This window comes from Coenobita brevimanus, chromosome 55 (assembly GCF_032717465.1).
Source record: "Coenobita brevimanus isolate Jiangsu-jjx chromosome 55, ASM3271746v2, whole genome shotgun sequence".
Lineage (NCBI taxonomy): Eukaryota > Metazoa > Arthropoda > Malacostraca > Decapoda > Coenobitidae > Coenobita > Coenobita brevimanus.
This window is the reverse complement of record NC_137008.1, coordinates 4268799-4412977: the sequence shown is the minus strand read 5'-3', so window position 1 is coordinate 4412977 and position 144179 is coordinate 4268799. Positions and strand designations below refer to the sequence as shown.

Genomic DNA, 144179 nt, shown 5'->3' with positions numbered 1-144179 from the left:
TTGGGGTTTCTACAGGCAGATAATGAAGAGTTGGTTTTAAGTGAAACCTCTCCTTAACAACAGGAGGTTTTACAGAAATCAGCTTCAGGAATAATGTCACGGGGTTTTTGAAAAATGTACAATATTAAAAAATATTATTCAATAATACTTGAGAACAGGACAAAGAATTGACTTGTGAAAATCAAGCAATGATTACTTTATGCCGGCTTACTTCGCCGATTCTCTAAAGACGAGAATTTATAAACTTTCTCAACAGTACACAGCAGAGACTAATTACTCACACGTGCTGTTTATTGGTACTGTTAGCCTCTGGAGAAAGTGGCTCCACCCCTGACAATCAATATCTAATGCTATTAATGATAAACAGGTTGTTGCCGGTGCATTAACTCCTGGTTTCACAACGGAATTAAGTTAATAAAAAGGACTGGCCTAAGTACCAGTTATGAATAATGCAAAGCATTTATGCAAACTAGGAGCTATAAGTGAAATAAGCTTAATGTGGAGAAATAAAACACGAGTTTACATTACATTAAGCTCAAGGAAAAGAACTGTTAATTTATTGATTACAATGAGTTAAATTTACGTCACATGTTTCAAAATGAATTCAAAATAGAAAACACACTCACTCGCTCACTCAAAAGCTAACACTTAAACCTAGCAAAAACGAAAAGAAATACTGGTCAGAGAGTGGGCTAAGCGAAATGGACTGGGCGTCATTGCTGAGGAGGGACGCTGCCACAGACGCTGAACTTCTCGCCGGCTCACAGTAGGTGGGAATTCAGGAACTCGCTGGGCAACGGTGGCACTGCTCCACACTGGGCACCCAATCGAACCTGTTTCCACGGCGGTCAAATCCTGTCTGAATTCAAACAAGCGAGGCGAGGACTGAGGCCAGCCGCCATCTGGTAACGACTAGAAGTGAGCGAAACACGCCCATAAAAAATCACTCAGCGGAAGCTAATGTCACGCACAAGGACGATCACTTATGAAATAGTGAAAAATGTCTGAAAACACTCCCGATCGGGTGAATACATGTCGGTTGACTGAGTGATGCATACTGGGATTCCACTAGAATTCGCGGTTTCCCACCAAAGTTCAATGTCACGAGTTTATTTAAATACTGAATCGCGTCAACTCGTGACAAGTAACTATGGTATTTTCGGAATATTTCGTGCCATCTTTGTTACCAGTGTTTGCTGTTTTCTTTCCCCTCAGCAAACTTATGAAAAATCTGCTGGATGTCAGTGCACCGAACAAGAAATAATTATTGAGGACTATTAGCAGAATATGTGGTATAATTAAGGGTAAAAATGTTCAAAGATTAAGGTTTCATTCACGAAAAACATGAAAATCACTAAATTATGTATGTTTCACAAATAAAACGAGACAGAGACATGGGAGCAGGATTATAATGTTCCATACAGAAAGTTCCGTCATTCTGTATCGTTCGGGCGCAGGTACGGTATGTGCCCTATGTGCTCTTATTACTGTGTTAATTATTTTGCTAAAAGTAATGACAGGGATCACTTGGACATAATTATTTTAACATAAACACCCACCTCATCCAGGATCATAGATAAGCCCGTAATTAATTATGTTTATGTTTACATATGTATGTATGTATGTATATGTATATGCCTAGAACTATAACCATACACATACAAACACATACAGTATAGATAAATAGATATATATGGGTAGATCGATATTGATATTAGCTTCTACACTAAAATGACATCTTTGCTGTATTCTTGCTACTGCTATGTGTATACTGGTATCTTTTGAAATATAACTAGTTTTACGGTAATGCATATGCCTTGATATATAACTGTTGTATGATACATTGGTGGGAATGCAACAACTATACATCAACTGAAGAATTTTTTGGAAGATTAATGTTGTCACTAAAATATTTTTTATCACCTTCCATATTGACTCATTGTCCTCTGTGTCTTCAGTCATTAGTATTGTATGTTGAGGAGTTTGTTCACCTATTAGTAGATGCTGCCAGTGGTCATGGTACCCTAGACTTTGTTCCTATGTCATACTGTCGTTTAGTCTTGGAATGGGCTAGCACTAACTTCAGTGTTAATCCTATTTTCCCTTTTGTCTGTTTTTCAGTGGTTCTCTTAAACTACTTCTAAGTACAATGAATTCTTTCATCTATATCAAGACCATATGTCTGTTGTCTTTGTTCTGCCCGATGTCTTATATTGGTATTCATCAGTTGCACAGTCCCTACGTCTTTGTCCTGCATTTCTCTTTAGTGTCGTTCCTATCAGAGCTGCTCTCTGTGAGAATGTTCTAGTCCGCAACCTTTCAGTTCAAATTACTTCTTCTGCATGTTCCTTCACACCTGCTCCAAACAGATCCATTTTCCAAACTAACTTGGACCATGTGCACTATTTATGTGTTCGTACACAGTCATTTCTTAGTGTTACCTGTTCGAACGTTCCTGTCAAGTCACTCAAAGCTTCTGGTCTTAACATTGCTCCAGACTATTGTTCCATCAAGTTAAATAATTTCCCTGCATACCCAGCACGCTAACATATGCCATTTGTTCTCATGATTTTGGCATAATTGTGCCTATAAATATCTCTTCCGTTTTCCGAATTCATTATGTAAAAATCACCTTTTCTCAGCTAGACATGATTGATTATCTAAACAGCTATAATTTTATTAATGTTCAGGGGCCTGATTTCCTTCATCACTCTTTCTTGAGCCTTCATTTTGTGTATCCTCCTGTTACGTTCACCCGGGTAGGATTCCTGATCACAGAGGTTCTTGCTCATTGTTGCGTCAAACGTATGGAAAAAAGATTCCACAAAGTAAGTGTGGAAAAGAAACTAGTTAAGCCAGGAACCTGTGAAATATGTTAAATCTGTAAATGATGTGAAGAATACACAGCCTGATCCTGAATTTGGGGTGGTTTAAGTGGGAACATTACATCCCTCTGCCCAGTACCCAGTCACCTCTGTCAGTGCCTCCGATAACCACCAACCACACCACCGTCAACTCCACCTGTACCTATACAGTGTTGTGTGCAGACTCGAAATTGCTCGAGTCGTTCCTGTACCAGACACCACAGATCAGGCCTGGCACATTTGTAGATGAATAACTGTGATTTGCGTCCTCTCGATGTTTGGGGTAGCTGGCTTGTCGATGATCATTCTGTGTCGCTTGCTGGTATTGCCCTCATTTCCCTCTCCTCCCTTTTTCAATCACAGCACACTTGTATATTGGTATATCTTCACTACTGTGTATTAATGAATAGCTTGGAGGGTAAATAAAGTCTGGTATAACAAAATAATCTTTGACTATTCAAACACTGTTATACAGTTAGGTACAAGGGGTTACACAGTATAAGTCTGAGTGCTATATGAGTACTTCTTACTATCCCCACTCCCTGCCTATTACTACCGGCTCTAAGCTCACAGTGGGGCGTGGGAATGAAGCTGACAGTGCATCGAATGTTCGATGCTGATGCCTGTGAGGCAAGCTATATGATGCTATGTTGCTATGTGAATCTTTAGATATGCTTAAAGTAAGTCTGACGTAAGTTATGCTATATACAGTATACATACACACTGCAGGCAGATAAAATAATACGATAATGAAAAGTATAGTTAATAATTATATATGAAAACAAAAATATGGATACAACTAGTGCATAGCTAGGCCAAGTAAAATAGAACTGTCCTCAGGCTGGCAAAACTGAAGTAGGACTGTGATAATATATTCCTACAATCTAGCTAACCTGTCGTGGGGCAGGAGTTGGTGGAACAACTTCTAGTCCTGACGCCTCACGTATGTCGTGAAGGCGATCTTCTAGACGCTTAAGACACCAACAAAAGACAAAGACAATGATTAATAATGCCACAACAGGGACAGAAATCGTAGGTTACAACACATGAGGGTGAATGAGTGATGGGACAGAGGACATAAGGACATCACTGTCATTCAAGTAGGACAACACCTTCAAACGTTCAGACACCACAGTTAGATTTTCAAGATGAACATCAAAGGACGGGGACAGTGGAACCAAAGAACTAGGTAGAACTGCCTGAAAACCAAGATGTTGCCTTTTAGGAAGGTTAGAGATCCCTGAGGAACAGACTTCGCATGAATCAGGAGCGACATGGTAGCCTTCCACAATGACATTGTTACTATGGCAAGAACACAATAGTGTAACACTCGTGGGTTCTCTGAAGTAGAAGAACTGATTACAGCCAAAGTCCGCATGGTAGACCGGCCAGTCAGGGCTCACAGATTCAAACTGACAGAATTTATGGATCAGGTCCGAGTGATTCCGCATTACGGCTGGGTCACAAGGTGCTGACTTTGATGGCAATAGAGCAAACAAGTAAGCAGGAAATACGTGAATATGCAAATAACTTGACTTACAGGAGGTCAATACAGTTCGGCTAGTGAGCGCAACAGACATGTTATCATCTGCTGCAGGAAACATGTTTGACTGGGAAACAAGATTGAGCAATGAATCATTGACACGCATCGGGAAGGGAGTGACACTGTAAGCTGGATAAGTTATATCTGATTTCAAGGGAATGTGAACCAGTATTTGCGAGTCAGTGAGGGTTGCCTTCACCAAGGGGTAATAAAATTCTAAGTGACTACCCTCAAAGAGTGGGGTCAAACTGAAATTAGCACACACAAACTGAGTAGTGGACCTCAAATGATCTAGTGGTAGTAGTTCTGCATTAACACGGCCAAGCCCGGTATTAACAAGGAAGATGATTATTGTGGAACACCGCTTCTGTAGTAAGGAAATGTCTGAATCTATTTGTGCAAGGTATTGAGTGAGAGGAAACAAGTTTTCAAAACTGGCAACTTGTGATCCAAGACTACGAAAACTGGTTGTTAGTACATTAGTACGATCATCAACAGTGTTATGGTGAGTCCTAAATTTCACATACTCAGCTTGCTCATAAGTGAGAAGCCTATTCTGTGATTCGACTACCTGAGCTATCACATTCAATTTCTTGCCTAATGCAGACACATCAGATGCCTGAGCAGTGCCAAAGAGCTTGTTGAGTACCAGCTCGCTGAAGTAATAATCCTCGACGTTGATGGAAGGATGCAGATTTATGACTTGTATCAAGGGAGTTGGTGGGGAACTGGTTGAAGGTCAAGGATTCGGTCATGAGGTGTGTCCATCCTCTCAACAGTTAGATGAAGAGACGTGGCTAGTGCTGGATCCAAGGCACTAACGTTTGTGGACTCCTTGGTGAGGAGGGGTTGATAGAAGCCTCTCAAACCATCTAAATGCTAGGCCAGGACAGGTATCTGTGCCAAGACCTGACCCATTGGGGATATGTCATATTTGATGCTGACCACATCCTCCACAATCAGAATGGAGCCCTCTGGAGCCACCAGCGCACCAGGACGCACCACAGTGAGAAAAGGCAACCCCTGGGCCAGCACCAAAAGTCAAAGGCAGAGTAGTGTAGTTATCATGATTTCCTGCAAAAGGTACAATTGAATAATACAGGGTACAATGCAGATATATAAGAATGATTTACACACGGTGAGCGGCGGAACGTAACTTACTCCGGCAATCATCAACATTCGATGACAATCGAGAAGGATTTGACGGAGGTCGGGAGGAGGAATCATTGTCTGCCGACGGTACACGCAAATCACCGCAAACTTTCTTACAACTGTCAGTGTGCACAACTCACTCAGCACCGGAATGCAACTCCCGAACAAGCAACTTGTTACCAAGCTCCTCCTGAATGACACGTAGTAGGCCCAAGAAATGTGGGTAGAACTTTGAAGAGTGGTCTGGTTCAGCCACGAAGACCAAATCACCGGTAACAAGATCACTTGGCTGCACAAGTTGGTGCTGGCGGTCTACCATCAACTGATGAGAGGCGTCCAGGGTACTACGAACCCTACCAAAAATGTCGTGGCTAACAGCTAAGTGTACCTTGACATAATCATCAACATTATACACAGGACTGCGACGCTGCAGATGGAGAGTATACGGGACCCGCTTGTCCTCATCGAACAGAACAAAATGAGGTGACTCTCCTATGGAGGCATTAATGGAACTGTTGATGGCAGAGGCTATCTGAGGAATCCATTCACCCCAAGACGAGTGGCAACCTTGAACCACATGACGAAGAGAATCAGAATCTTCCTGTTCGCTCTTTTGACTAAGCCATTAAGTTTGGTTAGTGTTGAACTGGGAGCAAATTTCACTCACTGATTCATTTCGGAACTCTGTACCATTGTCTGACAGCAAGGCCTCTGGAGTCGTGAATGGATGAAACAGATGCTTGACCAGAACACAGGCCACAGAGAAGGCAGACTTGTCAGGCAGTGGAGCTAAGCCTACATATCTACTGAAGTGATTTACACACACCAGTAAGTACTCCATGCCACTATCACTACAAGGGAGCTTTAGAGTGTCAATTCCAACCGTGTCCCATGGTTTAGCAGGTGTCAGATATGACAACATTGGTGCAGGAGGTCCAGTCGAGCCCTTGTGCTGAGCACATGATAAACAGAATTGAATGTGGGCCTTAATGTCGGAGCGCATGGTAGGCCAGTAGAAACGTCTGAGAGCCTGTACCAAACAATGCTCCACTCCAGGATGACCTGCCTAGGGAGAGCCATGTTCAAGAACCAACACATCCTGAATCAGCCCAGAAGGAAGAACGGCTTTAGTGACATCAGAATCTAAATGTCGCACTAAGACACCATCAATTAGGTCATAATAATCAGATAACGATCCAGGTACATCCCTGTCAGTAAGTGGATCGCCTGACTCAAGAGTGCACACAACACATGACCACTTGGAATCACTGCTCTGAGCAGACTGAATCCTGTCTAGAGAGAAAGTGGACAGAACGGTGTCTGCCACAGCTGCAGCGACAGGAACATTTCTTGACAATGCATCAGCCACAACGTTCACCTTTCCAGGTAGATATCGTATGGCAGGATGGTAGTCCTGAATGATCAAGAACCACCTAGCTAGTCTGCCAGACAGATTGCGACCCTTGAAGAAATCAGTCAGTAAGGGCCTTGTGATCCGTGTAAACTGTGATGTCATACCTAAAGATGATATCACGGAAGTGTTTAAGAGCCCACACGACACCTAAGGCTTCCAAATGCGTCACAGAGTAGCGTGTTTCAGCATCATTAAGAATTTTTCTCACATAAGCTAATGGCCTGTACATGCCAGATGCATCGCGCTGGGTCAGAACAGCTCCAAGACCTGTGCCAGAAGCATCGGCTTGTTAAAGTCTGGGAAGGATAGGATAGGGGCAGAGATCAAAGCTGCCTTTAAATCCGTGAAGGCCTTCTCCTGATCAGGTAAAAGTCGAGTGAGAGGACAGGCCATGTTTGCATACCCTCGACTGAACCTACAATAGTACCCTGACAATCCGAGGAAGCTGCACACTGCTGTGACTGAGGTAGGTGTAGGAAAGTCTCGGATAGCTGCGACCTTGTCATCAGCCATCCAGATACCTCTGGCATCAACAACATGACCCAGGAAAGACAATTCCTTCTTCAAAAACCTACATTTGTAAAATTTCACCTTTAAACCAGCCTCGTTGAGTCTGGTGAAGACTTGTTGGAGCTTCCTCAGATGTTCAGGCGCATCCTTGCTAACGACCACTACATCATCTAAGTAGGCAAACACTGTGTTCCCTAAGAGTCCCCTAAATACTTCATTGATTAACCTCAGAAAACACAAAGGTGCATTATGAAGGCCGAAGGGTAACCTCACAAACTCATAATGCCCTTCAGGAGTGCTGAAGGCTGTAAGAGGGCAAGAGTCCACATGCAGAGGGACTTGCCAGTATCCTGAAAGAAGATCCGAAGAGGAGAACATCTTGTTATTCTCCCCCAGACTCTGCAACAGATCGGTCAAATGAGATAGAAGATAACGAGACTGTCTCTACATTTAGGCGGTGGTAATCTATAACTTGTCTCATGGTGCCATCCTTCTTTGGCACCAGAAACGGTGGTGAATTCCAAGGAGAAGTCGAATCTCAGACTATGCCTGACTCAATCATCTCCTTAACCAATTTGTCAGCCACCTGTCTCTGAGAATGGGGAAGGCGATACACAGGCACATAAATAGGATTAGTACCTGGCTTCAATGCAATGTGATGATGAGCCACATTTGTATGTCCTAATGGCTCACCTGCTAGAGCTATGGCTTCCCTATTCTGTTCAAGGACCTGCAATAACTGAGTCTGAAAATTGGGAAAATCAATCTGGTTCAGTTGAGACCTAGCCTTCTGGAGAAAGGACTCACTAGATGATGGGTGATCCTGGGCTGGTGTCAGGCCAGCCACAACCTCTACGGATGGCCAAGGTTCTTCAGTAACAGTGGAAGGGTATACAAGACACTTCCCCAAGCAGACTCCCGGTTTTAACTTAAGTATACCTTTCGTTCGGTTTTGAACCAGAACATCAGTTTGACTATTCTTAGAAACGGTAGCTAATGTTGACTCAAGAGAAATGCCTTTCACACGCACAGTCTCAGGGAAACTGATAGCCACTCCATCTTTCATGCCAGGCAAACGAACGGCCACACGAGTAAGCTCATCTGGTTGTAACTGCCTGCAGTCAGTTACGACCGCACTGGCCTCATGTGCATTTGCCATGACCTCACAAAGTGGCACAAGAGGAGAAGAAGTAGCGGTAGGTACAACTGAGTCATCATTACCCACAGGTGATACTTCATTAGACAAGGTGGGAGATTCAGTGGTAGTCTGTATAGGGTTAATGTCACTAGCAGCTAACATGGGATAAGCTCTATGCACTGCAGAAGGTGCACGAAGCATTGGCACGAACTCCAACAGGGCAGTGTAGTGCCTATCTCTATATGCAACTGAGTTGGAACTAGTTACAATATCTATCCCATGCTCACGGAGAGTAGGCAATCCTAACAACCCATCTGAAGAAAGAACAAATGCCGGAACCAAATAAAATTGAGCTTCAGCTGGTTGTGTGTCTCAAGCAAATTGGAAGGACAAGGTAACCACACCTGTAGCATTTAAATGTCCACCATTATGTCCCATCAAATCAAGTGGGGGAAGGTGACATGAAAAGGTTTTTTCCAGTTGCTGCTCAATCTTTTGTAAGGAAACCTCTGCAGTTATATTGGCACAAAAGCCAGTACAAGGAGTAGGGACATTGTACAAGACTCAAGATACACTGCAAATGACATAGCATTTGGTCCTGGCCCTACATTCACTACAGCAGTACCCACAGTAGCTGCTTGCTTTGACTCTACCGCCAGAGTCTACCCCTGGTCGGCTGTTGGAGGCTGCTGGGCTTCCCCCGACGAAGGAGCTGTGCTTTGGGTACTAGCAACCTGATCTGTGGTCCCTGGGGGAGAATGACACTCACTCGTCCAGTGCCCAGGACACTTGTGGTGAGGACACCACTTCTTGCACCGGTTTAGTGTTGATGATGATGATGATGTGCCCTGAGCAGGAAGGCCTACATTTGCATCTTGTTGAGGATTCTGAGAGTCCTTCATATCCCTTTGAAGTCTGAAACACTTTAACAAGGAATGACCGCCCCTGTGACATTAAGAACACCTACTTGAGGGATCAGAAGTGCTAGTATCAGTTGCAGACGTAGGGTTCTCTGACTTTCTGTCCTTTTGGGTTTTTTCTGCACGTCACTGTCCCTGAGTAGTCACGGCTGAGGCCACAGGGAATGCTTCAGGTTGTCTCTGCAGCTTCATATGAAGATTTAAGTCATTTAGGGTTTGGGCAGGGGTGAATTCCAGCTGTTTTGCAATGAGCTGTTGTCTTGGTGTCAAGACCTGAAAGAAGCAACCAAAAGTCAATAAAGACAAGAATTTATCTAGGGGTACTGCATCCTTGGTAGCATTCAGCCTCCTGGAATTACCGAATGCTTGCTCTAAGGAAAGTTTGACGTTCTGAGCAAAGCAAGCAGCTTGCCTGTAATCCATGGAAGCTGCCTTCATGTGAGTATCATGCAGAGCCCTAAGTAAGGCCATAACATCACCCCCATCGAAGGACATAGAGCCGATATCGGCCACCAGTTCTGCCAGGAAATCGTCTGCATTATCACAGGTACAGTAAAAATCATCTCCCATGAGAAGGCCGGCTGGAGTGTCGGTGGTCTGCGAAATTCTATCATGTATAAATTTTAACTTACCACTTTCTGATGCAAACTGCCTTCTACCTATCTCATCTTTCTTCTGGCGCACAGATACATACACATTCCACCTAAGATCAGTGCCATCCCATATTCGTATCGGTACATTGTCTTCAAGTACAGTTAAACCTTGCAAAAGAGAAGGTTGTGTACTGGAAGGATTAGCGTTACTGGTTTGATTCATGATGCTAAATTGTGTACTGGAAGGGTTATATACTTTGCCACTACGTGTAGAACTAGGTGAGAGAGTTAAGTTGGACTGATCTGATATACTTTACCACTACGTGTAGAACTAGGTGAGAGAGTTAAGCTGGACTGAGCTGAGAATTTGTTAGTCTCCCCACCGTCAATATCAGAGGAAAACGCGGTAGTCGGCTCGCTAAAGAAAACTGGGCAGTTGCGGAGTGACTCACTTATTTGCTCACCCGAATTTATGGTTAACTCTGAACGAAATGTAATTGAGCTGTGACTACTATCCTCTTCCTTAACACGCAAGGGCTTCTTGCTGAAAGGTAACATTAACAAACTGACATGAACATGGATGGAGGTGATTCACATATAACTTCAATTATACACAAGTTATGTACAGTACACATAAATCTCACACATATCACATGTGAAAAATTGTGTTCCACCAACCTTATCTCAGACAGTATTACTCTAACTGACTATAGTGTAGAGGGGTTGATTGAAGACTGAAGATCCAAGCTCCCTCGCACGCCCCTTTAAAAAGAGTCGATGCAGGATGTTGTAGAAGAAACAATACACCACACCGGCAGGTATGCACTGATCAGGCGCTGAGAAGAATTGTGAATCCACTCGCCACACGCCCAGCCGTAAGAAGAATCCTGAATACGCTCCACCCAGAAGCTCTCCAAATGATGCATCAGCAGCTAGGTGAGAATCTTCTTGGATGTCGTCGCGCTCCGGGACAACTGGTCGCATTTGACAAGGTTTGTGAGAGACACCACTACTCGCTGACCAAGAGCTGAGCCCGGAGGGTTGGGGTGAAAATGCGTGGTAAAAGTGAGGTGAGAATGTGGTGGGAAATGAATCATAAAAGACTCGTTAAAAATATGGATACCACTGAGCCAGGGAGATAATGGGATAGGGATGGGAGGAAGGAGGGCAACAACGTTGTGTGTAAATCCGGAAACTCACAAGACGACACACTAACAGAGACTAAACTGTTGAGGCACGTAGGAGCACCGCTGCACACCAATTTATGTACCAGACACCACATATCAGGCCTGGCACATTTGTAGATGAATAACTGCGATTTGCGTCCTCTCGATGTTTGGGGTAGCTGGCTTGTCGATGATCATTCTGTGTCGCTTGCTGGTATTGCCCTCATTTCCCTCTCCTCCCTTTTTCACTCACAGCACACTTGTATATTGGTATATCTTCACTACTGTGTATTAATGAATAGCTTGGAAGTTAAATAAAGTAGTGGTATAACAAAATAATCTTTGACTATTCAAACACTGTTATACAGTTAGGTACAAGGGGTTACACAGTATAAGTCTGAGTGCTATATGAGTACTTCTTACTATCCCCCACTCCCTGGCTATTACTGCCGGCTCTAAGCTCACAGTGGGGCGTGGGAATGAAGCTGACAGTGCATCGAATGTTCGATGCTGATGCCTGTGAGGCAAGCAATGTGATGCTATGTTGCTATGTGAATCTTTAGATATGCTTAAAGTAAGTCTGACGTAAGTTATGATATATATACATACACACGGCAGGTAGATAAAATAATAAGATAATGAAAAGTATAGTCAATGATTATATATGAAAGCAAAAATATGGATACAACTTGTACATTCCTTCCTGTGGATATTCAGCGCAGTTATTTGAGTTGTGCATTGAACATCCCTGACGAGTTTAGATGGTTTGTTTTCATTATAATCTGGAAAAGTCTCATTGCATTCTGAACATATTTTCCTTATTATGAGACCTTACTTCTTCGTGAGGACAATGAAAATCCTACATAAACAATTATTATATAAATTTAGTTTTATTGCTTATCATTATAATATATCAGTATTTTTAATCCATTCTACATTCATCTTATAATCACACTCGTATATTCACTAATCTTTGTTGTCACCCAGTTCATAGTAATTTACTCTTGATCCATCATATTTTTTACAGATCAAATGACCATCCTCTTTCTGTGTGGACATCAATTACATTTCTTTTATTCCTTGATAGTCAGTTTCATGTGGACTCCTTTTTATCTCATTATTTTACCATTTGCCTTTAATTTAGATATTTCCTTGTTAACTAATATACTTTTATTAGTAGTATCTTGGCCGCCTCCTGTTCACACTATTATATAATCTTTTTATCATCCATTTATACTATCAATATTATTCCAGTATTTTGATTATTTTTAAATATCTGTATCTCTCACTTTGGGAGACATTTCGTCCACCTTTTTTTTTTTATACGAGTAAGAAGGAACCAAACGCTAGGAGCCCGCAAACAATTCCTTTCAAGAAAAAAAAAACACACAAAAACAATACAAAAATGAGCCAAAATCAAGATCTGTTCATTTCGAGATGCCGGGACACACTGTGTTTGAAAGACTGGAGATCATAGGAAATGGGAAATACAGACAGAGGGAGACAGTTCCAGAGTTGACCCGTTCCATAAATGAAGGACTGGAAGTATCGGTTCACTCTTGCATTAGAGAGTTGGACAGAAAAGGGATGAGAGTTTATTGCTAGACGGGTGCTACGCGCCCATCGTAGAGGTGGAGGGATGCAAGCAGACAGTTCAGAGGAGTAGTGACCATGGAAGTTGTGACAGAAAAGGGATAAAGAGCAACAGAGGTTGAAGGGAGCCAGTAAGAGATGGAGAGTTAATGAGAGGAAAAGCTTTTGACTCCACCCTATTGAGAAGAGCTGTATATGGGGAGCCTCCCCACACATGAGAGTTGTACTCTACACAGGGGCAAATAAAACCCATGTATAAAGTCAACAACTGTGCAGGGGTGAAGAAGGTACGGAGTCGGCTTAGCACACCTAATCTCTTGGAAGCTGATTGTACAAGACATGTAATATGATCTTTCCAAGATAAATCCCGTGTGAATGAAGTCCCAAGCATGTTCAAGGATGATGCAGGCTTGAGATGGATCTTATTAAACATAAGTGGGTACTCCTGTGGAAGATTCTGTTGGGTTGATAGGTGTAAAAACTGAGCCTTTGTTGCATTAAAAACAACAAGGTTATTTTCACCCCAGTCAGAGATACGAACCAAGTCAGACATTAGCTGTGCCATAGCCTCATCCCTTGTTTGTTGAAGCAACTGCTGGGATGGACGTTGTGGGAACCGAATGGAAAGGTGAAGGGTGGAATCTTCAGCCTACAAGTGGATAGGGTTAGATGCACAGCTTAGATCATTGATGAATAAAAGGAAGAGAGTTGGTGATAGGACAGAGCCCTGAGGAACACCACTGTTGATAGATCTAGGAGGAGAATGCAGGCTGTCTACAACAGCGGCTATAGAACGATCAGAAACGAAGCTGTAGATGAAGGCACAGATAGATGGATAGAAACCGTATGAGGGTAGTTTGGAAATTAAAGATTTATGCCAGACTCGATCGAAAGCCTTTGAGATGTCAAATGCGATGCCAAAGTTTCGCCAAAGTCCCGAAAGGGGGATGACCAGGAGTTTGAAAGGTAGGCGAGAAGATCGCCAGTGGAGCGTCCCTGACGGAACCCATACTGATGATCAGAAAGAAGGTTGTGTTAGGTAAGATGCTTTATAATTTTTTTTGTTAAGAATAGACTCAAAATCTTTTGGGACACAGGATGTTAAAGCAATTGGGCGATAGTTAGAGAGGTCGGAATGGTCACCCTTCTTTGGGACTGGCTGAATGAGAGCAAACTTCCAGGAAGAAGGAAAGGAACAAGTTGAAAGACAAAGGCAAATGAGTTTGCGTAGGCAGGGTGTAAGCACAGAAGCACAGTTCTTCAGGACAACAGGTGGGACCCCATCAGGCCCATATGACTCGATAATATTGAGGCCAGTGATGGCAGAAAATATATCAGCTGAAGAAATTTTTATGTCTGTCATGAGGAAGTCAGAGGGAGGAAGTGATGGAGGAACAGCACCGGAATCATCTAAGGTGGAAGTGGAGGAGAAAGTCTGAGCAAAAAGATCTGCTTCATCAGTAGAAGAAATAGCTACAGAGCCATCAGAGTAGAGAAGAGGAGGGAAGGAAGGTGAGGTAAAGTTGTTAGAACAGTTTTTGACAAGGTGCCAGAAGGAGTGGGTAGAATTCGAGTTGGAGAGTTGAGAGCACTTAGTACGGATGAAATTATTTTTAGCAGAGCAAAGAACAGACCTAGCATGAATCCGGGTAGAAACATAAAAAAGATGTGATTCAGGGGTGGGGTGGCTCTGGTACCCTTTATAGGCCCTCTCCTTGTTGCAGACAGAATTAGAACAAGCATGATTAAACCAAGGTTTTCTTGCATTACTCAGAGGATATGAGAAAGGAATGTATGCTTCTATGCCCGAGTGAATAACCTCCGTAATGCACAAAGCACACACAGATGGCTCCCCGCCGTGGAAACAATAATCATTCCAGGGAAAATCAAAGAAGTACTGCCTGAGGGCCTCCCAGCCCGCAGCTCCAAAGTACCACGGTCGACGTTTGTTTGAAGGGTCCACAGTCATACCGGAGCGATAGGACAGGTTAAAGTAATAAGATTGTGATCAGAGGAGCCCAAAGGAGAGGAAAGATTAACAGCATAAGCAGAAGGATTAGCTGTAAGGAAGAGGTCAGTTATGTTGGAGCTCTCTCCAAGGTGGTCAGTTATACAGGTAGGGTGCTGTACAAGCTGCTCTAGGTCATTAAGGGTAGAAAAGATGTAGGCTTGTTCACCAGGTGGATCAGTGACAGGAGAGGAGAGCCAAAGGTGGTGGTGAACATTGAAATCTCCTAGAATGGAGATTTCAGAGAAAGAAGAAATGGATAGAATGTGTTCCATTGTGGAAGTAAGATAGTAAAAGAATTTTTGATAGTCAGTAGAATTAGGGGAGAAGTAAACAGCGCAGATATATTTAGTCAGAGAATGACGGGAGAGCCGAAGCCAGGGAGTAGAGAATTCAGAAGAATCAAGTTCAGAAACACAAGAGCAAGATAAGTCGTTGCATACATATACTCAACAGCCACCTTTGGCTTTGAAATGGTTATAGAGAAAGTAGGAGGATACAGAAAAGGTTTAGCTGTCAGTTGCCTCAGACAGCTGAGTCTCGGTAAGGAAGAGATGGTAAGGTTTTGAGGAGGATATGTGATGTTCAATTGAGGGAAAGTTAGAGGAAAAGCCATGAATATTGCAGAAATGAAGAAGTGACTCAGACAGTGGTTCCAGGCAGCTTTTAGAGTCGTCACTGGGAGAAGGGTGGATGGTGAGGGCATTTATGGTCCCCCCACTTTGGTGACTCCGAGGCATGATTTATCAACGCCATTTTTTATTTTTCAATTTTGAAAAGGAAGTGTAGTGTGTTCTGTGCATGTAGTTTGGTGTTGACGGTTAGAGAAACATGTATTAAAGAGCATGCTGACCTGTGGGGGAAGTGTTATGTGCATACTCGTATCTTTTTTTTTTTTTATGTGAGGAAGAAGGAACCAAAAGCCATGAGCCCACAATTATTGTTTCTTTCAAAAGAAAAACAAAATACAAGAGAGAGCCATCTTCAAGATACGATCATTTCGAGATGCCTCGACACACTACGTCTGAAAGACTGGAGATCATAGGAAGCAGGGAATACAGACAGAGGGAGACAGTTCCAGAGTTGACCTGTTGCATAAATGAAGGACTGGGAGTAACGGTTAACTCTTGCATTAAAGTGTTGTGCAGAAAAGGGATGAGAGTTTGCTGCTAGACAGGTGCTACGCGCCCATTGTAGAGGTGGAGGAATGCAAGCAGACAGTTCAGATGAGCAGTGACCATTGAAGTATCGATAGAAAAGAGATAAAGATGCAACAGTGCGGCGAAGAGACAGAGGTTGAAGGGAGCCAGTAAGAGGAGAATTGATGAGACTAATAGCCTTTGACTCCACCCTACTGAGAAGAGCTGTATGTGGGGAGCCTCCCCACAAATGAGAGTTGTACTCCACACAGGGGCGGATAAAACCCCTGTATTGGGTCAACAATTGTGCATGGGTAAGGAAGGAATGGAGTCGGCTTAACACCTAATCTCTTGGAAGCAGATTTTACAAGAGCTGTAATATGATCTTTCCAAGATAAGTCCTGAGTAAATGAAACCCCAAGCATGTTCAAGGATGATGCAGGATTAAGCTATTATTAAACAGTAATGGGTATACCTGTGGAAGATTGTCAGGTTGATAGGTGCAAAAACTGAGTTTTTGATGCATTAAAAACAACAAGATTATTTTCACCCCAGTCAGAGATACAGTCCAAGTCAGACATTAGGTGTGCCATAGCCTCATCCCTTGTTTGCTGAAGTAACTACTGAGATGGACGTTGCGGGAATTGAATGGAAAGGTGAAGGGTGGAGTCATCAGCGTATGAGTGGATAGGGTTAGATGTACACAGCTTAGAAGGTCATTGATGAATAAAAGGAAGAGAGTTGGTGATAGGACAGAGTCCTGAGGAACACCACTGTTAATAGATCTAGGAGAACAACGTTGGCTGTCTTCAACAGCGCCTATAGAACGACCAGAAAGGAAGCTAGAGATGACGGCACAGATAGAAGGATAGAAACCATAACAGGGCAGTTTGGAAAATAAATATTTATTCCAGATTCCATCGAAAGCCTTTGAGATGTCAAGTGCACTGGCAAAGCTTTAGCCAAAGTCTCGACAGGAGGATGACCAGGAGTCTGAAAGGTAGGTGAGAATATCGCCAGTGGAGTGTCCCTGACTGAACCCATACTGATGATCAGAAAGAAGGTTGTGATAGGAAAGATGCTTTAGGAAAGGAGCAAGTTAACAGACAAAGGCGAAAGAGTTTGCCTTAGGCAGGGTGTAAGCACTGAAGCTCAGTTCTTGAGAACAACAGGAGGGACTGCATCAGGCCCATATGCCTTATAAGTATTGAGGTATGTGATGGCAGAAAATACATCAGCTGAAGAAATTTTTATGTCAGGCATGACGAAGTCAGAGGAGTGAAGTGATGGAGGAACAGCACCGAAATCGTCTAAGGTGGAATTGGAGGAGAAAGTCTGAGCGAAGAGATCTGCTTTATCAGTAGAAGAAATAGCTATGGAGCCATGAGAGTAGAAAAAGAGAGGGAAGGATGATGAGGTAAAGTTGATAGAAAGGTTTTTGGCAAGGTGCCAGAAGGAGCGGGAAGAATTCGAGTTGGAGAGTTGAGAGCATTTAGTATGGATGAAATTATTTTTAGCAGAGCTAAGAACAGACTTAGCACGATTCTGGGCAGAAACATATGAAAGATGTGATTCAGAGGTGGGGTGGCTCCGGTACCTTTTATAAGCCCTCTCCTTGTTGCGGACAGCATTAGAACAATCGTGATTAAACCAAGGCTTTCTTGCATTAGTCAAAGGATATGAGTAAGGAATGTATGCCTCCATGCCCGAGAGAATACCCTCCGTAATGCGCAAGGCACACTCAGATGGCTCCCGGCCATGGAAGCAGTAATCATTCCAAGGAAAAACAAAGAAGTACAGCCTGAGGGCCTCCCAATCTGCAGCTCCAAAGTGCCACAGACGACGTTACTTTGGAGGGTCCACAGGCCGTACTGGAGCGATAGGACAGGTTAAGGTGATAAGGTTGTGATCTGAGGAGCCCAAATGAGAGAAAAGATTAAGAGTGTAAGCAGAAGGATTAGTTGTAAGGAAGAGGTCAAGCATGTTGGAGCTCCCTTCAAGGCGGTCAGTTATATAGGTAGGGTGCTGTACAAGCTGCTCTAGGTCATTATGGATAGAAATGATGTTGGCTTGTTCACCAGGTGGATCAGTGAAAGGAGAGGAGAGCCAAAGGTGGTGGTGAACATTGAAATCTCCTAGAATGGAGATTTCAGAGAAAGGAGAAATGGATAGAATGCGTTCCATCGTAGAAGTAAGATAGTCAAAGAATATTTGATAGTCAGTAGAATTAGGAGATATGTAAACAGCGCAGATATATTTAGTCAGAGAATGACAGTAAAGCCGAAGCCAGAGTGTAGAGAATTCAGAAGAATCGAGGTCAGGAACACAAGAGCAAGACATATAACAAGTTCTGTGATAATGTGTATACCACGATAAATAGCTGTCGCATGATACAGTGGTATGAATACTCAGCATAGCTGCTGAGAGCCTCTTGTGGCCAGATCAGAGTAACTGTAAGTTAGTCAAGCGTCAACGAAACGTGCTCAGGCCGTGCTTGCCCTATGGCCTGCTCCCATGATCACGTTCATAGTCAACGCGGATCATTCAGACCAGTAGCAGAGATGCCCTGGCAGTGGGATGTCTTCAGTTGTGTTGTAGCTGAAATCTCCAATACACTGTGAAGGCATCGTGGCGGGGTTTCCCAACCTGTTTCATTGTGTTTGTTTGACGTCACTCAACTCCTGACACACACACACACACACACACACACACACACACACACACACACACACACACACACACACACACACACTTGTCCTAGGGTCTTAATCCCAAGAAAATTCGTTGTACGACCACCATAAACTTTTGCTCAAGCTCGGACAAATGTTTTGAAGTACGAGACTGAATGTGGCCTTAAAAACCATCACATGACTAAAAATTTTCACTAACCGAAATAAATTCGTCTGTTGGTAACCTGTGTAAAATAGGAAATTATCATCGTGTAGAAGTTAAAGGTGGTACCCCAGGTGGCCAAGGGGGCTTTGTAGCACCTCTTCTGTAACGATTTATTCTGCACGTTATCCTCTTCTGTGTATGTGATCCAAAATATTTAAATTATTGAAACTGCATATTAAGATGTAATATGCAAAATACATCGCTAAGGAAGAGGTGCCCCGAAGCTTCCTGCGCCACCTTGAACACGACCCAAGTGTGTTTCCACGTCAAGATTCCCCCTGACTACAGGGCACACACACACACACACACACACACACACACACACACACACACACACACACACACACACACACACACACACACACACACACACACACACACACACACACACACACACACACACACACACACACACACACACACACACACACACACACACACACACTCCTACCTTATTAACCAGTAAAATCAAATCACGTTTTATATTGCATTAGGTTACATATGGAAGATAAGAATAAGCTTAGGGGAGACTTTCTTTCCTGGAGGGGTTAGATACAGCCTTCATTAGCCCATTAGCAGGGGTTAGATACAGCCTTCATTAGCCCATTAGCAGGGGTTAAATACAGCCTACATTAGTCCATTAGCAGGGGTTAGATACAGCCTTCATTAGCCCATTAGCAGGGGTTAGATACAGCCTTCATTAGCCCATTAGCAGGGGTTAGAATCAGCCTTCATTAGTCCATTAGCAGGGGTTAGATGCAGCCTTCATTAGCTCATTAGCAGGGGTTAGAGCCAGCCTTCATCAGCCCATTAGCAGGGGTTAGGTACAGCCTTCATTAGCCCATTAGCAGGGGTTAGGTACAGCCTTCATTAGCCCATCAGCAGAGACACCTTCTTCATTAACCCATTAGTTACCAAAAACTTTTTATGAAGTTGAATAAAATCGTCATTTTAGTGCAAAAGTAAGACAGAATTACTTGTCGTTATAATGAACGGGTAACTACTTTAGCATTATCAAGTTGACTAAATTCATTCTTGGAAGTTTCTTGGAAGAGTGCATTTCATGGGACAAAATTAGAACCTTCCAGTTCAATGCCTGTGCGATGGGTGGAGGATCTTATCGTTTGTGGAGGCACCCGGACTTCATTGAAAGATTTAGTGTTTAGTGGCTTTAATGTCTTTCTTTCCTTCGTATGTCTTATCGTCTTGTCTCCTTTTATTCTTTTCATTTTCATATTTTTCAGTGCTGACCGGCGGCGTAAGACCCTGGCAGCTGCACTGCCATTTTTTATTTAGGTTAATCAGTCAGTCCAGTACAAAAGGCCACCATGAGCAGAATAAAATCGCTCTGAAGTTCCAAGAATATCCTGTAAATTACTGTACGTCACCAGGCTGAATGAATTAATGACCAACGAGTAGTCGATAGACATTACTCCTTAGCCTATTTCTCCTCACTCATTAACTTGTTTACCCCCGCACTCGTCCGCCATATTACAATGGGTGTGTTCTGATGAATCAATTGATCAGGTTTGCCGATTTCGCGCCTGCACAAGGGCCTGACTGACGGCATGGACAATAGGCACGGTATCTCTCAAGCTTCTGTCCACATCATTTATCTCTGTATCTATCCATGTGTGTAATTTTGTATCTATCCATGTTCTGAATTTATGTAGCCATCAAGGACTTCCATATATGAATTTATCTATCCATGCCCCTACATCTGTACCCATCCATGTCATGTATCCATCATATCTGTCCATGTCCTATATCCATGTACCTATTTGTCCTGCATCCATACATCTATCCATGCCCTGTATCCACTTTATCTATGTATCTATCCGTTGTTCTCGTAACGTTTGGCCTCAACAAAACAATTCCAGTCATCTTCATCAGTACCCAGTAAAAACCTCATGTACCACGACACACCACCCTCCTTCATGTACCCTCCAACCTTCCTTCTCCACCTCGTTGTTGATCTGCCTTTCCTTTCTCCAACACGTCAGACTTCCTAATGTGATCTCCCATCTTCTCTCTCCACCTCGCTCTTCTTTTTCATCTTTTTCCCAGCAGTCTTATAGCCGATTATGAAAACTGAGAGTACAAGAGTGTAAGTCTATTATTTTTGGCGATCAGTTTTGGAATACCTGTAACTGTTAGATGTAATCAGCCTGCCTCCCATATTTTTACAAGCCAGCCAACAACGCTACGGAAACTTCAGGCGTGTGTTTTCATCATCCTATGTTTCAGAAATTATCCCAAGAAACCAGGAACTTGTCCACACCTTCGAGCTCCCATACCGTTGTAGTTAGGTTCTCACGCCCTATGCAGGAAGAAGAGTTATTCATGAATAGGGACAGAAGAGCATATAGATCATTTTAAGGAACCTAGCCATCACAGAATGCATTGTCAGGAAACAGACTTAACTCGATTGTCGTATACAACCTCCTCATTAATTCTTTTTTTATGTGTATATATATACATATACATATATATATATATATATATATATATATAGAGAGAGAGAGAGAGAGAGAGAGAGAGAGAGAGAGAGAGAGAGAGAGAGAGAGACAGACAGACAGACAGACAGACAGACAGACAGACAGACAGATAGATAGATATAGATATATATAGATACAGATATAGATAGATAGATAGATAGACAAAGATTGATAAATAGATACATGTATATAGATAGATACACATCAATTTGTGTGTGTGTGTGTGTGTGTGTGTGTGTGTGTGTGTGTGTGTGTGTGTGTGTGTGTGTGTGTGTGTGTGTGTGTGTGTGTGTGCGTGTAGAACGAGGTTGGAGAAAGGGGAAGAATGATCTCAGATAGGTTGGGGAGAGAGAGAGAGAGAGAGAGAGAGAGAGAGAAAGGCGTTGAAAGGTGTGAGAGGGAGGGAGAGGCATACAAAGGTTGGAGGAGAAAAATGTCGCAGAAAGTTTGGCGTGAAGAAGGAGAGAGAAAGAAACGGAAATAATATATAGGACGGTAATTCCCTCCTACGGGGCGATGGTATATTTTTCATGGGGGCTTAATGCAGCCTCAAGAATCAGGAGTCACTAGTAACGGAAAGTCGCAACGCCCATCTCAACAGTTACTTCAACAAACAAGGGATGAGGCTATGGCACACCTAATGTCTGACTTGGCTCGTATCTCTGACTGGGGTAAAAATAATATTGTTATTTTTAATGCATCTAAGACTCAGTTCTTACACCTATCAACATGACAAAATCTTCAACAGGTATACCCACTAATGTTTAATAATATGCAGCTTAATCCTGCATCATCCTTGAACATGCTTGGGGTTTCATATACTCGGGACTTATCTTGGAAAGACCATATTACATCTCTTGTAAAATCTGCTTCAAAGAGATTGGGTGTGCTAAGCCGACTCAGCTCTGTCTTTACCCCTGCACAATTGTTGACTCTATACAGGGGTTTTATCCGCCCCTGTGTGGAGTACAACTCTCATGTGTGGGGAGGCTCCCCACATACAGCTCTTCTCAATAGGGTGGAGTCAAAGGCTTTTCGTCTCATTAACTCTCCTCCTCTTACTGACTCCCTTCAACCTCTGTCTCTTTGCCGCACTGTTGCATCTTTATCTCTTTTCTATAGCTACTTTAATGGTCACTGCTCCTCTGAACTGTCTGCCTGCATTCCTCCACCTCTACGACGGGCGCGTAGCACCTGTCTGGCAGCAAACTCTCATCCCTTTTCTGTCCAACTCTCTAATGCAAGAGTAAACCGTTACTCCCAGTCTTTCATTTATGCAACAGGTCAACTCTGGAACTGTCTCACTCTGTTTGTATTTCCTGCTGCCTATGATCTCCAGTCTTTCAAACGCAGTGTGTCCAGGCATCTCAAAATGATCGGATCTTGAATTTGGCTCTCTATTGTATTTTGGTTTTCTCTTGGAGGGAACTGTTACTGCGGGCTCATGGCCTTTGGTTCCTTCTTCCTCGCATAAAAAAAAAAAAAAAATCCTGAAGCTTTAATTTTGAGGCATTATTCTGCCAATCATTTTGTGCAACACATAATTAGAGGCAGTGAAAGATGCATTCCTCGAAGTTGTAAATCAGTAGCTAATGGTACAAAGAGGAGCTTGGCCCAGATTGGTGTGAATAGGATGCCACCCTAGAATCAGGAAATTGTATGACTGGGTGTTCCTGTCAGTCTCGTTTATTTTATTCGCTGCGAAGTGTTGTACGAGACGTTAAACATCAGACTGAAAGAGCATTATCAGTTTTGCACAGAGGATGTCTTCTGTAACCTTTATATGACTCATATGCCGACATTCTATTGGGTAGAAAAAAATGCAGATTCAACCGTGTCAGTGAAATTTCAGTTCAAATTTCGAGTGCTCTTTTATGTGCATGTGCCTCATCTCTATTTATAATCACTCGATGTATTAAAATCTCATTTCCAACATACTCATTCAAACGAAACTGTTCTGTTTGATTCCTACATGAAAACGCAGACGATGTCACGGATGCTATCGTAATTATAGTGGTACGGGGGCCATGGATCATAAGAGGCAAGGAACCTTTGTGGAGAGAGAGAGAGAGAGAGAGAGAGAGAGAGAGAGATATTATTTTTCTTGTTAACCTGTTACTCGATGTAGTGCTGCCCTCGGGCGTCTGCCCTTTCCTCACCCCCATCCTTCTTTCCTTCCATCCTCTCCTGTCTTTCTTTCCTTCATTCTTTCCTCGTTCTTCTGCCTACGGGTGACTTGACACTCCATCTTTTGTCTTTCTTTCCTTCATTCTTTCCTCTTCCTTCTGCCTGTGGGTGACTTTACACTGAGTGGCAAGCCAAATGGTTTCCTGTAAACCATGAAGACACGCTGGGTGTTAACCATATAACCAAATATTGGCCCTTGGTGGTTGAGTGGGTAACTACGGCGCTCCAATCGGATTTAGCCGGTGAAGGTTTATATCCAAGGGATGGTTGGGGTTTATTGCTCACTTAATGCCACTCAGGGATGAGTGAGGCTGGTCACTCTCATCTTACAGTAAATATCAGGACCAACTTGCCTAGCCCCGGGCTCCTACGCTCCTCATGGGGCAATGTAGGACTGGATGATAATGATGATGATTATCTGTTACTTTTGCTGGGTGTAAATTTTCCACACAGTACTCGTACTCTCAGCAAGGCAGGCTAAGGACACCTAGCTGGTCCCAGAGCTCCACCACTTATTAACATTATTCCTTGGCCGGTAATTACTCGTCTCGCCTCTGAGAGGCTCGGGAACGGCTATTGTTTTCATTTGGTTTTTCTGTTTGTTTGTTTGTTTGCCTGTCTCTCTGTCTGTCTGTTTGTCTGTTAACAACTTTACGCGAAAGCTAATGGTGCGATTTTGACTATCATAGGAATGATGGGCTACAACCTTATGATCATCTGATTAAATTTGGGGCCAAATTGGGCCAAGGCCCTGGCTGTAGGCCCACAAAATGTAAAAAAAGAAAAGTAGTTTATTCGCCGTAACTCATTTGAAATTCATTTCGAAATGAAACCAAAACGTAAAGGTGCATCTTTCAAGTCTGCAGCCTATAACTTGCCTCATTACATCTGGAGGTCAACCCACAGTTAGAGGTAGGGGTCTCAGTGTCAGGTGAGTCGGGCCTAAAATTTCAAATGGGCATAAAATCGTCAATTTTCACCCGATTTACTCCAAATCTGAAATGTGATGGCAGTGGCGTACCTGGGGGGCGGGGGGGGGAGGAGCTGTTCGAAACTGCCCCCTGGACCCCCAATTGAGGGAGGCCACCAAAAGCCTTAAAAATTTTAAGCTTTTTTATTAATATTTAAAAATATATGTTTTTATCATCTTGACAGTCCCGGCTGAGATATTAGACAAGTTTTGAGAATGAGGGGGGCTAGGTTATTTGCGGGGCCCCCCTCCAGGAGGGAGGCCCCGCAAATAACCTAGCCCCCCGGGCCCCCAAATCTCTAGGTACGCCCTTGTGTGATAGCTTTGACTAGATGACCTGTTATGTTTACACGTCAGCACTAAAATGATTGCCGAGGATGGGTTTGCTGTGCCTTGGCACCACTTCATGTTGCTAATTCTATTGATGTCCTTCCACTTGAAAAAAAAAAAAAAAAAAACGCAATACAAAAAGTAGAGTTTGTCCTTAAGCACTTCCATAGTGGAATAGGTTTGGGATATGAGACTGCCTTTTGTGTTGTTCACTGTCAGAGAAACTCCAGATAATCTCTTTGGCTACTCTCCAGTTGAAGTTGTTACTGGTTAGGAAGTAAAGTCCTTTGAAACTGTTTAACTACAATGGATCTGACCAGGTTGTACAATAAGGTTAGTGCCTTATGTATCTGGCTGAAGTTTTCTAAGAGTTGGGAAGTTACTCATTATAATTTGCAATCACCTCAGAGAAGGCTGATTTTTTGGTGTAATTCCTGAGAAACTGCTATTTTTTTTTTTTTTTTTTTTTTAGGCAAGTGGCCGAGTACTAGCATTATTACCCATTTATGGCCAACCACTCCAAACTCAATTTATTAACCATACATACCAGGAAAAGGTTAACTTACGTAAAACATGTAGTAGCTACAACTGATTGAAGAAAAGCTCGTAGAGGCTGACATTTTGTCATTATGAATGACGTCTGTATTACAGCCAACATTAGTAAAAAAAATATATATATAATAATGCTCCAACATATGTAGTGTCCTGTTCAGAGGCGGTGAAGGAGCAAGACTGTCGGCTGACCTTAGAAAACTTTGGCAGTAGGAGAGAGAATCAGGATGTATGGAATGACATGCTAGAAAAACAATCCCACCGAACAGAAGAACGGACCTGACTGTTGTGCACTGGAAATACCAGAAAGTGTTTCGAGACTACCCAGGCCTGACTGTTTTGGAATGATTTTTTTTTTAATGCAAGGAAAAAGGAACCAAAAGCCTGGGACCTGCTAATTTTTCCCTCCAGGAAAAAAAACAAAAACAAGATAACAGAGAGCCAAATTCGAGAGCCATTCATTTCGAGAGGCCTCGACACACTGCGTTTGAGACTGGAGTTCATAGGCAGTTGGAAAAATAACCAGAGGGAGGCAGTTCCAGAGATAACCTGTTGCATACATGAAGGACTGGGAGTAGCGGTTAACTCTTGCATTAGACAGTTGGAGAGAAAATGGATGAGAGTTTGTTGCTAGACGGGTGCTACGTACCCTCCATTGTGGTGGAGGGATGCAAGCAGACAGTTCAGAGGAGCAGTTATCATTCAAGAAGCGATAGAAAAGAAATATAGGTGCAACAGTGAGGAGAAGAGACAGAGGTTGAAGGGAACCAGTAAGAGGAGAAGGTTTAATGAGACGAAAACCTTTGATTCCACCCCGTTGAGAAGAGCTGTGTGTGGGGGGGGGGAGCCTCCCCACACATGAGAGTTGTGCTCTACACAGGGACGAATAAAACCCGTGTATTAAGTCAACAGCTGTGCAGGGGCAAAGAAAGTATGGAGTTGTCATAACTCACTCAATCTCCCTGAAGCGTATTTTTGCAAGAGAGGTAATATGTTCTTTCCAAAATAAATCCCGAGAGAATGAGACCCCAAGTATGTATAAAGATGATGCAGGACTGAGCTGGATATTGTTAAAATTTAGAGGGTACTCCTGTGGAAGATTTTGTGGGTTGATAGATGTAAGAACTGAGTTTTTGATGCACTGAAAACAACAAGGTTATTTTTACCCCAATCACAGATATCAGCCAAGTCAGACATTAGGTGTGCCATAGCCTCATCCCTTGTTTATGGACGCTGGAGCTTACAGCTTGTGAAATAGCATCGAATCCGCTGAAGTTAGCCATCCTTTAACATGCTGCAGCAGAGTTTAACATTCTATGTTAGAGCAATGGGTCTTCACCAATCACTTTGGTTCCAAAACCGAATAGGTCGTGCTGATTTGGACTGACCAGTAGTGAGAAACATCCATTAACCAAGTTGATGAATGCAGTGATGTAGGGAAGGTAAAGTTCTTTAGTAAATTTAAACTTCAGAGAGGATGACAGAACTTTCTACTTACAAAGAGCTTTTAAATTTCTTGTTTTGCTGCATATAAACAAATCCCCGGACGACTTGTGCCCCAACTCCCAACACCTGAAAATGTTGTTGCGTTACCATGGTCTGTCTTGCCAAGCAGGCGCATCAGCTGCATGGAAGCAGTTGCTTCTGCAGGGACGATGTTCCCTCTCTACAAACACCGCTTCGTCAAAGCTAGGCGTTGGGAGGAGTGTGGAAGTTTGTTTCCAGGACAGACGCTGGATTTGCGTCTCTCCACCCAGTTTAAAGGGTCACCACTGTAAGTTCCACACCACCCCATCATCTGGTTACATGTTAATCACCCAGCGTCGTAAATGGTTTCCTGGGTTACAGAAACCATCAGGGTTGTCACTCATTGTAGTCGAAGTGGAAAAATAGTAATAAAAGGTGACAGGAAGGATGGGAAAAAATAAAGGAGAGGAGGACAGACACAGAAAACGAATGTTAAGGGTGAAGGAAAATGTAGGCGGCATTACATAAGGTGAGTGGCTGATGAGCCCCCCAACCCCCCACCGAATTATGTAAAACACAAACGGTTCTTGACGTTGGTGATGATTTCCTTTTTGTCATTTTTGTTGAATGTCCAAGAAAGACGACGACACTGACAACTGCATGATTAATGAGACAAATTGCAAATAGACTGTCACGTCTTTGATTTGCCTTACGTAGACATTTAATTATAAGGGTAATATTTTTAAATTCATCGTTATTTTTGCTTCTTACGTTTGCCTCGGAAAAAAATAGAGAAAACGGGTCCTACAAGTGAAAGATTAGGAAATCATAAATACTTAAGTAGCATGATCTACAACGTCCTCTCAACTTTAGTTTCAGGAGCACAGGCAAACATCTTTTCAACAGACACAATCGTTTAGACTTCTCCCACCTTTCCCTTTAGCTTTTCTATGCCGTGTCCTTTTTGTACATGCAGCTACGATCCCTAGTTCCTTCACTCCCATGGCTAGAAGGAAGCTTAGGACAAAGTGTAAGTAAGGCCAGGAGAACAGATATTGGCACTCACATACATACACACTGTTGTAGCTGGCTTAATTTTAACCTTATCTCACCTTCCTCTCGCCAGAGGGGGAGGGGTTATAATGCAAATAAGGATTGTGGCATTGCCTCTTTGTGTTTAAAATATGAAACATCATAGTTAGCTCATTTACTTTAACTTGGCCTAGCTTTTCGTCATTTAGCAGCTTATTTCCTTTAGGTCACTGACAGAATATGACATTTCCATGGCTCTACTGTACGTCCTTTCCATAACACTTCCTCGCGAAAGGGTCAGCCTTTCAACATACATAGGATCAACTCAGGCTTCGTAATAACACACGTTTCTCACGTTCATAGTCTTTATTATCCAAGTATTTAACCTGTATGCTTGCCAACTAAACTTAACTAATTTCACAAGTGCCAGGCTACACTAACTTCACAAGACCACAAGTGAGCTGACTCCTCTATTCTCTCCCCCATCTTGTTATAACTTTCCTTGCTACTCGAACGTCCTAGGTACCCCTAGCAACAGTTCCAAGTCGGAGACATCCAAATATTCGACAGCTTTCTTACACTGCTAAGCACTATAAATGCTTTATCATACACTCTGAAATTTAATGTGAATATTACATGATTTAACAAACATCCAAATAAAACAAAGAAGAAAAAGTAAAGATTAACAAAAAAAAAAAAAAAAAAAATCCGTTCCCCTCAGTAGGCCTGGCAACTCCGGCTAGCAACTAAAAATGCAAGAATTATCCAGAATTTTTGCCCCACCACCTAGCTAGCACTCCTGCTTCTCAACAGTATATATTTTACGTTACTACCCACATGTTTTAGATCACATCCCGATCTTTCACACACTATTTATCAGTCCTTTATTTTTTTTTTTAATGTATCCTATCGATATTCACTCCTCCCTCTGCATTACTCTGATGCACACCAACTTTGTCTAATTTTTTTTGCATGTTCATTTTTCTCATTCCTCCCCATTAACTTACTTTAATCTCACCTCACTCAGATCTTGCACAAACCATTACACCATACATTCATTTCTTCAACGCCTTCACAATTTCCATGTCTTTTAATTCTTCAGTCATATCTGCAGTATTCCACATAACGATACTAGCCTGCTTGATTTTACTGGACTCTTTGCAGGCATGGGACCCAAACCCGAGGCTTCCTCTAATTTGTTGAGTTCTCACCACGCCATTTATTTTGCCTCTTGACACAGAGAATCAGTGGGTATTATCCCCCCCCCCCATCCAGCCTCATGGATAAAAAACACTGCTACCTAACTGATAACACAGTTAAATGAAATGGGCAATGGAGTAATAGTGTGTGCATCTAGTTTGGACATGGATAGGTGTACTTATGGCTGAGTTATCTTGAGGAGTGAATTCATCGTGGCTTAGTTACCATTCTTATAAACATAATTTTCTTATACAGATGCTCCCAGGTTTGGTGAGAAGTGGAGTGCATGCAAGTGAAGCGATGTCCCAACCACTACACTGCCACCCGCACTGGGCTCACCCACCCGCCGAACTTGTCCTCGAGGGCCTGAGCCACTGCCAGGCTTATGTGGTCCTGCCCGGGCGACACCACCACCTGACCAAACCCCACATACAGATGTTTATAATTTCCATATTAATATGGGTGCATTAAAATACTGCTCAGGCTTATTATGTGAATATTTCTCAATTTTCCAAACCCCTATGAGGTATCTCTCATGAACTAAGTAAATTCTCCTGGAGGTAGCAATGATAAGATAAACATGCCATGATTTGCAAGATGTTAATGAGGATTAAATATCACCCTTTCAATATGAGAGGTCTCATCTGAGCCAAACAGGATCTGACATAATCTGAAATATATGAAATACATCATCGTACTGAAGATATTTCAGAAAATCTCACACCAAGCTAGTCAAAATCAAACTTCAACAGTGTATTCAGCACTGCCAAACATACCCTGCGTTCAATGGTACACGTAGCACTAGGAATAAAAACTAAAAGAAAGCAGGTTACCCGCTTGTGAGTTACCAATACTAAATGGCGCTAACATGCATCATGGATGTGACCATGATTTCAAGTGCAGCCGCATAAAGTGTAATCGTGTTCAAACCTTCTGGCATTGGTTACCCAGGTTAACAAGTGTACTGGAATGAAGAAAACAGTTTCATCTCACTGACATGGATGGATGTATTGTTGTGGACGTTTTCATCATGTTATTGTCAGACGATGTTAAATGCTCCTTGGAATGTTATCTAAATCCTTGACAGGATCTAACACTTTGGAAAACCGGGGGAGGGGGGTGGAAGAAGTTATTCCATACAGAATGACCTCAAGTTTGAATTCATGATGTCTAATTACCAAATTGCTAAAAACCTATTCAAGTCCCTCTTTTCTTTGAAATAATCATATGATAACATTTACGTAAAATATTTAAAAATTTATATTTTGGTTAAAAAAAAAAAATGCTTTTATTATGAGAAATCATTGGTCTGCCGAAAATACGGAATACAGGAAGGGATACAGTTTTTACACCCGACCCCCTAAATCAGTGCCTGTATATCTTCAGTAGTCATACTGAGGAAATTCCTAGGGTCCCCATTTTACTCACCAAGTAATTGGTATTATTCACCTTAATGCTCTGTACTGTGATTTATGTATTCCAGTTCTTCTCCTCCCGATTTTAGCACAAGCACTATCGTTGCAAGAAAATCAGACGATTAGCATTACACCTTTACCGTACATAACCTGGGACATACCTCGCAGATAAACCTGCATCCTGTGCACTGACTGCAGGTGCGGGAAACCAACTAACAGCAAGCTTGCTTCCTTTGTATTTTACCCTTAAAAAAAAATCAATCAAGAAGGGGCAAACACCGCTGAGCGCATAGCCTAACTCACCCTCCGACTCCACCCACGCGGGTACCTCTATGCAACCCTCCAGGTTGTGACTCTGCCTCATCTAAGTATCTCCCGGTAGGAAAGATCGACCTGCTCCAGTCATGAGTTACGTGGCCTTCCCTTTGGCCTCCTCCACCTTGGGTTAACTCTTTTAGAGATCCTGTGAGCAGGATCGGCCTCAGGAAAGCGGGCCACGTGCCTATATTGCTGGAGCTGGGATTGACGTATTATTTGGGTAATAGGCCTCGATTCAGTCTCATGGAGTAGTAACTTGTTACGCACCCGGTTGTGCCATAGATATTCCATGATCCTGCTAAGACACTTAGTACCAAAGGAATCAATTCGCTGCTTCAAGTCACTGTTTAGTGTCCATGTCTCACAGCTTAAAGTAAGACAAGGAGCACCAGCGCCTTGTAGGTATAAACTTTCGTCCTTCTACACAAATAACGACAGCTCCCAAAACCCGAATTGAGTGAATCCATAACCTTGTAAGCCAGACCAATGCAACAAGAGATCTCACTGTCTGACCAACCGTTGCTATGGACCACACTACCAGGATAAGTGAATCTTTCCAAGACTTCTATATCCTCACCACATGCTTGGGCAGACTGAACTGCTTCATCCAACAAGCCACAAAATACCTGGACCATGGTCTTGGCCCAAGAGACCTTTAATCCGAATGGCTTTGCATTCTCGTGAACTTCCTTGAGGGCACTCAGTAGTACCTCCAGCAACTCTGCTAAGATAACTGCATCATCAGTGCCAATTGATACCCCACAGTGACTTTTCGACTCACAGCCCAGTCCAGTACCCAATCAATATATGTGTTGAAAAGTGTGGGGGCAAGGATACATCGGTATCTTACACCAGAACGTACTAGGAAAAAATCCCATTAACCACAACCACCGTCATAGCTGTCAATAACCATTATTACCAATTATAGCACAACCGCCATCATCATTTCCACTACCAAACGCAGTAATATCATAACATCGACATTTTTTTAATCTGATTCAATGGCTAAACGCTAGTTTTGCTAATTTGCACATGCTTATTTAGGAGCCTAAAGTATATACAGCTGCTCGTAATTCCGAAATATTCAACTTAGCAGTAGACAGAACTGTGTTTGCAGATGGCTCAACAAGAAGCTTGATGCACAAATGCCCATTTAGAACCTCCTACCTAAGGGTCAATTCAGCTGTATTTTGAAACAAAAGGAGGGTCGCTCAGATGAATGTCTTTTTTCTCTCCCAGTGGAGCGGAGTAATATATTATATATATATAAATATATTTATATATATATATATATATATATATATATATATATATATATATATATATATGTGTGTGTGTATATATATATATATATATATATATATATATATATATATATATATATACACCTACATGAGCCCCTGTGGTACAGTACTAGAGTGTGCGTTTCGCACGCTGGTGAGCGCGGTTTCGCCTCCCGCCAGAGTTGTAAAAACTTTGGGAAGCGTTCACCAAGCCACTTGCTGCTTTGGAGGACACAAGGGGTGCTGTGGTTGAACCAGTGTCGCATACTAGTATGCTTGCACACAATCAGCTTAAGGCGGGCCGATTACACTTAGTTCACAGACTACACACACATCCAAAGCCACTACAACACTACAATCACACTCACAAGCACTTCTCACCCTGCATACAGTCTCTACCAGACAGCCTAAGTCACTGGGTAGAGATACATTGGCTGTATCGTCCCTGCTTCGGTAGGGGTAGGCCGGTCCTGCAGTGGACTTCAACGGCTGATGATGATGATATATATATATATATATATATATATATATATATATATATATGGTAGTGGGGGCGCTCACCATCCACTTACTCGATATAGTGAAGCTCTCGGGTGTCTGTCCTTTCCTCTCCTCCATCCTTCTTTCCTTCCATCTTCTTCTGTCTTTCCTTCATTCTTTACTCGTCCTTCTGTCTACGGTTGACTTTACACTCCCTCTTCTCTTTCTTTCCTTCATTCATTCTTCTTGCTTCTGCCTATGGGTGACTCTACACCGAGCGGCAAGCTAAATGGTTTCCTGTACACCGGGACACCATTCACTACGCTGGGTGGTAACCATATACCGTAGCCAAATATTGGCGCTTGATGGTTTAGTGGGTGATTTCGGCGCTCCAATCGGATTAAGCTGGTCAGTGTTTATATCCAAGGGGTGGTTGGGGTTTATTGCTCACACAATGCCACTCAGGGATGACTGAGGCTGATCACTCATCTTAAATGTCAGAACCAACTTGCCTTGCCCCGGGCTCCTACGCTTCTCATAGGGCAACGTAGGATTGGATGATATATATATATATATATATATATATATATATATATATATATATATATATATATATATATATATGGAGAGAAGAGGATGAGAGGTTCGGTGGCAAAAAGTGAGAGAAACTGGAGGGGCCTTTGTTTAGCAGTGGACATGCAATGGTTGATTATATATATATATATATATATATATATATATATATATATATATATATATATATCGATCAACCAATCCTACGGTGCCTCATGAGAAGCGTAGGAGCCCGGGGCTAGGCAAGTTGGTCCTGACATTTAAGATAAGAGTGACCAGCCTCAGTCATCCCTGAGTGGCGTTGTGTGAGCAATAAACCCCAACCACCCCTTGGATATAAACACTGACTGGCTCAATCAGATTGGAGCGCCGAAATCATCCACTAAACCATCAAGCGCCAAAATTTGGTTACGGTATATAGTTACCATCCAGCGTAGTGAATGGTGTCCCGGTGTACTGGAAACCAATTAGCTTGCCGCTCGGTGTAGAGTCATCCATAGGCAGAAGCAAGAAGAATGAATGAAGGAAAGAAAGACAGAAGAGGGAGTGTAAAGTCAACCGTAGGCAGAAGGACAAGTAAAGAATGAAGGAAAGACAGAAGAAGATGGAAGGAAAGAAGGATGGAGGACAGGAAAGGACAGACACCCGAGAGCATCACTATATCGAGTAAGTGGTTGGTGAGCGTATATATATATATATATATATATATATATATATATATATATATATATATACTATTGGCACCCAGTTCCCTCAATATAGGACTGAACTGTGCATTTCAAATTCAATAAAGAAGGGAACCCCTGAGTAGGGACCTATGAGCTTCGCGATTATGAGCCAACAGCCGGAGGGCGATACACCTAGCACCCTACTAGCAAAGTCTCTCACACAGGAAACCTAGGAACCAATTATATATATATATATATATATATATATATATATATATATATATAAAGGGCTTTGGTGTTGCAGCTGCGCGAAGCTTACATGAAGGAGTGTGAGTGCCAACTTTAACATATGGATGTGAAACTATGGTGTGGCATGAAAATGAAAATTCAAGAGTAAGAGCAGTGGAGATGGGACTGCGGAGGAATGTATGCGGAGTACAGAGAATGGATAGGATACGGAATAATGTGACTCGTGAAAGAGGAGTGAGGAAGTGTGTGGACACCAGAATCGGAGAGAGTGTACTGAGACAGTTAGGTCATGTGGAGAGAATGGATGACAATAGAATGATGAAAAAGGTATATCTGAGCGACTTTGAAGGAGGGAGGAGGTAAGGTAGGCCAAGAAAAAGGTGGAGGAATATGGTGGATGAGTGTATGAAGAAGAGACGTATGGGAGTTGGTAAGGCTAAGGGACTGACAAGAGACCAAATTGGCTGGATGAATTTTGTGTGGAGAAGTGCATAACCAGGGATTTGGCACCCATTTTTAACGTGACAGCGTTCGGATTGACTCTATCAGAATGGTATATGTGAAGCTACAGAATGTGGTGAAAGTATTTTGGCCTATCAGATGGAGCCAGAAATCCGTGGGCTTGAATGACGAGTGAATGGAAGCATGACCCATTGAACTGGGCAAACTTAGGCTGTCTGGACTTTGCAACTCCTGACCCCGCTCTAGCGTGGGAAAGGAGGTTCAGATAATATATATATATATATATATATATATATATATATATATATATATATATATATATATATATTGCCAGACGCCTCAATCCCGTTTGGGGTGGCCACAAACAAATCGCCTCCAAGTCGCCCTGTCCCCCGCCATTTGACTCCCATGCTCCCAGCTCACACTTCCCTCTCTCATATACCTCTCCACCCCATCCCTCCATCTCATCCTTGGCCTCCCCCTCCCTCTTTCCCCCTCCACCTAACTCACATACACTCTCTTCGTCAGTCTTTCACCCTCCATCCTCTCCACATGGCCAAACCACCTCAGTGTGTTCCTCATAACGCTTCCTATCACATCCACATCAACACCACAACGCTCCTTTATATCCTCATTCGTCAGCCTGTCTCTCCATGTGACTCCACAGGCTCCTCTTAAATAACTCATTTCCACTGCTGTCACTCTTGACTTGTGTCCTTCCAACAACGTCCAAGCTTCACTTCCGTACGTTAGAGTTGGTATCACAATACTGTCATGTAGTAACTTTTTAACTTCCATGCTCACTTCCCTGTTTCTTATCACTGCTTTCAAGGAACCAGCAACCTTTCTTCCCTGCTGTACCCTTTCAAGCACTTCATCCTCCAAACCTCCATCCTTACTCATCACACTACCCAAGTACTTAAACGTACTCACATTTTCCAATTCCTCACCATCCAACCTCGCTGTACATTCACTGACTTCACCTCTCTCAAAGATCATCACTTTACTCTTCCCTTCATTCACCTTTAGAATCCGTTTCTTACACACTCTCTCAAACTCATCCACCAAGCCTTGCAGCTCCCCTTCGTCTTCACTCAACAACACAGTATCATCTGCAAACAACAGTACAGGGAGTTTCCAAACACTATCCTCTCTCACCAGGGCCACTCCAACATCCACTACCCTACCTTGTACCTCTTTTATTACCCCATCCATGTACAGATTGAACAACCATGGAGACATGACACACACACACACACACACACACACACACTATATATATATATATATATATATATATATATATATATATATATATATATATATATATATATATATATATATATATATATATATATATATATATATATATATATATATATATATATATATACAGTATATATATATATATATATATATATATATATATATATATATATATATATATATATATATATATATATATAGCTGGGGAATGGCTGGGAGACGGAGGCAGAGAAGAGAGAAAGAAATCAGTAGAATGGAAGTTGTAGAAGCAATGAAAAAAATCAAAATGTGGAAAGCTCCGTGAATTGATGGAGTGTGTGTCGTGAAAAGCTGAAGCATGGGGGAGAGATAGCGGTAGAATGGATGTGGAAGATGTGCAGATTGGCAAGGGAGGAAGGCAGAGTCCTTGAGGATTGGAAGTTAGGTATGATTAATCCTCTGTACAAAGGAAAAAGGGAAAAAGAAGTGTGTGGTAATCATAGGGGCACATGTCTTCATAGTGTAATAGGAAAAGTATATGGCAGGATACTTACTGACCTAGTTAGGGAAATAACAGAGGAATTCGTTGGAGAAAAACAGGGTGGTTTTAGGAAGGGAAGAGGTTGAGTAGATCAGATATTCATTCTTAGATCTTTAGTTGAAAAGTTTCTAGGGAAGGGAAAGAAGTTGTGTGTGGCCTTCATGGATTTGGAGAAGGCATGTGATAGGGTGAATAGACAAAGATTATAGAAAGTATTAAGAATACATGGAGTAGATGGGAAGTTGCTGAATGCCGTTTAGAGTATGTACGAGGGTGCTAAGGCTGCAGTGCGTGTGGAGATTGAACTGAGTGAATTTTTCTATCTGAATTTTGGATTGAAACAGGGATGTGCCATGTCTCCATGGTTGTTCAATCTGTACTTGGATGGGGATATAAAAGAGATACAAGGTAGGGCACTTGATGTCGGAGCGGTCCTAATGAAAGAGGGCAGTATTTGGACACTCCTTGTACTGTTGTTTGCAGATGACACTGTGTTGTTAAGTGAAGACGAAGGGGAGCTGCAAGGCTTGGTGGATGAGCTTGGAGGAGTAATGTAAGAATCGGAAACTAAAGGTGAATGTAGGGAAGAGTGAAGTTATGGTCTTCGAGAGAGGTGAAGTCAGCGAATGTACAGTGAGGCTTGGTGGGGAAGAAATGGAAAATGTGAGTGCGTTTAAGTACTTGGGTAGTGTGATGAGTAAGGATGGAAATTTAGAGGGTGAAGTGCTTGAAAGGGTACAGCAAGGAAGAAAGGTTGCTGGTTCCTTGAAAGCAGTGATAAAAAAGAGGTAAGTGAGCATGGAAGTGAAAAAGTTACTACATGGCGGTATTGTGATACCAACTCTAACGTATGGAAGTGTAGCTTGGACGTTGTTGGAGGGACACAAGTCAAGAGTGAGAGCAGTGGAAATGAGTTAGTTGAGAGGAGCATGTGGAGTCACATGGAGAGACAGACTGACAAATGAGGAAGTGAAGGTACGTTGTGGTATGGATGTGGATGTGATAGAAAGCGTTAGGAGAAACACACTGAAGTGGTTTGGCCATGTGGAGAGGATGGCGAGTGAGAGACTGACGAGAAGAGTTTATGTGACTGAGATAGGGGGGGAAGGGAGGGGGAGGCCAAGGATGAGATGGAGGATGAAGTGGAGAGGTATACGAGAGATGGGGATGTTAGCTGGAAGTAGGACATTGAAATGGAGGGGGACAGTGCGACATGGAGGCGATTAGTTTGTGGCCACCCCTTACAGGATTCAGAGGTCTGGTAATAGATAGAGATATATAATTTTTTTTGACGCCCCTCAACTCTGGCTGTTATGAACAATGTTGCTCTTCAGAGTATTTTTTCGAGATTTGTGTACTACTGCAATCGTTCTTGGTTCTTCCCCTCGTAAACCTCTTTGCGTTTTAATTAAAATGATATTTTACTATCAGTTATTGGGCGATTTGCTAGTATGATATAAACTTTACAAAGGTAGAAACCATTAACATCATTCGGCTGTTCATCATGAAATTTCGCAAAGCTGGGTTTTCACTGCGACATTTCGTCATTAATCACATGTTTAACTAGTTGAATTACGTATTACAGATATGGGGATGAAGAGAGTAATCGCTGGTGAAGGATGAACTATCTCAACTCCAATGCACGCGCATGACTGACTTGCTTGCTAAAAATGAAGAGGGGCTTTACAACCCCCCCCCCCCACACACTATATATATATATATATATATATATATATATATATATATATATATATATATATATATATATATTATCCGTTAACGTTGTTCCATGGAGGTAAATGCAGACAAGTGTACACTGACGGTTGTTGAACAGGTACACATTAATAATAGGGCATTTTCAAGCTGATGATATAATCAGTATTCCTGTTACCTTCATATATTTTTACTTAATTTTTGAGACGCATGTTAAATAGGAGCCTCCGAGTAATCTCTGACCACCAAGTTCACACTTTTTTCCTCTTCCGATGGTTGCTGATCCTGGGTTAAATATAGCAGCCGTGGCTCAGAGGGTAGAGCGCTTTGCTCAGACCGGAGGGTCGGGGGATCGAATCCACCCAAAGGTCATTGGTAGACATCAGGAAGGGTATCCGGTCATAAATTGCTACACGCTCCATTCCAAAAGTCCTCTACTCAGGGCAACGCCTTAGCCCTTCGGGTATACCTGGCGTAAAACAATTTTTCAAATATTTTCGATTATAGAGTTCCCCAGCGATTGCATGGCATTTGCAAGCTTATACGAATATCTTTAATGCACGAATCAGCAATAATGGTGATGTCTTCTGTAGATGGAGGCGTTTTTCAGTTTTATTTTCTACATTCAAACGATTTTCTCCAGCATTATAGGAGTACCTTAATTATGAAAGGATTAATGAATAATTGGAATCCCTGAGTCCTCCATGGCGAAAATCTCTGTTATGCCGAATAAAATCGCCCACCCATATCAAGAAAAAAGACCCTTATGTAAAATAATATTCTTATTATCTCTATCTATCTACCTATCTATATCTGTATCTATCTTTCTATCTATTTATCTGTCTATCTATCTATCTGTATGTCTATCTATTAATCTCTATTAATCTCTCTCTCTCTCTCTCTCTCTCTCTCTCTCTCTCTCTCTCTCTATATATATATATATATATATATATATATATATATATATATATATATATATATATTTATATAGTTTAGTGACCACAGTAGAAACATTTTCTCCATATTATAAAGTAAATGGAGTACGGTTTCGGTGCATTAAAAATGGATAGTAGATATAGAGGCAGATATATGGACATAAATAAGCAGATAGATAGACAGATATGGTACAGTAGCTTTATAGCACCTCTTCCTTAGAGTTTTATTTTGCTTATACACTTTAACACACTCTTGTCCGTTGTCTGCGGTACAGTATATCGTTATGTTATCGACATACTTAGCACCACTAGCATACAAAAGGATATTAATCTGTAAGGGAGAGAATATATTGCAAAGGAAGAGGTGCTGTGAGATCACGAAAGCCACCTGAAGTCCGAGAGGCAGCCCATCCTTGGAAAGTCCAAGGGGCACCGCAGTGACGGGCATCTCGGTGGCGTTGAAGATGCCAGTGTGGCAGAGGTCGAGTATGTTGGGCACGAACTCGTGGTGTAGGAAGGCCAGCTGTGGTAGTGTTGGCAGCAGCAGCACCCCAGTCTTTCCCAGAGTGCCCTGTTAAAACCAAGTATATCGGTGTCATACCCCAGCAACAGCACCCAAATATCACCAAGCTTACCACATTAGAAGTATTGTACTTCAAACGACACCACGTCCCAGCCGAAGCGACCCAGTCTCATTTAGCCCATCCCCTCAGAACCACATTGTATAAACCATCACCATACCCCAGCAGCAGCACCCGAGCAACATCTAGCCTATCATATCTGAAGCACATACAGTATATCCCCGTCAGCAGCAACCCAGTTTCACCCAGCCTACCCTGTCAGGACAGCCTATAATTTCAGCATGTTAACAGTTTTATCCACTCTCACCGAGTTTGCCCTGTTAGAACCATATATTTCTACATTATATCAGTCTCACCCAGTCTATCCTGTCAGAATCATAGAACCACAATTTACTGTATATTTCAGCGCCATATACCAGGTTCACTTTTATAACCCTCACCATTGAAGGAACCACATGTTTCCACACGATACCAACATCCTCCAGTTTATCCTTTCAGAACCACAACATATATTTCAGCATCATAAATGGCAATTTTTATGTGCACCACCACCATGCACATTTCCTCAATACATTTCAAGCATTCGTCAGTTTTTTGCAACCTCAGCATCGATGCTTCACCTAGTTACAGATCCATTTATCATATTTCTTGATCATTTTTGGATCTTCCATGATACTGTCTTCCCTAAAACTTAGTAACATATAAAATTTTCTGAAGAGTATGCATAATCATAATCTCATTATGACCATACCATCTCAACGCACATTCTCCTTTAGACTCCCCAACTCCATATCTTTCATGAACACACACACACACACACACACACACACACACACACACACACACACACACACACACACACACACACACACATCCTAAGCACTAAATAACAGTCCACTTCCTACTGTTCTCAGCTTTGATTTTTCATACCCTATGCCAAGGACTCACATCGACATGTTCATGACAGCGCTAATACACATATATTCTGCTTCCTCCTTCCATTGTAGACTTCTGTTGAATACAAGGATTTTATTACACTTTATTTCTTTGGGTTACTCAGCTCTGAACTCCCATTACTTATCCATGGAACGCAAACCCCAGGTGGAAATCACCTGGGCACATGAACACGGCCTGAGCGTCATGCGGTCTGTGGCTGGAGCAGGCTGGGTTTTGCCATACAGACAGTTTTGGGTGATCTTCACTCTCCGTTTGCTACAGTGTATAGCAAAAAGGTTGTGTGCCCTTGCCACTACCACCATGTCTGCAATGACTGCGTATCTCTCCAGGTAAGTGATAATGTGCTTGGAAGTTGTTAGCAATACATATTTATACTAGGAATAAATAAAAATCATGTAATGTCAAAGAAATTAGGAGCATATTTTATTCTTTGGGAAAATAAAAAGAAAAAAGAAATTCATGGATTTATATTTTCAATCAATAGGCAAAGGTTTATTTTTGATAAAATAGCAGTTTTTGTTCATTTACAGGGGTAAATAAATGTAAAATATATTTTTTGCATATATGTCATTTTTGTCTTTTAAAAAATATACCCCTTTTTTTTTTGTCTGTCTCCAGAACGTTGTTGATTGAAGGCAGGGAGTCACTGGGTATTCTTGCTGAGGCACCAGTTTTGTGTATACAAATGCTCGACTATTCATGTCCAGTATTAGCCAATTTCAGGATTTTTTTGTTCAAGTCAATAGAATAATCATGTATATTTAGCTACTTTTTTCAAGTCACCCCATTAATATTAAGTTTCCAGTTTCAGTGCAGTTTTTTGGGGGAAATTACGGTAGAAGAGGTCTACTTTCCCTTCATGTTGTAAAATTTAATAAAAGTTTATTAGAAGTATTTTATATTACTTTCCTAAAAATGGGTATAATTCACCAAGGGTTGGTAATGGTGTTATGGAAACTATATAAGGGTTTCCATTCCAGGGTTAAGCACCTGAATTCTTCTATCTCATGCAATCCTTCCTAATGGGGGACTTGCTTGTGAAGCTGCCTACCGCTAGGGGCCACCACCGTTAACAGCCTGTCCTCCCCAAGTACATGTTAAATTACCGGGATTTTTCTCTTTTGATGTGGGAACCTGTGTGGCAAAATACCATTATACACTACTGAAGTATTAAAAAAGCTTCGTAACAAAAATATAACAGGGGAGAATACATTACTCTCGTTGTTTTATTTCCCTGAAAACAATGCCTGAATTTTAAAAACCGGGCACTTACATGTTTCTTTTCGTCGTTTTTAATGAAACTGCGACAAAGCTGAGTTAATATTGCCCCTTGGAACGTTTGATATATACTGTAGTTTTAGCCAAGCACTTGTTTTGTTTGTGTCAGTCTCAATTTTGGCAGACGTTTAATGACGATGTAATAAAATATTCTACATCAGCTATCCGAGCTCAGAGACAGTCCCCGTTCCAAGATTTGATACGACTTATTTGAAAGTTGTGATAGCGTGTTTTCCTAGCGGATAAGTCATGATCAAATCTTGGAATGGGGACTGTCTCTGAGCTCTGATGGATGATGTAGAATAATTCATTACATCATCATCAAACTTCCACCAAAAGAGAGACTGACACAAAGGAAGTGCTTAGCTAAAACGACAGTATATATTGAACATTTCGGGAGGCAAGATTTCACTCAGCTTTGGAGCAACATCATTAAAAACGACTATACGAAATATATAAGTGCTAGGCTTTCAAAATTCTGGCTTAGTTTTTGGGGAAATAAAACAACGAGAGCAATGTATTCTCCTCTGTCATAAATCTGTTACGAAGGTTTTTCAATACTTCATTAGTCAATGATGGTATTTTGCCACACAAGTTCTTACAGCAACAGAGAAAAATATCGGTATCTGAACAAGTGCTCGGGACAGAGAAGCTGTTAACAGTGAGAGACATCTGGTGGTAGATGATCTCCAGAGTCCCTCATTCTATTTAAATAATGCCAGACGCCGTAATCCAGTAAGGGGTGGCCACAAACAAATCGCCTCCATGTCGCCATGTCCCCCACCATTTCATTGCCCTGCTCCCATCTCACCCCCCCCTCTCTCATATACCTCTCCACTCCATCCCTCCATCTCATCCTTGGCCTCCCCCTCCCTCTCCCCCCCTCCACCTCACTCACATACACTCTCCTCGTCAGTCCCTCATGGCCCATCCTCTCCATATGGCCAGAACTACCTCAGTGTGTTCCTCCTAACGCTTCCTATCACATCCACATCCACACCACAACGCTCCTTCACTTCCTCATTTGTCAGTCTGTCCCTCCATGTGACTCCACAAGCTCCTCTTAAATAATTCATTTTCACTGCTCTCACTCGACTTGTGTCCCTCCAACAAGGTCCAAGCTTCACTTCCATACGTTAGGGTTGGTATCACAATTCTGTAATGCAGTAACTTTTTCACTTCATGCTCACTTCCCTGTTTCTTATCAAAGCTATCAAGGAACCAACAACCTTTCTTCCTTACTGTACCCTTTCAAGCACTTCACCCTCTAAACTTCTCTCCTTACTCATCACGCTACCCAAGTACTTAAACACACACATTTTCCACTTCCTCCTCATCCAACCTCATTGTACATTGACTTACTTCATTTCTCTCGAAGACCAAAATTTTACTCTTCCCTATATTCACCTTTAGATCCCGTTTCTTACACACTTTCCCAAACTCATCCACCCAGCCTTGCAACTCCCCTTCATCTTCACTTAACAACAAAGTATCATCTGCAAACAACAGGACAGAGTGTTTCCAAACATGCCCTGTCTGATTAGGGACGCTCCAACATCCACTGCCCTATCTTGCATCTCTTTTATAACCCATTCACTAGCATAAAAAACTGCGAGTCCTGTTCTCTCTTAATAACAACGGTCATTCTCTTATCCTAACACACTTCCAGATTTTGTCGCCAAAAATCATTTGTCATACGCTTAACCACTATACAAAGTTCCATTCATTATGAGCGAGAAACGCGCTTGTATGTACTAAAAGTAACATGCAGCCCACCTTATCATTTATCAACTTCACTACCGTTTCAGGAGCTATAATTATACGCAGACTAATACTGAATCTAACTTACGTAATACACACACGTACACCAAAGCTCGTAATTGCGTTTAACAGAGCTATCCAAATCAAACATACAGTACATACAGCGCTACTTTCCATAATCCGTCCCTGCCCTAAACAGGAGTGTTTAGGTGACACTAATGTTAAGTCCCGAGATATTGCTTGAGAGGCTGTGGCAAAGTACGGTACAAGGGCTGTGGTGAATATTGTATTCGGTATATGACAGAATTTTAGTAAGACAGTAGCATGGGAAATCAATCAGCAGTAAACATTCCCGATAAATGAATATGCAACCAAGGGAAGCATCGACATTGAGGCAGCAAAGAACTGGCGAATGCTTCTTATTTTTCTATTCTGTCACGCTGTCCTTATATGCACTTTAATTTTTAAGGCTTCAGCTTAGCGAGGAAAAGAATTCGCATCAGCCTGACTTCATGAATGAGAACTGCCAGCTATTCCAAACCCGATAAAGGAACATCGCTCATACATAATATCACTGATTACAGTTCAACTTCGTAACAGGGCAAAAACCTGAAACAAGCTAAATAGGTTCCTTAATTCGTGCCGACTTACCATCAGGAACTCTTGCATTGGCTTCCAGTAGTGCGGCGAGTCTTGAGGGTCCTGATTCACTTCCATTAGCTTTCGGATGGTGGCCATCATCAAGAGGGGGAAGGTGAAGCGTCCTCTCCCACACAACCACCTCAGTCCTTCTACCAGCAGACTCACTTCCCCCTGTCCAGTGGAAGTACTATGTTATATAGAAACCATTCTCCCAACTGGAATTACTTTTTTTTTCTTTTTTTTTTTTTTTTTAGTGGCGGGTTCTCTCTCTCTCTCTCTCTCTCTCTCTCTCTCTCTCTCTCTCTCTCTCGTTTTTTGCCGAATCAAAAAGATCTGGTGGTATGATGCCCAAATTTGTCAGTCATGTGCTATTCCTAGTTAGATTCATAAATAAGTATTTCAAGATTTTTCGATCATGCAACGCCACCCAGTCACATCCACTCGAAATTTTCACTTTAATATCTCTGGCTGTTTTATTCTAAACCAGGACCGCTGGCCTTCGTGGAGGATAATGCGAGAGTACATGCCATCCTTACCGTTGTTTGACCTCTTTGTTTACAAAAAATAGAGGAAAAGGCCAAAATTAGTTTCATTTTCTCTATAACTATGTGTAGGTTGTAGTCTCAGAAAATTTGTTGTCTTATCAGAAGGGAAATTGTTATATACTATATATATGTCTTCATTCTTACCGAACTGACTGAGCATGTTGATTATCATTTTAGAGGAATTTATATGCAAAGTAGTTATTAAATTCTATCTTAATGTAATGATTTTTTCCACCATGTTCCTGAAACTGCCATGTATGTGGTCTGAAAAGACTCTAACTTATGCTTGCTGTTATAAACGGCAATAAGGTAATAGCAAATTCCATTATACATTGTGTTATGTGTTTATTTTTGATGGCCACCTAGTAACGGCCAGTTAACTTTCAACTTTAATAATTATCTGGGGCGTAAAAGCAAAGTCAATCCCATCATGGTTTAGGGAGCCAGGACTGGGACAGACAAACGCACTTACGATCAGTTCCCTGCTATAATCCTTATTTTGATTAGCAGGATGGACATAGAGGCTATAATCATCCTTCGTCTCTTGTTCTGACTTTATATAGTTGCGAGACGAAAGTTATTGCAGGCTATAACTGTTTTCTGCAGGACGATCAAGGAACTGAGTCCAAGGTCTTCCCTTGTCTAGTTCTTCCTGTAAAAACATATATCAGTTACGATAGGGGATCGATCATAAATATTTTTGAGAATCCCACTCAAGGCTAGGATAAAGTAAATAGAACATTTTGAGGGTAATACTGTTTTCAGTTTAGCTTGGGCTAAAACTACTGTTTCTCCATTTTGAATGCTGAGGTATAACAAATTAATACTAGAGAATGCCTGTAGTTTGGTTTATGAAGTTTTTTTTTTTATGCATTTAATTTGTTTTTCCTTCCTTTGTTCATAAAAAAAAAAAAAGAAGGTTACGAAGACGTGGCATGGGAAGGATACAGAGCCGGAACGCTGCTTTATTCTGCCACTGAGTTATACATAACCTGTATGATGGCGAAAATCTTAAAGTTCAAGTAAACAGTATTTCTCATGTAGGATACGAGGGCTGAATATTATGAAGTGTCTGATGTCCTTACCTTTCTGTTGGTCATGTTAACAGTCATGGGGGGTTGGCCTCTGTAGTCATCGCTCATCTTGTTATTCCACATCAGGGGGGCGATGCTCATGTCACGCGGCCACTCCAGCTGCCACCATACCCACATGCAACAAATCAGGTGCCAAGTGTACAAGAGATCCTAACCAGTTATAACTCGAGACAAGCACCCATAGCAGGTAGGTAATATGAATAATTTTGATTTTTTGAAATTATAAAATATCCTAGTCAATTTTTACGCTAACAACAATTTTACGAGAAGCAAATTTCCGTAGCAGTTTTAAGATAGCTATCATTCATAATTCTATTTTGTAATACTTGGTAGGGTACAACAAGGAAGAAAGGTTGCTGGTTCTTTGAATGCAGTGATAAGAAACAAGGAAGTGAGCATGGAAGTGAAAAAGTTACTGCATAACAGTATTGTGATACCAACTCTAACATATGGAAGTGTACCTTGGACCTTACTGGAGGGACACAAGTCAAGAGTGAGGGCAATGAAAACGAGTTATTTGAGAGGAACATGTGGAGTCACATGGAGAGACTGACAAATCAGGAAGTGAAGGAGAGTTGTGGCGTGGATGTGGATATGATAGGAAGCGCTAGGAGGGACACACTGAGGTGGTCTGGCCATGTGGAGAGGATGGAGAGTGAGAGACTGACTAGGAGAATGTATGTGAGTGAGGTGGAGGGGGGGAGAGGGAGGGGGAGGCCAAGGATGAGATGGAGGGAAGGAGTGGAGATGCGGGAGGGGGGTGTGAGCTGCGAGCAGGTCAGCGAAATGGTGGGGGACAGGGCGACACTGAGGCGATTTGTTTGTGGCCATCCTTTACGGGATTAAGGCGTCTGTCAATAGATAGACAGATAGTGTTTTTTTTTTTTTTTTTTTTTTTTTTTTTTTTACTCTGGTTTGAAGTACTTGGTTGTAATATTAATAATGGCAAAAGTATAAACCAGAAAACAGTCACAGATGGCATACCTCCATCATCACCAATAAAATATATGATTTACTGCAATACATTCTCTTTCCTACCAGACCAATACTTTTACTATCTTTCTATAGTCAGGTAATTTTAGTCTTAGTCTGACTTGTTACACAAACTCAGATAGCGTACAGCCTACCTCCGCCAGCGCAAAGGAAATTTATGTGCTTAGGTAATACAGAAGTGTTCAGTAAGATGTAATAAATAAAAGAAGTCGCTTAGGAAAGGCTGTTAGAGAGCTTCTTTACTCGGCGAGGATGGGGAAGTGTTCATATTAACACTTCCGATAATTGAAACCTTTACTAAATTGAATAAAATCCTTTTGGAGCAGACGAAATAAAGTATACCATTTTTACTTTAACTTGGTCTAGGTATTTGCCCTTTTGTAGCTTATTTCGCGTAGGTCAGTGGCAGAAAAAGACAATACTACGGCCCTCCATTCTTTCCACAACACTTCTTGACTAGCACCATAGTCGTGTGCTAATCTGTAGTTACATTTCAGTGTTCAAGATTGAGAGATGGCAATTTTACGTCACGTTAGAGTAAAAAGTTGCTGGATTAAAAAAGATGACTTTATATAAACTGATCTTTCATCTTTTCTTCTTCGTTTTTTATTTTGTTTGCATTACTTAAAACCTGAATGGGTGAAAAGTATCTTTAACTCTAACTAAGCCTCCATAATAACTACCAAAAAGAATAGTTTTCGTTTTAGTCTTCTGTGTTTCTATCTATCTGTTTGTTTGGCTGCAACAATGTGGAAAGGCCACTGAATGAAACTGTACCAAATCTCGAATAATGATTACATGCTATCATAGGAACTAACGATACTTTTTTGGTTCGGGAAGGGAGATGGTCACTGGTCAAGAACAAGAAAACCATGAATATCAGCAAACAGTGAACCGATATAGAGACATGGTGTCCAAGGACACAGTGTTACCCACTGCATGCATTTTTATTTCATACGGTACCAAATTGTTAATGTATGACCTTTAAATTTTGCCAAGAGTTTAGAGACAATACTGACTTTTCCTTCTTGAACGTCTCAAATACTTTTGTTTGTGAATATAAGGAATGGAGTAAGATCAAAGGGGTATAATGCTGCCTTGTCAGAGGTATGCGCTCTTTGAGTACATTTTATGATGGGTTACAGCTGATGCATAAATACATACTTAATACTAAAAAAGCCCACACAATGTTCTTGGTGTCATATTTGTTGTATAAATCTATCTATCTATCTATTGCCAGACGCCTCAATCCCGTTTGGGGTGGCCACAAACAAATCGCCTCCAAGTCGCCATGTCCCCCGCCATTTCACTGCCCTGCTCCCAACTCACACCCCCCTCTCTCATATACCTCTCCACCCCATCCCTCCATCTCATCCTCGGCCTCCCCCTCCCTCTTCCCCCCTCCACCTCACTCACATTCACTCTCTTCGTCAGTCTTTCACCCTCCATCCTCTCCACATGGCCAAACCACCTCAGTGTGTTCCTCATAACGCTTCCTATCACATCCACATCCACACCACAACGCTCCTTTATATCCTCATTCGTCAGCCTGTCTCTCCACGTGACTCCACAGGCTCCTCTTAAATAACTCATTTCCACTGCTCTCACTCTTGACTTGTGTCCTTCCAACAATGTCCAAGCTTCACTTCCGTACGTTAGAGTTGGTATCACAATACTGTCATGTAGTAACTTTTTCACTTCCATGCTCACTTCCCTGTTTCTTATCACTATTTTCAAGGAACCAGCAACCCTTCTTCCCTGCTGTACCCTTTCAAGCTGTTAATGCGCAAGCCCTAGCATGTATTCAATATGGACGGTGGGTGTTAGCGCCGAAGTGGTGACATGTGGAGGTGTAGGAGGACTACTGGACCTTGGGATAGGCCACTGCCCCCAAGAAATAGGCCCTGAGCCTTTGCCCAGAGTCGGACACGTAAAAAAAAAAAAAAAAAAAAAAAAAATTTATTAGGGAAGAAAGATATGCCTTGAAATACTCGGCCTCACTGTTCCATTATTGAGTAGTTTCCAATCGTCGATTCCATGTAGTGCAACCATTAGGTTACTCTTAAGTCAACTGGTTTACGTAATTCAGGAAATCGTTTATTACGTTCGATGATAACCATATAAACCAATGGACCCCTGGTGGTCTGGTGAGCTAAGGTGTTCCGACCGGATAGGGCCCGTCAGGGTTTTAATGTGAAGGGTGGTTAGGGTTTATTGCTCACATATTTCAACCCAGAGGAGAGCGTGGCTAGTAAGTCCTTATCAGAAATGGGTAACATAGCCTCGGGCCCCTACGCTACTAATGGGAAAAAAGGGTTGGATGATAGACACAGACATACTGTAAATTTTACTGCGAAAAAGTACATCGATGATTTGAAAAATTAATAATAATGGAACAGGTGCCCAATCTGAGACAAATAATCAGTATTAAGTGCTGAGTGCAAATCTGTTAACATCATTTGTTCATCTCGTACCTTTTCTAGCGGGGCTTCAAAGGCGGTGCTGAGGTAGTGTGTAGCGGCGGTGAGGGCGCGGCGCAGGGCGGGGTCCAGTGGTGAGCACAGGGGCGTGTCCAGACCCTCACACCACCTAAACAAAGGCATCGATATATTCACCTTTCACTTAAAATTTTATGCACACACACACACACACACACACACACACACACACACACACACCACACACACACACACACACACACACACACACCACACACACACACACACACACACACACACACACAGTAAATTATAGGCAATCATATCATCACGTGTGAGCAATCAGGCAATCATGCGGCCACAAAAAAAAAAAAAAAAATCCTGAGGTGGCAACTTGATCATAATACATATATATTTCATAGTCACACACAGCTGGATCAGTGTGCAAACTCCATATATAATTATCCACCATTAGTTTCTCGTAACTGTACAGCATCGAAACTATAAGGTCTGCACACCGGTAGGGATTAAGGGCCAGAGTCCCTCTCCTTCAGCTGACTATCCATGGCATTCATTATTAAGGCTGAAAGGAATATGTAAAAGAATCAAATACTTTTACTTATAGTTCTTTGTATCTCATCCTTCTATAACTGGTAATGCATTGATATCTTTCATATTGTAACAAATTACAACAGAACGAACACTGTAACGGGGGGGAGGGGGATATCACAGTACTTATTATTTGAGCAATGTTGTTTGTGTGCTTGAAGTTTTGATTTTCCAAGATTTCTTCCAGCTCACTGTTCACAAACATTCGCAAGAAAACTTTCAGCATGATCAAGAAACTTCAATGACAGCTCTTCCTCGACTGAATTTGCACTTACAGGCACTGAGGTACACCCGAAATCACTAATTTCCCCCCCCCCCCAACTTCTGTAGCCGGAGTCACGGCCAGTGCTATCAGGCGATCGAACACCCCACATCCACCGCCCCTTCCCCGACCCCAAGTGTAAGCGTTCTTGGACAGAGGTGGAACGGCTGATCCTAGTGATGTTACAATGTGTTATGATTGTTTTAATCGACAATCAGAACAGTAGGGGTAAGTATATAAACGATAAACAACCGTAGGCCTATGTCTCTGTAACACAAGGCCCAACTTGCAGTGCCTATGTCACTTAACAGCTTACAACAAGATGAAACAGCTGGCAGGTATACCGAAGTATTGTATGTTATTGATTTGGTGGTGTTTACTACAGAGGTGTATGATAATATTAATATGATCGATACGTGGCGTATCATATTAATATCTTTTTTTTATGCTGGTTAACAATAGATGGGAGTGGGGGACGAGAGGGTATAACAGGCGTTTGGTGGAGAACGAGACAGGAACAGAGAGAGAAGGGAGGTGGAGGTGGGAGCGAGAATGGATAAGAAAAGACATCATATCTTTCAACAGATGCTTTTAACTATAATATAATTATTTGTAACATTATAATATAGGGCATAAGTATATAAGTATATAGACAATAACACTGTACATTGTACGTCTTCTTTCAGTTCCGTGCCTTTATCATATGTTGTGGATAACAGCACAGTATTACACATTATATGCCTTTATATACTTATCCCTACTGGTTCTGACTGTCTATAGAAACAATCATGACACATTGTAACATCACCAGCTTTGGCCATTCCACATCTACCCAACAACGCTTACCTGGGGTTGGGAGAGGGTCGGAGGATGTGGGGTGTTCGATTGCCTGGTCACTCACTGGCCGCGCCTCCGGCTGCTAGGGACGAAGAAATTAATGCTTTCGGGTGTACTTAAAAAAATACCGTTAAATATACAGTACAGCTTCAGACACCTCATTTTCAACCTCCAGCATATTATTATGCATGTATGGAGTAGATGGGAAGTTGTTGAATGCTGTGAAGAGTATGTACGATGGTGCGAAGGCTGCAGTGCGTGTGGATGGTGAACTAAGTGAATTTTTCTCTTTGAAAGTTGGTTTGAAACAGGGATGTGTCATGTCTCCATGGTTGTTCAATCTGTACATGGATGGGGTAATAAAAGAGGTATAAGGTAGGGTAGTGGATGTTGGAGTGGCCCTGGTGAGAGAGGATAGTGTTTGGAAACTCCCTGTACTGTTGTTTGCAGATGATACTGTGTTGTTGAGTGAAGACGAAGGGGAGCTGCAAGGCTTGGTGGATGAGTTTGAGAGAGTGTGTAAGAAACGGAACCTAAAGGTGAATGTAGGGAAGAGTAAAGTGATGGTCTTTGAGAGAGGTGAAGTTAGTGAATGTACAGCGAGGTTAGATAGTGAGGAATTGGAAAATGTGAGTACGTTTAAGTATTTGGGTAGTGTGATGAGTAAGGATGGAGGTTTGGAGGGTGAAGTGCTTGAAAGGGTGCAGCAGGGAAGAAAGGTTGCTGGTTCCTTGAAAGCAGTGATAAGAAACAGGGACGTGAGCATGGAAGTGAAAAAGTTACTACATGACAGTATTGTGATACCAACTCTAACGTACGGAAGTGAAGCTTGGACATTGTTGGAAGGACACAAGTCAAGAGTGAGAGCAGTGGAAATGAGTTATTTAAGAGGAGCCTGTGGAGTCACATGGAGAGACAGGCTGACGAATGAGGATATAAAGGAGCGTTGTGGTGTGGATGTGATAGGAAGCGTTATGAGGAACACACTGAGGTGGTTTGGCCATGTGGAGAGGATGAAGGATGAAAGACTGACGAAGAGAGTGTATGTGAGTGATGTGGAGGGGGGAAGAGGGAGGGGGAGGCCGAGGATGAGATGGAGGGATGGGATGGAGAGGTATATGAGAGAGGGGGGTGTGAGTTGGGAGCAGGGCAGTGAAATGGCGGGGGACAGGGTGACTTGGAGGCGATTTGTTTGTGGCCACCCCAAACGGGATTGAGGCGTCTGGCAATAGATAGATAGATAGATGATCGGAGGATAACCAAAACGTCAGCCTTTAGAGTGATGTTATTGGGTTACAACAGTCCATGCTCCAGTGTCTTTATACTTATTTACGGGCAAGTGAGTGCAGCAAGTGAAGCAATGTTTACTCAACGTTCAGCTGAGAAATGAGTGGCCAGACACGATCCAGCTCAGCCCGATCGCGATGGTCTTCAGAGGCTAATAAATTTTCTACTATGTGATATAGAGAAAATATTCTTTCAACAGACAGTAGATACGTTCAGTATATTTCGTTTTTACCTATACATTTACTCATGAGGCAAAAAACTTGGAATCCCAGCTTTCCAAGGGAATGTGTCAGGGCTTCAATTATCGTGGTCCACTATGGAATTGATTTTAAAAAGATTTCTTGTTGTAACAGTACGCTCATGATTTTAAATGAACGTTTTTTCTATGTTTAGGGGGTGAAATAAAGATTATTATTACTAAGAACAGCACTGAGTGGAATATAAGTGTGTCCCCTATATTCTTTTGGCATCATTTTCTTTATATTGTACTTAAAAACGTAAATTTGTCATAAATTATGATAAAGTATTCAGTCCCTTACCTCTCAGTCTTACCCCTACTGTGGTCGAATGCGGACGTTTATGTGCTCTCTACCCCGAGACATTGAGGTGGCCTTCAGGATTATCCTTCCTCCTCATTGTGCAGTGTTAGTGTCATTAATACCCGGCGAGATCAGGGTTACGGGTAAGGGAAAATCAATGCAAAATTCAAGCATGGTGCCATCCCCCCAGGTGCCACAACACAAACTGCTGCCGCACTAGTGCTGGCCCCCTTGGCTGCTGTGCGCCATCTCACACACTCCCCCAAACTTCAGCCCTGGCTGTTGGTGATCCTGCTATATCCAACAAATCTATTACTGGAACAATTAAACGCATCAAGCTCGATGGTGCTCGTGATGATGATGATGATAGTGCCTCATGTTTCCCAACAGGGGAGCACACTGAACTGGTGGTCACTAACCTCAGCACCCCGCCGCTGAATCCCAACCATCGAGAATGGCCCTCTGCCATAAATTTATACCCTTCCAGCCCTGATGACTGCCTCTGCCCTCGCCAGCAGCACCTGTCTGGTGGACCCATAGCCTGCTCCCTGCCCATGGCTCCGTCCTGTCATACCACAAGACCAATATGTGCATCTGGCATTCCCCACCACATGCACACCTGTTGTTCATGATGCCTGGGGCCAATGTACTTCCATCCACTACCTCATCACTCGACAACCAGAAGCTGTTCACTTTATGCCTCTTGCACCTCCTATCATCTACGTCGATATGAATTATCCTGATCTCATCCAGACCCTAACAACTGAGGGGCTTTTTGGCATCCAGTTTGTACTTCATGATGCTTTCCTTCAAACACACAAATTCCCGGAGTGCCTAGTCAAACGCTTGGCAGTTGATGGTTCTGTTGATGACCTGCACGTAGTACCAGGTGTCAACTGGGCACGTCGCCTGTACAACTCTTTTGACGAACCCATCAACTGTGCCACTGTTGAATGGGAGGGACAATACTCCCCCTCTCCCGAATTCTGCTATGAGCTACTCCTTCGACCCTGTACCTTTGTAGAAGCCAAGCCCTCACAAGCTTTGTGTTATTGCTGTTATGAGTCCAGCCAAATCTCAAGCTACTGCTGGTCTGCAGAATGGTGTGGTCTGTGCAGTGCCTCCCATTCAACCACAACCTGCCCTGTCAGGCACTCCGCCACTTTTCACTCTCCCAGTCCCTGTGCAGCTGATCCCCACTAACCTGAGTTCCCAGAATTGCCCCCACCTCCTGCACTGCCAGCACCCCACTGACCCTATGGCTGCCCATCCTCGTCTCCTATGTTCACTGCAGTTCCAGTGTCCCCGGTGTGAGCGTGAGGGCGTAACTGCATGGCACCTGGACTGCCCAAATCATCACTCAGTCCATCCTGCCCCTGCCCCAACTGCCCCCTCTGCTCCTGATCATCAGCTGATACATCCTTCTTCCTCTGGTTCAACACCATCCCCCCTCTTTCCTCCCCCTCAGCCTCTGCCCCTCCCCGTGCCCAACAACAAGTTGCTCACCCCTCCCTCTCTCACCCCCTGACCCACCAATCAGATCATCAGCTGCAACTCTGCAACAACAGTACGATGAACTACGCAGTTTGCTTTCTTATGTACTTTCTTACCTTAATACTCCTTCTGTGCCTACATCACAGCTCCCACAAACCAATTCCAACGTAACAACCACTCATGCTGGTAGCCCTGTTCCTTCCCTCTTTCCCGTCTCACCTCAACCCAGCCTTGTCCCTACACCTGTGTCTCAGCCTCATCCTTTCACGCAAGACCCCTCTGTTTGTATTCCCTCACCCTCTGCTTTTCCCCACACATCCTCGTCTCTCTGCCACCCCCTCCTCTCCTCCACACTCCCCATACCTCCCTCTCTCACGGCAACTGCACATATGGGACCCCCCTCTCTACTACCTCCCCACCCACCCTACTCTTCCTTTCCGCCACTTTCCCAACCATGTGTTCCCCATCCCTCTCATGATAATTCTCCATCTCCCCTCTTTTCCTAATGGCTCCCAAACCCAGACAATACAAAATATTTTCTTGGAACATACAAAGTGTCCACTGCCTCCTGGCTGACCTTTCTCATTATACTTCATCTCATCACCCTGCTGTTATCTGCCTTCATGAAACTTTCCTTCACTCTCACTGACCAAGACCCCCTCCCAGGCTTCGGGGATACGCTGGTATCAAACACATTCTGGCCAAGGCCTGGTTACATACATTCGTAACTCTGTTCCTTACACTGTTATTTATTTATTTTTTTTAAATAACAGAACGGAGGAAGGAAAAACAAATGGAGAAAAAAAAATAATCACCTTTCTCTTCTTGTTCCTCTCTCTTTCACTTATTACACCTCGCTGTCAGTGATGCATCTTTGTCTGTATGTAACGTCTATCTCAGTTCAATGGGGGTGACCCCACCACTTTCCCTACCCATTGCTCCTCACCTATAGTTTACCTGGGCGATTTTAATGCATCTCATCCGTCATTTGGCGGTTCCCGTGTTTCTCCTGCTGGTCATTGTCTCCGTGACTTTGTCAATAACCATCATCTGCATCCTTTTCCCACTTCTCATCCCACTCATGTTTGGGGAGGTTATCTCAGTCTCGTACTAGATAGCGAAGTGGTACAACATGCTGTCACTGTTGACATTGTCTCTATTCTTATCTCCGACCACAATGCCATCCTTACCACATATTCCATTCCCATCCTAAACTTTCAACATTGCCATGTCAGGAAAAAGATTTATACCCCTATCCCACTGCAACCCACTTTCTAGGACATGCTAACCACCTAGTTTGCCAGTCATTCGTTCACCACAGTCAACTGGGCTTTACACCTCCTTAATTACCAAAGTACAGACCTTTTATAATCATTATGTGCTGCAAGTCAACCACATAAAATACTCTGCCCATCAGGCTGGGGAGTGGGTACAGGATCGCCGTCTATGTGGCAGCAAGGAGAACGTGCGGTGAGCAGTGGTTGTGTACTGCACTGACTGCATGGCTGACAACCTCCACTCCTATCTCACCGCAGCAGTCTTCCTGCAACCTCAGACACAGTGTTCGCCACGAGTTTTGGCATGACTTTCTCCTGCATATTAATCCACACATTCCTCAATCTAGGAATTGGCGGCTTGTTAACAGAATTGTTCAGTCACGTGAGTCCATTCCCCTCCTTTCCACCACAGTCCTGTGGAATATGTCAGCAACCTAGTCGATAAATGGTCCACCCAATCTCAGCTGACATCCCTGCCTCCCCCCATCAAGGCTTGCCTTTCGGCTGCTAGCAGCAACAAGCTAGCACTCATTGCAGCGGCTCATTCCACGCCCTCTCCCCTCGATGATCATCCCATCACCAGTGATGAGTTGTGCCTTGTGCTGTTGCAAGGCACGGTAACTGCCTCGGGTGATGACGGGATCACCTATGCCACACTAAGACTCATTGCTCAAGTCCCTGGCAATCCTTTACTTACACTGTTCAACTTGAGCCTTTCTGAAGGCAGTCTTCCTGCAGAATGGACCCGTAGCATCATCATCCCCATCCCTAAGCCTAATTTCTCTTATTTCTGTCCCTTTCCCCTAACTTCCTGCACATGCAAAGTCCTTGAGAAAATTCTTTTTGCAAGGCTCCATGATCTTCTTCAGGACCAGCTCTCTCCCTGTGTCTTTGGTTTCCTCCCAGGCCAAAGCATACGAAATTACCTTGTGGAATTACTCACTCATCTCACATCCTCCTCCTGTACAGCCTTCATTGACCTCAAAGCTGCTTTTGATGTCACAAACCATGACATCATCCTTGACGAACTTGCCCACCTGGTTGTATCTGGCCGCCTGTAAAGCTGGCTGGAAAGCTACCTGTCCCAGTGCCACTCCTGGGTTCTGTTTTGTGGGGCAGTTAGTGTTTACCGACCCTTCAGTCTTTGCACACCTCAGGGTGGGGTATTTAGCCCATTTCTCTTCAGTCTTGTCATAAATAAACTCCTCCACTTTTTTTTAGGTCCTATCCCTGACTCCCCTCTGATCCTATCCTATGTTGATGATACCTGCATCCTCTCCCTTTCCCCCGTCATTATCCAATGTCTCCTAGTTAAGTTTGGCCAGGCTGCTTCTGCTTGTGGGTTGATTATCAATACTGCCAAAACCAAACTATTTGCCCGATCCCTGACTAATAAGCTTGTTTGCACAATCATAACCCTCCTCAGCTTTCATCTTGAGGTAGTACAGGATTATACATATCTTGAAATTCCTCTCTCTTCTCTTTTTAACTCCTCCCAGTAAGTCGCCATTATCTGCACCCTCCTCTACTGCAGACTTAAACTCCTTGACACGCTGACTTGTGACTCATATGGGGTTTGCATCCCAATCACTCAATCATTTTACCTATTGTTTATTTGCTGTCTTCTTGATTATTATACCATCCCTCTCGTTCTTGTCCCCCTAGCACAGCTCCTACCACTTGAAGTGGCACAAAATCAGGCAATGCGTCACATTGTCCACTGCTCCAGGTCTGCCAGAGAAGTCAACATTCTCCTAGAACTCAATCTGTGTTCCATTACCGACTGCATTCATACAATTGGAGTCTGCTTTGCCACTTGGTGTCTGACCACATTTCCATCTCCGGCTCCATCCTTTTCCTCCTGAGTGGTTGATATTCTCTCAGATACCACTCACCTCGACCAGGTCCGGCACACTCACGTGCCAGGCCTGTCATCCTGACTAAAAAGAATTCATCCAGCACTCATCTGTCCTCTCCAGCTTTCTGGTCGAGATCCCACCAGTATCTGTGCTGATCTTGTCACTCCCATCCCTACTGACACTTTGCCTCCTACCTGGACAAGAACAACTCCTGCTGTGCACTACACGCCTTCTGCCACTGCTTCTGACATTTTACCAGTCTCTCCACAGTTCTCCATCACTGAAACCCTTAACTCCATAGCCTGCACCTACCATTCCCATCCTATCCACATCTGCCCTGATGGTTCTGCCGGGAGAGAGCAACTTGCATTGCCTTTACTAACTCTGCTTCCCCCACCTTCACCACTACCCACCGCCTTCCCAGCTGGGCCAGTAGTATGCAGTGTTAACTATTTGCTATACGCTCTGCTCTCTCAACATCTACCAGGTCTCATCTTCAGTGATTCCCAAGCTGTCGTTGCACTAATTCACAGTCCCTCCCCCCCCCCCCCCGAGTCCCTCCCCTCTCCTCGCCTTGCTCTACTCCCTCCTTCATTACTCACATGCTCTTGGTCTCAGGGTTTCTTTCATTTGGATCCCAGCCCATCCTGGTCACATGTGCCACGACCAGGCACATCGTCTGACCCAAGCTGCCTGTAACTTACCCCTAGCTGCCATCCGCCTCTCTGTGTCCAAAACGATTGTCCAGAGAGTCCTCGAGGAGTCCAGGGAGGACCTTGCCCTACGTACCGATGCTGAACGTCCCACTAGTGTCACCATCCAGCAGTATGACAACTACTGTGGACTGAGACACACATATGGCAAACGCGCCACCCTCACCTGCTGCTGTGGTGTGGCCGTCGCCCACATTCGCTTAGTGTATCGCTCCTCAGGGGAAGTCACTGGATAACCAACAGGCCATGTAAATTCTGTCATAATCCCATGGATGAAGCATTATCCCATCACATCGTTAACTGTCTGTTTATTGCCCCCTTCAGACTCCCTGGATTATTGTTTTCTGCTTTGTGTACCTAATTCATCGCAAATCTTCATGTACTCGAAGACATCCTCACCCTTCATCCTGTCTTCCATTCATTGTAATGCCCTGGCACTAGGACAATGATCGAACATTTTAGCATATATATATATATATATATATATATATATCCCAGAGTGTTGGGGCTCGTAATGAATGGTAAATAAAGATCCTAAGAAAGAAAAAAACTTACCACTCGGTCGCGCCCTCTCTCTCTGCCCACAAATTAACATACGTGTCACAGATTATTTCACACACAGGCCAGTCAAACTGAGCCTTCGCATCACAGAAGACTTTTCTATCATTACTTCCTTCATGTGCTTAATATTTTGTTTATTACGAGTGAGCAAGCACAGCGAATGAAGTGATGTTTACTCTATGTTCAGCTGAGAAATGAGCGGCCTAATATGACCTGGCCCGGCACAACAGGGATGGTTTTCAGAGGCTCAAAATTTTTCTAGTATGTGAGATAGAGATGAAATTCTTTCAATACTCGCGAAGCGATGTTTACTCTACGTCCAGATGAGAAATGAGGAGACCCACACGACCCAGCCCATCCCGACCGCAATGGTTTTCAGAGGCTAATAGCCTGTAGTAAATACATTTAATAAATTTTATTTTTGGCCATATATTTACTCATGAGACCAAAGGAACTCCTTGGAATTCCAGCTTTCCAAGGGAATGTACCAAGGGCTCCAATTAACATGCTCCACTATGAAACTGAATCAAGAAAAAATTTCCTGTTGTAACACTGGTTTGTTGCATGAGTTCTAACAATTAAATATCGGATATTATGCTCATAACAGTACATGAACGCCTTTTTTAATGTTTAGGGGGTGAAATCAGCAAGGCCACACTCCCCATTTCAGGGTTTTATCATTCAGTCAATAGCCAAGCGTTTACCGTCACAGTTGTTTGACACGGCTAGTCAGGGGCAGAGAACTGAACATTGTGCATGTGCTTAATCCTGCTGTTCTTCGCTTTATGCACATCGAGAGAGATAATGTGAGTGAGGGCGAAAACGTGCGACATGAGAAAACATTTACTTTAGCTCAGTTATTTTTCTGTTATTCTTCAACTTCCTAACCAGAAATACTGAAAGCTTACACCAAGGTGAAATTATTGTGATTGGCATATGTACAAACTCTCGCTCACTCGTCCCGGGCTCATAAAGCACACTTTACTGGTTTTTAGAGCTTACAGTCCCAGATTTCACTACACCCTATCATGACAAGCGGTAAGACAGTGAGCAATGCCATTCGAAACCCAATTAACCTATGCGATCTTAGGAGCCAAACATTCTTTTCAGAATATTGTATAGGAAATTCATAATTATTCAATAAAAAAATTGAAGCGCTATTCACTACTCGTCCAATTTGCTATACATCATTGCAAGAGACAAGAAAGCACTCACCAGAATTTTAAATCCCTGAGGTCCGTGTGTTGTACCTTGCTTGCGAGATTCTTGGCTGCATGAGGGGCCATCACTTGGAGCGCCAGGGTGAGATCACGGGCGCAGCGACACATTGGACCCACCACCAGGACGCCGATGCTGTCATTCAGGGCATCAGGGAATAAGCCTGCACCCTCCAGTGACACCCATCCTGCCCACAAACACGTCAATATTAAATACATCCACACCCTTATACGGCATTCATCCTACCCACAAATATGCAATTATTAACACACCAACATCCTCTAATGACATCTACCCTGCCCACAAGCACAGTACTATTAATCGATATCGTCCAAAAATCTTTGGCCTACATTGGTTGAGAGCAGACATATTAGAAGACTTATGCGACTGCACCTCAGCAAGGCTACACAGTCCCCCTTGCACCAGTGTAAGTTTTTTTTTACCCACCAGAAGTAGGTTTGTGGCCGAAGGTGCCGCAGCAGAAGGAAGGAATTCTGATGGAGCCACCCACATCACTGCCAATGGACAGAGCAGTTCCGCAGCTACTTAACAAGGCAGCCTGGTCATGTGAAACTCATTGTTACAATCTCTCACTGAGTTCTTTCCCACTTGCAGATTATTGTGAACACTACTGTCTGTTGTTTTCATGACCATTTTACACATGACACAGAAAAGAAAAACTGGTAAATCTAGTTTCAGATAATATAATAATGATAATAATAATAATAATAATAGTAACAATAATAATAATAATAATAATAATAATAACAGTAACAATAATAATAATAATAATAATAATAATAATAATAATAATAATAATAACAACAACAACCACCACCACCACCACCACCACCACCACCACCACCACCACCATCATCATCATCATCATCATCATCATCATCATCGTCAAAAAGAAAATGCAAATATGATAGTTGGAATTAGGGGAAAATGTTCAGAATATGACTAAAAGATCAACTGTAAATAACAATATACGTTACTGGAGAAATTTTTTGAGAATAGGGTTAATGATGGCTATATCCAGCTATCTCTTCCAGTTCAGAAAGTCTTTACATAACTGAATAAAATAATTTGATTTTGCAGGAACAAAATGTAAAGTACGTTAAAGGATTTAAGGAGTTAGCACCACTATGGGTAACAATAAACCTGCTTGCCTAACGTAGGTTTGATGAAATAATGTAGGCTACGTGTATGCTATAAGAAATTTAATAGCATAATGACCAAGGACAAATAACAAAATGAAGAAAAGTACCAGTACCTCGCCCCCAGAGGATCCCCCTGGTGTCCTGGTGACGTCGTAGGGGTTGTTGGTGCGGCCATACATGGTGCAGGATGTCTCGCACCACATTCCCAGCTCAGGCACATTGCTCACACCCAGCGGGATAGCTCCTGGGGGAACAACACACCAGGACGGTACACTATTTTCAGCTTAGCCAAAGTGCACCATCATCTTGAAAAGTCGGAGGAAAAACTCAAATTTCGCGACTTTGCTGCAGTTGTGAACAAAAACCTGAACTTCGGTATTATGATGGTGGAACCTTATGGAAATAGGAGTCTTTAATCTTAAAAGGCAAATATTTCAAGGTCAAGATCAGCCACAGTTTTAGTATCAGCTAAAGAATTAGCCATAAAACGAGTTTCACAAGGGCTGGACGACTAGTTTTAGTGTTAAAAAGTTCACTGTACTCATTATATGGCCAAGCCACACCTTACTTTCATGAAGTCCAAAAGGTCACTTGGTAACATACATTGGGTCATAAGGTCAGCCACATTAACGCCAGCTCTACTTACACGTTGATGGGTGTAACGCTCAAATTAATGTGTGACGTGTCTCATGAACTGTCAGAAGCCAATGGTGATTATACCGCTGATGATGACCAGAACAGAACTCTTAACTTAAGCACTGAGAAGGGCCATAATACAATTGTTGTTGTTGTTTTTGCTAAAGCTTTGATTTGGCAGAGGAGATGAACGCACGATATAATGACAATGATTTTCTTCGACCTCGGAATTTACAAATTATTTATGTCCACCATGAGTATAGAATAACGCAGTAACGCTAACTTTCGCAACCAACTGGACTTGTTACAAAGTCAGTAATTTCAGAACTGCAGCTGGTGCAAAATAATAGGATTCTGTAACACTTTCTCCTCTCAGAAATAAACCTTTCACCGCGGTTGTGCGTGTGTGTGTGTGTGTGTGTGTGTGTGTGTGTGTGTGTGTGTGTGTGTGTGTGTGTGTGTGTGTGTGCAGTATTTTCCTTACTTTCATTGGATCCGGTTAGTAGAGGTCTTTCCAACTGGACGGGTTAGACGCAGCCCTCTTCATAAGCTTTTCTGTTAGACGTCCTCCGCTAGTCTTATGGAAATAGTTTGGTAGCAGCAAGAATGAAAAATAAACCCCATCACTGAGTTGATGAGGTTGACAATGAAAGCAGGTGATTCTTACTTTATGAATATGTGCTAGGATCATCATCTCGTTGGCTGATGATTTCCAAGCACCGCCTCCTCGGCGATTTCTTTTTTTTTTTCTTTTTTTTCTTTGTATTTGCCCAACTTTAGCCATAGACTTGATAGCTCGTTCACTCAGATCCAGTAGTCCTCGTCCGACACACTTTCACATGTCACCACTTCGGCACTAATAGCCTACCTGCCATTCATACCGAATATATACTGGGCTGTTTCGTTCAAAACTGGGGTGATGGTATTAACGACAGTGTTTTTATGACATAGGTGGGCCTTGTGGAAGATTTTTAGAATCTAGTTTTATGATGAATATGCAAAATTAATATTTAAGGAACAGTCTAAAGAAATTAACTGGGGCCGAAGTGTTACAAACTTTGGTGTAAGTCAGAGAGGAGCCCCGTCATCTTATCTTCAGTAGCGATTTATTTTGCATTACAAACCTCATCATTACCTTCCGTGATATTCACATAATTTTTCTATACTGTACACACAGATTACATACACTGCATACAAGAAAATATTAATTATTCGAGATAGAAATAATGATAAAGAAGAGGAAATACGATGCTTCCATGGCCTGTTGAGTCCCGAAACATCTCCAGATTATCCTATCCATCCTGGCATGTAATATTCTCGCAAAAGGATAGCCTTTTGGAGCCGGGGGAGGTAAATTAAACTTTATAAACCCAAAATAATATTAGAGGCAATTCCTAAAATTCCTGTTTCCTCTAGTAACTGCAAAAATAAACAAAATCGGAAATTACCTTGCTCTAAAGGGTTTAGGCTACTGTCAAAAATACTGGCCTAAGTCTGTTAAGCCCATGAGAAAATAAGCCAAAGGTAAGTGAGACCTTACCTGCCATTCTAAGCCTGGCCACCACCACAGCGTCCTGCTCAGCCTTGATGCCCCGCCTGCTGACAATTCCACCGGTGTGGTTCATGCCTGCCGTGCAACACACACACGATATATATATATATATATATATATATATATATATATATATATAGATATATTTGTGTGTGTGTGTGTGTGTGTGTGTGTGTGTGTGTATATATATTAATACATAAAGATATATAATTATATATATGTATATCAATAGGCCTATATATATATATATATATATATATATATATATATATATATATATATATATATATATATATATATATATATATATATATATATATATATGGTAAAGTATGCGTTTTCGTACGCTGAAGAACGAGGGTTCGCGCCCCACCAAGGTAATAAACTTTGGGAGCGTTCTTCTGGCCACGGCCACGTACTGCATTGGCGGACACAAAGGGTGCTGTGCTTGAACCAGTGTCACATAGTAAAGTATGCTTGCACCCAGTTGGCTTGAGCGGGCCGATCACACTTGGTTCACAGACTACACACACATCCAAAGCCACTCCAGCACAACAGTTACACTTACAAGCACTTCTCACCCTACATACAATCTCTACCAGACAGCCTAAGCCACTTGGTGGAGGTACATTGGCTGTATCGTCCCCACTTCGGTAGGGATAGGCCGGTCCTGCAGACACTCAAACGGCTGATGAGATACCTGTATATATATATATATATATATATATATATATATATATATATATATATATATATATATATATATATGCTTCCAAATATGCATGCATATGTATGTATGTTTTCGTTTTTAGTTTTCGTTTTTAAAGGTTCCAACATGCTTGCATGCATCGGCCTTAGTCACCTAATGGCGGCTCTCCACGCTGCAGGATCCATTGCAGCCTCCCTGTTCAGTCCCTTAACCCTGAGGTCACACTTAATGACCTCGTCCCATGTCTTTCTCGGTCTACCCCTCGTAACCCCACCCCCAATATTAACACTTCTCACCTTCCTCACCCAATTATCATCCCCCATCCTCTCCACATGTCCAAACCATCTCAATCTACCTCTTCCCATCACAACACCAATACACTCCAGTCCCATCCTACCTCTCAACTCTTCCATCGTGAACCCAGCCCCCCCAGACCTTGGACACAGGGACGCACTACACATCCACCTAATCATTGTCATTTCTGTACGTTTGAGCCGGCGAATATCCTCCTCCTTCACTGTCCAGGTATCACTACCGTACAGCATTACACTCCCAACACATGCTGCATACAAAGACCCCTTAGCACGTAGGGAGAGTCCTCTCAATGTCAGGAGAGGCAACAACTCCCTGAACTTCTTCCAACCATTTCTCACCCTAGCCACAGAGCTAGCTCCAGCCCCACCTCCAGCACACAACATGTCTCCCAAATAACAAAACTCCTCCACACACTCAAGAGATTCACCAGCCAGTTCAATTCTTTTACGTCTGACAATCTCCACCTGCTCTCCCCAACACGCCGTACACATAAAATCAGCATTATCTCGCAGTCTACCTCTGATACCACTACATCTCTTACGCACCCATTTATCACAAACACCGCAAAAGATGGAATTACTTCCCACGCCCTTGTGGCAAACTGCACATGGCCACTGTCCTTCATCTTTGACAGTACCGCCACCAGCCCTAGATATCATCACTTTTATTTTATCTGCATTTACCCTTAAGCCCTTGTGTCCCATACAATCTCTCCACTTCCTAAACCTTTCCTCCGCCTCCCTTTCGTTCTCTGCAGTCAACACCAAATCATCAGCATACAACTCCCACAGGAGTCCGTTTCTAAAGTCACATGAAAGGGCTTCAAGTACCATGATAAACAACATGGGACTCAAAACCGACCCCTGATGTACACCAACATTCACGGAAAACCCATCACTCAAATCTCCATTCACTCTTATCTGGGTGTGAGCACCCACAGACATAGCCATAACCACCCTAAGCAGCCACTCCTCCAAGCCAAGCTTTCTCATTGCCCACTTCACCACCTCTCTAGGGACTCTCTCAAAGGCCTTTTCCAAATCAACACAAACAAAGATCCCTTCTCCTACCAATATATTTTTCCTGAAGCTGTTGAACAATGAATATGGCATCAGTGGTCCCTCTACCTGGCATAAACCCAAACTGAATTTCATCAATATTCACTCTTTCTCTAATCATACCTTCTAAAACTCTCTCCGTTACCTTCATTATCTGATCTAAAAGCTTTATACTTCTAAAATTTCCTCTTTCCAGGGCATCACCCTTCCCCTTATATACATTTACAATTACACTCTTCAGCCAATCATCTGGGACAACACACTCATAAATAATCCTATTTATCAGGTCAGTGACTAACTTCACCCCTACATCGCCTAAGGCCTTAAACATTTCGGCAGTCAACCTAGACACACCAGCTGCCTTCCCCACCTTCATCCTGCCTATTGACTCACTCACAGTAGCAGCATCAATCAAAGACCAAAGGCCAGACACTGGATCTGCTGGCTCCAAACCTTCTCTGTCCCAGCCAAACTCCTCATTCAACAACCGGTTATAATGCTCTCTCCATGGATCTTTAATATCCTCATTATTCACCACTACCCTTCCTTCATCATTCTTCACACACTGCTCACCTATAATATCACGATTATCCCTCTTCACCTGACCTGCCACCCTAAATATCATATTTTACCTTTCCCCATGATTTAGGTTATCAAGTAAAAGTCTCTGTATATATATATATATATATATATATATATATATATATATATATATATATATATATATATATATATATATATATATATATATATATATATATACACACGAGGTCTGTTTAGAAAGTATCCCACCTTAAGCTCAAAAAATAAATAAATAAATGAATAATAGCACCTGTTGAGCTAGGACACTAACCCCTTCAAAGTAGGCCCTTCTGTCTTAACACACGTAGGGCAGCGGTTTTTCCACTGCCTGAAACATTTTTATTTTAATTTCGTTTTCGGGCCCTTTGTTGGTTTTAGTATTTGTCCCAAGTATTTGCTCTCCTCCACTGTATATCTACACACACACACACACACACACACACACACACACACACACACACACACACATTTAATTTTATATATATATATATATATATATATATATATATATATATATATATATATATATATATATATATATATATATATAGGGTGGTTGGGTGTTATTGCCCACATACTGCCACGCAGGGATGAGAGAGGCTGGTCACTCTCACCTGAAATGTCAAGACCAAATTGCCTACCCCAGGGGTTCTACGCTTCTCATGGGGAGGCATTGGACTGGATGACACACACACACACACACACACACACACACACACACACACACACACACATATATATATATATATATATATATATATATATATATATATATATATATATATATATATATATGACCCCTCCAATTACAGACCAATAGCTGTCACATCTTCTCTTGGTAAGGTATTTGAAACTTTAATTAATAAGCATATTGTTAAACATCTTGAATCCAACAACTTAATTAGTGATAGACAATACGGTTTTCGCCACGAAAGATCCACCATTGACATACTCAATCTCTTGACTCATACCATCCATCAATCAATTGATCTTTTTGGAGACACTCATGCAGCAGCTCTTGATATCTCTAAAGCTTTCGACAGAGTATGGCGCCGTTCCCTGCTGTCCAAACTCCCTTGCTATGGACTAACGTCTTTTGTTCCTTTGATTTCTTCTTATCTTAGTGACAGGAAAATAAGAGTAAAAGTAGATGATGTATATTCGAATTTCCACTCAATTAACGCCGGCGTGCCGCAGGGATCAGCTCTGGCGCCAACCCTATTTCTGGTTCGTATTAATGTTCTCTTATCTGTCACTCACAATCCCGTTCACTCATATGCAGATGACTCAACACTACATAGTTCATTCACACTCAGACATCCATTTACAAAGTCTAATATCTCTACCTCTCAACTCAGTACAGCCATCTCCATAAATCAAGATCTAGCTACAATCAGTGAATGGGGACAAAACAACCTTGTCTCTTTTAATGCTAGTAAAACTAAATATATACAGTTTACTAATAGACAGATATTGCCAGATTCGTACATTACCTTCAGTGCTACTAATATTCCCATCTCCAAAAGTATTGAAATTCTTGGTGTCTCACTTAACAGTGCCCTCAGCTGGACCTCTCATGTCAGATCACTTGCTAAAACCGCCTCAAAGAAACTTGGATTATTGTACAGAGTCCGTAACTTCTTCGCCGATGAGCAGTTAGCTATAATTTATAAGTCATGTGCGCTCTCAGCTTGAATATTGCTCACCCTTGTGGAATGGTTGTGAAGAGGTTGCATTAAGACAACTAGACAAAATTCAGAATAAAGCTGTTAGAATCATTAACAACCCTGCCATTACAAATAAACTACCTCCCCTGCAAGTAAGAAGGAATGTTGCCTCCCTTGCATTATTTTACAGATATTTTTTTGGCAAATGCTCAGACGAAGTTGCGTCCATGGTGCCACCTCTCCATGCCTTCCCTCGTGCTACACGGGCATCTTGTAGCGCTCATGACTGGAATGTCACTCAACCATATTGCAGAACTTCTTCCTATCAGAATTCTTTCATTCCCCGAACTGCATCTCTCTGGAACTCGCTTCCCCAGAGTTGTTTTCCTCCAAATTTCAACCCACAACTGTTCAAGTCTAACTGTTACAGATATTTTATGAATAGAGGACACCAGTAATCTGGTGTATGGATTTTTTTTTTTCCCATTTGTTTTTCCTTCCTCCGTTCTGTTATTTAATATATATATATATATATATATATATATATATATATATATATATATATATATATATATATATACATATATATATATATATATATATATATATGTGTGTGTGTGTGTGTGTGTGTGTGTGTGTGTGTGTGTGTACACTCACGGGAAAAAAAATCTTTACACTGGTGAGATGTATACAGTATATACTTGTGTGAACGGAATGAATCGGGTGAAACATCAGTCTGTGACGCTGGCATACCTACGAGTAAGTCAAGGGCAAGTGATACCTCCAACAATTGGCCCTGGCGGCTGGCCTGAGTACGATTCGCTCAATTATAAGCATGTCAGTGAGAAACACCTGGATAAGTCTATAGATAACTGATACAACCATCCTACCCTTAGGTTGTAACGTGAATACATATCTTTCTTACAAATTTACTTATGACATTGTTTTACTTTACATCCCTGAGTTTTACAGGTATTTCCTCAAATATTACAGAAGTATTTTGTTAGCCATAGCCTTACTGTCTTGGGATAGAGGTTTAAATAATACACTAACTACAAAATCCAATGGGGTTTTCTTTCCTTTGTGTGCTTTTTTGTGGGCGCGGGTGGGGTTACAATTACCTCTTGGGGCTTTGTGTAGAAAGGGGAGGGAGGGAGAATAAAGATGGGTGGAAAAAAGGGTCCTGGGAGGGGTATCTTTCTGTGTGTGTGTGGGAGGGTGGCGGGACGCTTGCATCTAGTGTTACATAACCCGTCTGTGTGCTCTCTCTCTCTCTTTCTCTCTCTCTCCACAGATAAGGTGTCTGGCCTATCTGTTACCACGAGTGAGGTAGGTTGGGTGGCACGGGGCGGACGGGGCTGGTCGGGTAAAACATTCGGGCGGCGCGGGGCAGCCAGAGTAAGGAAACCGTTACAGGGAGGGGAGTGGTCTCTCTCTCTCTCTCTCTCTCCCTCTCTCTCTCTCTCCACAATTAAGGTGACAGGCTGGCTGGCTGGCTGGTTGGTTGGTTGGAGTGTTTACAAAACTCCACACATAACCCGTTAAATAAAACCACACATGACATTTTGAAATGGAACAAATATGTTACGAGGACCACACCTGATTTTTTTTTTTTTTTTTTTTTTTACCGATAGAGATAAACATGTTCTGAGTTAAACACCCGGGGGTTAACACCATCTCTCTCTCTCTCTCTCTCTCTCTCTCTCTCTCTCTCTCTCTTTACAAACCGAACCTCTGTTATACTGTCACGAATCAATTCGCGACATTTCCGTTTTGTGAGAAGCCACGAACTGTTAGTGGAAAACTCACTGTGTATCGCTCAGTTAACCGTTTCTCTCTCCATTTCGGAGTATACTTTTCAAAACATTCGTCACTTTCAAAAGTGACCGATTTAATGCACGTCACTAAGTGCGCTACTGAGCGATACTATTGTTTCTTTATCGTTCGCCTCTGCTTGCCTAAACCGTTAGCCACGCCTTCTTCTGGTAGCTTGTGCGTCCTGCCTATACATTATTTGAATTCAGTCTTGTGTTTGCTGTGACGGAGAAAGGTTCTGTGCTCAGAAGTGGAGAGGTCAGCTAGCACCCCAAGCTCCACTAGTACAGTTAATCCCAGTACTCTTACCCCCCACCCCTCGGGTGATACATAGTATTCATCGACTGGTATTTCCTTTGTGTATTTCCTAGTTTTAAGAGTTTAGTTAAGGTGTTTTTCCTAGGCGTAAGTATTTAGCTTTTGTGAGAGTGAGTGCGTCTCATTGATTTGAAATGTAACGTTAAATTTATTTTTGTAATCAATAAATTTAACAGTTCTATTTCTTGAGCTTCAATGTAAAGTAAAATCTTGTTTCATTTAATCCAAATTAAGCTTATTTTCCATATAGCTCCTAGCTGGCATAAACGTTTGCTTTCATAACTGGGACTTAGACCAGTCTTGTTGTATTAACTTAAAATCCGTTGTGCCAGGAGTTAATGCATCAGCAAGAACCTGATATTATTATTAGTATTAGTTATTTATTGTCAGGGGTGATGTAACTTTCTCCAGAGGCTAACAGTACAGTAATTCAGCAATTGTGAGTAATTAGTCTCTGCTGTGTACTGTTGAGAAAGTTTATAAATTCTCGTTCTTGAGAATCTTAGCAAGTCAGCGTAAAGTAATCGTTGCTTGATGTAGCAAGACAATCATTGTCTCTGCTCTTCAATATTATTGAATATTAATATCAATTTAAATAACATTTAACCATTTATATTCTAAAATTACCGTGATATTATAAAAACCCCGTGACATATACCAAGTGGGGAATAAAATAACATGTTTCAAGCTGTATTTACCAAACATGATGCAATAACTGGGGAAGGGGGGAAGGGGTGATGCAACAATACCTTGGGGAGGGGAGGGAGGGAGCTACGTGTACAAACACGATTTAACATGTTTTCAACCTGGGATTACCAAACATGGTGCAATAACTGGGGAAGGGGGGTGATGCAACAATACCTTGGGAAGGGGTGGGACACGTGTATAAACACGATATATCATGTTCTTGGTGACCTGGGGGGGGGATGCAACAATACCTTGGCGAGGTCACGTGTACAAAGAGGATATAACATGTCCTTGGTGGGGTGGGGGGGTGCAACAATACCTTGGGGGGGGGGAGCTACGTGTACAAACATGAAGTAACACGTTCTTTCATCCTGGATTACCAAACATGATGCTATAACTGGGGATGGGGGGGGAGAGGGGATACGTTCCGGATGTGGGTTCAAGGTCATGTCAAGGTCATTGGGTACAAAAAGGTCAATGACCTCTATGGTCCCTTACACCTGCTGTCTCATCACCTGCCATGCACCTGTGTACCCAACATACCCTAAAGGTCAAAGGTCAAGGTCGTCAGGTCTGAGGCACAGGTGTACTCAATGTACCCTCAAGGTCAAAGGCCAAGGTCATCAGACACCTGTGTACCCAACGTACCCAATGTACCCTAAAGGTCAAAGGTCAAACTTTTGAGGTCTGAGGATAAATTTACCCTACTAGCATCAATCAAAGCCCAAGAGCCAAACGCTGGATCTGCTAGCTCCAAACCTTCCCTGTCCCAGTCAAACTCCTCATTCAACAACCGGCTATAATGCTCTCTCCATGCATCTTTAATATCCCCACTGTTCACCACTACCCTTCCTTCACCATTCTTCACACACTGCTCACCTATAATAACCCGATTATCCCTCTTCATCTGATTTGCCACCTTAAATATCGTAGTCTTCCTTTCCACACGATTAGGTTATCAAGAAAAAGTCTCTGTGACTCAGACTTTGCCCTGTATACCTCTCTTCTAGCCCTGTGCTTGGTAGCCAAGTATTCCTCTTTCTTACCACCCTTCTTCCACTCCCGGAAAATCCTTCTTTTCTCTTTAACTTCAGCTTCTACACCCTCATCGCACCACTTAGTTACTTTATGTCTTGGAGGGGGCCTCTTGTACAACCGCATACTGCATCAGTAACTCTCAAGAGGTTGTTCTTGAGGGCTCTGTACTGGTCATTAACGCCTCTGTCAACGGCTTCCTGCTCAGCCACGCTCAGCCACGACTCTCCTCATCTCGCTATAGATCGTTTCCACGTGACGTCACGAGTCATGTGACTTGCTTACGGCGCCACATTGGACAGCAAATTGTTGGATGTCTAGAGAGAATTGCAGAATCCACAATGGTATCCCACTGTTGTGCCTTCGGCTATAAGATAAGGCAGAAAACTGGAAGTGGGGTACACTTCTCTTGGTTTCTAGCCATTGAGGAAAGGCAACAGAAGTGGATAGCTGCCACGAAGAGGGAGAATTGGCAGCCGACGGCCTAATGTAGCAAGCATTTCATATCAGGTTAGCCGATGATATATGAGTAGATACGGGCATACAGTATTTACCATTCTTAGCAGTTGCAGGTATCATGGGATATCCTAATTATGTTAATGTCACAGAGCACAAGACCCACTTGGCCATGTGTGTGCGTGGGAAAAGAGAGGGAGGGTCCATGTCACAGGCCTTGTTTTGTTATTATTCCAGAGTTTCACCCAAACGAAATCGGACATAGCAGTGGTGGTCAAAAATGTTAGATGTATAAAACCAATTAAAATACAGGTTAGGTCTCACTTAAAGTTAGGTTAGGTTACGTAAAGAGGTTAGGTTAGATTAGGTTAGGTTAAAGCTCATATTTAAATTTTTTCAATGTTTTTCAGTGTGATTCATTTGAAACTGATGTTTGTGTCATGGTGGATCATTTTAACAATAGTGCGGTAGAGAACATTGTTCAACATTTCAGTATAAAGCTGTTTTATACCACTGTGAGACTGTGTGCTAAACACTGTTTCAATTACAATTGAGGCATTACTACTAGTACTACTATGTATAACTTTCTATTTTATTTAGAAATTAATGTTGCTTCACAGAAAGCAAAACTGTCAATACATGCTCCAATTAAATATACATTTTTCACTTAGTACAAAAATACTTTAATTACAAATGAGAGGATAAATAATGTACTGAAATTAACAGCCCCTTTATTTATCTTTAACCAGGTTTGTAGCTACTAAGAATCTTTTGTTAATGTAAAATGTCTAGTTATTAAACCACATTGTTGAAGTCTTTTATACTGTGGTACTCATCAGCATGAAACCTTAATTTAAATTTGTTCCAATGTTATGTTTCAGTTGTAAAGGTTAACTTCAACAGTAACATGACAGTTTTGGCATATGTATCAATTATGCATTTAAGTAAAACTTTTAAACACACAGTATATAGGCTGTGTGTATGCGTCTAAGCATATAATTACCGAAATTTCTAAGATAAGTAAATTTGGTTCCAGATTTCCAGAATGTCACCAAACTCACCTTTAAGCTTATTATTATTTTTTTTTATGTTTTATAGTGTGATTAATCTGAATCTGATATTCATTCCTATCGGAAATTGCTTTTTTTTTTTTTTTAATACCAAACCATGCTAACCCAACCAACCTAACCTAACCAAACGTAGGACCTAACATTAAGATTAAGAAGAGAGGATAATTGCAGTAGGAGCTAGACAGCTCCCACAAGAATGTAACTAATGTACCCTGCCTACAACAGCCCATGCAGGCTTATGCTTGGCAGCTGTCACAGGATTGTGACTACTAGAATGGCAAATTATGCATGCAACCCAAACCTGTCATACACTTATTTAGCCTATGCTTGAAACTTTCTAAACAGGGGGTAGCAACTAGGGTACATCACTGGGAAACCTATTCCATTCATCAGCTACTCGATTCCCAGTCAGTGTATATAATCCCTCACCCCTTACCCCTTTGTCAATAATTTGTTGATTACCAATACGATTTAAATGTACAGTCACGCGTACTAATTTCTGCTCAGGGGTTACCCCTACCTTCCCCCCTCTACCCTGGACAGAGGGAAGGGGGGAATCGCGAACAAGTCTACCCAGCCTTCTGCCCCCCAACTCCCCCACCCTCCACCTCCAGCTGCCAGTTACTGATTAGACGCAAATTTTCTCATGTCCTGTAAACATGACTAAACTGTCGTCGCACACGCTTTCAACGACCAAGATTTGGACTATATTTTTAGAATAAATTATTTCCGTATTGAACTGCATTCTCAAATTGAAAATATTCACCATCATTGTAATCCAGTGTCGTCCACTGCACAATTCTGGGTTCCAGTGCTTACCTTTTCACTTCCCCCAGCTGTCTCTCTCTCTCTCTCTCTCTCTCTCTCTCTCTCTCTCTCTCTCTCTCTCTCTCTCTCTCTCTCTCTGAATTTATTTTTCCCACTCACTCTTTCTTTTTAAATTTATATAACTTTCTCTTTGCTTCTTTCCCCCTCTCCCCCTTCTCTCTCGTTCTTTGTCTTAAGTCTTCCCCGCCTCTCCCCCCTCCCCTCCCCTCCACCTTAGGCCTGATTAGCAGTCAGTTAAACCGTCACCGCTCCTTCATATATCGTGTGCAGGCAACATTTATCACACATATTCAATAACCGGTTATTGAATGAGGAGTTTGACTGGGACAGGGAAGGTTTGGAGCCAGCAGATCCAGTTGTTAGAATGACTATATTTGTAGTCGCCACGCTGTCAGTGCAAAATTTAAGTTGTGTGTGTGTGTGTGTGTGTGTGTGTGTGTGCAGTTTATAAGCCCAGCTACCTAGCTATGTGAAGTGGAACGGTCACTCTAATAAAAATTACGAATATTGGTCTGGTGTTCTCTATTTGAACTTGGCACATAATGAGAAATACAATTATCTATATATATATATATATATATATATATATATATATATATATATATATATATATATAAAATTAGCTTTCCATACATCTGACCTAAGTGTGTGTGATAAATGTTGCCTGCACACGATATACGAAGGAGCGGTGACGGTATAACTGACTGCTGATCAGGCCTAAGGTGGGGGGAGGGGGAGGGGTGAGAGGCGGGGAAGACTTAAGACAAAGAACGAGAGAGAAGGGGGAGAGGGGGAGAGAAGCAAAGAGAAAGTTATATAAATTTAAAAAGAAAGAGTGAGTGGGAAAAGTAAATTCAGAGAGAGAGAGAGAGAGATAGCTGGGGGAAGTGAAAAGGTAAGCACTGGAACCCAGAATTGTGCAGTGGACGACACTGGATTACAATGATGGTGAATAATTTCAATTTGAGAATGCAGTTCAATACGGAAATAATTTATTCTAAAAATATAGTCCAAATCTTGGCCGTTGAAAGCGTGTGCGACGACAGTTTAGTCATGTTTACAGGACATGAGAAAATTTGCGTCTAATCAGTAACTGGCAGCTGGAGGTGGAGGGTGGGGGAGTTGGGGGCAGAAGGCGGGGTAGACTTGTTCGCGATTCCCCCCTTCCCTCTGTCCAGGGTAGAGGGGGGAAGGAAGGGGTAACCCCTGAGCAGAAATTAGTACGCGTGACTGTACCGTATGTCAATTCCAGCTACCTATATTGTACATATATGATATGACAGGTCTGTTTAACTTGAAAGATGCCCCGGTGAACTTTGACGGGGTGTTTACCAAACAGTGATAGAGAGCGCCATATCTGAGATCTGGTTTCGGTCCCTAGTTCTTGAAACTGGTGAAGTTCTTCCTAGATATGGTGTAAGGATTCTAGCCATAACAATTTATCTTGTTCCTGTACAGATCTTGGTGGCGTAGATTCAGTTTTCTGCACATATCTGACAGTTTCATCTCTGACTCCCCTGTCTGGAAAGCCTTTACTGCGAGTTATAAACAAAACCATGTGATTTCTGTGACGTCACTGGAAAAAGGTCTGTAGAAAGCATCCCTTACAGTTTGGTTTTCCAGCTTCCGTATTTTCCTCTTAGGTACATAAGTTCTCTTTCTCATCACTCGTTCTTTAACCAGAGGCATCCCGACGACATATAGATACATTGCAATGATTTGTCACGGTGACACCTGACATCGTATCCAGGGTCATTCCATCGTGAGAAACGTTACATTCAGAGACAAGTTACTGATCTACTCTCACTTTTATTTTCTTATGTAGGCAGTATAAATAAATGCTGTTTGCAAGGTATACTACCAATACCTCACACTACATTATGCCATGATCAGATTATTCATGTTTTTATTCTGATTTTATATAATTTTTTAAAAGTGTCGTGAGAAACGTTACCACGATTCTACCCCAACTTTCACTTTGCATGAGTATTTTCAATAACTCTGTGATTTTACTGGTTCAATCAAGAAGTGCTTTATATCAGTATTATGTCAATGCATGAGGATCATAACTATACCCAGCAGATTCTATTTCCCCTAAGAATTTTGGTACTGTTAAGGAAAATGTGACCGTGAGACACCTTACAGGAAAAGTGAGAAACGTTACTTGTGCGATTGTTGTTTCTCATATAATTACAAAATCATCTTTTATGAAGGTTGCAGTACTTGTAAGTATCACAAAACACTGTAAATCATGTATTAATGTGAAACACATGATAAATTAACCGAAACATGATTCTTGTAAAGCAGGGTTGGGGGTGATGCAGCGGAAAAGAACAATGTAATTTTGAATATTATGAACATAAATTACCTTATAATATGTAGGTAACCCTACAGCCAGTAACAGATGTGAAAAATACATGATAAGCTTACCTGTATATCACAACAGTGATATAAACAACACAAAAATTAAAGATCAACTACTTGCTCATCGAAGATGGAAAATTCATTGTCTTAGACTAATTAAATGAGGAAGGAAAGTTCACTCCTTTGAATGTGTGTGTCATTCTTGACACATGAGGAGTTGGCAATACCTGCACAACTATTTCCTCTGAGATCTCGTCTCTGTCCGAGTTGTCAGGAAATTGAAACTGGCTAGCACCCATTCTGTCAGTGCTTCTCTTTCTTAAATAATTAACTTCAAACATGCCTGGCTCCGGAACTGATCCACCACTGCAACATAATGTTTTGACAACTTCTTGGTAGTGTAATGAACTACGGTAGTACATAGTTACCTGGGGATGGTTTTTGTGTTGCCTCAATATCAGTAGTGCTCTGTGACTCAGGCTGGGACATGAATGACTCTGACATTTCTGCAAGAGATGGTGTACTTTCCCTATGACTGCTAGTACTGGAGTCAGATTGTGTGTCATAGCCAGTCTCCTGAAGATAGCACTGTTTAAAAGGTGATTGGCCTGAAGTCAATGCTACTTTACAGTGGCCAATAGGTTTTACTGACCTGCACTGCCGAATGGATTTTGCTGCCTTACAGTTTTTCCAGATCTCTACATATTTTGACTTCTCAGTTATTTTATATTCAGTAGACACATACATTAGTTCATTTTTACCTTTTATTTGTTCAGCCTCCTCATAAAATTCTACAGCAGACCTTACTATATAGCGACCTTGCAAAACTCGCCTGTAGACATTCCATTTTAGTAAAGCCCCAATCCCATCATGAGGGCCCTTGCCATGATAACTTTCTTGAAAGTTCCATTCAGCAATGGAGTTGTGGATGTCTTTGTAAAAGGTTAGAGCTGCCATAGAATACCTATTCTTGAAGTGGGCTGCTGCCCCATCAGTCCACAATGATACATATGTAAAATGAATACCAGCAGAATTCAAATAATCAGCTGGAGTCATTGGCGACATGATGGTAAAGCACGCTCACCAGGTACCAGGCAAAATCAATTTACTGTCTGGAAAGAATAAAAACTTAAAGGTAACATACTAAATTACAAACACAGAGGTTTTACCACTGGACTTCAGTGCAGATACTTTGATTTTTTGTTCAATGTGCGTGAGAAACGTTACATCATTTTCTGGTAATGTTCCCCACAGTGGGCATGTAACGTGTGTGACAGACCATATGACTTACCAGGGTTTGTTTCAAAGTATCCCAGTGTTACATTATTAAGGCCTTGGGATGCCTATTTATAATATAAAGTTATGTTGGTATTCTCCAGTTTCTCAGCTGTGTATAGGAAAAATGGGGAAAAAACGTGAGACACGTTACTCCTGAAATACTTCCAATTAACGGTCATGCTACATTCTGATCACAACATATATGTAAACAACCGTAGTGTCAATCACAACTCAAATAAACGCATTTTCAATAAAACACAATGTCAGCATTCCAAACAATAACATACTCTGGTCAATGATGTTATGAAAATTGCTAAATTCAGCACCGATTTTTCTTTGGTGACATGACATTTTTTTATGCAGCTCCCTTAGTTGACAGTTTAGGCTCTTTTTCTCCTCAGATTCATAAAATTCAAAGATTAAGCTTTAAAATGGTGTATAATTTATATACTTTAAACAATTCTGTTTCTGACACAAAAGGTTGACATCTTCGTGGAATGACCCCTCCATGCATTTTGCAATTGCGAGGTCTGTCATTTGCACATTTTTCAAGTTTCACAGGTGATTTTGGTAGGTATATGTGAGCAGGGATCGATCCAGGGGGGGGGCGAATGGGGGGATGCATCCCCCCCCACCGGCCATGCATCACTGAATAAAGAGGCAATTTCAACATTGAAATATCAGTATGTCGTGTCAAGTCTTTGGTTGAATCAGCGATTCAGACCCCCCACCGATAATTCCTGGATCCACCCCTGTATGTGGGAGACCTTCCTGTGCCCTACGCCATGCAGGGATAGTGCCTGGCCCTACCTGACCCCCCCTCCCCCCTGCACGCCATTTTCTCGGCAACTTACCTGCTAGCAGTGACCTGGCCAGTAAAGACATGTCGCACCACGGTCTCTCCAATGACGAAATTCAAGGCGAAAGTGATTCACGAGGTGGAGGACAAAGAAAGAAACAAGCCAGAGGAAGAAACAAGCAGAAGTGATGAGGCAGTAACATCGCAAAGGAAGATGCCATATGTTGATGTGTTTGGTGAGTGAACAAAGCTTATTGCCTGTATTATTGTGTGAAAACTAATATACTCTTGTACTACATATAAATTCGTACCAAATAAATAAATATTTTCATATAATGAGTGGTTTGGAATAGGTATCCCTCCCAAGAAAACGTCTTCTCTGGAGCCTGGCCTGAGAGAACAGTGTACCAAGGTAAGGGTACTGTTACCTGTATTGGTATTTCTAAACTCAACTGAGCACTTTCTCTCTGAATGTTCGATGTTTCCCATAAAAAGAGGAGGTTTTAGCCCAAAAAAAAAAACTTCGAAAATCTGCCGGGATTGGGGGAGGTCACTGGGGGAAAATTTGCCGGGATGCAGCGAGTTAAGTATCATGTCACACATCAATAATTTGTGCTGCTGTACACACTCCTCGCTTCCTATAACTTTAACATCCCTCACTAACCTCTTATCAGCCCTCCTGACTAGAAAATAATCTATCTGACTGCTATTTCCTCCAGACTCGTATGTAATCAACCTACTCTCTCTTTTCGTAAAATGTGTGTTGCATTGCATTTTTCATGCCCACCACCATTATATAATGTTACTCTCTTGTTATAGTTCAGGATTGTAAATGGATATGGAAATTTTAGACCAGTTTAGAGGAAAAACAGTATATATGGTTTCAAAACAAGATTGATGTTAACTTTTTATGAAGCATCTTTCATGCTTTAGCTATAGAAACTATTGAAGAAAAAGATAAATCGTACATTTAGAGAAACTAGAAAAGGGGATATTTGGAGATTATTCTTGATTAGTTGACCAGAAAATGTTTTTACTTAGCTAACCTGCCTAGCGTTAGATACTGAAATATCGAGTAGTTCGTAAAGTGTACATATTTAAAGTGTACTTTATATTACCAGTTAGTTTGACGTTTTCTTTGCATGTAAAGGGAACTCCAAGCAGTGGGTGTGAGTCGGCCAGTGCCTCCCTCTCTTGCTCCGTCAGTGAGGCCAGCCGGTGGTCCACCTCCCTGGCCTCCTCCAGAGCGGCGGCAAAACGTTCATCCACAAGGGCGTTGAGTGTGGCATTGACGGTCTGTATGCGGAGTATGTACGCACGCACTACGGACTCGGCACTCCTCTGTCAGATACCAAAATGTGCATGCATACAAGTTGCTAAGATTTTGCTGTTAGCTACTTCAATACCGGGGCTAACCTACAGTACTCCCAGAGTCAGAAGACAATAAAGGAAATTTAGGGGACTGCTGCACCTCTTGATAATCATGAGACTTTCCCTTAACAGTTAGGAAAAAATATATATGTTACTGTGACAGGCTTAATTGTTTATGGCAGTGAAACTTGTGCACTAAAGGAGAAGGACGTGCTTATACGAAGATAGGGACGGCCAGATGGAAATATAGTTTCCCTGAGTGAGGGATGCAAATGCTAGAATTAAGAAGGAGCAGCTGAGAGATTGGCTGAAAACTGGGGGAATGGTGATCCGATGTGTTGGAAGAGATCGAGGTGACTTTAGGTAGTGGGGTGTTCGTAGGGAACCTCAACTTCAGTAGGAAGAGTACAACTTCTATTGTTTCACTTGCCCAGGTTGCCAGGCCGGGTATATTGCTAGTGCAATCCGTGCTTTCAAAGTTAGGACAGACGAGCATATGGACCAGTCGAGCAGGACAGGCCGACGACTCAGGTTCCCTCGTCACTCAGCAGTAAGAGACCATTGTGAATCTTGTGATATCATACTTAGAAAAGAGTATTTTAAAATACTATTTTTACATCAAATAGTAACATAAGATTGTCTGAATCACTGTATAATGAGATCCATAACCCATCTCTAAACTATGGTATGATTGCAGTGCCTCTATATGTTGCCTAAATTTACTTTTGCACGGGTCCCCTACCCCCCCTAATCAAAAGCATTTTAGTTTTTTTTTTTTTTATAACCCTTCACCTGACAAAAGTCAGAGGAGGGTACTCTTATCACTGGGATCAACTGATGTCTGTTCGTAGGGTTGCGCGGCAGGGCAGCTGGCCAGGTGTAGATTTCATTTCCCGGCCAGAACCCAGAAAGTATTCACTATAGAGCCATGAAATGTCTCATAGTTATTTGTATTATAGTGAACTGGTGTCTTTTGACAAGTAGAATGCAGTAACTTAAGTATTTTTTTTTTAATGAAAAAGTAAAAAAAAAAAATCATTTCCGGACTAGGACTCAGAAACTAATTCAGGTACAGGCTTCAAACTCTCCATGAATATGTTGTAATATGTCACCTGGTGCCTTTTGGTACTTAGAATACCATGAAATTATATGATGTTAAGAAATTCCAAAAATACTAAAAACTTAGTATTTTAATGCACTTTTCTGTTAAAATTTTGCAACTATTACACCAAGGAGGCAGAAATTGTACAGTGTATGATAAATGATTGTTTGAATATCTAATTTTGCATGAAGCTTCATGACTGTACCTATTATGAAATCACAGAATATGGCTACATAAATTAAAAAAGCACGAGTCATAATTTCATCAACTCTGCTCATAAGTTAATTATTATCATGGATAAACTACTGAAAATTTTAAGTTTTCATGTCTGTGTTATAAAGAAGAAGGGGGGGGGGGCCGTTATGCGCTTGATTAGGTGTGCAGAGAGGTGGAGGGATATGTGCTTGGTTAGATGGAGGGTTGCAACAGCGTAGCATTGCCTGTGTTTTACTTTCACATTATTTGTAAAATGTGTTTTAGTCTTTATTCTTACTGTTTAATATTATTCTTTTTAGATTACTGATGACATTATAAATATTGAAACGTCTGAAATAAAGATGTTGTTCGTTCCTACGCTCGTTGTCCTCTTCCTACTCGAGATCGAGGTGGTTTGAGCGTGTGGAGGAAAGGCAGACTGAAATTTGAATGAACAGATCTATATGTTTGACTATGGACGGTAGAGCACCAAGAGTTAGACCTATAAATACTTGGGATGGGATCCTACAACAGTGGTTTCCAACCTTTTCTAATTCTCGCCCCCCCCCTCACTGAATGACACCTTTCCTTGCGCCCCCCTTCCTCAAATACTGTATTTTACTGGCATAGTTGGTACATGTCAGTAAATATCATAGATTCTTAATCTTTGAAATTGTTTAGATATTCAGATAACTAGATTTCTTATTCATATCTTAAATATTTTCTCCATATTTAGAAATGACTAAATTCCATCATAATTCATGGTTTTCAAATATAGTTACCCTCTTTATCAAGCCTTCACCCCCCCCCCAGGCAGCCCTTCGTGGGGGGCGCGCCCCACAGGCTGGAAACCACTGTCCTACAATATGCCATCACAGTTATGGGATTGAACGGAGATGCTGCCAGAGATCCCATGGCTTGGACAACCATCATCGGGTGCATAGGGCTGGGACATGCAAGTATGTACAAATCGTTCCTGACGAAATGGAAATTATTAAACGGTTGTGGAAAGCTTAACAAAAAAAGCATCATCGTACTGAAAAGACTAACACTGAAAACAGCAACCTTTTATGAAGAGGATCTCTCAAAGCTACAATAATCGATTAACCCCCTCCCCCCCAAAAAAAAAAAATCAATCCAAGGGCCGAAACTTTGATTTTGCTATGTGACCTTGACCATTAACAGGATGTTGTCAAATCGAATTCTCTCCTCTGTGGCTGATCTTCAAACATTCCATTACGTTGGATTCAGGTCGAATCAGTATTATTTGAATTATAGGATCGAACCTTTAACCATGCCCTGTGACCTTGATCATTGACTAGATATTCTCAAAACTAAGTCACTCCATCCTTGCCTGACTTACAAGTGTTCCTCTATTTTGGTTTAAATCAGATCAAAACTTAGTTGACCTTACCACGCAACTCTGACATTTTTTTTTTTTTACCTGTTATTCTTACAGTGAAATCACTTGCTTACCCTCAACTCTCCCACCAAATTTAGAATAAAGCAGACTAACACTGTTTGAGCTATTCTGTACACAGACTAAAACACACACACACACACACACACACACACACACACACACTTACTTTCCGCCAATGGATAATTAAAAATGAATTATACTTAGGTGGCTAAGAAGAAACATTAACACAGAGAAACCCAACCAGCGGGCCGGATATGGCATATCATGATATCCTGTCCGACACCCTCCGCAATTCAAGTAAACTGTTTCATGTGCAATGTTTTTATTGTTACCTTATATCTATCACTAAAATGGTTAATTGTATGAATGTGACTGTGGTAAGTAATTTACTGAATACTGTAATTAATTTTTAAAATACCAATGAAGAAACTTAGGGCTGCTTCATGATGGATGCAGGGGTTGCTCAAGTCCCAACCACCATCAGGTACCGGTAGGGGTAAAATTAATACTTAATGATATTGTAATAAACTGTTAGATCTGTAAGTGACTCAAGTCCCTAGTATGGGATGAAGTATGCTAAATGACAGGAGAAAGATGGTTGACGAATATTACCCGCGATGGTATAATCATGTGATGATAGATGACTGTGATGCCAGTTATGAAATCTACGTACTCCCACATACTTATCTCTATACTGACTCATTTCATGTCCACCTCAGCCACGAAGATGATCAATGAATAAATGTCAGGTAATTACATCTTCTCCTTTTTTTCAGATTCACTTGGGTTTTAGAGTACCTGTGAACTGGTACCTGTGAAATTGTAGCATCACTTCTGATTGCTATTAATCTTGTTGTGTGGTCTGAGGTTCATGCCTGTGTTAGGGACGTTTGAAGAGTTCATAGCTTCTTTTGCAGCAAAGGAAGTTGGCCATTGCAGAAGGATATTGGTTTATGAATCTTTCCTAAATTATGGACACCATGGGCGTCCGCAGGATTTCTTGTAGGGGGGGTAAAATAAATTATACATATATGTGCGTTATAATATATCAAAATACGCACTTCAAATAGGCATAGGCATACTGTATACTTACATAAGTTCCATGACTTACATCAAATGCACAGTGACAAAAATGCATGAATCGACTCAAATCACTCAGGCATCCTTGAACAAGAACTGAAGCGGTCGAATTCCAAGGGGGGGGAGGGAGAACTGCCCTCCCTTGCCCCCCCCCCTCCGGACGCCCATGATAGACACTGACAATACATGCAAGGGCAGATGCAAACAGTAACAAACTGAATGAGGTGGAAGAACTAAGCCCACATTGAGAAAAGTAGTTTATTGGAGAGAGAATAATATCGATCCAGCCTGAAGGGGGTCCAAGTTGGTACACAATATTGTATCTTCCCAGTAAACAACCTTTTCCACATATGGGTCTAAATCTCCTTTTTGACCCAGTCGCGGTACTATGATATGAAAACACGAACCTCGCTAATCTCCATGGTCAGGATGTTAAGAAACGCATATTCCTTGCGAGTTTACTTCAGTTCATGGTTCGTTTTTTGTCATGCCATTCATGCACACTGTGTCGAGAGTAAACCACCACAAGCAACAGACAAGGGAAGAATGAAGTGTAATATGCAGAATAAATTTGCTAAGGAAGACGTGACTGATAGTTTTCTAAAGCAACGAGTATGTGGACCAAACTGCGTAAAGTGGTCTGACCTTGCCGCGTCGGATCCATTCAGCTAGAGTGGTGGCAGACTGGACCAAGGCGAGGTCTTCAATGGGTGGCAACGGAGGATATTTCCCACCAAACAATTTGTGGTAAGCGCAAAAAATGCATCTCCATATCACCGTCACAACCCACCTCGCCCAGAAGAGAATGTGCCTGCAATAACAAGAACAGTGACAGGAGAAGAATCGGACTGATGATCGTTGTTTTATATATATATATATATATATATATATATATATATATATATATATACAGTATATATATTCACTGAGTACGTTTAGTATAACGCTTACACCCGTCGTTGAGAAACACACTGTGCACAAAAGATGAACATTCATAGCTCCTTTTTAACCAAATCATTAAATACCGTATATTAACTACGACCTTTGATCAAGTAGATTACTGTATTTATTGATGCATTATTTTCATGTTCAGCACGTATAGCAGATTGTGTCTAAAATACCTACCATATTTTTTTAATAGGAACACATCTGCAGCATGATCAGCACGGATTATTGACGAGATTTTATAAAGTTTACAGTCTGCCTTAATTATTAAAACACATCTATCACCCTTATCCCCATATCCCATTTCCCACTATTCCACGGAGTTGGATGATTCTAGAACTAGTTTTTAACTATAGGGGCGCGTAAGCACAGTTGGGGGGTGGGAAGGAACCAGAGGAAAAGCACTACATGGCTAGAACAAGTATAAGCAATGTATAACATAAAGTGATTTACATTCATTCCCAGCTCTGTCTGCATTTACCTTCGAAATATGTTTGTGTTTGTGCTCGTATGGTAAGTAGGTTTATCTCCTTGTCTCTACGTCGCCTGGCCACATCTCTCTCTCTCTCTCTCTCTCTCTCTCTCTCTCTCTCTCTCTCTCTCCTCGTTCTGTCAGTCTCCAGTGAAAAAAAAAAAAAATCCCAAGAAGTTTCATACCGAAAGTTAAGCTACATAAAAGGTTTTAAGGTTTTATCAAAAAGATGCCCTGTTATCAGACCTGATTTCCTTTTCTCACTCACTACACAAGTGAGGCTCTCCGTTTGTCTTTTTGGGTGGTTTTTCAACCTGTGGGGAATGAGCAGTTTCCAAGGGGGGTGGGAGGACCCAGAGGAAAAACAGAGTAGTCTGAACAAGAAGGTGTGTGTGTGTGTGTGTGTGTGTGTGTGTGTGGAGATGAACCATCGATTTATATTCAGTAACGATATTCTGTGTCTTCTCCAGCCTTCAATGCATATTTTTCTTTGTACCACTGTAGTAAGTTGGTTTCTTTCTTTCTCTTTCTGTTGCATGGTCACCTTCCTGATTTCTTTTTCTTTAATCAAGCCGTTTCGAGAGAAAGTTAAAGATATCAAAGAGTTTTACATTCTAAGATGGACCGCACCACAATCATTAAAGTTGGAGCATCAAAAAGTTGGTCTTCATTCCTGGTCTATACATACACGTGCCCTGTCATTTCCACTATGTATTTAACATTTTACTACAAGTGTCAGTCGCTCGCTGTATCCACAGGTAACAGTTTCCAGCTTCTTCGTATTCACATACTTTTTTATTTACTGACTGATGAACCTGACACTAATACCTATCGGCACGTCTGAAACCTGAAAGTATTCAAATTCGTTTGTTTTTTGCTATATGAAAAATAAAAAGCGATAACAAACCTTCATATGTTGATTTGGTGCTTGTGAATATGAGATGCTGTTTTACGACCATCTTGTGTTGTGATGTTTATAGTAACGAACAAACGTCAGTTGATGTGAAATCCAGGGCTTTGTGAAGCTGCTTTATGACAATGTGGTGTTTATGAACATGAGGTGATGCTTCATTACCATTTGATAATAATTATGACTAGGTCCTTGTTTCCATATTTATGACCATCAGCGTGCGGTGGCGTTTTTGACTATGTGGTGAAGGTAATGACCATATGGAAGTGTCATTATCATGACGTAGTGTTCATGACCAATGGTAGTATTAATAAGTGTCTGGTGATATTTCTGCCCATTGGGAGGTGTTTATGATCTCTGTTTTGTCAGTATTATGTTAATATGTTTTTTTACTATGGTCCAATGATGTACATAAACAAGTATCTCTGTGATGACACTTTTCTTGCGTTTGTTGCTCTCAGGACAAAATACGAGGAAAATGATGAATATTGTGGTGACCAGAATAGTTCTCTCAACATGCAGCCTCGCATTCAAGATCAGCAGCAAAGCATCAAGATTAAACAGTTTAATGTGTGATGTACTGCTGAGTTGTGTAAGTGTCCTTGTTTTGATTACAAATTAATTAAACTGAAAACATTATTATTGTCCTTGTTGAATGAAGTTGATGAAGGAGACGGGCGCCATCAGGTGTTGGCGCCAATTCTGGCAGCGTCAGTCCCAGGTTATATAAACGCCCTTCAACTGTCCCCTATCCCACAAAATGGGAGACAGTGGCATGTAAGAGAGGGGCAATTTCAGCCTGTATTCACGTGGGTCAAAACTCATTTGAAATAGCGGCATCAGTAATAACAGCAATCCAGGAAGAAGTTTTTTGAGTCTGATGGCCGGAAGCGGGGCAGATGAGGTGTGAATATTTGGACCATGGCTTTGGGTAGCGGGGCCCAAAAAAGGGTAGGAATTGTTGGTCTCTATATTTTAGTTTTCGAAGTGCAAAAGCTTCAGGTGTCAGTCATCAGCTACGTCTGCAAGTGACAATTTCATATTTCTCGCGCTCACTCATTTCTTTCATCAACTGAGAAGTGTTTCATCATAAAAAACAATAGTATGTAATAAATAAGCATGTAATAAGCGTTCAAACTGAAAGTGTGGAATGTGTTCGAGCATGCGAGCGAGCAAGTTAGGCAGTGCTGAACATTGTCTCATGTGGCCCATCATTTTTCTCTGATTTCCCGACCTGAAAACACTAAAAAATACTTATTTGGTTACATCAAAAATATTCCCTCACACTTCCCGAAACCAATACTGCTCTTGTACTAACTTTAGGTCCCGGGCTTGGGAGCTAGCACGTTAATAATGACGTTGTTTTTTGTTCACTCACAAAAATTACTTACACTAAATCTCTCGGAGCGCTTCGATTCGAGTCAGAAATCGGAAATTTAGAGTTTCTTTCGTCAATCAGGGTATTGTACTAGTCTGACACTGATTCAGTCAAATATTTCCCCCAAAAGCCAAACAGAAGGTATCATTTGTTTTGAAAAGGCAAAACCTGGTTGCTCTCAGCAATCATTTGAAAATACTGGTGCGCTGCTCACGCAACCTTAGACCGTTACTTCTTGCGCAGCCTGCTGTTACGCTATGCTGCCTTATAAAAAATCGTTTTCTCGATTTACGGAAAAACTATTGAGAATTACGGGTTGTCTATGAAATGATAATAATTGAGTTTTTTTATGCGATATCCAAATTGGTGTCTATCTTTCTTGTAACTTTAAAATTGGCTGAGATATCCAAAAACGTTCGCTACTGTACTACAAAGTTTTCCTCCAGACCCCTGCCCCCACTTCTTGCTGATGCGATAAATCGCTCTCAGTCAACAAGAGTTCCACCTGGGCCACATACTCGCGAGATATGGCTAACTAGGCAACAGCGCGTGTGTGTGTGTTCGTGTGTACATGCCCGATAATTTTTCGAATCACCATGGTTCATCCTCTGTGCCACATTATATTAGTATGTGGTCATTGTATTATGCTGTGATATTGGCTAATAAATATTGTATGATTGTTTGGGATAATGAGCTGTGCACTATGCCATTTATAAAGTCTGAGTTATATAAAATAATTCTTCTCCTGTAGCGTGAACCACAATACAGGATGAGTTGTGGTTCAGAGACAGTGAGCAAGTTCACCCACAAATGGCGCGATGTAGGGGGAAGGGGAAAGTATGGGAGTGAGCGGGAGCTTGGCAGGTGAAGGGAAGGGGGATGAAGTGGGGTCACGTCGTTTACTCCAACAGTATACATTCTTTGCAATTACAGTATATTTATAAGGCGTCAATGATATCCTGTATCCTAAATAATAATAAACTTATTTGCTTTCAATTATATATTATTATAGACAACTGATTACACACTTTAAATTACACCAAAACTTAGGATACCCCGTCTCTCGTTAACGGACAACATTCAATATGCTCCACCACCTCAGCAGTCTTTCTTCTCTAGTGATCCCAATTCTACCCAGTCCTACATTTGTGACTTAATACTAGCTGGAATTGATTTATATATACCAAGTCAACAGTTCACTAAAAGATCGAACTCTCCAAAATGGTTTGATGGCAACTGTGCTAGAGCAACAGCCCAAAAGTCATTAGCATATAACTTTTACTTGAAATAAAAAACATCTGAATGACTCTCTCAATTTAAAATTGCTAGAAATCATGCAAGAGCTGTATTAAATCTAGCTAATTCAAACTTTTTTCAAAAGCAAGCATCAAAACTACTTAACAACCCTAATGACAATAGAATATTCTGGTCAACTCATAATTCTTTCAATAATAACTTTAACAAGTCGTATTCCATTCCCCCACTAAAATCTTCAGATGGGAACATTACAAATGACCCGTGTGGGAAAGCCACGTACAGTACATTTGCCAGAAACTCTACCATAGACGATACCAGCCAGAATGTCCCAGTACTAGAACTTGACTCTCCCGAAATTACCCCACTTAATATACAGACAAGATATGTAAAATCCATCCTAGACAATTTACCTACCAGCAAAGGTCCAGGCCCAGATGGAATTCCGCCATTTGTTTTGAAAAAGTGTTCCCCTGAACTTGCCGCTGTTCTAGCTAAATTACTCAAACTATGCATACGTACTACTTTATTCCCAAATTCATGGTAAGAAGCCAGTATCCACCCCATTCCGAAGAAAGGAAGTTCCTCTGACCCCTCTGATAACAGACCAATTACTGTCACATCTTCTCTTGGTAAGGTATTTGAAACTTGAATTAATAAGCACATTGTTAAACATCTTGAATCCAACAACTTAATTAGTGATAGACAATATGGTTTTCGCCACGAAAGATCCACCATTGACATACTCAATCTCCTAACTCATACCATCCATCAGTCAATTGATTTTTTTTTTTTTATATGAGGAAGAAGGAACAAAAGGCCTAGCCCTCATGAACGCTCTTTCCAAGAAAAAAAACAAAAACAATACAAAGGAGAGCCAAATTCAAGATCCAATAATTTCGAGATGCCTGGACACACTGCGTTTGAAAGACTGGAGATCACAGGAAGTGGGAAATACAGACAGAAGGAGACAGTTCCAGAGTTGACCTGTTGCATAAATGAAAGACTGGGGGTAACGGTTAACTCTTGCATTAGAGATTTGGACAGAAAAGGGATGAGAGTTTGTTGCTAGACAGGTGCTACGCGCCAGTCGTAGAGGTGGAGGGATGCAAGCAGACAGTTCAGAGGATCAGTGACCATTGAAGTAGCGATAGAAAAGAGATAAAGAGGCAACAGTGCAACGAAGAAACAGAGGTTGAAGGTAGCCAGTAAGAGGAGGAGAATTGATGAGATGAATAGCCTTTGACTCCACCCTGTTGAGAAGAGCTGTATGTGGGGAACCTCCCCACACATGAGAATTGTATTCTAAACAGGGGCGAATAAAACCTGTGTATAAAGACAACAACTGTGCAGGGGTAAAGAAGGCACGGAGTCGGCTTAGGACACCTAATCTCTTGGAAGCAGATTTTACAAGAGATGCAATATGATCTTTCCAAGATAAGTCCCGAGTGAATGAAACCCCAAGCATGTTCGAGGATGATGCAGGATTGAACTGGATATTATTAAACATTAGTGGGTACTCATGTGGAAGATTTTGATGGGTTGATAGGTGTAAAAACTGAGTCTTTGATGTATTAAAAACAACATGATTATTTTTACCCCAGTCAGAGGTGCGAGCCAAGTCAGACATTAGGTGTGCCATAGCCTCATCCCTTGTTTGTTGAAGTAACTGCTGAGATGGACGTTGAGGGAACCGAATGGAAAGGTATAGGGTGGAATCATCAGCATACGAGTGGATAGGATTAGATGTACAGCTTGGAAGATCACTGATGAATAAAAGAGAGTTGGTGATAGGACAGAACTCTGAGGAACACCATTGTTGATAGATCTAGAAGAAGAACGATGGCCGTCTACAACAGCAGCTACAGAACGACCAGAAAGGAAGCTAGAGATAGAAGGATAGAAACCGTGAAAGGGCAGTTTGGAAATTAAAGATTTATGCCAAACTCGATTGAAAGCCTTTGAGATGTCAAGCGCAATGGCAAAGCTTTTGCCGAAGTCCCGAAAGGAGGATGACAAGGAGTCTGAAAGGTAGGTGAGAAGATCGCCAGTGGAGCGTCCCTGACGGAACCCATACTGACGATCAGAAAGAAGGTTGTGATAGGAAAGAAGCTTTAAAATTTTTCTGTTAAGAATCGACTCTACATGAAGAAACTCATGCAGTAGCTCTTGATATTTCTAAACCTTTCGACAGAGTATAGCACCGTTCCTTGCTGTCCAAACTCCCTTGCTATGGACTAACGTCTTTTGTTCCTTTGATTACTTCATATCTTAGTGACAGGAAAATAAGAGTAAAAGTAGATGATGTATATTCCAATTTTCACTCAATTAACGCCAGTTTGCCGCAGGGGTCAGTTCTGGCGCCAACCCTATTCCTGGTTCATATTAATGATCTCTTATCTGTCACATACAATCCCATCCACTCATACGCAGATGACTCAACACTACATAGTTCATTCACACTCAGACACCCATTTACAAAGTCTAAAATCTCTACCTCTCAACTCAGTACAGCCATCTCCATAAGTCAAGACCTATCTACGATCAGTGAATGGGGACAAAACAACCTTGTCTCATTTAATGCTAGTAAAACTATATATATACAATTTACTAATAGACAGATGTTGCCAGATTCGTACATTGCCTTCAGTGCTACTAATATTCCCATCTCCAAAAATATTGAAATTCTTGGCGTCTCACTTAACAATGCCCTCAGCTGGACCTCTCATGTTAGATCACTTGCTAAAACCGCCTAAAAAAAAATTGGATTATTGTACAGAGTCCGTAACTTCTTCACTGATGAGCAGTTAGCTATAATTTATAAGAGCCATATGCGCTCTCACCTTGAATATTGCTCACCCTTGTGGAATGGATGTGGAGAGGTTACATTAAAGACAAATTCAGAACAAAGCTGTTAGAATTATTAGCAACCCTGCCATTACAAATAAATTACCTTCCCTGCAAGTAAGAGGGAATGTTGCCTCCCTTGCATTATTTTACAGATATTTTTATGGCAAATGCTCGGACGAAGTTGCGTCCATGGTGCCACCTCTGCATGCCTTCCCCCGTGCTACACGGGCACCTGGTAGAGCTCATGACTGGAATGTCACTCAGCCATATTGCAGAACTTCTGCCTATCAGAATTCTCTCATTCTTCGAACTGCATCTCTCTGGAACTCGCTTCCCCAGAGTTGTTTCCGCAGCTATTCAAGTCTAACTGCTACAGATATTTTATGAACAGAGAACACCAGTAATCTGGTGTATGGATTATTTTTTATTATTTGTTTTTCCTTCTTCCGTTCTGTTATTTAAAAAAAAAAAAAATACATGGGGCAAATACTGAAATTAACGAAAGACTTTGATAGTGAAATAAAAAGACGCATTACATTTGGATGGAAAACGTTTGGTAAACATAGAGACATTATAAAAAGCAGAAACGAAAAGTATAGAAGAAATGTATAATTCTGGCTATGATGTACCGTTGTGAGACCTGGATACTACGAACATTGATGGAAATTAAATTAATTCGCTCTCAGAGAGCAATGGAAAAGTCAAAGTTGTGAATAGTTTTAAGAAAAAGGAAAATATCAACTTGGGTGGGAGAGCAGACTGAAGTCAAAGACATTAAAGAAATTATAAAAGAACAGAAATGGAGGTGGGTAGGCCATGTAGCAAGAATAACGGATAACTGATGGAGCAAGAAGCTGACTGACTGGACACCAAGAAATTGTAGGCAAAGCAGAAAAAGGGCAGACAGGAAGTGGAGAGATGAGATAGACAAATCTGCTGGGAAATCGATGCATTGTCTCAGTCGAGGAATTCGTGAAAACTGGGGGAGGCCATCGTTCAGCAACGGACTAGTAATGGCTGCTGCAGCTGCTGCCATTACTCTCTCTCTCTCTCTCTCTCTCTCTCTCTATATATATATATATATATATATATATATATATATATATATATATATATATACTAGAAAAAATGTGTATTGTTGTGATTAACAAATGAAAGGACATTATAAGAGAGTATATATGGATCAGGTGGCTCAAGGATTTTGTGGGTAAGATTGAAAGTTAGACTACAAATGTGGGCGACTGCGTGCGCGTATGCGCCAATGCAAGATCGTGCAAGCAGATTGAGAGAAGAGTTCTGGGCAAATGTGGAAGCGTGCATGGAAAACTTTGAAAGAAATGAGTGAGTGTTTTTGAGTGACGATATGAATGGTAAAATAGGGAATGTGAAGGTGGATGGAGTAGTTGATGAATGGGGTATGCCTGCTGAGTTAATGAGAATGGCAGTGCTTCAGTAGACATTAGTGCCGGGAGGGGGTTGGTGATAGTCAATACCCTCTTCAGGCACAAAATGATCCATAGTTATACGTGGCGAGTGATGAGAAGGATGGGTGGTGAACTGAATGAATGGGAAGCAATGACTGATAATGTGTGTGTTGATGAAAGGGTGCGAAAAGGTGTGTAAATGGATGAAAGAGAAAATAGAAGTTAGGGGAGTGGACTTTCTGACCACCGCTTGGTGATGGTGAGAATCAAGGTCCAAGTGAAATGGAGAGAGAAGAAGGGAAGGACTGGAGGAAGTAGTATATGCAAGGAAAGTGGAATGGTTACAAGAGTATGAGAAAAAGGCAGAATATAAAAGAGAAGTGGAGGAGCGATTGGGTAAATATGGACTGGAGCAGATGGGACACGTGGAAGGTGTGTGCAAGATATTCACAGAAAAAAATCTGTGCAGCATGTGAGGTGGTGTGGGGGGGGAAGAGAAGACGAAAGGGGGTGCAAGGAACAGCGTGGTGGAATGAAGAGGTGAGACAGGCTGTGGCACAAAAGATGAAAGGATATAGTGAGTGGTTGAAACAGGGGCGTGGAAGAAGTTGAGAGACTAGAGAGAGAGTTATATGTAGAGCAGAAGAGAGAGGTGAAAAGATTGGTAAGAGAGAATTAGAGAGTGGATGAGGAATTTGGAAGGAATTTGAGTGTAAAGTGAAGAGAATGTAAGAAAATGTTCTGGCAAAAGGTAGTCAGACAGGGTGGCAAAGAAGTTAGTCGAGGAGGGAAAGATAAAAATGGTAGATTACTAGTGGAGAAGGGAGAAAAAGTGAGTAGATGTAGAGTACACTTTAAGGAATTGTTGAACATAGGGAATGAAAGTAATGCATGTATAAGTGCCTGAGGAATGGCTAGGAGACGGAGGGATGTGAGAAGAGAGGAAGATACCAGTAGGATGGAAGCTGTGAAAGCAATGAAGAAAGTCAAATTGGGGAAAGCCCCAGGAACTGATGGAGTGTGTGATGAAATACTGAAGCATGGGGGAAAGACAGTAGTAGATTTTTTTTTTTTTTTCTTTATGCGAGGAAGAACGAACCAAAGGCCATGAGCCCGCAGTAACAGTTCCCTCCAAGAGAAAAACAAAATACAATAGAGAGCCAAATTCAAGATCCGATCATATTGAGATGCCTGGACACACTGCGTTTGAAAGACTGGAGATCATAGGCAGCAGGAAATACAGATAGAGGGAGACAGTTCCAGAGTTGACCTGTTGCATAAATGAAAGACTGGGAGTAACGGTTAACTCTTGCATTAGAGAGTTAGACAGAAAAGGGATGAGCACTTGCTGCCAGACGGGTGCTACGCGCCCGTCGTAGAGGTGGAGGAATGCAAGCAGACAGTCCAGAGGAGCAGTGACCATTAAAGTAGCGATAGAAAAGAGATAAAAATGCAACAGTGCGGCGAAGAGACAGAGGTTGAAGGGAGTCAGTAAGAGGAGGAGAGTTAATGAGACGAAAAGCCTTTGACTCCACCCTATTGAGAAGAGCTGTATGTGGGGAGCCTCCCCACACATGAGAGTTGTACTCCACACAGGGGCGGATAAAACCTCTGTATAGAGTCAACAATTGTGCAGGGGTAAAGAAAGAGCGGAGTCGGCTTAGCACACCCAATCTCTTGGAAGCAGATTTTACAAGAGATGCAATATGATCTTTCCAAGATAAGTCCTGAGTAAATGAAACCCCAAGCATGTTCAAGGATGATGCAGGATTAAGCTGAATATTATTAAACATTAATGGGTATACCTGCGGAAGATTCTGTCGGGTTGATAGGTGTAAGAACTGAGTCTTAGATGCATTAAAGACAACCGTATTATTTTTACCCCGGTCAGAGATACGAGCCAAGTCAGACATTAGGTGCGCCATAGCCTCATCCCTTGTTTCTTGAAGTAACTGTTGAGATGGGCGTTGCGGAAACCGAATGGAAAGGTGAAGGGTGGAATCTTCAGCCTACAAGTGGATAGGGTTAGATGCACAGCTTAGATCATTGATGAATAAAAGGAAGAGAGTTGGTGATAGGACAGAGCCCTGAGGAACACCACTGTTGATATATCTAGGAGAAGAACGATGGCCGTCTACAACAGCGGCTATAGAACGACCAGAAAGGAAGCTAGCGATGAAGGCACAGATAGAAGGATAGAAACCGTAGGAGGGCAGTTTGGAAATTAAAGATTTATGCCAGACTCGATCGAAAGCCTTTGAGATGTCAAGTGCAATGGCAAAGCTTTCGCCAAAGTCCCGAAAGGAGGATGACCAGGAGTCTGAAAGGTAGGTGAGAAGATCGCCAGTGGAGCGTCCCTGACGGAACCCATACTGACGATCGGAAAGAAGGTTGTGATAGGAAAGATGCCTTAAAATTTTTCTATTAAGAATTGACTCGAAAACTTTTGAAATACAGGACGTTAAAGCAATTGGACGATAGTTGGAGGGTTGGGAGTGGTAACCCTTCTTTGGGACTGGCTGAATGAGAGCAAACTTCCAGCAAGAAGGAAAGGTACAAGTTGACAGACAAAGGCGAAAGAGTTTGCCTAGGCAGGGTGTAAGCACAGAAGCACAGTTCTTGAGAACAACAGGAGGGACCCCATCAGGCCCATATGCCTTGTTAGTACTGAGGCCAGTGATGGCAGAAAATACATCAACTGAAGAAATTTTAATGTCAGCCATGAGGAAGTCAGAGGGGGGAAGTGATGGAGGAACAGCACCGGAATCGTCTAAGGTGGAATTGGAGGAGAAAGTCTGAGCAAAAAGATCTGCTTTATCAGTAGAAGAAATAGCTACAGAACCATCAGAGTAGAAAAGAGGAGGGAAGGATGATGAGGTAAAGTTGTTAGAAAGATTTTTGGCAAGGTGCCAGAAGGAGCGGGAAGAATTCGAGTTGGAGAGTTGAGAGCATTTAGTATGGATGAAATTATTTTTAGTAGAGCGAAGAACAGACTTAGCACGATTCCGGGCAGAAACGTAAAGATGATGTGATTCAGGGGTGGGTTGGCTCCGGTACCTTTTGTAGGCCTTCTCCTTGTTGCGGACAGCATTAGAACAAGCGTGATTAAACCAAGGCTTTCTTGCGTTAGTCAAAGGATATGAGAAAGGAATGTATGCTTCCATGCCCGAGAGAATAACCTCCGTAATGCGCAAGGCACACTCAGATGGCTCACGGCCATGGAAGCAATAATCATTCCAGGGAAAATCAAAGAAGTACTGCCTGAGGGCCTCCCAGTTCGCGGCTCCAAAATGCCACAGACGACGTTTCCCTGGAGGGTCCACAGGCCGTACCGGAGTGATAGGACAGGTTAAGGTAATAAGGTTGTGATCGGAGGAGCCCAACGGAGAGAAAAGATTAACAGAGTAAGCAGAAGGATTAGTTGTGAGGAAGAGGTCAAGTATACTGGAGCTCTCTCCAAGGCGGTCAGGGATACGGGTAGGGTGCTGTACAAGCTGCTCTAGGTCATTAAGGATAGAAAAGATGTAGGCTTGTTCACCAGGTGGATCCGTGAAAGGAGAGGAGAGCCAAAGGTGGTGGTGAACATTGAAATCTCCAAGAATGGAGATTTCAGAGAAAGGAGAAATGGACAGAATGGATGTGGAAGATGTGCTGATTGGCCTGGGAGGAAGGTAGAATCCCGGAGGATTGGAAGTCAGGTATAATTATTCCTCTCTACGAAGGAAAAGGGGAAAAGGATACATATATATATCTATCTATCTATCTATATATATATATATATATATATATATATATATATATATATATATATATATATATATATATATATATCCAGACGCCTTAATCCCGTAAGGGGTGGCATCAAACAAGTCACCTCTATGTCCCCCTGTCCCCAGCCATTTCACTGCCCTGCTCCAAGCTCATACATCCCTCTCTCACATACCTCTCCTCTCCATCCCTCCTTCTAATCCTTGGCCTCCCCCTCCCTCTCCCACCCCACCACCTCACTCACATACACTCTCCTCATTAGTCTGTTTCTCTCCATCCTCGCCACATGGCCAAATCACCTCAATGTGTTTCCCTTAACGCTTCCTATCATCCTCACCACAATGCTCCTTCACTTCCTCATTTGTCAGTCTGTCTCTTCATGTGATTCCACAGGCTCCCTTCAAATAACTCGTTTCCACTGCTCTCACCCTTGATATTTATATCCATGTATCTATCTTTCTATTTGTCTACGTACTGTATATATATATATATAGATATATATATATATATATATATATATATATATATATATATATATATATAGATAGATAGATAGATAGATAGATAGATATAGATAGATAGATATAGATATATATAGATATATATAATATATATATATTTATATATCTGACTTTCTGTCCATGTATCTATCTAGTTATCTATTTATATATATATGTATATATATATATATATATATATATATATATATATATATATATATATATATATATATCTATTTATATATATATATATTGATTTGTAGACCGTTCTCAGAGATTTCTTCTGCTCTCCAAAAGTAGAATCTATGGATATGTTCCAGGCATTGAATTTACAAGACTATTGCTGAGAAAAAGCCATCTAGATATTATGTATCTGTAATATAAATCCAAGATTCCTTTAATTCAGGTGACGCACACACAGTGGCTGGCAAATTATTATACTGTAATGCTTTCACCTGACTAAGTCACTTCGTCACTCTCTTAGTCTCACTCACTTTCACACACACACACACACTCACTCATTCACTCACACACACACTGGGTTACTGTACTTTCTTGAAGAATGTCGTCCAGACCTCATGGTAGGAATGTTGCGAAAATTAAATTTAACATAATGATAGACCTTTCCCCGAGCCACGTTTCAGGCAGGGTGGGATCCCTGAGTGCTGCCCTACCCTCCCCCCCCCCTCCCACGGAGTCGGCAGCTCCCAGGTGTCCCACTCAAAACCGTTCGGCATGTTCTTTTCTTTTCTCTTTTTTTTTTCTTTTTTTAACCTAAGAACATGAGTTTTTGCACAGTGACAGAGCTTCATTCGCACTAGGCTATAGGCATAGTGGCTCCCTTGAGAGGCCATCCCCAAACGGGGGTGGGGTGACCTCACGTGGTGTCAGCCAGTTGTCATGAACAACTAGAGTTTTTAATTGGAGATCATGAAATTTTTGCATATCGACCCAGCCATGTTTTTGGAAGGGTGGAACCACCGAGGGACGCGACTCACTGGGGACTGGGAGGCTCTTGTGTGTCCTGGCAAAGCCGTTATGCACAACCATAGTTTTCATCCTTGGAACACGGAATTTTGCCGCTGGTAGACGTTGACCCACGTCACATTTCAGGCTGGGTAGGACCCCTGATAAGCAACTCGCCCTCTTGGATGGAGGAGGTGGCCTCTAGGGAAAACTACCATAATTTCTTATGTAAGAACATGAAATTTTTACATGATGGTCGATTAATATTAGGACCACATTTTAGACACGGAGAGATCCCCACGTGAAAGGGGTACAGCCCGGGGGCGTCCTGGCCAAACGAGAAACAAAAAATTTACCCTGGCCATGTTTTAGGCAGGATGGGACCCCCGATGGCCACCATCTACGACAGGGATAGGAGTGCCCTCGGGGAGACAACTCCATTAGTTTTACATGGGCACACGAAATTTTTCTCAGTAGTAGACCTTCAGTAGTAGACCACTCACTCGATGTAGCGCTGCTCTCGGGTGTCTGCCTTTTCCTTTCCTCCATCCTTCTTTCCTTCCATCCTCTTCTGTCTTTCCTTTATTCTTTCCTTTCCCTTCTGCCTATGGGTGAATTTACACTCCCTCTTCTGTCTTTCCTTCATTCTTTCCTCTTCCTTCTGCCTGTGGGTGACTCTACACTGAGGAACAAGCCAAATGGTTTCCTGTACACAAGGAAATCATTTATTATGCTGGGTGTTAACCATATAACCAAATTTTGGCGCCTGGTGGTTTAGTGGGTAATTACAGAGCTCCAAACGGATTGAGCCGGTAAAGGTTTATATCCAAGGGAAGGTTGGGGTTTATTGCTCACGTAATGCCACTCAGGGATGAGTGAGGCTGGTCACTCTCATCTTAAATATCAGGACCAACTTGCTTAGCCCCGGGCTCGTACACTCCTCATGGGGCAAAGTAGGAGTGGATGATGAATGAAAAAGTGAGTAGATCTTCACCCAGACCAGAGTTTATAGAAGGTGGGACCCCCTAGGATTGCCCCTCCGCCTCCTCCATAAAAGATAATTTCTTTACCCCGTATAAGAATCATGAGGTCGGTGCGACTATCAAAGGTATAGGTTTGTTTTTCTGTTACCAGACATTTTTATTCAGTTTACAAGAGGTCTGTCATGCTTAACGGGTATACTAAGATCATTTCTAATTCTTCTAGCTCGAAAGTATATTGCAAGCTGGATAAGATCTTCAGAAAAGGCAAAAATAAAAGGGAAAAAAATTATCCCAGGGAACAATGGGTTAATGTAGCAGACTTGAGAGTGTGAGTGAGGTTCGTGTCATGTCAGTGTAGAGAAGAGATTCCCAAATGGAGGTAGTTCTCCCCGGGGGATAAATGTGAACATTTCAAATGGAGAGGGGGAACAAATGATATAAGATCATTGCAGCCTTTTTGATGTGTTGTTGATCATAAATTTCATACACAGCCAGTTACATAAGAAGTATAATATCTCTCTAACAGCCTATGCCCAAAGCATTGTTAAAATCTCCATGATACTGCTAGATTTCTTACCATTACACGCTATGAAGTACCACTGAATGAAGGCGAATAACTTCATAATCTAGAGTTTTTTAAAATAACTCCCAAAGAGTGGGAATTCCTCCCAGTTGGGGTTGGGAGTATATCGTGAGAGATGGCTGATTTGATTCCAGAAACAGTCATTCTGCTTTATTAAAGCCAGTGCTCTAGTGACTATATGTACTGTTAAAGCAGGCCGGCTGCTTGTTTTGTTTTGGAGTGTTGAGAAGTTATTGGTAAATCATCAGGATCAATGAATATTATTACTGGAGAATAAAGTGTTGGAATATCGTGGACAAGGGGGGATAGAAAATTTGTTGCCAATAGGGAGACTAAAGCATGATGTTCATGGGTATGTATTAAACTTTATGGGCATGTTGGTGCATATGCCGAGGTGGAGTTGTTGGTGACCCTGAGCTGCTGCTTAAACCAGGAGCCACGCAGGTGGTGTGCAGGTGTGTGGGTAATGACCAAGCAAGATGCCTCGAACCACTGTCTGACTTAATTTTTCACCTCTACATCATTAGCGGCCATTCCTCGAACTTTCTCTCTGCTGAACACCAGCTCTTCTCTAAACTTCACCTTCTCTTCCTTATAGACTCAACTGTCTGAGGCAACTGATGGCAAACACTTCTCTGTATCCTCCTACTTTCTAAATACTCACTTCAAATCTAAGTGTGACTCTTGTATATATGTACGCAACAATGTATCTTGTGCTCGTGTTCCTGAACTTGAATCTTCTGAAATCTCTAATCTCTGGCTTCGGCTATCCCGTCATTCTTTGACAAAATATATCTGTGCAGTTTACTTATTCCCTGATTCTACTGACTATGAAAAATTCTTCAACTATCTTACCTCTAAGATAGAACACATCTTTGCAATTTCTCCTGTCTCTGAAATCTCCATTCTATTATTTTAGTGTTGATTACTGCCTTCCCCTCTCCTCTCCTTTCACTAATCCACCGAGAGAACAAGCCCATATCTTTTCTATCCTCAATAATCTACAGCAGCTTGTACAGCACGCTACCCGTATCCTTGACCGCCTAGGTGAGAGTTCTAACATACCTGACCTCCCCTTTATTACTAATCCTTCTGCTTACTCTGTTAATCTTTTCCCTATGTTGGGTTCCTCTGACCAAAATCTTATAACCGTAACCTGTCCTATCGCTCCAGGAGAGCCTGTGCATCCTCCCAAGGAAGCGGCAGCTGTGGCACTCTGAAGCAGCTGATTGTGAGGCCCTCAGGCAATACTTCATTGATTATCCCTGAAATGACAATTGCTTCCATGGCCGAAAGCCATCTGAGTGTGCCTTAAGCATTACAGAGGTTATTCTCTGGGGCATGGAAGCATTCAGTCTTTTCTCATATCCTTTGGCTAATGAAAAAAAAAAATGGTTTAATCACGCTTGCTCCAATGCCGTCCACAGCAAGGAGCGGGCCTACAAAAGGTACTGGAGCAATCCCATCCCTGAATCTCATCTCTTTTGTCTTTCTGCTCAGAATCATGCAGAGTCTGTTCTTGACTCTGTTGAAAGTATTTTCATTCGTAGTAAATGTTCTGAACTCTCCATCCCAAATTCTTCCCACTCCTTCTGCCAACTTTACCTCATCATCTTTCCCTCCTCTTTTCCATTTTGTTGGCTCTTTAGCTGTTTCCTTTACTGATAATGCAGAACACTTTTATCAGATTTTCTCCTCTAATTCCACCTTAGACGATTCTGGTGCTGTTCCTCCATAACTGTCCCCAACTAACTTCCTCATGGCTGACATTAAAATGTCTTCAACTGATGAATTTTCTTCCAACACTGGCCACAATACTAACAAGGCATATTGGCCAGTTGTGGTCCCTCCCGTTGTCCTTATGAACTGTGCCTTTGTGCTCACACCCTGCCTAGGTAAAGTTTTTCACCTTTGTCTGTCAACATGAACCATTCCTTCTTGCTCGAAGTTTGTTTTCATTCAACCTGTCCCAAAGAAGGGCGACCATTCCCAGCCCTCTGTCTATCGCCCAATTGCCATAACATCCTTTATTTCCATTTTTTTATTAGTTCTTAAAAAATAAATAATAAAGCACCCTTTCTATCACAACTTTCTTCCGGTCGTCAGTAAGGATTCTGCCAGGGCCACTGCACTGGCGATATCCTCACCTACCTTTCAGACTCCTGTTCATCCTCATTTCGGGATTTTGTCGAAAGCTTTGCCATTGTACTTGAAGTATCATAGGCTTTCCATGGAGTCTGGCATAAATCATTTTTTTCCAAACTGCCTCCTTGCGGTTTTTATCCTTCCATATGTGCCCTTATCTCTAGCTTCGTTTCTGACCGTTCTATGCCTTCTGTTGTTGTAGACGGCCACGTTCTTCTGCTAGAGCTATCAATAGCTCAGGGCTCTGTCCTATGACCAACTGTCTTGCTTCTCTTCATCAACGACCTTGAACTCTGTACATCTAACTCATCCACTCACACACTGATGACCCTACCCATCACCTTTCCATTAGTTTCCCGCAGCATCCATCTCAGCAGTTACTTCAACAAACAAGAGATGAGGCTTAGGCACACCTAGTGCCTGACTTGGCTCATATCACTGATTGGGGTAATAGTAGGTTAATCGTGTTGTTTTTAATTTAAAAACCCAGTTCTTACATTTTCCAACCTGTCAAAATCTTCTGCAGTATTTTCTACTTATCAACAATATCCAACTTCATCCTGCATCACACTTAAGGATTCATTCTCCCAGGATTTATCTTGAGATGATCATACTACCTTTCCTGTAAAATCTGCTACCAAGAGATTAGGTGTGCTAAACCGACTCTGTGCCTTCTTTACCCATGCACAGTTGTTGACTTTATACATGGGTTTATTCACCTCCGTTTAGAATATAACTCTCATGTGTGGGGAGGCTTCCCACATACAGCTCTTCTCAACAGGGTGGGCTCAAAAGCTTTCCGTCTTATTAACTCTCCTCCTATTACTGGCTCCCTTCAGTCCCTGCCTCTTTGCTGCACAGTTGCATCCTTATCTCTTTTCCATCGCTACTTCAATGGCCACTGCTCCTCTCAACTGTCTGCTTGCAACCCTCCTCCACTACGGCGGGCATGTAACACCGATCTAGCAACAAACCAGTCCTTCATGTATGCAACAGGTCAACTCTGAAACTGTGTTTCTCTGCCTGTATTTCATACTGCGTAAGACCTCCCGTCTTTCAAACACAGTGTACAAGCATCTCAAAGTGAACGGTTCTTGAAAGTGTCTCTCTATTAGCTTGTATTTTTTTATTTTTTTTAGGGAGGGTTACCATATTGTGGCTCTTGGCCCTTGGTGCCTTGTTCGTAGCTTATAGATAGATAAATAGATAGACAGACAGATGTTCAATAACTTAATTTTAATCTGATTGAAAATTTTAGAATGTGATGAATATGAGAGGGGGCGAGTCGGGAAGGGGGGGGGGGTGGATTAGCACCAACTGTTATAAGGAGAATAACGGTAAAGAGATTAAAAACTTCTTCAGTCAGAGTCTCGCTCGGAACTTTCCCTACTTGTACAGTAGAGGCTGCACACATTATATTGTAGTTCCATATTTGGGATTTTCCCCAACATTCAGAGGGGTAAGTGGTTTTGTTTGGTCTACCTTATTGTTCTGTATGGGTTTAGTACCATATAGTTCTTAATAATTTCAATTGGTTCAGCTTACAGTATTTTGAGAGTTACCTGTAACTGATGCATAACTGAGAACGGTAGTCTGAGTGCTGGAGGAAATACACGAAGTCAAGTGAAATAAGTGACAATGGATGCAGCAGTCTTGTAATGAAGAATCACACGATAGAGAAAGAACAGAGCATCGTTTAATGTGTAGCTCTTCAGATGGGTTCGAGATTTAAGAAAAATTTTATGCATATATATTACTCTCCAACATAAAGTAACATTTCCAAAGTTCGTTCCCTACATGCGGTAATATTTTCAAATTCCTTTCCAACATACTGTAATATTTTCAAAGTTCTTTCCTAACATACCTTAACATTTCCAAAATTCCTTCCCAACATAGATTTTCAAGGTTCCTTCCCACAGTTTTTTTTTTTTTTTTTTTTTTTTTTCAAAATTCCTTCCCATCATAGTCAAATTTTCAAAGTTCCTTCCCAACATACTGTATTATTTTCAAAGTTCCTTCCCATTATACAGTAATATTTTCAAAGTTCCTCTCCAACAGAAAGTAACATGTTCAATGTTCCCTCCCAGTATACTGTAATATTTTCATATTTCCTTCCATACGTACAGTAATATTTCCAAATTTCCTTCCCAACATACAGTAATGTTTCCAAAATTCCTTCCCAACATACGGTAATACTTTCAAAGTTGTTACTGCCTGCACAAGTTCTCAAACGCCCTACAATGTAGCATCATTAATAACACATTTATTGATAGATTATATAACATTACAAGGAATCACCATTTAATCTTACGGCAAATCACCATGTGAGCCCATGTAAGTTTTCTCGTGGCAATGGAGACTGTTCAAATTTTCTTCGTGATTTTCTATGCCTATTACACCTTAACGTTATGTTTTAAGTCCAATATATAATACCAGAATAAACATATGTTGCCTCAGTATCCTTACAAGAGAATGAAAAGGTGTAATTTATAAAACAGTTGCAAAGGAACAAGTGTTACCAAACCTCCCATCCACCCTAGAATACTGCCTTCTAACCTGAAGCTCATGGTGTGTGAAGAGTTTATTGGCGTAGTGGGGCACGCTTGGGTGTGGGCAGATGACCCAGCGCCTCAGAACATGGAATTCTCTTTGGGCGTAGCCTTGATTTCGGATATGCCTGAAAAGAGGAGTATGTTTAAATGAATCAGGAAGGTTTATTTGTTTTTATAACATTTTCTGACTAGCATTTCTCGCGTAAAAGGTGAGAACTAGAATGATAAACTATATAACAGGAAATTGGCTTATGTTGAAGACTTGAGAATACCAGGGTATGGAAGTACGGTCAGCGGTATATAAATTCAAGATGGGGTTGAAGTGTGTGTGTGTGTGTGTGTGTGTGTGTGTGTGTGTGTGTGTGTGTGTGTGTGTGTGTGATCACTGATAGATGGGCAACATTAAAAATAGCCTTTATTATTGGAGAACTAGATATCATGGTTTTTTATTTCCTTGTGTGTTGTCGTCGTCGTTGTTGTTTTAGCCCCAAGCTCCTATAGCAATGAACCATGTGGGGTGCAGGTTAACTTCCCCCTCTCCTGCGGTTAAGTGACGTTTTGCACAACTAGGCTGGGTTATGTCATTTTATGTATATGCAATAAAGTCACATTAATAATGCAAATTATTACAAATTACTGTATTTTTACGTAAATAAACCAGTAATTAGGCAGATTCATAGTGGTTTATATCGATAGAGCAAATTGAAACTTTGTTGTACAGTAGTTAAATTTTAGTACTTCAATGTGCTGAAACATTACATGGCCAGAGGTTTTAGCTCACTACTTGGGTTGTGGGCTAGTTATTATATATAATTGTGTTGAGTGACTCTTGTGATAAAACAAAAAAAAGTTTTGTGGGTAACTTGTACTAATTCCATACATAACTAACTGCACATGGATAATTCAACATCAGTAGTAACAAAGTTCTCTTATTATGTTGTGTATAGTTATGAATCACGTCATTGGTCGGTAGCTTTTTGGACGGAGTGTGCAAGTTTATTATAAAAATAAAATTTTTACGGACCTAAATGACGACCCAAATATCATACTTCATGGACAGCTATGTTCTACTGCAGTACTAAAAATAAAACAGTAATTTTTTTTCCTATACACAGTAATTAAAAGCAGACTTTCCTGATCTACTAGATGACCCGCCGACATGTCGTAAAAATACCCCCGTTAATACCTGTACACCAGTCCTGTATGAGACAGCCCTAGCATGTATTCAATATGGATGGTGGGTGTTAGCGCCGAAGTGGTGACATGTGGAGATGTAGGAGGACTACTGGACCTTGGGATAGGCTACTGCCTCCGAGATATAGGTCCTAACTCCTTTGCCCAGAGTCGGTCACATTAAAAAAAAAAAAAAAAAAAAAAAAAAAAAAACTCTACTGCAAAAGACGGGGAGGGGTATGAATATTAATTCATTAATGCATGGGCTTTGTGATATTTTCCGAAATGTGTGTTCTAGATTGCCTCGTGAGCACATCTGTAGATGGACTTTTCGTCTGCATTAAAGGCGAAACCCACAGTGCTTGCAGCGTTACAGTCTAACTGAGGAAAAATGCATATCATTATCATAACTCAGACCATATTATATCCGTCCACAAGCCAGTAGCGCCTGTGATGTCGTCTAATGGCCCGTTTAGTGATCATCCCAAGTGCTGAGGATCTTGCATTGTTCGATAGTTTTCTCTCTCTCTCTCTCTCTCTCTCTCTCTCTCTCTCTCTCTCTCTCTCTCTCTCTGCTCACCGAGTAGTCGAACGCGGATTTCCAATAGCTTACAATTGTCATATAATATGGTAATGAGAGTGTAGAATGGGAGTTTGGCTTTTCCTTCTAGGGGTAACAATGTCATTTCAATACTTATTCCCAGTTTTAAGTTCAATACGAAAAGTTTGTTACGAATTGACTCGGGTACCAAACGACACAGGTACGAAACGACGAGGTTACGAAATGGCTTGTTACGAATGATGTGGGTGCGAAACAACCTGTTACCCATACTTACGAGTAGACTCTCTCTCTCGTGTCCTTGATAGCTACGTAACTCCAAGCAGTCAGCTTTTGAATCTCAGGGCTCTCACTTTCAAGGTAATTACCTTAGATTGGGTAATATTGACTAATCTAAGGTAATTTTTATGGTAATTGGATTTTTAAGGTAATTCTGAGGTAATTCGGGGCGATTTGATGCAAAATCTAAGGTAATTTGAAATTTTGATACTTTTAATGTGTATGTGCATGTAGGAAAGTTTGTTGTTTCCCCCCTATATTATATGCTACTGAATTGATAACTTGACTGAAGAATGTAATATATATATATATATATATATATATATATATATATATATATATATATATATATATATATATATATATATATATATATATATATATATATTTAGGGGGTGGGGTGGGGATGTTTGTGGTATTCCCTCAGATTATATTCTGCTGAATTGACACGGTGAGTGAATGAAAGGTATTAAATACAAGCTTCTTTTGTTTATTAAGTTTATTATCTTGTGTTCTCGATATTTTCTCTTGTTTGTGCACAAACATATATATAATGTACATGAAGTATATAATACAGGGAATTTTTAAGGAATTTGCTTGCATCTAGGGTAATTTCACTAGCAATTCAAGGAAATTTTTGTTGCCTGTTGTAAGAGCCCTGCTCTTGATGAATAATATGATTTTTCCACCTCTGCTAGAGTAGTGATCTGTGCCACGTATTATTTTCATACTGCTGTAGTTCATAAGCTTTGAAAAGAAAGGCGAGTTCACTGAAAACAAAAAAGGAAAAAAAATTACTTGACAAAGTGATGGCTGAGAAAGAGTGGCAAAGTGTCCAGGCTCGCAGGTTTGCATATAACAGTCACACCTCATTCTTATCTACTCTTGTCCTGTATTGTCCTCTTTAACACTCACTCACTCTTGCACACTATCTTGCTGACTCACAAGCTAATTCTCACTCAGTCTATCGCCCATTAATATGCTGCTTCTCTTACATTCTCACCTACTCTTGCACACTCTCTTGCTGACTCCCAAACTAATTCACACACACCTTGTCACTTTATATATATATATATATATATATATATATATATATATATATATATATATATATATATATATATATATATATATATATATATATATATATATATATATATATATACATATATATATATATATATATATATATATATATATATATATATATATATATATATGCTCCTCACAATCACTCTTCAACCTCACTCACCTGCACAAGCTCATACTTACATATTCATTCCTCTACACTTGCTCTCACGTTCACTAAAATTCACTTATTAACACTATCAGGTTTCTGGGCCAGACAGAAATGTCTGTCCTAGGGTCAGCCTCTCACGTTGATCCATAACTTCGCGCTGCGATATTTTTCTTCGATCGCTCTGTGTAAATATACTTTCCATGATAGAATGTTGGTTTTGGGGGTCATTTTAAAATAAATAGTTGTACTTTATCGCAATATGTTAAAAGAGGGAAGACAAAGAAAATAAAGTCAAAATGACGAGTTGAAATTTTATATCTTCGTAGAGAAATACTCGGCCAAAAAAAAAAAAAAAAAACTAATAGATATATAAATCTGATTTAAGCCATGCAAAACTACAATAAATTACCTTTACAGTTCTAAATAGATTATGGTTATTTATGCATTTTCTTGCGCGGCAAAGCGAATAGAACAAATATATTTCTTTTTTTTAATTCTCGGCCGCATATTCACTTCGCAATCTTTTTCTTTGATCGGTCAGTGTAAATATGTCTTTTACGACTGAATGCTGGTTGTGGTGTTATTTAAAAGCTGAATAATTGTAGTTTATGGCAGTTTATTAAAAAAAGGAAAACAAAGAAATAAACATCAAAATGACGAGGTGAGTTAGGAGAAAACCAAAAATTTTATACCCTGCTGTAGAAAAATATTCAGCAATAAAATTCTGATAAAGATATATAAATCTGGTTTAAATCATGCGAAACTACAATAAATTACCTTTACAGTGCTATATGGATTATGGTTATTTATGCATATTATTATGCGGTAAAGCGACAGGGGAAAAGATACAAATGTTTTTTTTATTCTCGGCCGCATATTCTTTTTCTTTGATTGTGCTGTGTGGATACATTTCTCATTATAGAATGCTTGATGTGGTGTTATTTTGAAGTTGAATAGTTGTAGTTTTTAGCAAAATGTTCAAAAAAGGAAAGTAAAGTAAATAAAAAGTCAAAATGACACATATGTGCGAGAAAAGTGTGAGCAATTACGTTGCTCTCCTTCACTGAACATTTATCTCATTATTTCATTTTTGTCATTGGCACTGCTTAACTGCTCCTTCATGCTTTTATATAACCCTTCCACCCAAACCAGTATGCCTGCCTTTCTTACACCCATCTACTTCATTACAATAACTGTCATTTCTATCTAAAACTTTTTTTTTTTTACTACGTATGCATGTTACAGGCCATTTCCAGGGGCCTGCAGCTATTTACAGTTAAGAAAATCCCTTGGGATAATGATGTCTCAGGATTTGAAATAATCTGCATTGTTTTATTAACAAATTTTGTATTAAGGCTAAAAGACCTATGCTCAAAACTGAGTGTTTGATTGAAATAGGTAAATATTTCAGTCATCATCCTAACCGACCAATTCACTCTTACCTGGTAACTTTACCTAACTTTATTATAAATAAACTTATTATTTTCGTGCAAAAACGAATTACATATTTCAAGAAAGAACTAACGTGATTTAATTTATTTGTCAGTACTAATGATTTCACTGGTCTGCGTGATTATAAAGGTCAAGGATATGTTTGCTGTTCTTAGGTCAGTTTCTTACGCTGATTCCGAAAATTGCATTCATTTTTCTCGATCAGGTCAAATTTTGGAGATAAAACACTTTCTAGAAATGATCATTTCCCTTTATATTGGTAGATGAGTGATTCTTCTGGTGGCATAACTCAACTGCTATATACGTAACGACTTTACAGGCCGTTCTTATAGATTGCAAGAAGGGTACAGCACCATATACTAGGCTAATCAGGTGTGAATGGCCTCTTTGGAGACTTACGCTTGTGCTGGGCAAACACCATATCCCTATTTAGGCACTAACAGTAGTTGACCAGAAAGTTGACGTCCCACCGTCCTCAATAGCGTTCCTCCATTATTCAGATGTCCTTGTGAAAATGCTCCCCCTGTTCTTCCCTGACGTCTCCACAGTTCCCTGGAAAATAGTCCAGGTGAGATCTGAGGAAGTGCATTTTCACCGACATGCATGTACCTAGTCAGCGGAAACTCTGCAGCTTATCGACAGCTTTCTCGTACTATGGACACTGGTGGTTGCCTAGGAAGTTCGTGATGATCGACTTCAGAGCCAGCCAAGCAGAGAGTTCAGAGGGATTCAAGATTTATCAAAGCTAGTGTCCTTGATGAGCTTTCTTATCTGAGGACCGTCGAATATCCCTGTTTTCAGTTTCTCCCTGCTTATGCGTGGAAACTTCTGTCTCCTTCACGAAGTTCTTCATGAGATCCAGTTTTATGTGCAGTGGTTGGAGTAGAATCTTATGCAGTTCCCCCAGAGGATGAGACAGAACACTGTGTGAGCCGGGTTGTAGTCCTTGTCTAGACGACTCTCGTTGGAAATAATGCTGGTTGTCTGCCCAGCTGTCCCACAGGCACATGAAACATGGATACTTCATGTACCCACCTTGAAGTCCTAGGAAGAGTCTAAGTACTTTGAGATCTCCACAGATCAACCATCCAAGGTCCTTGTAGGTAACAGCAGACAGCAGACGTTCCATGCTACTGAGGGTTCCCCCCATATCAACTGAGTGTGTAACAGGGATCAAAGTGAACTTGTTTCCGTTGTTCAGAAGAACCGCCCTGAGACTCTACTCAATGAAAAGCCTCCATTCTGTAGCGTCATACTTCAAACCCATTGCCTCAGTCAGGTCGGTGATGTTGCTGCAATAGACAAGAGAAGATGCCTCATCAAATGAGAAGTATTTCTGGAACTCTTTCTCTCGGTTTCAATACCAAAAGAACGTTGTCTTTGGTGCCAACAGATGTCTCTCACGAAGATGCGAACCCAGCAGCTGAACAGATTCCTTGGACTGGTTTAAGTCCCATGTCAGATCATTGAGCTCGGCTTGGCTCAGTGGCACCAGTCAGTCTCCCTCTGTTAGCTCGAATGTACCAGACTCATCTGCATCTGTTGCATCTCCAGACTCAGAGTTGGGCAATGATCCCATGTTGACGTCAGGTTCAGAAACAGGAACACCTGGGCCAAGGGGGACTGGATTGATGGATGGTGGAACATCGGGATACTAATCACGATGTTTGTTCTTGTAACTGATGCCCTGAAGATTCGTCATACAAAAATAACAGTCTATGATGTGATCTTTACCTTCCCTCCAAATCTTTGGAACACCGAAGGGCATACTCTTCTTTGTCGTGCTCCTCCAATCCTGTAGGTTTTGAACACATGTTTTTAAACAGATATGAGGGGCAAACGGCTTATCTTGGTCGCCTAGTTTGACTCCGAAGAAAGCGTGATATGACTTCTTCACAAAATCTGGAATTCTTGCCTAATGGTCTGAAAGGGTCGCTTTTCCACAGATACAGCAGGGTGGTTTTTGCACCTTCGATTCATTGAAGTGAAAATCCAGATCTGATGTGAAGAAAAGGTCTTTTAAAGACACCCGTAACAATTTAGGACAAAAACATAATTCATGAACACCGGTTCAGTAACACTATTTGAGCCATACATGCAGGGTTTTTTTTTTTTTCAATCTAGCATATCTAAAAAACTTGACCAGATTGAAGAAAAAGGATTGCATTTCTGAATTCAGCGTGCAAAACTGATCCTAAAGTAGTTGAAAAACCTCTGACCTTTGAAAAAGTCTTGAAATGCAGGCCAGTTTTTTTTTTTTTTTTTACCCATTCTCTAACAGTGTTAAGGAACACTGAAGCTGCTGAAAAATAAACCCCTACCTAACCATTTACCAACACTGACGTAACTCTGATATCTGTAATTTCTGCCATGTAATATAATGTTGTATATGAAGTCAGCTTATAAGTTATATATTTATTTAGCCTCAAATATGTGGGGAAACGTTGTGCTGTACCCAGCTAAGTACTGTGATTTTCATTATTTTAGCAACCACTGCAGCAGCTGCATGAATATCTACTGCATACACTTGCATTCCATGTGATACTCTTCAAGAAGCACCCCGTTATCAGAAAAAAAAAATCACTTTATTTAAGTACTTTCCAGTGCAAATGTCACACATTCGACTAGATTGCGGTAGAAACTTAGGTAAATTTTTACAAGTGGACAATACAACCCCCGCGGATTGTCCACTTGTAAAATAATACCGAATTTTCCGTTCAGAATGAATCAAAGACCACACTTCAAATTCATTGGTAAAATACCATCACGTGACCTAAAGTAGGCCTATGAATGGGTGATACAGACCTACAAGACGCATGCGCAGTCGAAGGGAAGAGAAACACGTACGAACGCACGCATTTTTTACACGGAGTGGCCGAGTGATGATCCTAGGTAGATTTTTTTGGGAATTTTAAATGAAATTCATTATCTCTGAAAATATCACTTTCCGAATGGGGTTATGGGAGTTCATTATTATCCTTAGGGAATATACTATACGTTAATGGTGCTAATATTCCTGAACCGCGTATTGTCCACTTAATAATACCGAAACTTATAGGCTTCTCCTCAAATGTGATGAGTACAAACACAGCTGTGTGACACACAAACTCTGATATTGCTGCCGTTTCAAAAATCTATTGAGAAATTCCACAGGAACTCTGAAATTAACTTCAGAGCACATTTTATTGTTACAACACCATTAATTGTGCACCTCATTGCCACCCCACCACACGGTAAGTTTTGTTTACTTGTATTCGCAACAGGAACGCTTGGTCTTGTAAAATTTTCTTAACTGCTCTGATTATCTCGTATATTTTAGCCTGCCAATGAAAATTTTATTCCCGAATCATTCAGTGTTTAATAATGGAAAAACCAGCTATCATATATGTAAATATTTAAATTTGTTACACGAAAGGGGTGTCTCTTGTGGCGTTTATCCTCTTGTCACAAATCCAATACAATTTTACGCCATACCAAGCGGACGAACGTCTGGCGTGAACAGGAAATTTATTTACTGTACGAAACAAGGGAACATCAGACGTTCATATTCGGCAATACTGGCGTTTAGTTTTTATAGTACGGCCTTAGTCTCACACAATTACTTAAGCACTTTTATGTTCTTTGTATTTATTTTCACACATTCAAGCTGCCATTCTTATCCACTGAATGTCAGTTACTTCCTCACCTTCGCTTGCTTTCTCACTCTTAGTTTTAGTCAGCCTCTTGCACTTTCTTACTCTCACACTCACACTTTTACTCTTCCTCTAGCAAACTTACTCATTCAATTTCTGCATCACTCTCTTATTCTATAATCTGGGTGTCTTTCAGTAACGTTATGCATAACGTTTGGTTGTTGTTTTTTTTTACTGATTTTATATCTGTGATTCTCCACAGCTGCTGTTTTTGCTTTCGGTAGTATAATCGCCTTAAATATTAAGGGAATCACATCGCCAATGTTTAAACAGCATTTTCAGTTCCATTCTTCCATACATATCGATTTATTATTATTATTTTTTGTTATCAATGGTTACAACATTACAACAAACATATTTTACACTATTGTAAAACAAATAATAAAAAGAAAAGACTTCATATGACTCTTACGCTTAATATAATGGTATTGTTGAACCAATTTTAAGGGCAGATTTAAGTCCTGATATAAATGCTGACTCAGATCTTCTTAAATTTTCTCAACAACTTGTATCCATTATTTAGAAATGAGATTTATTTAAACGTACTGTATCTCTGCATGACCTCGTACTAATGAGAAGGTGGGGAACACAGCCTGCTTATTATGACTGAGTGACCCAGGTGCATTTTTTTTTATTATTTTTTATTAATTGGCTATCGGCCACTGGCCCGATGGCCCAGGCCATTAAGCTTTTTTTTGTACTTTTTCTACATTTTTTTTTTTTTTTTACTTTTTATACTTCGATTTTTTAAAATACGGCATCATAAAATAATATTTAAAAAACTATAATGAGGACCCAGTGTTTATAAACCCATCAAAACAAAACACTGATCTACACAAAAGCCTAAAGATATAAATAGCTAAACCTAACTAGTTTGCTTACACGAATGGGAAAAATATCTCAACCAACAAAACACCATCGACTGTAATTATGTAATGCTTTTCTACACATACACCTGCACTCATCACCTCCTGACTGTCAGGGAAGGCACATGTGTAGTTACAGTGGATATCAGTATATGGAAGTGAACCAGATAAGTCAGGAACTCTTCCATATACATCAACTCTCGACCCTGATTAAGAAAATCTTACACAAGAGGATGCAAATCATTTATGTGTGAACAAAAAGTGAAACACCTCGCCCAACAGAACACCATCGACTGAATGTGCCGAGTACCTCTCTATACTGCATACTTTTACTTATCAACTGGTGACTGTCAGATGAGGGAAGTGGTTTCATTCATGGGACATTAATATTACAAATAGAACTGTCTCAAGCAGGAACTATTTCAGATACATCAACTGTCAACCCTACCTTAAATTATACCATGCAATCATATTAACACTCGATAAAAACCGCAACCAAACAGTAAGAAAAAGTAATTTCATTCTCATCAATCCGGTCTCTCACAAGAAAACCATCAATTTATCATCATCACAAGATCCCCATCACCCAGTATGAAGAAGAGGCTAAAGGGGACGTCTGCTGTGCCGCAGTAATTTATGTGAAGCACGTTCACGAATTAATTTTCGACAGCGTTTGATGATATGACTGATAACACCACACAATAGATGACACAGTGCAGTGGAAACTGTGTCTCAATACCGAATATATCAACCTATGGGTTAGAAGCATGCAAGTCAGGTGCAAACTTACCAGTGTTCTTTCTTCCCGGTGGCTGGTACAATATGCAGAATCCCAGCTGCAATGGTACGGGATGCAAACTGTAATACTGAGTCTGGTCGACTGACCTGAGCACAGAAACTGTTTTACTGACTTCTTTCCGAGGAGGATAGTCGACCGTAGATCATAAGGAATGTCTCAAGTCTTTCGAGTTCCACAGCCGTCTTCGCAAGTAAGTCAGCCTGCTCATTGCCATATCCTGTATAGGACAATGACCAGGCGCCCAAATCAGCGTGATGGAGTTGTTGCACCAATGCATTTCGTTAATGATGCGGCGATGGACATCCTGAGAATCAGTAATGCACGAAGCAACTGTCTGTAGGGCTGACCGAGAGTCTGAACATACTGTATGATAAAAGAGTCCTGTCTAGAATTTAGAGCGGAATCTTAGGCATTCTCAATAGCAAGGCGTTCAGAGGCAAGCACAAGTGTATAAGTCGACAACGGAAACCTGAATGCTCATTCAATCAACCACACACTAGCATCCACATATTCACTTGACTTGGAGCCATCGGTGTAATATGAATCCTGATGATGTTACAAAAGAAGTGGTGGGTCTCCGTCGTCTTTGTCTCCAGTGCTGGGGGCTATGAAACATGAGCAGGAAATTTGGATGGCTCCCAAGGCTCTACATTTTTAGCACCAACTTGCCGCAGTCATTGAGGTCTACACCAACCTCCAAGGTCCGTAAGTGTAGAATGGCAAGTGGCCGACAGACCCCTGCAAAAAATGTTGGTGTTGCCACAGGGGGTACAGGCCACACCGCCGATTTCACGTACTAACTGTCCTTAAGCGGTATGATAAAACAAGGTGGTTCAGCAAATACAGAGGGGAGGTAGATTCACCTCCGCATCCATACGTACTACACGTGTACACTGCAAGGATTCAAGACACGTCCAACCTCCTCAGTTTGCCATCAGAAGCCGACCCATGCACCTGTGTGCTATAGTCAAGCTTAGATCTAATAAAAGTCAATAATAAAGATTTTCCATTGGCACCCCAAGTAGTATCGGCTTCATACGTAAGGACATAAAATGGTTTATCACAACGAGGAAGCAGAATATTCACATGTAATTCTAAGTTCAATCGTCCATCAAAATATAAGCCAAAAAATCTTAAACAGTTTTGTAAAGATATCACCGCATTACCCAAAGTCAAATGTAAATCAAGGACGTTAAGAGCGGTAAAAATTACACCAGGACACTTAGGGTAGGAAAACTTAAATCCACACTGCAAAGCTCACTCGTGGACAGAATCAAAGCCTGTTTTAATCCGCCCAGCTGCAAATTGCGCATTAAGGGAAAAGTGCCGTGTGTCAGCATTGCGTGAGTACTCAGTATTCTCTGGATGGAAGCTATCTATCTATCTATCTACAGTATTGTCAGACGCCTCAATCCCGTTTGGGGTGGCCACAAACAAATCGCCTCCAAGTCGCCCTGTCCCCCGCCATTTCACTGCCCTGCCCCCAACTCACACCCCCCTCTCTCATATACCTCTCCACCCCATCCCTCCATCTCATCCTCGGCTTCCCCCTCCCTCTTCCCCCCTCCACCTCACTCACATATACTCTCTTCGTCAGTCTTTCACCCTCCATCCTCTCCACATGGCCAAACCACCTCAGTGTGTTCTTCATAACGCTTCCTATCACATCCACATCCACACCACAAAGCTCCTTTATATCCTCATTCGTCAGCCTGTCTCTCCATGTGACTCCACAGGCTCCTCTTAAATAACTCATTTCCATTGCTCTCACTCTTGACTTGTGTCCTTCCAACAACGTCCAAGCTTCACTTCCATACGTTAGAGTTGGTATCACAATACTGTCATGTAGTAACTTTTTCACTCCCATGCTCACTTCCCTGTTTCTTATCACTGCTTTCAAAGAACCAGCAACCTTTCTTCCCTGCTGGAACCTTTCAAGCACTTCACCCTCCAAACCTCCATCGTTACTCATCACACTACCCAAGTACTTAAACGTACTCACATTTTCCAATTCCTCACCATCCAACCTCGCTGTACATTCACTGACGGCAGAATATCATTGATCTAATACTAAATAAAGTGGATCTAAGCACACATCCCTGAGGCACCCCGTTTTCTTGGATAAATACATCCGATGCTACATTACGGGGCAATTTGACATAGAAGTTGTCCCTAAATAAATGAAAATTATTAAATAGGCAAATTATTTCTTAAGCAATAAGCATAGACCTTCATTAGTACCCTGTACCGTGTCGCCACGTCTTGTAATGGCTCTATGGATGTCCCCCAAACAACCCCTGTTATGAAAACTTGTTGACAAATATCTCTGATATACAATGCTTCAAGTTCATTCAAAGATATAATGTAGAAGCACAGACACAAGTATCTTCCCAAAGTTTGACGTACTCATAGCAGAAAAATCGAAGCATCTGAATCACGCACTGGTAGAGATAGGGTTTTCTTTGTATTTCGCCAGTTGTAAATTTTCTTCAAATGGAGTTGGGAAGATAATTGCTTCTGTGACTGTACTTCCGTTTTCACATAAGTTGCACTGTCCTCATTTAACAAATTCGTCAACTCCAAAACAAAAAGAAGTCTGTTTATTAATTATTCATTCCACGACCTTACACAAACAAGAAATAAACACAATAGGACGAAATGGAGTGCGATTCGTAAGACGACTTGCCTGTTTTGGTATCGGTATGATGTACGCAAAGTTCCATGAGTATGGGAATGTTTGGGATGCCAACAACTCATTGTAGTGTTCAATGCTACCAACTTAATACAGCTGTCCTGATGAAGAAGCTGGATCATATCGTACATGACTATATCTGGCCCAGGACATGTGTCTTTACAAGATTTTAGGGGAAGAGTTCATTCATCATAAACTCCCGATTGTACGGGGAATCTACGTATTCTGTGGCAGCGTCTAACATGCATAGCTAAGCCGTGCATTTATGGGCTTAGAAACGTTAGTTGGAATTGTATGAGCTACTTACACGAGCAAAATCCCAGGCGAGAATGTTAGCTACGTACATAGGATCATCATCGATATTATCCATCTGCAGTGGTCACAGGAATATAAGAACGTTTAGTATTTATTATTTTAATAGTGGACCAGACTTTGGTCAGTGGGATAAAGCAATTCAACATCGACACAAAAAACCGCCAAGAGTCATATTTAGTTCTTCTAATTACTCTCCTTGCCTCAGCCCTTGCTTTTTTTTTTTTTTTTTTAATGCAACAGCGTTATCCTCAGTAGACTGACTAAAAAAAAAAAAATCCTGTATCTCCTACTGAGTTTCCTTAATGCTTGTTGCAGTCTGGCGTCCAACAATAAGGTCTATGCTTTGCATGAATTGGAGAAGTCTCGGGAATAGCAGCATCAGCAGCAGTCAAATTTAGTACATTCACATTTATGGTCCATGATAAGGATGCCCAGTCTGCTTTCATAGTTTAATTTTGAAAGTGGAGGGTTCCAAAACATGTTGCATATATAAGAAAGACAGATATGCAAATGGTCACTTCCCATGGAGTCATCATTTGGGTCTCATGATAAATCTTGATGTGCACGTGGGAAGGCCACAGACAAGTCAGTGGCCAAAATATACTAGTGTAATCACCAACACAAGTCGCTCTACAATAGTTCAAAAGACAGGGGTTACATGTGAAGGACAGGAGAGAGCAACTAGACCGGTACATATTATCAAATTTTACTCTGCATTCGAGAGCTTCCAAAGTGGAATATGGAACCACTTCTATTTTTGGGCGACCATCATATCTGTATGAGTGGTAGTGCTTGAAATGCGGAGGATTAACCCCTACATGCCGGGAGTTTTCCTATGTCGCACGCTCCTCCTTACGGGGGATTTCGTGATTTCGGAAAAAATACCCTTACTTCAAACCCTAATATCTGCCAAACTATAATAGCTAGGGAAAAATTTAAGATACATAATACTCACCAACTCTTCCTCGTTCAAATGAAAGTATCCCCACGTCTCCAGGTGGTCCCGTCGATGAGTAAGGATAAGTTAAAGTTCAAAGGGTGGCGGGAAGACGCTTACTGCCATACACGTGAATCGGCATTGCTCTGTGCCCAAAATTGTGATGGCTATACACGTCAACTGGCGCATAGGGGTTAAGGTGTTCTTCCAACTGCATCTCCTGTAAACAAATACGTCTGGCCTGTGTATAGATATCAAGATTGCTGTATAGGGAAATTTATTCCCAAGAATCCTACAATTCCACTATAATGCGGCGAATGTGACGGTTTAAGATTTATGAGGTGGGTCGTTGTGCTTAGTTTGTTTATGCCATCTGCCCCCTTGCGAGCGACTGCTGAGGGACCTATCCTGCTGTTTGCTATCCCAGTGTCTCCATTGTATCACCTATAATTACGATTGCAGACTTCCCCAGGGAATAACTAACCCTTCTTCCCCTCACTGGAGCAAGAGCAGGAAATACATGAAGATGTGACTGCTTGGAAAGGGTGGTCTGATTAGTCTTATTAGACTTGTCAGACTTCTAATTAGGCTGTACTTTCTGAGAAGCAGCAGCAAGTTGAGAATAAGAAGTCATTACAGGATATCAGTAAGAAAGTTGGAATGCACAAGTGGAGCAAACAAGGGGGAAGAGTTAGTGGTAAGAGTTTGCATCTCCATTGTGCACATCACAGGACAGGACACAACTGAAGAAGCATAGAAGACATTATGTTTGGGAGTAGCATGCAAATTCCTCTCCTCCTTCTTCACATCATTGTAGGATGTCCTTCATTGCCTTCACTGTGCAGACCTTCTTATCCTTCCTCTTGGGGCAATCCCTCGAGGAAGTGAAGGCAACACTCAGTCTCGAATGTACAGTGGTCAACATTAAGACCTACAACTGCACACTTGCCAAACACTAAGTTGGTAGCATGACAAGACTTGCCATTTTGCACATATAATTGACATTTAGAGCAGCAAAGTGGATTGGAGATACAATGTATAACGTTAACAATTTCGTAACCAATTATGGCATGTGCAGGAAGAGAAAGTTTGCCAAAGGTCAAGACTATTGTCGTGGTCTTTGCCCTCTTACCTTCCAAGAATCGAGTACTTGATCTTGCGTCTATGACATCTTGCTGAGCAAGTGTGTGTATGGAATGTATGATATCCTCTTCCATAACCATGAGATCCCTACAGGTGATTACTCCCTGGCAGGAATTCATGGAATGCAGGCTCCTCAGCTCGACATCATTGTAGTGAAGTTTTTGTTGCTTAAGGAAATCCTTAACCTGAGAAGAATTTAGTCTTGACAAGGATGTCTCCACCAGCATTTTTTTTTTTTCCCACCTGTTCAACTTCACAAACAGTCGTCAATGTCTTTTCTGATAAGGAAGGAATTTAGACTGGCCAAGGGAACTGAACCAACAGTATGCATTATAACAAACACAGCATTCTGTACAGGTATGTCTGGTGGGTCTCGAATCCCAGGACAGAACATCAGGTGGCAGTCAGTTAGGGAACCAAACATCAGGTCGTCTGGACCACCTCTTCCCTGAAGGGGGGAGAGGTCACAGGGGCACAGACTGCGGGAGGTGGCGGCTCAGTCGGTAAGGAGGTGGCCAGCAGTCCTATCAGACCCAGGTTCAACTGACCACTGGGACAGGGAACATTTTAAGGATTTGATTTAATAAAAATATGACTTTACTGATCTACCAGAAGACCCACCGACATGTCTTAAAAACACCCCTGTTAATACCAATACACCAGTCCTGAATGAGACAGCCCTAGCATGTATTCAATATGGACGGCGAGTATTAGCGCCGAAGCGGTTACTTGTCGAGGTGTATGGTATGTAGGACGACTACTGGGCCTTGAGAGCAGGCTGTGCAGCTTATGCCCAGAGTCGGACACATAAAAAAAAAAGTTACCATCACCCCTTCTCAAGGGAAGTGGGAAAAAAGAGAAAGACAAGCTTGGGACAAGATACACCGGGTAAAACATCTAAGTCTGAGGTTACTCTCTCACACCACTCTCAGGAGGCCGTGTCTGCATCAATACACACATCAGAGCGGTCAGTAAGGGGGTCCCACCAGAGGTGATGGCAAAGGTAAGCTCAGGAAACAGGTATAGACACTTACTTTATATCTAAAAAAGGAAGGGATTGAAATGAGTAGGCTTAGCCTACCATTAAAAGCACCTACATGGTGAAAAAGAAAAGCTATTGTCAGTGGGGCAGCCCTACTGCTCGAGGAGAGAGCGACACACACGTCCACACTCTCCACGACCATACATAAAAATTCACCCAGGTGCTCGTCCGTTCTGGCTTTTATGAATGCACAAAATGCTACCTATTTACTTGGCATGAAAACTTGAACAGTTAAAGCTATAAACAACGTAGACAACAAATTCACTTAAATGGCATCTTGTCCACTTTGTTCTTGTTGATTACAGGCGATTTAGTTAAGCAAAGAAGAGACTTTTAGAAAAGAAAGTCGGAAATTCTTCGAGTACCCTTCATTAATGGGGCAATACCAAAAACGAATGTCATCATCTAGCGATAGAAAAGATTAAACAGAACGTACCTCATTGGGTGTAAGGGGATAAAGTTAAAAAGGGAATCAGTTTCAAATGGATGAACAGATACGAATCTGAAGTCTACACGATGACAAAATTTACATGAAGCCTGAAGTTCTTCCCACAATTTTGATGATTAACAACCTAAATATGTAATTTTCAAACAGTTACATTATTTTTGCATTTGGATCTAACTGTTTAGACCTGCCCATTTGTCAAGGAATGTTCTAATGTTTTAATTACACAGTGACCCCCTGTAACCATTTTCCATAAACTAAGACGGACAGTAAGCAGTTGTTTGTCATGAGTGGCTTCAAATTAGCAATAAACATCACCCAAACCTCAGATAAAAACAGGTATGGGTCAAATGAGGCTGGAGCGCCTTGAACCACAAGATCACCGGGCGTCCCTCTCATCAACTCCCTCACTCAATGTATATACAGTATGGAGTGACAGGAAAACACGATTTTAGCGCTAATCCTGGATTCTACACCTAGGTAGATACAAGCCCTCTCTCGCACTCCCTCACATCAGCTTTCACACCCTCACTCACATCAGCTTTCACACCCTCACTCACATCAGCTTTCTCTCACACCCTCACTCACATCAGCTTTCTCTCACACCCTCACTCACACCAGTTTTCTCTCACACCCTCATTCACACGAACTCTCACACCTTCACTTACACCGACTCTCTCTCTCACATCCTCACTCACACCATCTCTCTCGCACATCATCTCTCTCTCACATCATCTCTCTCTCTCACACACTCACATCATCTCTCTCTCTCTCGCACCCTAACTCACACCAACTCTCTCTCACACATTCACTCACACCATCTCTCTCTCACGCCCTCACTCACATCATCTCTCTCTCTCTCTCTCTCTCTCTCTCTCTCACACCAACTCTCTTTCACACCCTCACCCACACCAATTCTCTCTCACAACTCTCACTTACGCCAACTCTCCCACCCTCATTCATACCAACTCTCTCTCACACCATGACTCACATCATCTCTCTTTCTCTTACACCCTAACTCACACCAACTCTCTCTAACCCCCTCATTCACACGAACTCTCTCTCACACTCTCACTCACACCGACTCTTCCTCACACCCTCACTCGCACAATCTTTCTCTCACATCATCTCTCTCTCTCTCTCTCTCTCTCTCTCTCTCTCTCTCTCACATCATCTCTCTCTCTCGCACCCTCACTCACACCATCTCTCTCTCACACCCTCACTCACATCAACTCTCTCTCACACCCTCACTCACATCAACTCTCTCACACCCTCACTCACACCAACTCTCTCTCACACCCTCACTCACATCAACTCTCTCACACCCTCACTCACACCAACTCTCTCTCACACTCTCACACCAACTATCTCTTGCACCAACTCTCTCTCACGCTCTCATTCACACCAACTCTCTCTCACACCCTCACTCACACCTACTCTCTCTCACACCCTCACTCACACCAACTCTCTCACACCCTCATTCACACCAATTCTCTCTCTCTCTTTCTCTCTCTCTCTCTCTCACACACACACACACACACAGACACACACACACACACACACACACTCTCTCTCACACTCTCACTCGCACCATCTCTCTCTCACACCCTCACTCACACCAACTTTTTCTCGCATCCTCACTCACACCCTCACTCGCACCATCTCTCTCTCTCTCTCTCTCTCTCTCTCTCTCTCTCTCTCTCTCTCTCTCTCTCTCTCTCTCTCTCACTGTACCTTTTGGTTCACGAAGCGACGTTTGTTATACCTGATAATCCGTTTTTCTTTAACACTGCCTCCCTCTCTGCACTTGATGGTGAAGCGTCTCTTATCACTGAAGGCTTTTCTTGAACGCTTATGCTGCTATGGACGCATTAACGTATTTTTTTTTACGTTAACCCGATGCAGTAATGTGTTCTCAAGTTATATCTCAGCAGTCAAAGAGTTTAGAAACTTTATTACACTGGTCAGGACGAATTTGGGTTTATGACTCACATTGCACCCCACAAAGTGCAATGATGTCTTTGTTGTCTTATTCTCAATACGACCAGACCGTATTACCCCGCTGCAGAAGGAGCGAAGACTGGTATGTGCTCACTGGTGCACTGAACAGTGGTAACTGTGACTGCGGTGGAGCAGAGCTGAGTGGTGCATCTAGGGCGCCACCGGAAGAACCCAATTACGATTAAACTTGGGAGGGATATTCAAGTGTGCCACCATGGACACACAGAATATCTTGGTACATTTTAGTAACAGGTAAACTGTTAAAATTTTCTGTATTAACCTCTTCACTATTACTCACCTTTTTGTTTTTTGCACCAGACAATATACTGTATTTCATCCCATAGGAAACCGTTCATAGTGAAGGCTTAATGAAAACTGTGTCGGACCTCTCCAAATTGGAAAACCTCTGCAAATCCTAATGCAATTGCTCGGAGATGGATTTTTAAAAAAAAGCAGAAAAGAAAAAGTTATCGGTCGTAAGGAGTAACTGTCAAACATGAGAGGATATATGGTCGATTTTCACAGTTTTTTTCCTTTTCTTTGTTTGTTTACTTGTGTGTGTGTGTGTGTGTGTGTGTGTGTGTGTGTGTGTGTGTGTGTGTGTGTGTGTGTGTGTGTGTGTGTGTGTGTGTGTGTGTGTGTGTGTGTCTAAAACTATTTTAACTGTAAGGAATATTGGAAAGATCTTTTTGTGAAAATTATATCTCCATTTGGAGAAGTTGTTTATTATATGCAGGTAACATTCTATTGCCGCATGAGGATATCAGAATATACGTATTATATATGCCCATTGTCAGAAGCCAACTGTATGGCAGTGGTGCGTGCTTATTTTGTTACTGCTGTTGTTTCTGTTGTTCTTGTTGATGGTGGTTATATTGTAGCTGTTCCATCATAAGCTGACATATGCCATCATACGCCCAAACTAGCCAACCTATAAAGCCAATCTTCACACGGAGTATTGCCCATCCTACCCTACCAGTCGTCACCACCACACTGACCTGATTGGATCCACTTGAATCTGAATGCCCTGAATGAATTTAACTTTTTTTTTTTTTTTTTTTTTTTTTTAATGTCCTGGACGTATAGTAACTGAATGGACTTAAATTAGGTTAAGCATATTGGACCTGAAATTGATCGAATGGCCAGTTAATTCACTGATGCTCCAATGATCCCAGCTTGGCCAGACTGAATTCCTTTGTACTGATTCATTTCTAAGTCAAACACATTTAAATCGCCTGATTATTGGATTTTCAAACTAGAACTGTCCTTCACGAGATATGCCACTTCATTTACGACCAGCTAAGAATATGTTGTCATTGCCAGCCAAATTCTAAACCACTGTTTCTAAACCCCTCCCCCATTTATTACTCCCTCGCTCACGATGCTAGAGCTGTTCCAATTATCTGTGTGTGTGTGTGTGTGTGTGTGTGTGTGTGTGTGTGTGTGTAACAGAATAACTAAAAAGGTTTTTATCTGATTGACTGATTTTTAAAATAACTATAGATCAAAGGTCAGATCTAAAGCAAAGTTTGAGTTAATACAAATTCTTTCATTTGACTTATTTTTTTCCATTCTTGGCAAAATTTGGCCCTAGATTTATTGAAGTGTATATATTCTTGTGCTGAAATTTGGCTTACCTTGCTGAAATGGTGTAGCCTACCATGTAACTCAAGTAGCTGACCACACTTAGAGTGGTGTTCTGCTTCATAAGCAATAAGTGTTCAAACTTCTTGTAAGAGATAACACTATAAGGATGCAATGACTTTGCTTAATATATTATTCTAATGTAGACCAGTGCCGACTGAGAAAATGTGTGCTCACACTTGAAAGTGTGGGACGTATTGCAGAGAGCTAGCTTGCTTTTTTCTTCTTAAAGAATTTCCAGCCCAGTTGTTTGACAACAATACACACCTTAAAATGGGACTTTCGTGCCAGAACATGGCGAGTAAAGCATTTGCCATTTTTATGTGCTTACTTTGGAGAGTTTTCGTCTCATATCAGCTGCAAGTTGGTCAGTTATGTGAATACCTATGCAAGTAACAGCAGTCACTCTTCCAAAATTTCTCTAAACTCACGCGTAAGTCCGCTTTAGCTTCAATAATTGTAAACTTGGTTCTCAAATTTGCCGCTGTTTGGTCAATTTCGGAAATATGGTGGTAAAAAAATAAAGAGATGTCTGATATTTACTTTTCCATTAGCTTTCCCATGATATGAATAAATCCTCTGTAGCATATGTAGTTTCTTAGACATCTCGGTTTAGGGTTTGACTGATCATCCCTTTCTTTCTTTTTTTATTTTTTTTTTTTTTAGCAGTTTGGTGGTGAATTCTTAGCCTTCAGTATAACACAGTTTTGGAACGTGACGGGAATTGCAAAATTTCACCCATTTAAAGAGGTTTTGCTTGCGTCACTCTCTACAACAACTGCAGCTGTTACTGAGAGTATTAAACTAATCAGTATCTACAAGTAAACTGCGGTATTAGGTGTGCAAATGAGACTCTAATACAGCAATATTGTATGGCAAATTAAGCGACCTTCGAGCAATTACTCATATATGAAATATTCATCAATGGCTTGCAATAAGTGAGGCACATTTACCCCTTTTTTTCACAACTCCCCGTAGTTCAGATATTGTGGTCGGAAAATGCAATTATGGCGGGAAACTGACAACACGCCACTCGTCTTTAGCTGAAGTTTGGGAAATGGGGGCTTAATGCTGAGGATGTCAACACGTATTTTTTTTATTGATTTTTTTCATCTAATACAACACCTATGTCAGATGCATTTATATTTATGATAGCATAGTTTGTTGCTTTTAGAGTGGTATCAGTATTATTTACCTAGCTGTAAAAATAAAGGCATAATCAGCTCCGTAAGTTGAGTGATGGGTTAGACTAGACTTAGACTTGATCCCCCTTCCCGGTGATAAAGTGTGTGTCCGCTTCTAAAATTTTATTTTCAGCATAACTATAACACCTTAGATAAAAGTAATGATTACAATGACATCCTAATTCTTTGTTAGCATTGTGGCTACCATTATTTACCTAGCGGTGGTAATAAAAGCAATGTCAGCATAGCGCTGAAGTGGTGACATGTAGAGGTGTATGGTATGTGGGAGGACTGATGGGCCTTGATAGCAGACTGTGAAGCCTATGCCCAGAGTCAGGCACATTAAAAAAAGAAAGAAAAAATGGTGAGATATGGGCTGGGTTGAAGACGTGGTTCCTAACATCCATATAATTTGATTATAGTTACATGTTTCTTAATGCTCGGGAGAGCATGTTATTAAGCTACTAAAATAAAACTATAAATTGCTATGGGAAGAAGGAATTGCCGTGGGGGGACTGAGAAAGTGGGTCAAAAACTCGCCCTACCGTGAGTAGCCTATTAAACTAAGCCCCAGAATTCGTGAAGTGATGATTATTGAGCAGACCATTCGGCCCTCCCTTCTCTGTACCGTACTAGTGACTAAACTACGGAAATAGAAGTACTACTGGAAGTGGAGAGGGGGTGGGGGACAAGGTAAGGGGGGCTAAAATCTCTCCCTATAATGAGTGCTGAACCAAGCCCTAAGGTTCGTGTACAATGATAATTCTGTTGGACAAGATTATGTTACCACCCCTGTTTGTTTGTTATATAGTTTGTTAGTAGAATTAATGAGAAACTTAAACAGAGATTTGGATTATATGGTGGGTAGATAGCTCATGTCCCAGGGAACAATCGATTAATTTTTGGAACCGATCCTGATCGTATTACAGATTGAGGATTGGGAAAACACTTTTTGCTAAACCCTAATCAGTGATGAGAAAACCTAACTCATTATGAAGAGTGGTTTGGAAAGTACGTTGTCCTTGTCGGAGATATACGCTCCAGTGAGTGCCCCTCTAGTTATTCATGTGACAAATCTACCGTCGTCTATCTACAGTATACCCTCTACCTCGCTCCTTTTGTCTCATCCCCCTGACCTGCACCTGCCACCTCATACATTTGCCTTACTCTTCGCACAGACCTCTCGCCAACTGGCTCTCTCTGTTCCCACTTCACTGTTTCCTGTACACCGTCTCTCTCGTCGAGACACACCATTAAGGAGTATGGGCGAGAAAGTGAGGGAAAGGAGGACGGGAAAAGTGGATCGAGCTTTGAGGATATTGGTTGGGATACGGACTGCCACTTCCTTCATTATTTTTTGTCTTCTACAAGAGTCATCATTACCACATCATGTAAGTGTCTACTGTGTTGTCTTACTCTGCTAACTACATTCTCCACGAACCTACCTCAGATATACGAATGAAGTCCAAAAGCTTGTGTTCAGAGGTAGTAACCCATATAACAACACTACCGTCCTCTCTCCGCTCAACGCCTGTAAAGACCACACCACCACACCTCTACCCTCTGTCCTCTACCCTTTGCTTGCAACTCCTGCAAGCCTCACGTCTCCACCACCTCCCGTTCTCCCCACACCCCTCATCCGTGCCCGTACCAGTTGAGCCACGTCATCAAAGACAGGGACAAAGGAAGAGAGAGAGAGAGAGAGAGAGAGAGAGAGAGAGAGAGATTGGAGGAAAGAAGGAAAAAAGTGGTCAGGGAAGGAGGATGTGGGTGGGATGGGGACTGCCACCTCTTCCTTGTTTTACGTCTTCTTAGTTCTGATTTACATTTATCACTTGATGTAAGTGTTTACTGGCTACCCATCCCCGCCCCGAAGGGGCTTGGGACGGGTATTGTTTTCACTTGGTTTGTCTGTTTGTTTGTCTGTCTGTCTGTCTGTTAACAACTTTACGCGAAAACTACCACTGCAATTTTGATTAAAATTACAGGGATGATGGGCTATGACACTCTTATCACCCAATTATATTTTTGGCCAAATTGGGCCAAGGCCCGGGCTGGAGGACAAAAAAAATAAATAAATAAAATAAAAATCGTTTTCTTTGCCATAACTCCTTTCAAATTCGTCATATCGACATGAAACCAAAACCTAAAGGTGCATCTTTCAAATCTGCATCCTAGAACATGCCTCATTACATCAGGAGGGTCACCCTCAAGTTAGCAGTAGGGTGGGTCAATGTCAGGTGGGTTGGGCCTAAAATTTCAAATGGGCATAAAATCATAAATTTTCACCCGATTTACTCTAAATTTTATATGTGACATCTTTGACTAGATATCCTGTTGTGTTTATATGTCAAAACTAAAATGACGGGTTTACTGTGCCTTTGCATCGCTTCTTGTTTATTAATGATATATATACTAACCACATTATTTATCAATCTACCAATATACTTCCGGGTGACGGGGTCAAGTATGAGTCTGGTGATGCCACTCAGTTATAATGTGTGTGTGTGTGTGTGTGTGTGTGTGTGTGTGTGTGTGTGTGTGTGTGTGTGTGTGTGTGTGTGTGTGTGTGTGTGTGTGTGTGTGTGTACTACCTAGCAAGCCTCCTATTACCCACTCTTACTTTCTACTTAATTTTACTTGGTCTGGTTAACCTATCATTTATCTATCTACCCACATAAAGCAATCTTCATACAGTTTTCTCAGGAGCGAGTGGGAGGCAACAGAATGTGACTGCTACATTGATGATAAGATTTTTTCCTTACATACTACACCTAACTTTTTTTGTAATTAATCTTGAGTCATTTTACTTTAGTACTTATGTGCCTTTGTACTCATTTTCTTTGCTGTGGTCTTTACCTGTGAAACGAATAACCTTATTATTTATTTAATTAAATGACTCAATCTTATTTAGTTAGTTACGTTTCTTTTCGTTTAGTTTATAAGGCTCCAACATGCTTGTATGCATCGGCATTGTTCACCTAATGGCTGCTTTCCGTGCTGCTCGATGTATGACAGCAACCTAATTCAGTTGCTTATCCCTGAGGTCACACTCTATGGCTGTCCCAGGTCTTTTTCGGTCTCTCTCGCAACACTACCCTCAACGTTCACGCTTCTCACTTTCTGTACCCAACTGTCATCCCAGATCCTCTCCACACGCCCAAACCATCTCAATGTGCCCCTCCTCATTGCAACACCTATGCACATGCACACCAGTCCCATCGTTCCTTTCAACTATTCAGTCGTAAACCTAGTCACCTCAGACCTTTCATACAGGGACGCACTGCACATTCACCTGATCATTATTGTACCGAGTCTGTAACTTCTTCACTGACGAGCAGTAAGCTACAATGTACAAGAGTCATGTGCTCTCTCAGCTGGAATATTGCTCACCCTTGTGGAATGGATGTGGAGAGGTTGCATTAAAACAACTGGACAAAATTCGGAACAAAGCAATTAGAATTATTAATAACCCTACTCTTACAAATGAACTACCTCCCCTACATGTAAGAAGGAATGTTGTGTCCCTTGCATTATATTACAGATAATTTTATGGCAAATGCTCAGATGAATTTGCATTCATTGTGCCATCTCTCCACGCCTTCTCCCGCACTACACGGGCATCTGGTGGCGCTCATGACTGGACTGCCACACTGCCATATATTGCAGAGTTGCAGCCTATCAAAATTCTTTTATTCCTCGAACTCCATCTCTGGAACTCGCTTCCCCGGAGTGGTTTCCCTCCAAACTTCAGCCTATGGCTGTTCAAGCCCAACAGTTACAGATATTTTATGAATGAAGGACTCCTGTAATCAGGCGTATTTTTTCCCTTCCTCTGTTATTGTTAAAAGAAAATCCGAATGTATGAGCCTACAAATATCTTATTCATTTACTGTCCAGCTCTCATCACCATACAGCATTACACTCCTAACACATACTGCACAGAAAGATCCATTGGCACGGAGGCAATGGCTCCCTGAACTTCTTCCTATCACATCTCACCCTAGCCACAGAGCTAGCTCCAACTTCACCTCCAGCACATAGCATGTCTCCCATGTAACCTAACTCTTCCACACACTTTAGAGACTCACCTACAAGATAAGTTCTTTCATGCCAGACAATCTCTACATGCCCTTTCCCGACACACTGCATACATGAAATCAGCAGTATCTCACAGTCTACCTCTTATACCACTGCATCTTTTATGCAACCACTTATCATAAATCCTGCACAAGATGGAATTACATCCCACATCCTTGTGTCAAACCGCACAAGGCCAAACTCCCTCTTCATTGACGGTACTGCCACCATTTCTACAGTACTGCCACCAGTTCTAGGTACCATCACCTATGTTTTATCTGCATTTACTCTCAAGCCTTTGTTCCCCGTACCATCTCTCGACTTCCTACATCTTTCCTCCGCCCCCCTTTCATTCTCTATAATCATCAACAAATCGCTGGTGTACAATATCTCCCACGGGAATCCTTTTCTGAAGTAATGTGGCAGAGGCTAAAGCACACTGATAAGCAATATGGGGCTCAAGAGTGACCCGATGCACATCAACGTTCACGGAAAACTCATCACAATTCTCTATTTACTCTCACGTGGTGCTAACACCTACATACATAGCTATAGCCACTCTAACCAGCCACGCCTTAATCCCAAGCTTTCCCATTGCCCACTTCACCATCTCCCTAGGGACTCTGTATATACCTTCTCCAAATCAACGAAAAAAAAAAAAAAATGATCACTTTTCTTTCCTGTATATTTTGCCTGACGCTGTTGAACAACGAATATGAGATGAATGGTCCCTTCGCTTGGCATCCCAGACAGCATCTCGTCAGTGTTCATTCTTTCCCTAATCATATTATCTAGAGCTCTCTATGACCATTATCAGGTCCAAAACTTTTATGCCCATATAATTTTCTCTTTCCTGGGTATCACCCTTCACCTTGTACACATTTACAGTCACACTCTCCAGCCAGTCATCTAAGGGAACACGCTTCATTACAATCGTATTAATCAGATCAATAACTTATCTGAGTGAATTATACATGCTTGCTATATAAATTGTACTGATTACCTTATTACAATAATGAAGGATACTAATTCTATATCCTAGCCAGACAAGGTTATATATATATATATATATATATATATATATATATATATATATATATATATATGTAGTTTGTCTGCGTCATTGTATTTTGCCATCACACCACTCTCTCCCTGTCTCTGATACGTCTTACAAAAACTTAACGGCTACCGTGACATCTCTTCTCCCTCACTGGAAGTTGATTGCTCCTGAGGGGCCAGGGGAGTCATGGGTTCCCTTCGTCGAGTTCTGAGAACAGACGGGCGTGATGTCTCACTCATTATTACAGATTTTATTGTGATGAATATGTGATAAGTTAACGGCGGGGAGGGATGGCGGACATCCACCACTTGAGGTGGGTGGGTTGCCAGTTATGATACTCTGCCGTATGTGCATGCTGCACGGCTTTTACTTGTTATTATTTACCATCATGTTTCTATTTCATGTTGCAGTGACTTTGTTCTAAAGAGCTTTGAGTTATGGCTGCCCTTTCGGGAATTATTATGGTGTGGTAAACTGGATACGAAGTGAAGAACTTTCGCTCTTGGTATGTGGTTTTACTGTACATCTGGCAACAAGCAAGGTGATGAAGATGGGAGATAAGAGTCACCCCAAGGAGTCATAAAGTATGCACGATGCTACTTCCAGAAACTTTTGGGTGCATTGTTAACCTGCCCCATCCCAGCAGATTTTTCACCAATGACCTCCCCCAATCCTGGCAGGTTTTCTATTTTTTTTTTTTCTTTTGGCTAAAACCTCCGCTTTTTATGAAAAACATAGAAAATTCATAGAGAAATTGCTCACCTGAGCTGAAAAATGCCTGTACAGATGACCATACCCTCATCTGGCAACATGTTTTATGGGTCCTGGTTCCAGAGAAAACATTTTGTATGGGAGGGATAACTATTCCAAACCTCTCAGAATAGGTAGATATTTATTTATATGGTACGAATTTATATGTAGTACAAGAGTATAATGGTTTTCACACAGTAATATAGGAGATATAAACATTGTTTCACTCACCAAACACATCAACATACCCCATCTTTTTTGGCGACATTACCTGCTCATCACTTCTCATCATGTGTTCCTTTAACCCGCCCCATCCCGACCGATTTTCCACCACTGCCCCCCCCCCCCCAATCCCGACCAATTTTGGAAAAAATTTTATTTGGCTCAAACCTCCGCTTTTGGTGAGAAACATCGAAAATTCATAGAGAAATCTCTCACCTCAGGTTTAAAATACTGGATACAGGTAGCAGTACCCCTTACCTTATTGGGTTTTCTAACAGGCTGGCTCCAAAGAAAACGAGTTCTATGGGAGGGTAATATTCCACACAACTCATAAACAGTATTTATTTATTTATTTGGTACGAATTTATATGTAGTATGAGAATATATTGGTTTTCACACAGTAATTTAGGCAACATAAGCATTGTTTCACTCACCAAACACATCAACATACCTGACCTTTTTTGGCGACATTGCCTGATCATCATTTCTGACTGTTTCTTCCTCTATTGCTACGTAAACTTTGTCCTCCACATTGTCATCGACTGGGGAATCATTCTGGCCTTGAATTTCGTACTGTGGCACGACATGTCTTTACTGGCCAGGTCACTTGTAACAGGTGAATTGCCGAGACACTGGTGTGCTGGGAGGGGGAGGTCATGCGGGGTTAGGCATTGATCCTGCCTGGCATCTTGTAGATGAAGGTGTCCAGTGTATACGTACCAAAAATCACACACAAAATTTGAAAATTGTGCAAATTAGGGTCCTTGCAATTGCTGCGCGTTTATATACATCAATGGGAGTCACAGTGACAAAACGTGTGGACGTATATATATGTCAATGGGAGTTGGCGGGTTAATGCCATGTAAAGTTTGTCCTCCACATTGCCATTGATTGGGGAATCACTCTCGCCTTGAATTTCGTACTGTGCCGTGATATGTCTTTACTAGCCAGGTCACTGCTAACAGGTGAGTTGCTGAGACAATGTCATGCTGGGGGCAGGAGGAAGCCACGCGGGGTAAGGCATTGTCCCCACCTGGCCTCGGATAGAGGAAGGTGTCCCGCATATATGTACCAAAAACCACACACAAAATTTGAAAAATGTGCAAATGATGGACCTTCCAATTGCAGTGCGTTTATAAACATCAACGGGAGTCACAGTGACAAAACATTCAGGTGCATATGTACATCAACGGGACCTGGTGGGTTAAATCCCACTAACATGAGGTAGAACACAGGTACTCTCAGCTGGATCATAATGAGGTAGGCCACAGGTCTCGGGTTTACACTGTTCAACTCCTGTTGCCACTGGCAGGGAGGTCTTTGGTGCAGTAGCTCCTCAGTTCAGAGGGAATGATTGCATTTTCAAATGCCCTCATCACAGTAGGTGGATTGGCTTGCACTTGGGCCTCTGTAATTGTTATAATGGCATATGATAGGAGGTAGACATTTGGAAGTCAGCCATTACCTGCAGCCAAAGTTACAAACACCGATCATTTGTTATAAATAAACTCTCAGCAGTTCCTTATGTTACGACATCGAAATTTTCGACAGCATGGATCCCCATCCCCTACAAAGCTAAATAAGAAAATTATGCTGTTGCTCACTTATGACAAGGATATGGACATAGTCTGGAATCTGGAGAAAGTGGGTCCAGCACTGTGCTGCTACAAACCTTTCTTGATATTCTCACCCATGGGGAGTCATTATCTACTGATATTGTCCCTGTGGTCCTTGGTGTTACCAACTCCTGGTCATCCCTTACATCTCCTTCGGACCCATCCCTTGTGTCTTCCCCATCCACCTCTGGTATTGGGGATCCTTCCTGTGTTTCATCCCATACACCACCTTCATTGATCACTATATTTGTCCTGTATGTGTCTTCTGCATCCCAACATCTCATTTTTTGCTGCATCTTAGTGGCACATTCACTGTCACTGCCTTGTCTCCAGTTCATTGCTTAGCTTGTACTCCCACCCAAACCTCTGCTTCCTCTATAGTCTCTACATCATTTCGTTGGCTTCTACCATTGTTCTCTCTTATCTCTTTAGTACACCTAAGTGGACTAAAATTTTCAGAGTGCCATCTTGTGCCTCTCAGGCTAATGACGCCTGCATTTTAATCTCCTCCTCTCACATGTAGCGCCAGATGTCTTGTTCAGCACCTGATTTGACAAATTTCACCTAGTAACTGACCAAAATGAATTTCAAGCTTCATGCATGGACAGTCTCTGAGAATTCTTCCAGTCACTATATTCCTGATGAGGCTACCGTAACATTTTAATCCCGCATTAAGTAAAATCTTAGGGCCGTTAATTATCTGACTGCTGGTAATATTCAATGCATCTCCCAAGTTGCAAGGCCACTCAGTTGCATGTGTCGTACTTTGCTCTTCCTGTGTTTGAAGGCCCTCAGGGTTCACATAATATTGCGTGGGTGGTTTTCGGTAATTGTTATCTTCCCACTTTCGTTGTTGTTGGGAGCATGTGGCTTTTGATTAAAGGACATATTCCCTGCCCCAAACCAGTGCTGGTCCTGTTGATATTTTGGTTACCTTGCTGTGTATTATAGGTATACCATCACTTGTCCTCTCTGTGCTCATCGGTCATAACAAACATGCATGCTCTGCTCCTTCCAGATGCTGTTCAAATTGCTGCAATAGTCATACTGCTTTATATAAAGGGTGCCCAGTTTTCCTATATGAATCTGATTTTGCTGTTCTGTGGGCCCAGCTAAGTATCTTCTCATGTGAAGCTTTATAAAGAAGTTCGCCAGCATAGCTTGAAAGGATCTGATTCTTCCTTTTTCCATTTGTCATCCTCTCTCTGAACTGCTCGGACATTTCCTGCTTCTCTTCTTCCTTTACCTTCAATACGCTTATCTGTTTCTTCTGCCCCTTTCTCATATCTATCTGTTCCTCTTTTCATCCTTTCGGTTGTCTCTGTTTTTGCTTCAAGTTCCTCAGTTTCCTTTGAGTCTTCTTCTCAGCCTCTCTCCTTCTCTCCAACATCTTTTTTGACCTCACCTCTCTGTCCCGTCTACTATGCACCCCTCCTCCTGGCCTTCTTTGTCTCCATTCCCTGTCATCTGTCAGTATCCTATGCCCTCTCCGTCTTGTCCTTCTAAACGCCCCATTATTGAGGTTGGTATAGCCACTCACAGGGGCTATCTAGAGTTTCTTCTTCATGTACATCTTGCAAGCCTCCCTCCAAACCTCTCCTCCAGGAAATTCTGTTGATCCTCCAGTAAGTTTGTGTCGCATTGACTACTACTTTCTTGTTATCTACAGCATCTGTTTGGAGACAATCATCAATAGAGGCTGAGGTCTGTGACGCTGGTAAAACTTTGGTGATGATCTGTGAATATGTCCATCGTCCCCTTGTTATTGCATGCTCCAAACTGTTTTGTTATTGTTAGGGTTGTTTCAGAACTTTACCCAGTCCCCTTCTTCCCTCGTTACCCTCTCTGTTGAGCTACACCTAGTTCTTGCTACTCTTACCCTTCTTCCTCCCCCCATCGCCATGTGTCTTTCTCTCCTTTGTCTGGCATTCCCTTCACTTTCTCCCCGTGTTTCTCGAGTTCTTTCTAGGCTTCCTCCCTCTTCAGTTTCTCCTCGAATTTCAGTTTCTCCATTCACATCTAGGATATTTCTTAACCTATCAGTAAGCACAATGCAAATCTAGGTATACAGCTAAACCTCCTCGCAGGATTGTCCACTTCCCCTCTGGTTCCTTGTCCCATTTTTTGTTCAAGCCTATTTGCCGTTTGGCTGTGGTTTCATCTATTCATACTCTTATTAAGAGCCCACACTTTTTTGTAACTTTTTTGTCTCGTATCTGTTAGTCGTATTGTAGACATTTTTTAAATATTTTTATTTCTTTACTGTCCATTTCACAGTACAGTTAATGTACTTTTAGTGCTCAACGTAATTATTACGAGCGAGGGCTCGCGAGTCTCGTCAAGTGGTGGCATTTTCTCACATATGAGCGGCCAACCTGGCCCAAACCAACCCAGCCTGGCCCAACCCGGCCCGGCCCGACCCTGCCCGACCGTAACGCTTTTGAGAAGCTTATATCTCAGCAATCACAGGGCCAATCACTGCATGGTTTGCACCATAAAATGGCTTCATTCCTTAAGATTTGTTTTTGACAGGTTTCATCACACCCCGGCAGTGCACGAGGCACGTGCCACGCGCCATGTGCAGCATCTTGAAAATCTTGAAAAGAGGGCCACAGGCCAGACAGTTTGTCGTAAAGGCATGAAACTTGGTGGGTAAATAGCCATCAATATGCTCGAAGCATTCTCGGAGTGTAAGGCAACATTTCAATACTTTCGGATTTGAGCTGCCTCGCTCGTACCTCACCAACAAAGGCGTTTTACTGATTTATTTACTTTGTTTCCTGCCCACCAACTTGGGTTTGTTTGTTTGCAGGATACTCTTCTTACTTAATCCTCGTTCCTGTTACATGGTTATTTTTTTCTTATTTCTTTTTTTTTTCCCCTCATTCCCTGTTGCACACTTCTTTAGTTCATCACACGTTTCTGTGCGATCTGTTCCACCTCCCCTCCTCTATGTCATGTACTCAGGCACATGCGTTTAACGGCCATTGGTTGACGGTTGTGTAAGTTTATCTTTCTTTAACCCCTTTTCATGATCAAGGGAATTTTAGCTGCACACATTTCTTCTTAGACGACACTAATGTTAATTTTCGTGGGAGAGGACGTGAGACTTTTGATTTCGACCATGATCCTTTTATTGTCAATATTGAAGACCAGACCCACTTTAATGACAGGACTCATTCCTTCTCCTGATTCAAGCTCTCGGTCTGCGCTCCTTCCCATGTCTTGTACTTTTGGGTGTTTTGAAAGAATGTCTCTATAGGGATCATTCTTCCAATATACCCTGGCCTCACTACATCTGTGGTCATGGCAAATTGGTTCACTTTTATCTCACATTCTAATTTGTTTTTTTCCAGCTCTGAATGCCAAGAATATGCTTGATACTTTTCTCGTTACTGTTTTACGGAAAGCCCATGTACTAATCCCTCGATCTCTGCGCTCTTTTACGTCTATATATGTTCCTTTGTGGATCATGAATATTCCAAGGCACTCTACATTAAACAGACTACATGGAAGGGTTGTTGCTGTAAGTAACGTACTTAATATAGTCTATATCCTCTTATACGTTTTTCAGGTGACAGTTTTTCACTATAGTATTAAGATAGCAAGAGAAGCAATTTGGTGCTCATACTTGTGTTCTTACTCTTCACGTCCCGTTCATGCAATGTTTTTACGTATTGGTAAGATTCTTGGCAAGCTTATTCTTTCCCATGCTTCGATCCTCCAATCAAATGGGACATCGGTTGCTGAATCTACTTTGCTTGTGGATTTACTTTGCACTTACTTCAATCTGTTTAGTAGTGACTCTCACTTGTCTCCAGAGATCCATGTTCTTTGCTTCATTGCTCAGTGCATTTTTATTATGTTTCCATTGTTTGACAGTTATTTTATGCACTCTTTTTTCTGAGTTGTCTGATGCTTTCCATTCCCTTTATAATATGTGTGAAGGTCTCGATGGTATTCATTACAACCTGTTTACGCACCTGTCTGTAGTTGCTCTCCGTTTCCTGTTGTCTCTCTTCAATAAGGTTTGATCTGAGGTGGCATTCCCTTGTACCTGAAGCACTGCCTCACCTATTCCCTTTCTTAAGCCCTTTACAAACGGTATTATTCAGGCTGATCTTCCAATCGTCCTGATGAGAACCCTTACTTAGGTTCTAGAACGCATGGTCAGTGTTTGTCTTATATGGATTTTACAGTAAGGTCAGCTTCAGTCACCTGTACGTTCTTTATCTCACTGGTCTTTTGGGTGTCATTATTTTTCTGTAACTAGGGCGTTTCACGTCTATATCTGTAATTACTGTCTCCTTCATTTCGCCAGTTTAAGAAACGTCTTCATGGTACCATGTTCCCCTTCTTGCTATCAGTGATATTGTCTCTTTGCTTTAATCAGAAGTTTCTTCCTTGTACATTGACACTTTTGTGATCTACGTTATTAGTTTTGATATGCTTGCTCTCCAGTGCCTTATGAAGTCCTTAGTTGCCAAGACTTCTAGCCTGAAAATGTCTCATGGCTTCCAATGTTCTACTTCCAAGCTCTTTGCAGTAACTTTATTTAGTCTTCGTCATTATCTCTTGTTGTTTAAAATACACCTCGCCCCTAGCGTCTTTGGGTAAATTTTTGTATATCGTGTACTGTCAGTTGAAGAATGTTCATATTTCTTCTTTAAGAATTGCTGCCATACAATGTCTCCGCCTCCTCTTGACATTGTCGTTGTCTTTTGTTGCAGATCAAGAGCCTCCTTCATCTTAATCACGTTCCTGGTTTCCCAAGGTTAGATTACGGTTGTCAGGTGTGCTCGTTCACTTCCCTCGGTTCATTACGTCGACTAGCCAGGTCAGTCAGTCCTCAGTTTGCTTCCCGCTGTTACAGATAACTTTTCCTCACAACCCCACTCCAATCTTTAGTCATTTCGCATTCAGTCCCACTTTGTTTCTTTCCTGATCTGGGTCAGACATTTTCATTTGCTTTGCCTAACCACCTTTCCTCCATTGTTCCCGCATTTTGTCATGTCCAATGCATTCTAGATCTTCAATTGTTTTCCGTTCTTTTTTTCGCGGTCACTTGCTTACATATGCTTCTACTGTCCAGATTAACACTCATAGTTATTAGACACATGAAGGTATATACATATTATTTTGTCTTTTCCTCATCACTCTTACAAATGCAGCTTACTATCTGAAGCTTTTGTTTTGATGGCAGAACTTCTTGCATTTTTGGTTGCAGTATAGTTGGCTTAAGTGTATCCATCTAAATCAATCACTTTGATTTCTGACGTTCTTAATGCCTTCATTTGTTCCGAATAGCCTCATGATGTTACCCTGCTTACTCCGGATCATAAAGTGACTGTTCCAATTGTCAGTAACATGTAAATCCGTGATGTTTTGTTGGGTACCTAGACATATCGGTATCTGAAACAATGAGACTGTAGACACCATGGCTCATACTGCCGTAAGGTCTCTTGGCATGCCTTTCCACTCTGCCCAACTCTCTAACTTCTTCCCTTCCCTCTGAAAGGTTCTAATTCAGCACTGACGGTTCAGCTGGTCGTCAGCTGCTGGTATTAAACTTTACTTTAAGTCCTTTGTTACTCTTTAGTCAGTACCTTGTCATCCAAACTGCTGTTAAGAGATGATGTCACAACTGCACACCATTCGTTGGGCGGGCAGAGTACAAAAGGCAACCAACCGGGTGAGAGGCAAGAGAGAACATACATTATCTTACCTGGGTGGTCATGCTGATGGAGAGTAGCGAGTTTCCTCCCTGGTAACCTACCTTACTACCTGCTGTGAAAACCAGCATGTTGGTAATTGCTACTTAGTGGCCGGCGGAATGTACAGTAAGGTATTATGCTTCAGTTCTTTAGATGGAAATATTGAGATGTTTCAGTTTATCTGAAAGTGTTCAGTTAATTAATCATCACCGAATAATTACATTTTCTGTGTAGGAATTTTTAATTTTTCAAGTGGTAATGCTCTAAATCATAATGCAAATTGTTGTCTAGTTACTTTAATGCGGTAATCCTCCAAAGCCAAAAATGCTTTATTTTAATAACGTTTCGTACCTCAATGTACTAAACCGTCTCTGTTTAATAGTACTTGGCTCTCTAAATTTGGTTGTTGTGTCTGTCAGTCTCACTTCGAGCACCTACAACAAACGAGTGATTTCGACTCAAAGATGCTCCAAGAGTCTTTCATTATCCTGTGGAGCATGTTGCTGAGCTAACCACTGTCAAATGTATGCTCAAGAAATTATTGAATCCAACAATATCTGCCAAAAGCTGGATCATTAAGTTTTAAAGATAATATTCTCATAAACAGACAGATTTCTATATAGTTTTGCTAATGATATTACATAGGGCTTGGGAAGCACTCTAGTCAATGATTTGCTTTACGTGTTATATCCCGATTTCTGTGTGTCCACAAACAGTTTACCGTTACCTGCTGAGCAAACCCTCTACCCTGTATGCACCATTCACATTCTTGCAGTGACGCCGTACCCGAAGTATCCCGTACCCATTTAATCCATGGTCATCTAATCTCGAGATTCCATTCCACTTTCCTTGAGTAGTGCCACATCTTTATTTGTTCACCACATTCTTCTCGACTGACTTTTTTATATTGCTGTCAGTCATTCTTTCCCCAGCTTTTATCGTCTTGACCACCCCTCTCCCCCTTTTAGCTTTTTTTTTTTTTTCGATGAATCCCAGACATTTTCTCTCGACCGTTTAATGTTCTTTTAGCACGTTTTCGTCTTTTAAGTGATATCTTGTCTTGCGTGTTATTGTCTGGCTGTATATTATTAGGGTTTGTTCATGCCTTCCTTTATTTTCATTGTTTTTTACATATTCTCTTTTGCTTTTCTTCTTTTACGTTATTCGCTCCACTGTCTGTAGTGTATCCTTTCCATGAAATAGTGTTTTATGGTTGTTGAAAGTTGATACTAGGAATGCTTTATTCAGTTCATTTCTAACATAACTGACTTGTCTCGTTTTTCATCTTTACATCCCTACTGTACACCCCACACCTCCATTCCAACCATTCTCTTCCATGCATCTCCCGCCTCCCAGCAATCTTGAATGAGACATTTCCCTCGCCATCCTCCACCATGCCTCGTCCATCTCCTAACAATGTCCTTTCGTCCGTCTCTCTTGCCTCAACCCCTGATTACCTACCAGGTGCATGGAGTGTGTCGCAGCATCCGCCCTTTATTTTATATTTAGTTTATTAACTTTTGCTTGTTGATATTTTCTCTCTCTTTTCGATGTCATTTCACATTATGATTTCGATGTCATATTCATTATGGTATGAATATGAATTAGCAAATGTTTTCCACCATTTCATATATTACATTAACATCCGATCCACATCTCCCACTCTGCCATCTCAGTTATGGCTTACTTTTTCCACTCGTGTGTCCTCTCCATTTATTTCGCTCTTAAACTTGTTTATGACTCCTTAACGTCTTCTGCGTCTGTTGATTTAGATTGAGTGGCTTTTGTAATATACTTTACCACAAAGTTTCGTTATAGTTATATTTTCGATTGTTCTGCTTCGGCTTTCCATGTACTTATTGTATTTGTATATCCCTTTCTCCTTCAGTTCACCCTTGACACTCCTTACAAAGCTGTTCTTCACTACGTTAAACAAGGGCATATGACTAAGTAAAATATGGAAATTAAGGAAGCCAAAGAATTGGTGAAGGGTTTGAACAGATGAATGAAACATGTACAGAGTTATAATGCCAAGGGCTTTGAAGCTGTGTAGACTAACATGGAAACAATTGAAAGCGCCCGCGGAGTGCAGGGAAAGTTTGACTGTACCCCTACATATGGGAAAGATAAAAGTAAAGAAGGTAGGAATCACTGGGTTATTTTCTTGTTTAATGTGTTAGAAAAAGGGTATGGTAGGGTACTGACTATGAGGTTGAGCCTCGCTACAGAAGTCAGCATATAGAGAACAGTGAGAGTCAGATAGGACTGGGGATGTTCTGATCAGGTCTATATTTGCACTAAGAAGTCAGAGTGGACAGTATGATGTCTCTAGCATTAACCCTACAGGGCCCACTGTCACCTAAAGGCGACAGTTTAAGTCACGACTATGAAGGGCGATGAGCGGTACATTAAGTACTCACCCTTCTAAATCCTACGTGAAATAAACTAGGCTCTGGAAGGTTAAACAGCTGCTGTGACACGAAACATCCTATCTAAGTCAAGCAACCATGCAAAAAAAAAAAAAATCATTTAATATATCATCTGCTCTCACATTTTTTAGATACCTTTGATTAACTTATTTACTATCCAAATGCCATTCGCAGTGCCTATCAGTATAGTTTTTCGCAAGGTTTCTCAAAATCCTTAAAGGTAAAGATCACAGGGCTAAGTCAAATATGGACTGGCAAGGTCCACTTAATCAGTTTTCATCCGAATTTAAAAAAAAAAAAAAATGTCGACGAATTACAGCAAAAATTGGAAGTGCTGACGGTCGAGCATGCATGAAGGGTTCCCTTTTCTTAACAGTCAATAGGTGAAGGTCACAGAACATGGTCAATGTCTGACCAGTGGGTCTGTGTGTGAACGAAATAACTACAACAGTTTTGATCTGATTTGAACGAAGCGATGAAGTGGTTGAAAATAACCCAAAAGTCTGACCTTCTGAATTTCAATACAAAATGTCAATAATACAGGTCAAAGATCAAGGTGAAAAGTTTTTATCCGGTATGCACCACGCTTCGTATAAAGGCTTCGAGTATGGAAAAGATCAAGTGTTTCGATTTTTGGAACAACTAACCAAAGATCATGATCAAATTGAGAGGTCAAAAGTCAAGGCGAGAAGACAAGGACACCTGAAACAATTTGGATCAGATGTGGACTAAATTTGGTGGGAACGTTAAAGGTCAGGCACTAATGAATTTATTAGTTTTTTAGAGGAATCGGCCAGAGGTCAAGATCACATGGCAAAGTCAACTGTTCAGCCCTTAGACAAATTGCTGGGGCAGATGCTGTAATTTCAAAGTGTTTCTCTTCGTTACTTACATGAAGAATGACAAGAGGAAATGATGAACCTCATGAACAACTAAATATAGGCCATCAGGTAGAGCCATGGAGAGGGGGGGGGGGCAGAAGTGCTCCTACAATACTGGTTATAATTATCCTAAGATGTGATCCACTCCTCAAACTCAAAGTTAAATATCCAGACGGTGTATTGGCCAGCAAGTAGTCCATCCAAAATGAATTCAAGTCGGGTTTCATTGCTAACACAGCGGACGTTTGTCTTCTGAGTTGAGCTAAAGATAAAATAAGTTCACCCCCTAACTCCATGTCCTTACTGTGGCCTGTAAGTTGTTTTTATCTGCCCAACTCCCGGCAACATGTTATACCGTGGAACAGGTTGTTTATTTTTAAAAGTTAAATTTTATATATACGTTTTTTTGTTTTGTCTTTTCTTTTCGGTGGGCCCTTTAACCTAAAAAAAAAATTGGAGACTTTTACATATTAAATAAATAAATAAACAAATAACTATAACTATAACTATATATATATATATATATATATATATATATATATATATATATATATATATATATATGTACATATATATATATATATATATGTATATATATATATATATATATATATATATATATATATATATATATATATATATATATATATATATATACATATATATATATACCATATCTGTCCATCTATTGCTAGACCCTTTAATCCCGTATGGGGTGGCCACAAACAAATAGCCTCCACGTCTCCCTCTCCGGCCATTTCACTGCCCTACTCCCTGCTGACACCTCCCTCTCTCATAAACCTGGCCAATTCATCTCTCAATCTCATTTTTTACCTCCCCATCCCTCTCACCCCTCCACCTCACTCACATACACTCTTCTCTTCAGTCTCGCCCTCCATTCTCTGTACATTGTCAAACCACCTCAGTGTGGGTTTTCACTCCCACGCTCACTTCCCTGTTTCTTATCATTGCTATCAAAGAACCAACAAACTTTCTTCCTTGTTGTACTCTTTCAAGCACTTCACCCTCTAAACCTCCATCCTTACTCATCACACTACCCAAGTACTTAAACGCACTCACCTTCTCCATTACCTTCTCGTCCAACCTCACTGTACATTCAGTGACTTCATCTCTCTCGAAGACCATAATTTTACTCCTCCCTATGTTCACATTTAGATTCCGTTTCTTACATACTCTCCCAAAGTCATTCACCAAGCCTTGCAGTTCCCCTTCGTCTTCACTTAACAGCACAATATCATCTGCAAACAACACTAGAGGGAGTTTCTACACGTCGCCCTCAAGAACGCCAAAACAACTTTCTTATCCATCAGTACTAAATTTGCATGTGAGCATGAGGAGCCTATATCTTTGGCACGAATGTTTTAAACACACACACACACACACACACACACACACACACACACACACACACACACACACACACACACACCGCTCGCTGGTGCAGTGGTAACGCTCTCGCCTGCCTACTGGTGGACGGGAGTTCGCGCCTCGCTCTCGTAAAAGTTTCACTGACGAAATGGGTGGTTACTGTCCCCCTTGAGCAAGGGGACTGGTGTGTGCGTGTGTGAAGGTCACAGCCTTGCCCTTAGATCGGACTATATGAGCTCTCAGCTCCCTTCCGGGAGGGTAAAAGCTGACAATCACGACCATCAAGTGATCCTGACCGACCCGGTGAATTACCCGGTGAATTACACACACACAGTCGTGGCCAT

The 144179-nt window shown here is 41.6% G+C and overlaps 1 protein-coding gene across 1 annotated transcript; it reads right to left on the bottom strand.

Moving 5' to 3' along the window:
* Positions 1 to 29483: 29483 nt before the first annotated feature.
* On the bottom strand, positions 29484 to 107508 carry LOC145401201 (fatty-acid amide hydrolase 2-A-like). The gene is made up of 14 exons (XM_080273505.1): positions 107495 to 107508; positions 104204 to 104356; positions 84147 to 84312; positions 79449 to 79671; positions 63338 to 63424; positions 61275 to 61405; positions 60446 to 60557; positions 59996 to 60185; positions 49379 to 49493; positions 45903 to 46010; positions 44282 to 44443; positions 39991 to 40125; positions 39442 to 39624; positions 29484 to 29585 (listed from the first exon to the last, which is right to left on the bottom strand). Exons 1-14 carry the CDS (start codon positions 107506 to 107508, stop codon positions 29484 to 29486), a joined length of 1881 nt encoding a protein of 626 aa, XP_080129631.1.
* Positions 107509 to 144179: the final 36671 nt, after the last annotated feature.

Coding starts and splice junctions, on each gene's coding strand:
- LOC145401201 (XM_080273505.1), bottom strand. Junction 63,425..79,448: donor AGAAAACGTCAAACTAACTG/GTAATATAAAGT, acceptor GTTGCACGGCAG/GCATGAACCACACCGGTGGA. Junction 46,011..49,378: donor TTGAAGCCCCGCTAGAAAAG/GTACGAGATGAA, acceptor GTATGGTGGCAG/CTGGAGTGGCCGCGTGACAT.